Source organism: Pelmatolapia mariae, linkage group LG10_11 (assembly GCF_036321145.2).
Source record: "Pelmatolapia mariae isolate MD_Pm_ZW linkage group LG10_11, Pm_UMD_F_2, whole genome shotgun sequence".
Lineage (NCBI taxonomy): Eukaryota > Metazoa > Chordata > Actinopteri > Cichliformes > Cichlidae > Pelmatolapia > Pelmatolapia mariae.
Window position 1 is genome coordinate 67,264,937 of NC_086236.1, and position 110,849 is coordinate 67,375,785.

Here is a 110,849-nt window from a genome sequence, read left to right on the forward strand (position 1 = left end):
TTACTGTGTATTATTGTAATATCTGTTGGATTTTGTAAAATTACACGAGGAATGCGTCGGACCAATTACACAACAAAACTGTATGTTCTGTGAACTTTCAATCAGTGACAATTTGGTAACAGCCCTGTGAGCAGAGCAGATCATCATGAAGTCTTTGTCTCCATCTGCTGGTCCATCTGCAGGCTTTTTGGTTTTCCCCACTCAGTTTAAAAAACACCCACAAAACAAACAAATTGTATTAAAATATAAGTAAATTAAAGTAATTATAAGAAAAACAATATTAATAATATTAATAAATTGTCCACCTATACATTTTCTGCTCATTCAACAACAATACACAACTATATACTGACAGGTACCAATATTGCTACTGTATCACACAAAGTTTATTAAATAATGCAGAAGGAAACTACCTCAGGATGTTTTAGCTTTATCTCAGATCAGCAGTTAGATGGTTGACACAATTGGGTGTTTCAAAGGACAACAAAACACCCTCTAAAACTGGTTTTGGTTTAGCTAAAGCAGACTAAAGAAAGGTTGGAATAGCCTTCCTAAAGCCCTGACCTCATCTCTACTGAAAATGTGCGTGCTACAGTTAAAGGCCAGGTACAAGTAACCACAAAACAGGAAACCAATTTAAATGAAAACTTCTAATTTTTGCCAAGAACAGTGGTTAAATATCCAGGCAGAATTTTGCCAAAAGTGTCTGGTCAATGTGCAACTTCCCAAGAGACATTTAACCAAATATTAGTGAGGATGTATGTATATATTTGCGCCTACATGTATCTTTCTGACCCTATGTGGATTTGAGAAAATGCTAAATACATTAAACTTCTGCACCCAATGCTTGTTTCTTCTTCTTTTAGTCATTAAGGACTGTGCAGTCATTCATAGAAAAAAAAGGGTAAAAGCCCTAAATGACCATGACATTCATGCCCATGATAAGTATAAACTTCTGACCTAATCTTTGGTTTTATATCTTTGTGGGGACATCAAATTGACATAATGCTTTCCCTAGCTGCTTGCCCTAACCCTAACAATCAAAAATGAATGCCTAAGCCTAACCATAATTGTAACCCTGACACTAAAACCACATTTTGAGTTTCAAAAAATGCCTTCAAATTCGTGGGGACAGGCATTTTGTCCACATAAGGACTCTTCGTTCCCACAGGTATAGTGAAATTCCAACTTTTGGTCCCCACACACGCAAACTTCAGTCCACCAGGCTACCCATATTCTGGGTACTATTACTGACCATAATCTTTGCTGCTGCTTAAAGGTCCCAGTTGGCCTTTATAAAAATGCAACAGTAATCAGACTACTTACTACAAGTCGTGAGTAGACCTAATCAGAAAATACTAAGTTATATGGTAACAGATGAACCAGAACTGCTGAACAGAACAATGCTATAAATGATTATGTCACATGTAAAAAATTAACTCCAACAGTCACTAGGTGGTGCTCATGACTATCTTGCAGGGACGTTTCTTGTTTGAAACATTACTCATATTATCCAATTATTTTTTAAAGACTTTTGTCAAATGAACCATTACATTTATTACATATATTATGTTTTATTTTTTAAACAACTATCAGTATCTTTGGGCCATAAAATGTTAGAGAACAGCTTTAGTGACAGGATCGCTTTGAGACAATAACTTATTTCCCCTAGAATTAATGGCCCTACCTATTAGTCAGCCTATTAGCCAGTTATAAGCAGGGCCATGCAGAGATAGTTGAAGGGGCAGGTGCTCAAAGTTAAGGGGCACTTAGAACCAGGCTGAATAACAACAACCCACATTCATCAAGAATCTAATATGTAATCGCATCATGCTATATCATTGTCATAGGGTGAGGACAATGCAAAGCAAATGTAGCCTATGTTTTACTGATGGGGTACAATGTTGCTGTTGCTCTTTTTAATCCAGTTGATGAGGGATCCACTGCCATTAGCAGCCTCACATAGCTCCTTTTGTCACTGTTTCCTGTTCATGTCCTTAAAATGCATGTCTGGCACACACATGCACATACAGTGACATTGTATACCTTCTCCAGAATACTGTATATACTATGGCCACAAGTTTTTTTTCATGGTGCTGATCCAGAGTCCTTCCCTTATTGCTTATTCCCAGTACTATAATAATAAAGTAATGAGAATGAGTAATCCTCTACCAGAGGTCTACCCAGGAACAACATCGGAGAGCTCCCAGGAGCTCTCCGATGTTGTTCCTGGGATCTGCTGGAGCCACTCGCCTAGTTTGGGAGTCACCACACCTAGTGCTCCGATTACCACTGGGACCACTGTTACCTTCACCCTCCACATTTTCTCGAGCTCTTCTCTGAGCCCTTGTATATATATATGTGTGTGTATATATATATATATACACACACACACACACACATATATATATGTATATCTATCTATCTATATATATAAAATAATAATAATTATTATTATTATTTTATTTATTTATTTTTTTCTGTATTGCTGATAGACTTGTGTTCTGCTCGTCAAATACATTTCATTGCAATAAAGCAGAAACTGAAGTGCAGTCAGGACAATATTTTTGTTTAGCTTCATCAGTTATGAAGCTGCATTTGTAGCTTAATCCACTGCCACCATGTGGCAGCAGGGTGGACCTTGGCAGTATAGACAAACCTGCCTTGTCTGCTAGCTGCAGTGTCATGAAACTCGAGCTTGTGCTTCCGAGGAGGATGTCAGTTAACCAACCTGCTCTTACAATATAAATGAAGCTTTACGGCTTTATAAGGAGCTGTATTGAGTTTCTTTAGACTTCATTGTGTGCAGTTTCATTGTGTTTAACCTTAAATGGTTGTTTGACCTACTTGTGTCAGTGTGAACAAAGGAGGCAAAGCTAGCTTTGCTAGGATAGGCAGGGTAAAGCAAAGCTGCTTTTTTGAGGAAAATCAGATTTAATTGTTCAGATTTACCTAAAAACGTAGGTCTGTTGATCTGTATACATTTTTGGCTACGTGTCAGGCTAAACAACCAATCATTTATTTATATCACTCATTGTATTTAAATTGAATAAAATAAAAATGAAGCAACCTTGAAAGCAATTTCTTGATTCATGCTTAAAAAGAAATTTCCAGTGGAACACTGCTGTGCTGAGTCAAAGTGAAGTAGTGATTGTTTTTCTATCAAAGGGTATTATGCTAATTCAAACATTTTTTTCTGTGTGAATTTTTTTTCTACATGTTTAGTGCTTCAGCTGCAGAAGTGAGGACAAAGTCAAATTTTAGGAGTCACAAACATGCAATAACCTTGCACCTGTTAAGGGACACACATGCATTCATGGACAGCACACTTTGACTTTTTGCCTAGATGAATGTTTATCAATTTCACAATCTTCCTCATTTGAAAAGGCATGCAGCCATGTAATGAAAAGCCCCCTGGAATGATGCCATTTACTATCCCTGATCCGGATAATCCTTTCAGAACAAAAAGAGACCAGCGCTTATAAGCCCATAGTTAAGGGCACTAAACACAAAACAGATTAAATAAACTAGAATCAGTGTTGAGGCTAAAAACAGCACAGTGTTGTTTTACACTAAATTATCATTAGTAACTAGAGCCACATTCCTATTGGTTTAAGTACAGGTAAGTCATGGCAGCTATCACCAGCTTACCCTCCCTTTCATTTACTAAACTGCACAACCTCAACTACCCATCTCGTGTGTTTGTTGCTCCTATGATGATGAAGCGAGGAAGAGACATGAGAGCATCAAAGTACGAACCAAGATAACCTGTCATTTTGAAGCTATATCAGTTCAATATGACATTTGACACCACTTCATTCTAAGTAGTGTCTTTATAGTCCACTTGTCTCAGGTGTAACAATGCTCTTGGTGTGTTTTATAAGGCCACTTTAAATTCACAACATGATACTGCATCTCTTTATCCACAGAAACCTGAGCTGAGGTAACGCACAAATTTCCCCGCTGTGGGATCTATAAAGTCTATAAAGTCTTGCATCAGGAATGAGAAGGACATGCTGTTAAAGAGCTCCCCTTCCCTCACAGTTCGTACGTTTCTTTGTATTGAAGGTAGAAATACTTCTGTGCATCCTCGATAATGCAGATTTATTTTAGGATGAGACGTACATGAAATGCTTACCCTACTGAGATGGATTCCAGATATCAGAGGCAGGAGGATTTAAAAGATGATAAAGCCCATTGTGACATGGCCATTATAAGTTTTTTAAACCCTGTCATAATTTCTTTCCAGTCTATTTATTTATAAATATGGGAGAGGTACAAAAGCCAACTTTAAAATTACTTTTTAGGACCAGCGCTTTTCCTAGCAAAGACTTAGCCATTAGGTGGTGCTTGAAGTTGCTAGAAAGCTTAAAGCTAATTAAACCTGTTGACAGGTTTTATTACCCACTTAATTTTTTTAGTAAGTATAAACTTACTGAGCCATTACAAATGCTTCCTAAGGACAACACACACACACACACACACACACATTTAATTACTTTTATTGGATGGAAGCATTTCCAAGGACAGAACAAAAAAAAAACCAAAACAAAAAACATTGATTTATTAGCAGTAGTGGATCTTTTGCAACATTCTAGTGTCCAAAATGATTGAAACCTCTGAACCCCTGACCGACTCTGCCTTAAAAGTTATTTAGTAATAAGCATTTATTTTCCCCCTTTTTAAGATGAATCACTTTTAAAGAATTCATTGCAGGCGACAGTCAGTGCAGCGACCAGACCAACAAACTCCTGGAAGTCCACCACACCATCCTTATTGTCATCCAGTTCACGCATAATCTTCTCCACCACACAAGCATCATTGGGGCCCTAAAAGGGGAGCAACAAGTTTAGTTTCCCCAAGTACAAATCCTAATGATGGAGCTGGTCATTTTTAATTCGCATAGTCTGGAAATAACTTCTACTTTAGACATAGGCATGTTCTCCTCATTCGCCCAGGTATCAACTTGTTGGCCAACATTATAGAGTTGAATAAACTCAGCTTCAAAGCAAATAAAATACTGTTTCCTCAAAATATAGCTGAAACTGAGAAATCATCAGGTTCTTTTGGAAATTACCATGGTGATTTACCCTTGTTAAAACTTAATACATTAAAATTATACATTATTCATGTCAGCTTTGGAAGGGAAAAAAAAAAAAAAAAAAAGATTAAGCAACAGATACTTACTTCCAGAAACTCTCCAAGTTCATTCTTTAACAAATTCTTCAGCTCCAGTTTAGTGAGCGTGTACTTGTCACCTTCTTTTCCAGAATACTTGTGGAACACATCAATGAGGTCCACCATTGCTCCTTTCAGATTGGCACTCATTTTGCAGTTCTAAAAATCAGAAGAGGGAAGGATAAATTAACCGCAAAAGAGATTATTCCAAACATGGAATATACCATTTAGATTTAGAGCAGGGACGACCAGCCATCATTTGATATGCAGATACAAAGAGTGACTAAAAGTCATTCAGTTTCTATAAAAGCTTAAGACAAACCTTTCATTGAAATTGTTTTAATACACTGGCACTCTGTGATGGATTCCAGCAACACCAAATTAGAAAAGGAATGAGGATGCAAAACTGCGTCTCACACACTTACTGTGTAATCATAGAAAACCTCAGGTTGCATGATTGCGTTTCACTTCCCTCCCTGCATTTTTATTTCTAAATGACAGAAAGATTGGTGCTGATGGTGGTAGGGACAATTTTTGGCAGAGCATGGCTTACGGTTATTTGTACAGTGGACTATAGCCAGAATCAGATTACATTTTGTAGCTTAAAGGGCAAGTACTCAAACCAGTAGCAAGCTGGACTCACTGAGTAGTTTCCCCCCCCACTTTTTACAAGACATTTAAAAAAAAAAAGGGCAAAACACACCCACACGCAATGAGGGACCATTTCTTGGTTAGGTGTGTTGATTCTATATCATATGGCACTGCTGGGGAAGCATGATGTCTCATGAAACAAATAGATTTCAATTGCTGAAGCCTGCTAATATTGGTGCCAAACAGAATACATAGAGGAGAACACAGCATGGTAACCAGACAGTTCTAATGTCTAACCTTATACCTGCCTTTCACTATCAGACACCTGAGAAGCCTATACAGGAGAGCAGTTTCATTTCACACACCCCTCCTCACAAACCAGTAGAAGACAAAAGCCAGACCCCCTCCAGGACAGGTCACACATACAGTAAGATAAGTATAGATTTTGCTCTTGGTTGCATTACATTATATAAATAGCCTTTAACCTCAGATTAATTTTAGAGTATGGTCTTATTTCCATCATCAAAACTATTAGATGATATTTTAGCCTATATGAATAGCAACAGGTTTCTCATGAGCTATAGTGTATGTGAGGGATTGTGTGAATATCTACAGTTTGCAAAATCACTTCTCCAAATGATGTGGCATCAGATTCCCCTAATTATTCTCAATGATTGCTGTTAATCATTTATTCCCAGCGTGATCAGGGAGCTAATTAAAAGTCTTTGAATGTCAAATGAGAAGCTGGTGTTAATTAACTGCGACTCCAACTACAGCACAAGTAGTTCTACAAAAAAAAAAAAAAATCCTTCACACTACCACTGCACATCAAAACAATGGAGGAAAAAGAAAAGAAAAAGATCAGCAACTCACCTGGACAGTGACACTTAACAGGTTCTGTTGAAAGTAGATCGAATTGAGCTCTCACCACAGCTCTCACCTCATTACTTATAGCGACTCTCACCTGTGTGCAAATGAACCTTAATCAGATAGGCACCTCCCTCTGAACAGCATCATCAGCGCTTTCACCATTGAACTGGATTGCCATTAAAGGCAACAACCTCAGCTCTTAGAACTTTGCAGGACAAACACCACTCACTCTTTTTCCTAACCTTATATAGTTATGTTGCAACAGGGATTAGTTACAAATTAAGTAGATACTCAAATGGTTAGTGAGGGTACATATGTTTATATGCAATTTAGGGTATGCTATATTATATATACCAGTTATGTATTAATGTTGCATTAGAAGCACAAATATTACTTAAGTGCAACTTGGAAAATCTATAGAAAAGGTTTTTCAATTTCCATTTTAAAATGCCTACAAATATCCCTGATGGTCTAAAAGCTGAAAATTAGTTAATCTGAAACAACCAATATTAAAATCATCAAAATAAAGAATAAAGCAAATTGGCTGTAGTAGTCCTCCCCTTTTCCTCTCCAGGGTCTTGTGTAAGCTTATAAAGTATGACTAATCCTTTTTTAAATATCATTTGCAAGTCAGATATTGATTGTATTTGAATGACAGCTCGACTTTTGCAGAAATACAAATTAAATGCGGGTCAGGTTGTTAAGAGTTGATTTGCATCAGTATCTCCTGGTAGCCTGTGTAATGCCAATGCTTTTTGCATGCTAGTTAAAAATTTACCAAACCGACTTGCATTTGGTATCTACAGCAACAGTTCCTCTCAGAGGTCCTCTCTGGTCTGAGACAGCAGGTGAGACCAGACTGGCCTTTTATTTTTGGTGTGAGGAATATACTACTTGGAGATTAAACACTCTGTGTTTCGTGTGGGGGAATAAAACCATCCATTATCGATTACTCATAAAAGCTGTTCTAAAAAATGTGCCTATAGTGATCATTCTTTTGCCAAATGAAACTAAATATGTTTTTATTCATTCATTTCAACATGTGCACAGTATGAATTATGAATGACCAGCATTATACAAGACATTAAAATAAGGCACTGCATTATTTTAGAGAATGTACAATATGACTCTTCATGAAAAACAAACATGTCCTTCATTTGTGTTTTAATACAAAAGCACTTGGAGACTGCATAGACTGCATGTTAACATTACTTATACACATATGCAGAGGGAAGTAAAATATATGAGCTTTCTCCCAGTTAAAAAAAAAAGTTAAATTGGTGCACATCACACCTTAGCTGTGTGGTGTCACATTTCTGCCTAAGTTCAAGGGTGTCATCTACTGGCCATTTTCAAACTTTGTTATTGCCCACATACGTAAGTAAGCAAGGCTGCACAATTACCATTAATCAGTTAAGTCATTTTTAAAATAAAAGTTAAATTAATTAAAAAAAAAAAACAGTTTTAAAAAAGTTAAATTTAAAATGGCCCAACATGAATCAAGTCAGAGCACAGCAAAAAGAAATAACGCTGCTTTTTTTTTTTTTATCAAAGTATTACATTACTGAATCCAAATGATTTAAAATAGTAGTAAGGTAGACAGGATGACTCAGTATTTAGAACAAAAACCTTCCATCACAAATAATAAGTAACAAACATACATTCACATTTATCAACTGGCAAAACCGTTTTTGCCATTTTTTCTTAATCATACAACAGCTTTTATTTTATTTAAAGCATGTGTAAAGACAACTAAATCTAACTTCATTCAGGCACTGGACTTGTATCTGCTATCTGTCTATACAACTTATTCTAATTCCCTTAGTTATATTATACCTGGTGACAATGATAACACTGAACACTGAACAAATATTTGATAAACATTAGCTATTATATGAAACAGTGATTCATAGAGGACCCAATGAAAGTATGACATGTGACAAGTGAGCAATCTCTGTGAGTGTGCTTTTGCAATGTATGCCAACAGCAAAGCTAATAATAACTCATGAGGGATGGATTTAGGAATAAACAGAACAACAAGCACACAAGTTCAGACTGACATTTGGCAGTAACTTAAATTGGTGACTACCTGTGTCCAGTATTCACTAAATACGAATAGTATTCAGCTTGAAACACATTGAATATTACACTGAAAACTTCAAAATGATTAGTGCTGATACAAACACAGATTGATGGAGCATTACCATTCCCCAGTTTCTAAGCTTTGATATCACTTGTATTGTTACTATATGGTTTCATTTGACTCGGCCTGATCTGAGTTTGAACATTCATGATCTCATACCTCTGAGGGCCAAGAATGTAACAGTGCACAGTCCTTTCACAGTGTGGCACCTGTCACCATGGTTTCCTGGGACCTTGCTTGTTATCCAGAGTGCAACATGGGAGATCTCATGTGAGCCGGCCTTTCAGCGCCTGTCAGCAGGGCACCTGGCCTGAGACACTGAGGGAAAGTGAAGCAGAGGCCATCAGCTCAGCTGTCAGGGATGACATGACAGACTGCCTTGGGCAGACAGATTGTTGGGGGTTTTTTGGTTTGTTTTTTTCTTTGTTATCACAATGAGATGTTGTATTTTGCTCCCTTGTTGGCATAGCCTACACAAAAAGGTTACTTGAGGGGAGGTCTTTACTGAGAAAATACTGAGAAAGGCATTTGTTTAATAGTTCTTTTTAATTTAATGGCTAAAATGCCACCAGTGGTATTTGATTTAATGGCTCTTCATTTGCTTCTTTTGTTGGTTCTGCTTCTTTTTCCACAGTCACCTTATCTTCTTCTGGCACCCTTTCTTCAATAGGGGGACCAATCACAGATATTCTTCCTGCAGATAGGGTTCTCTTAACACTGTTTGTCCGCTCTTGGGTTGTTGGCTTTCCCAGAACACTCCTCAGCTGTGCCCAGAAAAATGCCTGCTGGTTAACCTGCTGGGGCCACTCCAGGTATGTCTTTGTACTCAGCATCTTCTTGAGCTTGCAATACTTGCTGGGCAAGGAGTTTGGATCAATAGGCTCCTTAACCACTAAGATGACATCACTGAAGGTTTTTCCCATTGCTCTCTGCTGAGCAAAGTACAGCTCATAGTTGCACCACTCACTGTTAACGAAATGCCGTGAGAGAATAAACATTACCTAGGAATAAAGAAAACAACAGAAAGGAAATTATTATAGGGTCTCTACCTTATGCCTTCCTACCAATTTCCAAACAACAATGATGAGATACTAAACAACAGGGTAACTATATTCATCAACCATTTAGCATAATTCATATCACCATTACTAGTGGTGCAACGGATCAAAAATCTCACGGTTCGGATCGGATCACGGTTTTAAGTCACGGATCGGATCAATTTTCGGATCAGCAAAAAAAGAAAAAAGACAAAAATTTAACATTTACGTATTCACTTATTGAAGTATTTTTTGCCTGTTAAAAACATTCAACTCAAGACCCATTCCACGCAATTATTAAAAAAAAATATGGTTCAATATAGGACAGTATAGGGCTTTGTATCTACCACTCAATTCAATTCAATTTTATTTATAAAGCGCCAAATCACAACAACAGTCGCCTCAAGGCGCTTTATATTGTAAGGTAGACCCTACAATAATACATACCGCTCATTATATCGCACTCCGCTGTGATATAATGAGCTGTCACGGTCACGTAGCTTTACGTTGCCCTGGAGGTCCACCCATTTGTAGTAGTTGGGGCAACAGAAGATGCCTGGGACAGTTCAGCCATAACTTAAATCTTTTCCTGCTCATACATGCTTGGAACGATCTTGCCACAAAAGTGGACGCGCAACGGGATATCATAGCGTGGCTCAAGCACGTTCATCATAGTTTAAACCCCTTGTTTTGCACAACGGAATACGGCCTCCCGTCTGCAGCTAAACACCCCAATAGCTTTTGTAATAGCTTTAGCCCGGTCGGACTGGGCAGCAAAGGGCTGCTTAAATACCGAAAACTCCTCTGCTCTTCCACTTGGACCGCTAGCGCTGGCCAATACTACTTACTTTTTTAGACTTTTAAGACTCAATATTCCAACAGTCAACAAGTTGTCAGGCAAGTTTTGAGATGATGTTATCATCATTTAAAATTGCAATATAGGTTAAAAAATGAGAAGTGCCAAGGAGAAGTGGCAACTACTGAACCAGGTGATTATAAGCTATTTTGTTTTGCCTTTGAATGAACAAAATTATGTGAAAATGACACACACTTCCACTGAGTGATGTTGCCATAGATCAACTGACTAAAACTGTAGCTCCTAATAAAAAATATCCAAGATAATTAGGTTTTGCTGTGTGTTGTTTCTCATTTTGCAAGACTTTAATTTACTGTAACTAATGTGCTGGGGTGCTTTTACTACATAATACATTTTAGTACCTTACGACTGCTTTCAATATTCTCAATGATGTTATCAATGATCCACTTTCCAGGCATGAAGTCCCTCTCATGAATGCATAGACGATAGGGGTTCTTGTTGTTCTCCAAACAGGGTAAGAGCTGGTCCCTCACCCAGTCAGCATCTGAGTGGCTGTAGGATATGAAGGCATGGTAGGTAAAAGTCTCTAAATCACCAGCTGCTTTCTCCTTGTGAGCTCTGTATTTGGCCCTGATGATCTGGTACGTTGCTTTAGTGTACCATGGGAGGTCAAAAATATAGCAAATCAGCATAAGTATTAAGATGACTGCTGTGGTGGTTGCAACAGAGATGATGATAACCAGTCTGATGTCACATGCTACATGACCCGGAAAGTATTTGGCTATGACTGTGTTGAGCAAATCCTCTGGGTGGTAACACTTGTAGTTCTCAGGCCAGTTTGTGAGGTTTACCTTTCCTTTTGAAATCGTGTCCTGGATGAAAGCATGAAGCTCACATGTACAATGATAAGGATTGTTCCCTGCCTGAAGTTGAGACAATTGAGGCATATCTTCAAAGGATTTTTTGCTAATGAGGCCAAATGAATTCCCATCCAAAGCTAGCGATTGCAGTGATGCACTTTCCCATTTAGATGGGATGAATTTAATTTTATTCCCACTTAGTAGAAGGGTTTTGAGATTGGTGGTTTTCTCAAAGTAGTTCATGTCCAGCTGGTCCAGATCACAGTAGGACAGATCCAAGTACTGTACTGTGGTTGGCAGACAACTGAGAGCTTCACTTACGAAGTTGTTATGGTGAGCAATAAACTTGGTGATATTTTGTTTCCAGACACAATTTTGGCTATCTTTAGCAGATCCTAATTTGTTGTAGCTGAAATCCAAAACCTTTAGCTGCTGGAATTCTTTTGTGAGGGATGATAAGTCTTTTAAGCTGGTCAACTCATTGTTGCTTGTGTTGAATGTATGAAGATTCGGCATGGTGTTCTTGTAATCACATCGCTGGTTGAATACAAACTCATTTTTTAGTCGATTATTGGACACATCTAGTAATTCCACACCGTTCATCTCAACCCATGAATCACAGGGTGCAGAGTTGAAATACACATGTTGAATAGACAGTTGCTTAACTTTCTTGAACCAGGTGAAACGCCAATCAAATCGTAGCACATCAGGATTGCTGATATACCTACAAGAAACAGAGATATTTAGTTTGCGTATTTTTGCATGACCTTAGTAGTGAGCTTCACATTCATGTAATTTCACTTTGTAACAAGGTATTGCATTATAGCCATAACAAAATACTTGTCAAACCCACTATTTCGTAGCATCATCTTCTTGTGCAGCTCTACCGTATTTAGTGCAGCTGCTGTTTTTGGATCATTAATTTAAAGCCCTGTTATGTTCCTTGATAGTGGTGCACAACCTTGTGACTAAAATTGCTTGTTTAAGTATGACCATAATTTACAAGATGAATATCATGATGTACATTTTATGGTCGAATAGAATAGAATAGAATTCAACTTTATTGTCACATGTCACACGTACAAGGCAACGAAATGCAGTTTGCATCCATCCAGAAAGTGCTTAGCAATAATATAGATATATTACAAAATATATATTAGCAATAAAATAGATATATTGATATATTACAGAAATGGGTCTATTATGGGTATGTTGCAATGTACACGGTATGAAGGTATGTTATGAATATGCTATAACTATAAGTATGTACAGGCTGTAGTGAGTGTACAAGCTATGTACAGGCTATGAACAGGATATAAATATGAAACTATACAGAAATATGAACTATACAAGTTATAAACAGTTGTAAACAGTTGTAGAACTATAGTTATTATTGTACAGAATTATGCAGTAGTGCAGTTTAGATCAGTGAGATATGTAAACTACTGTCAGAGCAATCTTGTAGGACACCAAAATACTCACCAAAGATCCAGTTTATCCAGTGCAAGGTCTGTGATGCTGGAACTTGCACCACTATCAACAAATGTTGGCGAACGGGCAAAGTCAATGTACTGAAGTGTTAATCTTTTGATGCTGGTTGCTTGTAAATTGATTAAAGCCATCCTTATGAGGTTCTCATTGAATTTTCCTCTGTGAAAGATGAGTTGCTTGGCTTTAATGTGTTTTAAACCCTGAAAAATGTCCTCCTGTCCCATGTAGTATGTGAATTCAAAGAGGTTACGAAATTGAATGACTGTGAATGTTTTGTTAGCTATGTCCTGTAGCATATGAACAAGAGCATTTGGGTGTTGGTCTATAGCCATGTCAAAGCCCATCTGACTTGTCTGAATGACTTCTAAACTTCCAGGCTCATAGTAACGGAGGTGGGAGGAACATTTAATAGCAAATCCTTGGAGCTTAAGGTTCTTCAGGGGCTGAAAATCTTTTTGTTTTAGACCCATCACCAAAGGGCCACCCATGGAGAGAACCTGGAGTCTGGAAAGTTTGGAGAAGCAGTCAGCCAAAGTTGCATTTATATAAAGGTTATTAGACATGTAGAGCTCTTTTAGATTAACGAGAGGTGTCAGAGCTCTGGCAGGAATTTCCTGCAGGGAGTTATTGAAGATGTCAAGATACTCCAAGAGTACGTTGTTTCTGAAGGCATCATTGTCAATGTATGAAATGTTATTGTACTGAAGCTTGAGGATACGAAGCTTAGGGAGGTGGAAAAAGTCATCAGCATAAACAGCTTGAAGTTTATTATAGGTGAGGTCTATTTCTTCAAGTGTGGGTGGAAATTGCCTCCATGGGATACTGTCGAGCTGTCTTCCCAGACAATCTGCAGATCGGTCAGAGTTGTAGATCTGACAGGGTCCTTCCTCAGTGTTGGTGGTGGGGAGTGAAGATGGAGTTGGGAGTGTGAGAGCTCCAAGAAGGAGACCACTGAAATGGACCAACTTCCAAATCATTGTTTTAGACCTGGAAATGAACAAGACCAGGCAAGATTATCAAAACATTTTATTGATTTTCATAGACAGTAAATGCCAGATATTCACGTTATATTTTGATTAACGTTTCATTAAACATTAACATTAACGCTTTCAGTAGAAAATGCTCATTCAGATTTTATTCTGTGTTTGAGTGCTCTTTTAGACTCCCTGCTTTCCTTTAATCCCCTTTCCTGTATTTCTTAGACTTCTTCTGTACTTTAAAAAACAAAAAAATCTTTTTGCAATTTTCCTTGTTTTCACTTAACTGAATTGAGCATAAAAAATCCAAGTAAACTGAATCCAAAAAATTTAGATGTGATTGAGTAGTAAGCATAACAGACAGACACACACACACACACACACACACACATTTCATATCTTAATGAGGATATCTAATTGACATAGTGCATTCCCGAGCCACTTACCCTAACCCATCAAAAATGAATGCATAACCCTAACCCTTAGCCTAAACCATGAACCCTAACCATAACGTAATTGTAACCCTGACACTAAGACCAAATTTTTAACCCTCAAAAATGCCTTCAAACTCGTGGGGACGACCATTTTGTCCCTATAAGTGACTGTTGGTCCCCACAAGTACAGTGGCATGCCACTTTTCTGTCCTCAGAAAGATGTCTAAACATGTACACACACATGCAGGTATATAAATCAGAGAAAAATGTGTACTTTTGAAATTGCATCATCAGTGTTGGGCAAAATTGTGACACGTAACAGTACACCACTTCTACAAAACAGTAAACAAAACCAACGTTTAATTCTTGTAAGATGCATGAATGCAGTACTTTTTTCTGATATATTTAATTTCATAATTTCCCGTTGAGCTATAAGTGTGTCTGACAGTGACTGGTTTCTAGCTTCTTTTTCGGGTTAAGTTGACCTAGAAACCACACACATCACTGCATTTATTGAATGCACTCAGGCAGCAAAACTGCATTTAAAAAGACATTAGTTTCATCCATTTGCAATATACATTTCCACTCGTCCCTCAGTAAACATCAACAATGGCAACTTTGTCATTACACAGCACTTACCCTGTGAAGTCTACCTTTCTGCTAAGGGCTGGTAATGCAGACACTTTCAAATTCTCCTCCCCTTTTATAGCAGTAGCTCAAGGTTACACATTGTTTGTGCCCTCTCATGAAAGCTTTATAACGCTCATAAAACAATGTTGTTTTATCTATTCCAGAATTGATGTGAGTTGAATGAACAATTCTGCATGGATATGGCTAGTGTAGAAAAACATTGTTGCCCTGTTTAGTTTAGATAATTGTAGGTCATTATACTGTATTACAGCACTGTCTGTTCATTTGTGACAGTCTGGATAGGAAAAAAATATATATTTATCATCATCCTATCAAACATAATTTTTGTTTAATTCATTGACTCAGCTACATCTAACAGATTGATGGTACATGATAAACTGATGCGTTAATTTCTGAATTATATTTCTGGCAGAAATATAAATAAAAAAATACAGATATATAATTTATCCACAAATATATCCATTGGGGAAATGTAATTTCTCACAACATTCCACTGACAGTTGAGTCAGTTACTCATCATTTCTAATTATTCATGTGAATGAGTGAATTAACATATTGTTCTAGGGGAAAAAGTGTCACATGACAGATGAGTTCTTTGAATCAATATCTGTGTGTGTTACTTTGGCAATCTTCTTCCTTATTTGTCAGTTAAACATTGTATGGGAAGTAACACAACAGTAATACTGTTTAGCTATCTGACTTGGGCCTCAGTGGACAGCTGTTCCTGGAAATTGACAGTAGATTAGATAAACATCAATAACATTTACTTAGTAAGACACATCACATAAAGGTACTGTTGTAAAGTAATGTTTTCCATGTAAAGCAGCTGTGGTACTTTGCATTATCAATATTATACTAATATTATAACAATGCTAATTTTGTCTTAAGTGATTTGAAATGCAATCACATTTCAAGCCATGAGACAATGTTTTCATTTTCCATTTATTTTGGTCATTTTAGTGCCAAGTTCAAGTTTAACCCCAAGTTGACACCAAGTCTTTCAGATCATTTGCCAGATATCACTAAAAATATTGATAGTGTTAACATTTTCATTTCAATTGTGATTTTAATAGTGTTAAATTGTGAAATACAAGCACTTTAAGTGGACATGGTTAATAAATACCCATTCATGGCATGTGAACATGAAAGACCTGCCTGTTGCAGGCAGGTAATTGTTTAACCATCAAGGTCGAAACTTAGATTTTCTTAGATATCTGTATTCATCTAATGATAGTTTAAGGGAATATGCAAGATTCTGTTTTTTGAGTAGACTATTGTCCCATATATGTTTTCCTTGAAGCTTCAGTGGCCTAAAGCATTTATAGAAATTATGACTTCTCTGCATCTGAAGCAGGGACTGGGGAGTAAGTGTAGGTGGACTGATGGGTGAAAAAATATATAAAACAATTATAGATCTTTTTTGGTCAACTAGTGAATGTGATGTCATTTAACTGTGATTTAATCTTAGCTAACTACCAAACTCTTGCCTATTAACGGACCATGCAAGATCTTTCTTTGATCCCATGTGTTGTCTTGTGATAACTCCATCAGAGTTCAGAAGCACCTATCTGCATTCCTCTTGCTTTTTCTCTTTACATTTATCTTTTGGTTTGTAGGCCTGCCTGTGTGATACATAAGTGGTGAATAGTAATGCTAAAATGTGAAAACAATGCTAATCCAGACAATAGCCATACTTTATATTGATTGCCTATATGTAGATATAAAACACAGCAGCAGAAGTCATGAATAGATCTGATGAATCATTTCTATTGCTTATTGTAAGTTGACCTTTCAAGTTGTGGGACTGATGTTTTGTTGGTGGCAGAAATTTCATTTACACATTGCAGCAATTTAAGTCTGATTGTTACCAAATATAATCTGGCTGGTGTGACTGAAATGCATTCAGCATTCATATGTGCCTAGCATTAAGTTAAGAATTGCCCTTCCTCAGATTACTCATCCAGATACAGATCAGTGCACCAGTTGTAAAAGGGGATAAGTTTGCAAAAACATTAGAGTAGTCAGCAACTCCCACAGTGTAGTCTCAGATAGCTTTATCTTGTGGTTGTTAGGCATAAATCTAAACAACAACAGGTCATTTTGCAGTCAATAGGATGGTTCAATCAAATCAAGTTTTTTTTAATTAGAACAACCTGAAGGTCAAGACTTTTTGATCTGTGTGACCTGTTGTACTGTGATCTTTTGACCACCTAACACTATGGAGATCTTGCTATTTCTCAAACAGCGAACAGTAAATGGTTAATAGCAAATGTATCTATAGCATGTTATGAATCATGCGACTAAAACACACATTGCCTTGCATCATTTTCTCCCTCACAAACCTGATAAATTCACTGCTTCTTTTAGGCATTTTATTTTGTTTGTTTTTTTGGTTTCTGTCACTTCCGTAGCTATTCTGCTGTCTCCTCCATAACACTTCTGTTTTGTAAAGTTTTATTTTTTTCTACTGCTGTTGTGTTTTATTCAACTTCCTTTGCTTTTTATTCAACATCTGTTACATTTTGTGTGCCTTTGCAGCATTTTTCTTTTTGTTAGTGTTTCCTCAAGTTCCACTGCGTTTGATCTCTCAGGGCCATCACAGAAAACTAAAACTTTTTACCTCAGGCAAATTCCTCATTAATGTTTCCAACAGAGGTAAGCCAAACTGCCATGGTCCTGCAAACACTGAGAGCTTTTAACTTATGTCTATCAGATTTTATATTAACCAGCAGGTTATGAGCTTCTGTGTTTAACTCCTCTTATGAACCGTTCTTTTGTTCTGTGTGACCTCTTGCTGAATTTTTTGTGGTTCTCATGAATGTACAATTCCCACAAGAGAAATGTTTTCTGTTCTGCGGTGTACAGTCTTATCTGTGAAAGGAATCTGCACAAACATGTTGGCAAAGCTGCAGACTTCTCTGTTCAAATTTTTTGTATTATTTTCGTTTGTTTAACAAAGTCATGTGGTTTGTCAAAACAGAGTTGTACGTAGTGCAGTCAAAACACCTACACATAATCTCTTTTGTGTACACAGTATACTGTACAAAATCTTTTCCGAGTTAATTATTCTCCCCAGGCTGGCTCACTGCCAGATTCATATAAGACAAGCTGGAATCTCCCCAAGCATGTGAGAAAAAAAATCACCGTTTGTGTCACGTTTAAATTTTATAAACTGGCAACACCTTGTAACTATGACACTGTTTATATTCTAACTATGACCAAGTGGAAGTGCTCAAATTATCATGGACAACCAAATAAGAAATAAGATGAGTGAATGCTTTTTTCTTTTTTTTCTTTGCTTTTGCTCCATAATTGCTGATAAAGGACACTACGTAGCTGCACTGGCTCATCCGGTATCTAAAACAGGTAACAACAGATAAGAGCATAACAAGGACAAGGTTTCCATTTGTTGTTACAAGAAATGAATGGTCTACTTTTTAAAAGATCTTTTGGCAATACTTTAAAGACCTGGATCCAATTTTGTACACTAATTGAAAGGAGAAATGAGGTTAGTGTAAAACTCCTGGAAGAATAAAATCAACAGAAAATGACACAAAGATGTGCTCACAACACACCAAACAACTCTAGTTAGGACTTGATTGATGATGTAGAGGCCCTCACATCAGATGGTTGCTTCAGTGGGGTAAATAAATTTCTGATTATTAAGGCCAAGAAGTAGATCAGATATATATATATATATATATATATATATATATATATATATATATATATATGTAATATATATCTATATATGGTATAAGTCTTATACACCTCAGTGTAAAAGACAGTCTGTTTGTAAAGTAGTTTACACCTGTTATAGTGGCAGAAAACTCTCTGGTACTCTCTCGTACATGAAGTCTATAAGTACCAGAAAGCACCAAAGACAAACTCAGAGAGCATCAGAGGCAAACCAGAGACAGTCTTCATTTGACTCATTTAAGAAGTAATAGCAGAGCTATCTTCTGACCAAAATCTTTACCAAATAAGGCTCAGAGGAAAACTAAAAAGAGCATTTCTTTTTTGTAAACAGGACAAATAAATCGAACAGCATGACACCTGCTCTAAGAGTAATATTTATTGCACTATTGTTGTATTAGACTGCGTTAGTATTAATTAGGTCAGCTGACTAAAGTTTATTTGTATCTTTATAGTCCAAATTTGACCGACAATAATGCAATGGTATAATGGATGGAAAAAAGTGAAAATGTTATAAAAATGTTCCTTTTGGCCTAAAATTCACGAAATGTGCTGTTGTGTTTACTTTTTTTGTGTCTTGCATTCACTTTCAAACAAGACAACATACAGATGGTTACTGAATTGTGGGAATTCTTATATGAAGTTAAATTGCATAATGGTTTTGGATCAAATCCACATCTATCCATCCATTCTCTTTTGCTTATCCAATTCAGGGTCACAGGGGGGCTGGAGCATATCCCAGCTGTCCTAGGGCAAGATGCAGGGCATGCTAGCAACAGTGCTAACCACTGCATCACTGTGCTGCCACATGCTTTGCTGCATGTTTTTTTTTTTAGTTTACTGTGTGGGTTGTTAGGGTTTAAATGCAAGACAAAGGCACACTTGGTAAGAACAGGCTAGCTTATTTTTTAAGTCTCAACATTAATTAAAAAAAAAACAACCCAAATACATCAGACCATAACAGTAAGTTATAGCTTGCTAATAAGAAGGTGATGAATTAATATATTACATCATTAATTAATTTCATTTCTGTAAATATTCAACCTAAATGGATGATAAAGTTAATATCAACAAGTCATAGTCTTCTCCTGGTAATATATGATTTCTACAATACAATGTAAGTTTTTGACAATAGGCTTCACAGTGTGAGAAGGTAGCTATGCACTAAATTAGTAACCAGGTTGTGAAAGACACAGCAAACACTTCTATCATTCATTAAGCCGCGATATCTCTCTGATATGCCGTGGAAAGCGTCATCCAGTAAGTGTAAAGATCTATTACAGCATCTGATATTTACCCAGCAGTCAATAGTTGGTGGCAAACAGTTCTTTCATTGACATGTGTTGGCAGTGCTGGGCCCACTGCCCTGATATGACAAATGTATCTAGCAGCAGACTTTTTTCACTGATGAGTGTTCTTTACTCTGGTTTAATGAGGCTGTTTACATGCTATGCACAAACACAGCTGCACTTGGTTGATGATTCTGTTTAAGTTATCATGTTCATCCTCTGCAGGGACAGATGCTGCACATATTTATGTGCACAGGTTGTTTTTCTATCATATATCACAAGTTCTTTACTAGCACTGTTGCTGTATAGACAAAGAGCAGTAAGATAAATACAGTAAATGAAATTAAGTTGCTGTTATCTAAACTATCCTCAAAAGCACTTGCTTATCATCTTCTCGCTTTGACTCTATTAGTTACTTTTTTAAAGAAACCGCTTGCTGTGAAAGTTGTTTCCAAGAAACACGACTTTCCTGTAAGAATTTCCAATAAAAGCTTTCTACCTTAAGGGAGGCAGATAGGAAAACTTGAACAAATACCAGCAAAAACATCTTACTAACTAGACACTTCTAGAGGGAGAAATGCCAAAGAAGGGTGAACTGAAGAACTAAATCACAAATTATACAAACAGTGAAAAACATCCAATCCATTAACAGATGACTGGGAATAAACATGGCAGGAATGCCTCTTTCAGAAGGGAAATGTCAAGTTAAATCACAAAGCCTTTGTATATTCCCATCAGCATCCCTCAAACTAGGAAAAGAAAAGTAATAACAACAATTATTCAAACTTAATGCAGCTTTGTTACAACAGACATTTAGATTTAGAAGAACAGAAAAAGCATTCTAGTAAATGCTAAATATTTGATAGTCAAAATTTGATAGAAGTAACACCTGTGCTTGATGAGACAAATTCTTTCTATTACCACACAACAAGTAAAGAAAAAAAGAGTGTGATGCTATATTGGGGCGTTAGAGCAAAACAGAACAAAAGTATTCTGGAGAGTCTTGAATAATTACTAAATCATTACAGTCTGCTCTGTTCAAATCAATACTCTGGTCAGGAAAGCATTAAAGAAAACATTACGAACTTTAAATTCTGCTTCCATGTTTCACTGCTAGTGCTCTCCAGTTGCACATGCTCGCTCAATGTTGTGGTAAATTACTACATTCAACTGGAACATAATAATTGCAGATGTTATTAGTCACACCCAACAAATCAAAGCATCCACCACGTAAAAGCTCTATTATACAGGATAGTGTGGGGAGATTTGTGTGTTGTTTAAGTGCTTTGGTTTCAGGCATTTAAGGAGGAGTTTACAAACAAAGAGCAAGAGGGATTTAAAATGAATTAAAGTTAAGGTATTCTGTTTTATTGCAAAACCCAAAAGGACAAACTGCTCAGCAGAGAGAAATGTGTGCAGTCTCAGTGGCATTTGACTCCACCTATAAGCCCTTGTTTTGTGTCCTATTAATGCTGCCAGAGAATGAGTAATCAATGAATGGTCATATTCAGTGACTGACTAAAACACGACACTGAATATGACATGAAAAATATGAAAAAAAATATCAAAGTAATGTCATACTAACTAGCAAAGGACTCAGGAAAATCTTATTGTTTACTAAAGAAGCTTCCTTTTAACTGAAGTAGCCCTAGAGTGATCCAGCACTCTGGGGATTCAGGGGTTCACTTTAGTTCATTGAGCAGCCTCCATTGTTGCTTTCTAAAGCCATAAATGTGTGTATATGTATGTGTGTGACCACAACACACAAGCAGAGAAGGCTGCTTTGTAGTAAATGTTCCCTGTTGAGAAACATGATAATTGTGTTCTTGTCAAACATCTTGATCATATCTTTATATATAAAATATGCAATAACATTTTAGATATTGCCATGAAAATTGACATTAATTATAAAGATAAAATAGTAGCTATGTGATAATTTTACTTTCCCCCATAGAGATAAAATCTGATTACAATGAAAAACTAATTAGATACAGTGGGAAAAGGGAGGCAGCTGCAGTAGGGCAGAGCTGCAACACTCACATGTACTGCATTCATCGTCTCTAAGCTGCTGCAGTGTCAGTGGGCACAGGTCCACTACTGCATCAACTATTATATCTGCTCAGGATAAGCTTCCCTGGACATCTTCTCAGTTAAAAGATAAGAAGATTAACTGGGTTGGCTTCTGAGCATTCAGCATTACAGTTAAATAATAACTGAAGGTTCAACATAAGTTGAAGCATTAAAGAACTAAAATAAATCACACTGGGAAAAGTAAAACTGTTTGAAAAACATTTAAGAGGGCAGAGCAGCAGGAGACATCCAGTGAGTTCAGTATACAAACAAATCCCTGAATAATCACCACATCCTGGACACTACTTCTACTTTCCCTAAATATACCTTAAAACCTGTAATCGTCTCAAAATGACTAAGCTGCTCAGATTTTTAGAGAAGACTTTACATACACCATCAGGCAGGCAACATAGACACCAGCAGCTGTTCAAATCTCCCCAATGTTAGCTTATTTACCACTGGGGCTTCACAGGTGCCAGCAATTAAGGAGGCTGATTGCCTTAGGAGTGTCTCTAAGCATACAGTAAACCTGAAATCTTTATCTTTTTATAATTATCAACACAACTCATTAAAAGATGAAAACCAGATATAAGCATAGATACTCCAAGCCATCTTGCCTGTAGCCTGTGTAGTGAAAGCTGAAATAGTGAATGCCTCCAGGACAACATACTCCAGATGTCTCAAAAACTTAATTTTCATTGTGATGAACAATTCTTCCACCCAAGAAAGTCATACTTTAATGCTATTTTGTGATTTAAATATCCTATTTGTTACAAAACAAGATGCTCTGTGTTATATCACTTCCTTCCTAACACAAGAGCTTATACACCTTTCATAGCACTGAAATACATTTTTCATTCCTTTATAACACAGCTGAGGTATTGGAAAGAGGGATTTTCAGTGTTTTTCTATGCTCAGTGAATAACTGGATAAATACATCTCTTTAGGATCTTTAGCCATGCTACCAGCTGTGTGAGGCTGTACATAAAAAATACAGTAGTGCTTTGGTATACTTTTGGTATCCTTGAAGTGAGAGTGTGCGAAAGGGAAAAAAATATTTAAAACAATACTAATCTAAAACTGGCAAGTGTAACTTGCATGGTTGCAAAAATGTGCCATTCAAGGATGCAAATGTTGTAGGTTTGTTCCTTGAACCAGTAATATACATTTAAGTAGAGGACGTGAAAAATGCACACCTTCCTGCTTTCCTATACTAAGGAAACCTTAAGTAATGCAACCTTTAAAGAGGAAAGAAAACTCAGAATTTCCAACTCCAGCATGTCGGTCCGGGTGAACAACCTGTCACATGACTTAAACAGGCTCTTCCACACTTATCTTATTTATAACGTGGTTTACAAACCTGAACATTACAGCAAACATATGGATTTTCCTGTTTGAATGCAGCTAGCCATCAAACATTAGAGCCAATTACTGCTAAAGAGACAGACAGTGAAAGTGGACAGTATGTCCTTTCTTGACATAAAACTCATTGTTGCAGCCAAGGGCAGCCCAAAAGTGATCCCTTTAGACTGATTTTTGGTTTTAGTGTCCTTATTTTCCTCAGAGTTATCCATTCTGTCACTAGTTAGCAAACATAAACATATTGACAGAAGATGGCACTAAACATGTTTAAATACTTATTTCTTAATTCCAAATTCACAGACAGTGTTACATCTATGTCAGTTTTTGAGAGGTGTGGTGTAGTGTTTCATTTCCTCTTTAACCCCCATTTATCCAGGGAAGCTACTGCATGACCACTGGAAGAGATTGTTTTTGTTAGTTAGTTAGTTTTGTTTGCTTGTTTGATTATTTTTGCAGTGGACAGCTAGAGCTGTGTCTGGGCTCAAATATTTAAGCCAAGATAGAGTCGATATGTCAAACGACCTACAAAATGTTACTACTGGGCATTGAAACCTGCCACTTTTTCCACTTCCTGTCTAACTAGTGGACTGTTAAATGACAAGTATGGGAAGCTAACAACTGACATAGTTATTTTGGCTGTATTGAATTAGAATTACTATCAAGTAGAGGAAGTCCATCAAGTTGACATTTTCCACCCCTTAGATCAACTAGTGAATTTTATGTGACTCCATAATAAACTACATCTCTTTAGGATCTTGAGCCATGCTACCATTCTAATATATTCTAATTCTAATATAACAATTAGAATTGTTATTCAACATTTAGAATGTGCTGAAAGATTGGAACTACGAGTGATCCAGGTAGATTGTTTTAAATGTTAAGAGACAAAACAAGCTTGAAATAGACATGAAAACAATATGTTTAAACTCACCTCATGCTGGACAGGATCAGGTCTTCCTTAGCTGGACTTTTCATAACACATTCTAACCTGTTCTGTTGTCAGCGCTTAGTGAGAAATGACTCACCACTGGATCAGTAAGCTTATGGGCACTCTGTTAGCTCTGCTAGTCTGTATGTGTTTTTGGCCCTCCCTCTCTGTCAGATTCTTTTTCTCTCTCACTCACTCTTCGGTCTTTGTGTTTGTGCGTGTGTGTGTGTGTCGCTCAGGAATGTGGAAAGTAGTTTTTTTTTTGCCTCAGAGGCTCCACATATTTTTAATCATGTTTGCAATGCTGTAACACAAACATTAGAGCCAGAACTGTTGGGAAATATCAGTTTCATCATAGCCATTACTCTGGTCATGCACATACATTTGATTTTATTTTGTTAAAACCTTGAGATATTGTTGTTGTTGTTGTTTTTTTTTAAAATCTAACCAAATAAAACTCACACTTAAAAATAAAGGTTGAGTATTTGCTAAGACTATTTTGATAGCGAAAACAAAAAAGTTAAAAATAACAACTGCTGAAAAAAGAAGAAGCAGTTCAGTTTCATATTTGATTATCTTACTGAGAAAACTTGGCAAAATAATGAAAATGTCCACGCTGTTCCAAGTTTCAGTGAACACCTCTGCCAAAAACTGCCTGTGTAATTAGACAGGCCCATGAAGATAATCTGTTGGGTGGAGGAATGTCAGTTCATCTCTGCCCTCGGCCATTTTCACAGTTTGGTTGTCTTATTCATTTGTATATTTTATTAGTTATTATGTCATTTCCTCTGTGGGTTTACATCCCTATAAACCTATGAGTGAGGTTTTGCCTCTAAATACAGCAACACTGCAACAAACTGAGAAATATAGGATATTACAGAGCATCCAGAAAGTATTCACAGCACATCACTTGTTCCACATCATGCTAAAGCCTTGTTCCAGAATGGAATGAATGATTTTTTTCACCTCAAAATTCTACACACAATACCCCATAGTGATAGTGAAAAAAAGTTGCTTAAAATTCTTAAGAATTTATTTTAAAAAAATATATATATACACAAATAAAATGAACATAAATATTCACTGCCACTACTTTGTTGAAGCACCTTTGGCAGCAGTTAACGCCTCCAGTCTTTTTGAGTATGATGCCACAAGCTTGGCACACCTATTCTTGGGCGCTTTCTTCCATTCTTCTTTGTAGAACCTCTCAAGTTCCATCAGGCTGGATGGACAGTGTTGGTGCACAGCCATTTTCAGATCTCTCTAGAGATGTTCAGTTGGGTTCAAGTCTTGGCTCTGGCTGGACCATTCAAGGACATTCACAGAGCGGTCCTGAATCCACTCCTTTATTATTAGGTTCAGAGAACTCTGGAGCAAGTTATCATCTGGGATGTCTCTGTACATTCTTGCATCCATCTGCTGCTGTAAAACATCCCCACAGCATGATTGTTCCACTGCCATGCTTCACTGTACTGATGGCATTGGCCAGGTGATGAGCCTGGTTTCCTCCAGACATGATGGGCTAGGCCAATTTTTGTTTAATCAGTGTGACAAAGTGGTTGAGAACACCATTTGTCCATAGTCTTAGTTAACATTCTGTTTTGATTTAACCATATTTCATATGTAGTCTGCAATAGGCAAACATCTACTATCCTGGGTTTGTTTATGTTTTGCACTTTTACAGACTATGTAACATCTTGATTTAAATCAATTCTGACAAGTCTGTTAAGTTAACATGTTATTTATTTCGACTGTTAATTTTTCTTGTTTAAACTTACCTTACCTACCCGTGTTCCAGGAACAAAAGAAGGAAATGTAGTTTTACGTCGTGTATTTATAGCTTCCTGGTTAATCTGAGGTCAGAGGAAGAGACCAGGTGTAGAAGGGGGAGAATCTTTGTAATTTAATAAAGTTGATTTTAGAGTGTGTTTATACAGAAATAGATTTATTGGTGAAATATGTATTGACTATACACTGCAGAGTTTTATTGCTAGTAAAGGGTAGCAGTAGTATGGGTTTGAGTATGATAATGTTCATCTTACCTACCAAATGGAATAGTCCAGGGTTGAATGGACTATTTAAGCAGATGAACGTGGGTGTTTGGAAAAAGAAGGACCAGGTCAGTGTAGCTGTGTGCATTTTGACCTTAGTTTCCGTTGATCTAAGTTCAGTTATGTTTATTTGAACTGAGTTAATTATGGAGCTGAGTTTTTAATTTATTTTTGTAAATATGGTTTGGTCACAAAATGGTGAATAAATCACTTGCTACGCTGGACAGCATCTATCTCCTGCACTTCTTTAGCCGCGAAGGTCAAGTCCTACCACAATCAAACCAGATATTTTTGTTTCTTATGGTCTGAGAGGCCCTCAAATGTCTTTTGGGGCTGCAGTGTGCCTTTTACTGAGGAGTGGCTTCTATCTCACCACTCTACCATACAGGCCTTATTGCTGGAGTGCTCCAATACGTTTGAAATGGTTGTCCTTCTGCAATGTTCTCCAGAGCACTGCTGGAGCTGGAGTAACAATTGGGTTCTCAGTCATTTACTGAGGCCCTTCTGCCCCAGTTGCTCAGATCAGCCAGGCGACCAGCTCTAGGAAGAGTCCTGGTGGTTCTAAACTTCTTTCATTTATAAATGATGGAGGCCATTGTGCCCATTGGGACCTTCAATGCAATGGTAACCTAATAGCTGACAGCATTAAACAGCAGTGTTTTTTTAAAACTACTAAGTCTATTATGTCAACCACAAATCAAACATATTTACAGCCTTAATACATTTACTTTGAGTTGAACTGTAGTTCACAACAATTAATTGAAAAGACAAACTAGCTGTAAGCCGAGTGCATTTCTTCACATGTAGCTCACCTTTTCCAGAGCCATTTCAAAACAAAATTGTACTGTTTACTTAAATAACAGAAGGTTAGTATGAGGCAAGTGGTGGAGAAATGCCGAAACTCACTGGATCAAAATCTGTGATTACTAGTTCAGTTCAAACACTTTTATTTGAAAAAACAAAAGAAAAACCAGAGTATGAGTATTTCTGCAGTAAAAGTCTATTCTGTGGGGTTTTTTTTCAGTTACAATCACTGAGATTGACATGTGGTTGGTTTCTACAAATATGTTTGTGTAAACAGACACTCCTTGTATAACAACAGAAAAATGGATGTAACTGACTAACTTGAATGAATGTACTGGTGGACCCCAAAGCTGACACAATGTTGGAACAAGTTTAGAGGTTCTATATCACAGATAAATGAAGGAATGAAGGAGGAATCCAGGGAGTGGAGAAGGAACAGTGAGGAGTGAGCAAATGAGCAGGCTGGCAATAGAGAGGAGGAAGAGTGGGGTTGTAATTCCAGGGAGAGTTATTTTCTTTTCCAGTGGTAAACGATCCAGAGATGGTAAGAGATGGCTGGGCAGAGACCGACTGACTAACACAATGAGTAATACTAAAACAAGTGCTAACTCAATCACTAAGCATGGAAGATTTTTACCACAAACATGGCAGCAGTGGTGAAAAATGGATGCTATGACAAATCCTTAAATACACTGCAAACTAGTGAGCTGGGGAGCAGGTGCACCTGTCAGAAACCTTGCTGAGACTGGTATGCAGCCACACCTCCCAGGGATCTAGGAAGGTGGTAAGAACCTGCTTACTAAAAATCAATGTAAAGAACAGGAAGAATAGAGAAGGAAAAGGGAGAAAAAGGTGGACCTCAGAAGGACTTCAGACCATGGCAGACTTATGTTTTATTTAATGGCTATTTGTGGCTATTAATGACTATTGGTTTTCCTTGTTTCAGTTAAAAAATAGTTTGGCGATGGAGAAAAATTTGCATAGCGAGTTTCTGGAATAAGACAGCAATTCATATTCAAGATTCTTGATGATAGTGTCTCTTTGTTCTCAAGTGGAAAGTTGAAAAAATAATTGACTGGTGGGAAAAAAAAGTCCCCTTTTAGCTGTGGAAGATCTCAAGTGGTTTATATTCATTTTAAAAAGAAGATCGAAGCATGGGCCAAATTATTGCTAAAATCAAAGGTGTGCCCTTAAGGCTGCCTTAAAGGGTCTTCGGTTGAGGAGACATATGCTCATTTTACTGCACACTTAGGCCCATTATCTTTTATTATTTCACATAGCTAAGCAAGAAAAATAACTTCAGGTCAAAGGGGGTTCTGCAAAGCTTTACTCCAGCATAGGCATAGGCATTATTACAAAGAATTCACCAGGGAATTCCTACTAAATTTGATGGCAATCCATCCAGTAATTGCTGAGATTCACAAAGGGAATGCCACAGTGGAAAGTTAGATAAGCAAAGTCAACAGCATAATTCCTCCATGGAAGATAAATGTCTGTACACAATTTTATTGCAGTCCATCCAACATTATTTCTCTCTGGATTACAATAATGAGCTGATTGATCAGCTGATTGATGATGAGTCCTTCTTGAGCCATTCTGCTGCAGGTGTGACTTTATGTGGCACAGCTGGTTTGACAGTATTGTGTTTGGTATTAAAGCTACTTTAAAGGTATTTCCAGTAGATGCTATTTATTATGCTTTTTTACTAGCTTTGTTCATTTACTGTGCTTCCTCTCCTTTTACAAGGTCACTGCTGTATGCTGACTCATTTGCTTTCATTGTAATACCTTCTGTTTTATGGTATGACTCATCTGATTGCAGACATTTTCCAGATGATTCAGTGAGACTCTGATTCAGCCCCGGTTTTGCTCTCATCATACACTAACAACTGTAGTACTGTCTGCCTGTTCAGCTCACTGAGTCTGTGCTTAGTCACAGGTTTTCCTGAGCCTTTTGTGACTTTAATGGTTTGAAGTCTGTGATGATGCACATTCCAAAAGTAATCTGGATTTGTTTGTAATGAAAAGCTCTCAGCTTCTCTACTGACCTAATTTTTGTTTTATATTTAGTTTTGGCCATAGGAGGGAGTTTACTGCTTATAAAAACCTTAATTTTTGCCTTTATGTACAGCGTTAGTTAGACTTACTGTTCTTTAATGATTGCAGTCTATTAGAGAATGCAGCGTTGGAGACAATTCATCGGTGGCCTTCAGTGAGAAACCCGAAGGCACTAGACATTTATTTTTTCATCCCCTTTCCCCTCTAATATTTGTAGTAGTTCAAATATGGAGCTGAAAGCTGTATAGTAATGTAAAAGTTATATATAATTACATGTACATTTATTTTTCATAAATCAGATTCAGAGGTCTTGAAAATTAACAATGAAAAGTCATTATTTATGTGTGCCTATCATGCACATGCCAAGGTGTTAATGCAGTGCAACATCACCTCAGTGTTCATTGTTTTTTTACATAATGGCCCACTGTGATGAGAAAATGAGGTTATGAGAAATCAAAACAAAGCCTCTGTGCTCTTTTCCGTCAAATACTTTACTTCCTGACTCACCTAAATACCAGCCCACACAAACAATGAAGCACTTGAGGTTTTTGCAGCAGAGCTGACCTGTTTCATTACTGATTACTGCCAAAGTCAGGTTTGACCTGCAGATTATTGTTTTGTTGATTTAAGGATTTTAGCTGAATGCTTTGAAGCAACATGGAAGCAACCTAATAAAGTTAAACGGCATGCAAACAAAAAACAAACAAGGAAATAAATACTATAGACTGGTTTTATGAATCCTTTAGGGCTGTAAAGCCTTTGTAATACTCTTGTCAATATGCCAAATATTGGGCAACAGATGACAAAACCTGCTTGTCTTGACAGGCAAATCCAAATGAGTGCCAACCTTTTGTGAACTGTGTGTGGAAATTTGTAAAATGTGGTGTAAACAACAATTAGATTTTGAATGAACTTGAACAAAATGCAAAAATCTATCAAATAAATAGTAACGGTGGCATGAAACAATTGAGATCTTTTTAAAAGAAATGTATAAAATATATGTAAAAATAATTATTATGCTTCCTACATCAATTATTTATATTTATACTTGTTGCTTTCGAATAAAAACAATACATCATTTATTTATACTTATATTTTATTAATGTTCACCACACATGTTCAGGGAAACACATGTCAAATATGGATTTGTTACATGAATATCTATTGTACTATAGATATCATTTATTTAAAAATACATGTTATGAGATGACGTTATGTAGACTGGCATGGCACCAATATAAATCTCTTTTTTATATAATAGAGTTTGGCATGTTACTTTTAAAATTAGATATATTAAGACACAGAATCATGGGCACACATCATGTACAGTACAGTGTACTCAAAACCCCAGAGCAGACAAAACAGCGACCCGCCTCGCTCATTTACAGCAAACAGCATGAGCTAACCAAAAATGGTTTCCTGACGCAAATCAAGTGCTTGATTTGAAGGAGATTAGCCTTTATCAAACTGGCTCCAATGACAGTTATGAGTGTGAAATAACCTAATTTCAGCATTTGTATGAGTGTCCATATTAAAGCAAGACCTAAAATAAACTGCAGATGTCGTCTCAAGATGCTATTTGGGTTTAAATGCTGTACTACCTTCACTGTGGATATTTGAATAAAAGAAGCCTGAAGAGGGGGAATCAGCTCCATTGAACAACAAATCACTAACCATATTTAACACAGTGTAACAAGGTAATCACTCCTGCTAAGTAAGTGAACCCTGTGTCCCAAATCCATACTAAAGCAAAGTTGTGAGCAGTGTAGTATACTCTAGAAAAACTAAAGACTGAGAATGAGAGACTTAACAATCTCTCAGACTTGAACATAAAAGTGTGGTCAACATCTACAATCTCAGACTTTTTTCTTTTTATCCTATTCTCAGATGCAATGATTAAATATACTGAATTCCTATGTAGTCACAATTGTAGTCACCAGTCTATCAGAAGAAGTCATTGGTTAGGTAAGTAACTATTGTGAATGCATCTACTGCAGTACTGTATTTATTTTTGAGTTATTATGCTCGTTTAAAAACTGTTGTTACAATTTACCTAGCAAACTAAGAGGAAAAATATCACTGCAGGATCAAAAGCTTGTATACAAGGTTTGCATCTGACTACAACAATACGAATAAAAGAAGAAGAAATTTAACAAAGTAGTTTTTTAACAGTAAAAGAGCTAGCACTTACACATAAACCAGTCTTCACTAAGAAGATGAAACAATTTTCATTCTCATAACAATTTTTCAGAAGTTTAATTTGACACGTTTCATTCATAACTTCCTCTGAAAATGATATCTGCCACCTTAGATCTTCACATTCATCTTAAAATTAACCACTTCTTCACTCTCACAGTGACATGCACCATATGCCATGCTCTAGTAGCAATGTCATGCTACGTCCGTCTATGCTACTTGTAAAGGACAGCAATTATCCATAAGAGGTAAGGTCAATGTGAGAATATAAACTGATTCTTAAGCATCAGAACAAATGACTAATGCTTTTCTTTATCTGTTGCTTTCAGTATGTAGATTGTATGGACAAGGGGCACAGTGATGAAGCTTAAGATATCAGGATCATTTGGCTTGTTAGAACTGGACAGAATAGGCAATTCTTCTTAAAGTGTCCTGCAAAACAACTATCTGGATGAAATTACATCAACCCATACAGTACTTATTAGTCGAAATATAGAGAAGGTTATCGAGGAAATTATTTTAACACATCTTTGTATGCCGAGTTAGTTTGATGCCAAAATTCTCTGGCAAGATAAAGGTTGTTAACAGCCTCTACTAAGGGTTTACCAGGCTGGTGGCTGGTGTTATATTCCCACCCTGGTGGCGACACAGAGACACAAAGACAACTAATATGCATGTTAGACCTGCAGTATATCTGTGTTTGTTGTTTGGCTGAGAGGAAGACCGATGTTGTACATGTGCTCAGGGTTTGTCTGACAGGAAACATTATGCATGGTATGGAGCAAGGGACTTCACAAATAAGCATAAGAGGAAGCGGTAAGTGCCAGGCGGATGAGGCTCAACACAGCTTTGCTTTTTTTCAAAATTTTTTTCTTCCTTTTTTAGCACAGTCAATAGGCTGCATCAGTGCAAGGCATAAAATAAGCAGATCCCTGAGCAGCAACACACAACCAAGAAAAGTGAGAAATGTAAGTCTGTCTCACAATTTTCACATTTGGGAACATGTCTGCTGGCCCTATCCCTCATGGTATAAAATAAGTTCTTTAATACAGGACATGACAAGCCAGCTCTATTGTCTAATTAGCTATTAATGACATTTCTGCCACTGTGGAAAGCTCGGCATGGCTAGATTTATGTACCATTAGTGAATGATAATTCTCAAAGCTCTGGAGGACATGCTAATCCACTGCATAATTCATTACCACACAAGTCTACTTCTTTAGTCAGCTGATCAGTATTCATAAGGTTGGGCATAGTTTTTGGCACTTCAGTACTGCTCAACTGCAGCTACATTGACAAATCATTCCTTTTGCATTTGGCTTTAATTTGTTTTCCTTATAATTCCCCCCCCCCCCCATGTTATCATAAAAAATGAAAAGAAGATGCACAAGGTGCATTTCAAGTGAGACGTTTTGTCCTAAGCCCATTGTTCTCACCCCTGGTAGTGGTTGCTGCTGTACATTAGTAAAGAATATTTTTGGAATATGTCAAGCCTTTTGTTTCACAGCATACAAGTGTGGAAAAATAACAGTTGTCTTGTCTGTTTGCTCTGATGTCCCCTGGAAAGAGGTAAAGCAATCAATGGTCACATTTCACATTCTAACTATGGCATAAAAACCCAAACCATCAAGACAAATCATCACATATGTAGGCAGCAATGGTAGAAATCAGCATTTGCAGAACAATAAAATATAAAACATATATCTCACATCTAAGTACAAGCCTTTATTTCTGCTGAAAAACAACTGAATGCAACTCTGTTATGCTTTCCTTTTAGCTTCATCTGCCCCTATGATAATGTAAGTATGTTATTCTTAAAGTTGCAATACTGTAACACCTTGTTCACATCTTTACACATTGCCAGGCTGGAAGATGTTGTATTTAATTTGCAGCACATTAGCTTGATTTTAGAAGAAATAGCTCTGTTCCCAAAAACCTAATGGACACAGGAGACTAATGACCTCCAGACAGCATACCGAAAACCAGCTCAATGATGATTGTTAACACAACTTTCACACAGCTTTTAGTTATTTATGCAGCTTTGCAGAGATTAATGTCTTTACTGAATACTTATATTTAAGATTTTTCGATTAAAAGCTTGTAAATTGCAGTTTGCTTCGCAGTTCTCACAAAGTAACCCTTGTATGCTATAAACAATGTTGTGATACTTCTCACATTCTGATGTTTAGGGCATCAAAAGAAAACAAACCAAAAAATGGACAAAGCTGTGAACAAGGTGTAATAATGTCTGATAAAATCTTCTAAAAAGATGCAAGAACTGCTTTGTCAGAAGAGGAGGTGCAGAGACACAGTGATGTTCGAGGGTGAGCTCATGCTCACCCGCCTACTTCCTGTCAAAAAGCTGACACTTCCTCCCAGCAATGCTGTTAGACTCAGCTGCACTAATTATAGCGCCAAGTCCAACTGAGTCTGCAGTATTCTGCCTCAACTGCAAAATTGTGCTTAGGAGTTTATGTCCCAGAAGTGTTAAGGCTTTTAAAATCTCAATACCAGACATTTTTCTAAGTACTAATGAGCTATACCAATGTATAGCTCATTACAAGTATAACAAGATGAATGATTAGATGCAAGAGCAGTATTAAAGGTTTACACATTCACAAATAAGCACAATCAATCAATTTCAAAATAAGTAGATAAATGGTAGAAAGAAGTGGCCTGGTATTGGTGTTTTTTGCCAAACTTATAAGATATGTTTATCTTTTTTTGTCAGAGAGGAAAGGTTCGCAAAGCACTTTATGGTTGAATTACGTTTAAACTTGCAAAACATGTGAGTTCATGGACACTAACTCCTAATCACTTTATTTTAAATGGCATTGTATCCGTCTTCTATTTTTGATCTGATTAAGACAGCTAAAGCTGCGGCTATTTTGTTTTATTCTAAAAAATATAGAATAAACCCCTTATTCACTGATATTTTCTGGACCCTCTCTAAAAACCGAAATAGAAAAAGGCAAATTGCCGCTGTACAACGCAACTGTGCACTTTAATGCTCTGCGAACCTCATCTCTGAGCAATGGCTCCTTGTCTTTCCTGTCATTGGGAGCCAGTAAGGATGAGGAGTTAGCATTAGTTTTAGCTGCAGTTAATGAAGCCACAGGGTAGCCATGGCGAGCAGGAGTGATGGCCCCAAGGTGAAGGCAAGGGAGGCAGCCAGAAGCCTCCCATCGTTTACCAGCCTGAAGGAAATGACCTCCACCTTGAATCCGTCTTCGGTGGCCATGCAGCGAAAGACACCTTCCTTTAGGGGTGTGTCAACAACTGGCCCCAGGACACAGAAGTCTCCAGAAAAAATGCAGGGATAGTTCTTAATGCAGTTGTCCTTTTCCCAGCGATAAGTGGCATGGAAGGAGTGCACAGGGCAAGGGAGAAAGACTGATGTGTTAGACTGCACGAATACTTCTCTAGGGGAAGTTCGACGCAGCTTCAGAGCTGTCAAGAAAGAGAAATAAGGAATTTTATACCTGAAATTCACAATTTAACATTACAGCTGTAAATGCTGAGAGAAGATCTCTCTGTGGACACCTGATAACCGAACCCACGTAACGCTTTTTCATCTTTCATATTTCCAGCTCTGAACCTTTAGCATTGTTTTATAAATTGTTGCTGAGGGAGAATAAAAAAGCAACAACAGTAAAACAAATCTGACAACTGTCAAATGTTCAGGCACCCAAAAATCTGAAGTCTGCATATTCATCATGCCTCCTGTTTGTTTATAATTATTTAAAATCAAGTGCAAATTTGATTGGGAACATTTACACAGCACAATATTATTATAATTTAGGAGCCCAAGGCAAATTCTATATTATTTCCTGTCTCTTCAAGTATTCAAAATGGACCCACAGATCATTTTGGGGCTGAGGCCTCTGGTGAGTTCATCTAATAATAACTTTGCAAGAGAAAGTTGTGATTAAGTTTGGATGATTAAGTTTCTTGAGACTTTTAGATGCTTACTCGGTTACAGTAAGCAGAATAAAATGTGACTGGTTCAACAGAAGTAAAAAAACTAAAAGATCTTGAAATACACATCATATTCAAAACCACTAAGTACTGGAAAATACCAAATATAGAACTCACATTACTCACATAACGTCATCCAGCCTCTGGTGGTTATCAGATTTCAATTTTCACTATTTTCTCATTTTTTCTTGTTGACTTGTATAATTCCATATTCAATATTTCTTACTGTTTTCCACTACACAATTCACAGTTAAAACAATTATAATGTAACCAACTGTCCAAGAAGTCACTGAAAATGATAACAAACCCCCTCATCTGATTTTTCAACCTAGTTATAAAGATGAAGGAAGCAAGGCTGCTTTGTCTTAAGACCAGAAACTAGCTCTGCATTTTGAATATTATCACTGTAAACAGCATGCCCTTTGAGGCGAGAAAGCCTGGCAGGCAGTAGCGTGCTATGAGATTTCGCACTGCTTTGCGTTACTGCTGTTTCTTGGATTAATCCTGATATGAGTTTAAAGGCGTTTGCTTCTCATAATCTTTGTATACTGTTTTTCAAGAAAATAGATCAACCTCTTACTGTATTTATAGGAAGGTCGTTTGACACCAGTGGCACAACTTGGAATAAATGCAATGCTAAGGTCAGATCACTTGAGTAGATCGCTTTCTCTTGAGAGACTACAAACTTCAATCATTTTATGAGGTCATAACTGGATTTGAACTCTGAAACAGGGCAAGCTATAATATGTTAAAAAAAATCTCTCCCTCTGGGTTTTTGGAATCTGCTCAATTATATGATAATCATCTTTTTTACTGTAGCTGCTCAGAAAGGTTCCTATTTTGGTTTAATTAAGATGGAGAGAAAGTGGGAGAAAGTTGATAAGGGCTCACCAGCAGCTTCCCCGCAAACTGAGGAGTTTGAATGGTCCAAATTCTGAATGATTCCCCTGTTGGAAAATAAGACAGAGGACAAATTTCTTATTAGTGCCACAAATGGCTTATGAGCCACTGCATTGTTAAAAATTAAAACATGCAGACAAATGACTCCAAAATGTGGCAGAGGAAGGACAAAGGAGTTAAAGGCTTAAAACTCTATACAATTAACTTTTAATTTTTTTTCTAACTGAAAATAAACAACATGTATTAAACCAAGTGAAAACTTATTAATCATGTCAAACAGTGAAAGTAGCAGTAGCATGTCATCTTCCCCCCCCCCCAGAAACTGAAGCTACTTTGTATTTTCAGCCATTTTCAATCAAAAAATATGGAATATGTTTTTTCTGCTGGAATTGATGCTGTGTTGTTAGGATTACTAATGAAAGCTTGTTGTCTGCTCAAATAAAAACAGACGATAGCTCTGGAGCAGTAACATCACATCTAATCATACCCAGTTGAGGAATTGTACGCGGGTGGGATGGCGATGCACTTCCTCCTGGACTTGTCCCAGCCACAGTATGGATCCCGGGAAAGGATGCACTCTCTGCAGGTGTCACCATAGCGACCGCAGTCAGCCAGAGGCAGTCGCTGGACCTCCATCGCTGTAGCAACATACAGGTGTCCCTTTGGAGGATGATGCAATATAGTAGCATCAATATTAAAGCCATAAATAGCAGACAGAGCCATCTTTATACTTAAACCACTGCAAGTAGTCATCTTGATTGACAGTGAAACTAATACCCAAATTAACATAATTTCATGGGACAAACTAAGGACAAATGACTATTTCATATTAACAATTTCAGCCACAATTATATCAAATTACAATAAGAAAGCAAATAGAGGATGTATTTGTAGATTAATTATACTTAGAAAATGGAAAACAAAGGCAATTGACATGTGGGAAACTTATTCAGGGAACAATTTTAAATGAACTATTCCTCATTGTTATTATTATAGCTCTTGTTGCATAATATCCACCAAAAAAAATCCCCCATGGAAATAAAAATGCTGATGGTGGGAAGATGTCCTTGCTATCTCTAGAAGTTTTCTGCACTGCATAGCTGATGAGGTGGCACATATATATAAATGTATTCCAGTGCGTCTTTAATCATCTTGGAGAAAAGGATGATTAATTTGTTCAACATGTGTTGTATTATATATATTGTTCAAGCTACAATATATATATATAATATAATAATAATAAAAAAAAAGATTGTGAGATAGACCAGCTGCACAAAGCTGATATAATAATATAATATCCCAAAACTCTCAATGTAATACACTCATTGACCACTTCATTAGATACATCTATTCAACAGATTCTTAATTCAAATATCTAATTAGCCAATCACAATGGTGCCACTCCTGCCAGCTAAGAATAGAAAACTGAGGGTACATTTCACATGGACTCGCCAGAATTGGTCAATAGAAGATTGGAAAAAAATTACCCAGTCTGACGAGTCTCAATTTCTTCTGCAACATTTAAAACATAGGCTCATAATTTGGCATAAACTTTATGAAAGCATGTTTCCATCCTGGCTTGTAAAAATGGTCCCTGCTGGTTGGGGTTTAATGGTGTGTTGTATGTTTCCTTTGCACACTTTGAGTACCTTAGTACTAAGTAACTGCATTGTTTGAATGCCACAGGCTACATGTTTATTGTTGCTGACTATGTTCATCCCTGTATGACCATAGCGTACCCATCGTCCGATGGCCATATCCAGAAAGATAATGCACAATTTAAAAAAGCTAAAAAAGTAGTTTATTTAACATGACCATGAGTTCACTGTATTCAAATGGACTCCAAAGTCACCAGATCTCAATTCAGTACAGCACCTTTGCAGCTGACAAATCTGCAAAGGTGCTGAAAATCTGAAAAGTATTCACATTTACCATGATTCTCTGAAAAAAACAAACAAACAAAAAAAAACCTTAAATGCAATTTCAAAGAGAAACTAGATCCATCTTAACATACTGGGGACTGTAAATCATGTAATTGCTAAATTACTACTAGGGAGGTGTACCTAATGAAGTAGCTTGTGCGCTGTGGCAAGGATAACCAGCTCTAGTACAATTAATTTTCTTTGAATGTTTCACAGGCTGTGGCTCTTCCTAGCATAGTCCAAGCCCTAATGCATATTTATAATGACAAATGTAGCTAAAATCACACTCTACCACACAAATCAACATAATTACTCATACCTTTAGGGGATCAATAGCCATGTTTAGAACAGGGCCCTCATTGTGAAACAGAGAGTATTGAGATATGATGAAGACATCCTCACTGGTATGAAGAACTTTGAGAATTTTGCCTTGTTCTGTGTAAGACAAAGGAGAAAAGAGGAAACGATTACATATGAAAAAGCCACACATTCTTTATGGTATTTTTTTTTCAATTTATTTGCTAAAACTGAGTTGCAGCCCCTGTTATGCTTCTGTTGAGGTTTTATGACAGATAGGCAGTCCAAATGCAAAATGGCAGATAAGAATTTCAGCTCAAAAATAGCTTTTCTTTAGTTGAACTGTGCAAAATGATTACCTGGAACAATAACATAATACAGGAAGTCATGTTACCAATGGTGATGTAACCTTAAATGTCTGAGTTCTATGGGCAGCAGGGGAAATCAACCCAGAGGTTTGGATTCTGGATGAATTTTGGATCGGTTTCATAACTTAGGCACTTTGTTTTGTTCTTGATAAAAATGTCACAGCTTTCAGTAACTAAGAACATTTAGTATCCCCTCTGGATACTAAATGTTCAAAAGCAAAGGTTGCAGTTTCGCATTAAAAGTATATTTCTTGCAAACTGAGCTGAAACATTTTGGCCATAACACAGACTTATGGTAAATCTCAATTTATTGCCCTGGGTTTGCACAAACCAGGTTCCAAGTGTTCCAAATGGTCTGTCCTTATTAATTAAACAAATTACATCAACATGCATCAGTAGAACACAATGCCATTTGGCATCAATAAGGTCTTAAAAGGGCCCCGTGTCAACATTTTGTTTGAAGACTTGCATTATTTCAACTTTATTCTTACGCATCTCATCATGCATATCTCATCCTCTATCAAACTACCACTCAGCAATCCTCATGCCAGATAGTATTCCAACATCAAAAAGAACATGGATTAAAAACAGCCAGTGGCTGTTGGAAGATTAATCCTCCAATATATAATAATAATTACTGCAAGTTTAATGAGTTCAAGAATGAGACAAGAAGTCATACTTTTAAGTAACTTTCAAATTTGAGCTTTTAGTGTGAAAATGCTTCTGCAAGCCTCGATTTATTATTGTTCTATTACTATGAGCCACCGAATTTGCTGCAAAACAACTTAGTAAATTTACTTCTACTACACGTCTGTTTTTCTCATTACTGCTGCATACAATATCACAGAGCTCGAGTGAAAATGCACTGAATGTGTTTTTTGTATTTCATTAACTGTATCTTTGCTACTAACTGTTAGCTGCTCTCTCTTTTGGATTGTCTGTATTTGTGTTTTCAACATGGAAAGGGGATTTGTATTGCTGCACAAATGAGCAAAGTCATGTTCACAGCACATCGTCCATGTAAATACTTGATCCAACTGTCACTTAGAGAGAAGGAAGTAAGCCCTATTTGGAGGATTTAGTACACCATTCTTCAACTTTGCTATTTTATGTTGGTTAAAAATGTTACTTTGCATTCAGCTTGAGTTTGAAAACTGACAAGTCACTATTCTAGCTTTGAGCCACTTTGATTTGTACAATCAGGTTACACTACTAAACAGCCAAGTTCAGCATTGCTCTCAGGTTTTTCATAATCTCTTCTGCTTATTTTCCTTGTTTTTAGTTCTTTTTACTGCGAACTGTTTCATAAAAATTGAAATCTAAATATTCTACCCTCAGTGCAGTACATGCACTTCGATGGTCCTTTGTTGCTGCCAGAAAACAAAACAGTTCAAACTTGTTTTATTCTTTTGTTGCATCTTTTTTCCTCTCTCAATTTTTTTCTCCCTACTGTGAAAATGTGATTACTGTGATACCTTTTTTTTTCTCACATCCTCATTTCCTGAATGCTCCTTCTGTGAGGCTCTTTCTCATTTATAATTAGACAGGCAGGTTCTTGCTGCCACTTGGACTTCTTTTGTCCTCAAACTGCCTCGTCTCTTTTTCATAAACTTCAAATCTTTTATCCCTTGTTGTCAAAGATAACATTCCACATTTTATCTAATTTATTCTCATGTGGTTCTTTAATCCTGTCAAATGCTATTTTCAGCTCCTTTATCTAAACAGTGTATATCAGCACAAAGACAGCCGCAAGATATTCTGAGGGGGAAAAGGGTGACAGTGCTGAACTCAGTGGCATCTGCTGAGTAAATCAGTTTTTTTCTTGTTGTATTTAGCTTTTTCAGATGGGGTTTGCTGACACATCATACTCATTTACTGTAAATTCTTATCCCAGTACCCTTTTAAAACTTTGCAGTTATGTGCACCTATTATATAAAAGCTTTCCAGGTATGATAACGATAATTAAAATGGACCTGTTTTTGGTAACAAGATTTAACTCTCTTCTCTCTAAGTTACTATACATTCAGTACATTCACTTCCCCAGATTGTTTTTCTAGTCAGATAGCCGATTGGTCTGTGTCTTACCTACATCGTGTGCCACTGTCTTAATAGAAAATAACATAAAGTCATCTTGAAACAAGTGCATGGCTCTGACATTTCTTCCATCCCTCAAGGGAGATTTCTGCTATATCACCTCGATGACTGAAATGGTCCAGGCAGTTCTGCATCTTGTAGTGTTCACTGTGTCACTGAGGTAAAGCAGAAAAACAAATCTTTCACTACTGTCCTTTATCTTTGCTCCATTTCAAGTAGTCCCCTGTAACAAAGGCTAAATGCTCCACTTTTTCCACTGCCTCTCAAAGGTTGCAATCTATTTTTCCTTTGTTGCTTTTTCCTAAGTGACGCCTCAGGATTCTTGACACAAGATACTCACAGTCAGAAGTCTTTGGGCTATTGAACTTCAGGGGCCAATTGCACTTAAAAGTATTTTTTTCCTTCTCTCCCCTTTGTATACATGAATAACACTGAGTCTATATGTCTTTATACAGTGTTGGGGAGTAACGGAATACATGTACCGCCGTTACGTATTTAAAATACAAAATTTGAGTAACTGTATTCCGTTACAGTTATCGTTTAAAAGGGTGGTATTCAGAATACAGTTACTTTGTTGAAATAAATGGATTACATGGCGGTCTTTTCCTGTTTCACATATTAGGCTATGCTCTCCCTATTTTTGGCAATTCCACGCCGGTGGAAACCTAAACAAAACGCACATTAAGAGGCTCTAATGCTTGTGTGTCAGTGCCTATGTCACCTCTATTTGCGCCCCGCAAAATGACGTGAAGAAATATTTTTTTAAAAATATTCACAAAAATGATTTAATATGAAGGCAGTAGGCAGAGTGTTACAGGCATAGCCCTAAAGACTATAGCCTCATGGGCAGTGTAGTCCGTGCTGCAGGGAGAATGGACTGCCATACCTGTTATGTGTCTGTGAGCGCAAGGGAGGGAGAAAAAGGACAGTGGAAAAGTAAGAGTTGTCACCCACCAGCAACGGGAGCTGGAAGTAGGGCTGCCACAAACGATTATTCTGATAGTCGACTAGTCACCGATTATTTTTGCGATTAGTCGACTAATCAGATCATGCATCCATTGGACGTACAACGTACAGCTTATTGCACCAGCATGCATCTGCTCTTATATAACTATCATTAGCTTACAGCTTTAAGTGTTTAAGGTATGTGCTAACTAAAAATAAAGACAAGATGATAGTTTATTAAATTTAAATGAAATTTGCAGATTGTTTCGGTGAAGTTAAATAAACTCAGCCGTCTGCTCCTTGCTATCTAAAATATAACAGGACACCGGAGTATATTCTCGAGCACCTCACACTTCTGCTAATCAGCTGTCTGCGTGATGTTTATTCAGCTGTGTAAAAACTATAACTTCAATCTCAGCCAAACCGATTTACTCAGGAACAAATAAAATACCGAAAAAAGCCAAACAATAACATTTTTAAGTTATCTAAGTGACTTATATATCATGTTTAACCTGCGAAAGACGGCGGTGGGTTTGAAAACGATTTGCTGGGAGTCCGGTGTTCTCACCGGCTCTAGTGAGCCTTTCCCCCGGCTAGCTATCGAGCTGGTGGGTAACAGACGTCTCCGAAAACGTCGGGGCGCTTTTGAAAATATGTGGTGTCTTGATAAACTGAGCAGATATTTGAAGTTTACACAGCTACATTCTCACCTGAAAATATGTTAAACGTTTATTTTGTGACCCAGAAAGAATAATAAGAGTAATATTAAAACTAACTAGCTGCCGCCATTGTTGGGCTGCGCTGAGCCGCGCTATGAATTCTGGGACATAGCTTTTTCTTCTTCGGGGTTTAACGGTAGCTGGCATCCTTGTACATGCAGTGCTGCCATCTTCTGTTTCAGTCCGTTATTACACTCTTAAATCCTACTACTTATTCCTGCATCTTTTGGGATCTTACAAAGCTTCAAACGACACATCGACTATTAAATTAGTCGTCGACGATTTTGATAGTCGACGTAATCGTGACTAGTCGACTAATCGTGGCAGCCCTAGCTGGAAGCATGTAAATAATAATAATAATAATAAATAACCACTGCAGCCAAAAAGAGTGCCTGATGAGCCCAGTTGTAAGTAAGCTATTAAGTAGGGGTGGGTTTTAATAATCGATTCATCGATGAAAATCGATTCTAGCTTGGATAACGTGAAATCGATTCATTAAAATCCTGAATCGATTTTTTAATATAAATTTATTTTGCCCGAAACGCCAGAATCTCAGGTGAAACCTCACAAAATTTCAACAACCACCAAACAGCTAAGACAGTAAATGAGAGCAGGTACACGGATTCTGCACAAGGACGTAAACACACAGCGCGGACCCGCGGATCAGAATCAGTGAGATGTCGCCTTTCTCACCCGACGGGCGCTGCAGCTTTAAGCGGCTGCGCGCGCTCCCACGGACGGCAATCACTTTCTGGCACAACAGCAGCACGGACACGGTCGGGGCTGAAAGCCGACAGCTCGCTGATTCTGATGTTTCGGCGGGTCCGCGCTTTGTGTTCACGCCCTTTTTGCGCTGATTCTAAAGCTGTTAGTTTGATCTCTCTCCAAACAATATTGACCGAACCAGCAACAAAAGAAGATCCAAACTACGCTTCACGTAAACATCGTCATGAAATCACTCTTTTACTGTTTTGCTTCACCCACGATAAAATCACACTTCATGCACAGCTGTCTCTCCCTCTCTCTCTCTCTCTCGCTCTCTCTCTGTATACTTCATGAACAGTTTCCCGTCTAAAAATCTGTTTTCTGCATTATTCGCTTGCTTGTTACGCACAAGTCTACTGTTGTTTACAGCGCTGTCGGCCGCTGTTTTTTTTTTTTTTTTCATACTTCCGAAAAGAAAACCTAATTTCTGCCGTTCAATACTGAACAAATTTAAATTTTTTAAAATTATGCAAAATGCAGAACGCTTAGCCGTGTGTCTAATAAAACCGCTGTAACGTCAGAGGTAACGTTCATATGTTGATTAATGGTTGTCTTTCGTTTTTGATGTACTGCAGAATATTTTTATAAAATCCCAGGCCAGGAAAACCACCTTCATGTTTTTCTGTGTTTTATCTTCAGCTACTTTGACACAAAGGCGTCTGCTGTGAGGCGTACACCTTTGATAAAGTCTTGCGTGTGTCAGCTTCCTTTTTATAGATACAAAAATATGTAAATGTACTGATCTGAATTATAATATTTCTAACTGTCAAAATTTCCCAGATTCAAATCGAATTTAATTGAATCAAATCGTGGATCGAATCGATTCGGGACCTTGTGAATCGGAAACGAATCGATTCTAGAAATCAGTGACGATACCCAGCCCTACTATTAAGCCTCGACTGTACACTGTGTTCGTGTTTTCCTCCGAAACAGTAAGTTCCATTGGAGCAGCCTTTCAACACCTCTCTCTGTCTCTCGCTAGCAAAGTTGACCCAGACAACAAAGTAAAGCTAGTTTTCAGCTACGAGCCCGACACGGAACCCGACGTATTAGCCAGAGGTCCCTTTACTATGGTTCGGAGCCGCAGACCTGTTTTATATACGCACGGAATACTTTTCTATATGAGATCACTGGAAAAAGAGCAGCCTTACCTAATGTCCACCCTACTGTTACTCATTTTATATTAAGATTTAAAAATCTAGTTGGTATTGGTATGGCGAGTAACCTTTAGTAATAGTAATAAATCACACAGCAATAGTACATTCATGTAGTTGTAAAAAGCTTGATAACATATTAAGTAATCCAAAGTATTCAGAATACGTTACACTCATTGAGTAACGTAATGGAATATGTTACAAAATACATTTTGGGGCATGTATTCTGTAATCTGTAGTGGAATACATTTTAAAAGTAACCTTCCCAACACTGTCTATATAGATATCAGAATATCTCAGGGATGTTTTTCATATTGAATAAACCTCTACGGTTTTTAGGCAGGATAAAACAAAGAGAGTTCTTTGTGAACTAAATGATTCTTGGGGTGGTAAATAGGAATCTATCATATCCATCATAAGCTTCCCTTACCATAACTACAGTCTTTCTTAAACATTAACATCTTTGAATTCCCTCATTTAAAACTCATCCAAAACTGCTAACTTTTATTGTCTGCTTACATGAGCAGAAAAGGTACAGAGAGAATACTTTAAAACACTGGGATTGGAGAGTGAAACCCGTGTTCATTAATCATTTTTCTGAATCAATTGTGCAATTCGGGCAACATGGTGAAACAGTAGTTGTTGCCTCACAGCAAGAACGTCCTAGGTTCAAAACCACCAACTCTCCACGTGTTTTTGGATTAATTGGTGATTCTAAATTCCCAATAGGTGTGAATATGAGTGTGAATGGTTGGGAATGATCTATCTCTCTGTGTTAGCCCTGTGACAGACTGGCAACCTGTTTAGGATGTATCCTACCTCTCGCCCTATTGGAGCTGGAATAGTTTTCAGCCCTCTTTTCCACCCTGAATTGGATAAGTGGAAGTGTCAATCACAGAGAGAGAAAGAGACAACCATTCATTCTCACATTCACACCTTCAACTAATTTAGAATCACCAATTAACCTTACATGCATGTCTCTGGATTATGGGAGGAAGCTGGAGTACCTAGAGAGAACCCAGAAAGGCACAGGGAGAACATCGAACTCTGCACAGAAAGGTCCCAGCTGGCAGCCTAGTTTGAGCTGTGAACTTTCTTGCTGTGAGGTGACAGTGATAACTGTCCCAGAGTGTCTTAAAACAGTGCTATTGAATCTTACAGTGGATTCGACAGAATTTCTTTGTGTCAGTTTTCACATTTAAGCTCTGGCCTTTGTGTGTTTCCTTCTTAGGTGTTAGTGCTCATGCCTTTATTAGTTTCTTTTGCCTTGTTTTCGTTTCACGTTGAGTGTTAGTTTTCTATCATGTTTTGTTTTAGTTCGCTTCCTACATTTCTCTGTCTGATTTTGTGTCTATTTTCATATTGATTGAGTATTTTGTTCTTCTGTGTCTTAGATTAAGTTACAATTTTTGGTTTAGTAAACAGCTTTTGCTTGACTCCTCCGCATTCTGCATTCTGGGTCTACTGTTTTACTCTCCACACAGCTATGTTGAGACAGTTTTTCTGCTGAAGGGGTTATTTGATCTCTCCTTTTATGCCTGATGCCTCAGCAACTTTCAAAGAATCAGTTTCCCGCCACCTTAGCTTTGTTTCAATCAGATTGGGATCAGGCTGCAGCTGCCCTCGGCCAAGACTTTGACTTTGGTCTGAAATGCAGCCCTGGCTCTCGGTTTCTTCTCTACATGTAGCCAAGACTGTGGGATACATTTTTTAAAAAGATTATTCCATCAATTAGATTACTACTAAAACGGCATCCAAATCCACACACAGGAGCTAGAGACAACACTTTGTCTATTCCATGTAATTTTCTTCCTTGTGAAAACCCAGCACCTACTGTACATTATCAGACTCAACCCCTGGCTGAGATTTGGGTACATTATCTATACCACTCTAGCACTACAATGACTCTGCTGTATGAAAGCAGTTTTGCGGCAGCTTGCAGAAAATATCCTTTTACAGTTATTGAAGTAGCCAGTTATTATATGCATAAATTCTGTTGAAATATTTGTTGGCTAGAGATCAAAAGACTAAGAAACTCACTCTGTCAAAAACTGTTGTGTTTTGTCAGTTTATATCTTATAGTGTAGTCCCACTGAGACTAGTTAGATGGGTTTAAAAAGCAAAATATACAGTGCACTATTTAGCTAATTAGGAGTTGGGCACCACCCTGTCAGCTTGTTCTAGGTCAACATGTTAAAGGGAGTTCAATTAGCCTTCAAATACATCACTTCGGCAAAGAGCTGTGACTAGAATAAACAAGAGGTTGGCGCAGAAATTAGATGAGAGGAAGTTGAGTAAGTGATGTTTTCCACTTCCATAGAAACTGCCATCAAAATGTTTTGCATAACAGCACCAAGAGTCTTGTCGTTCTACTTGAGCCTTTAAGTGTGAGTGGGAGTGCTAAATCCCTCCCTCTCTTCACTTTAATTCCCATGGTCTTTTAAACCCTAATTTTTGTTACTGACCTATTGCCAACAACCTATCTGGTTGTCATTTTGTTGCTGTTGTTGCAACTTTTTCTTTTGATTGCTTCTGTACAATTTATCTTTGTATAATTAAAAAAAAAACTTTTCATCAGACGATCCTTTTTCTAAATACTTTAACATATGTTTTTCTAAATATACTATTCAGGAAAAAAATACATAAAAAATACTAACTGTATTATATTCAGTGTTACTCAACAAAACTCATGCAATCCTTTTCTGACAGGACAAATTATTTAACCTGACTTTTTACCATCACTAGGTGTCATTTTAGATTGAATCAAAGTGGTTGTTTGGTCTGCTTTGGACTTTGAATTGCAGCATTCTTACCAAACTAAATGAATTTGTCCAAACAATAGCAAATACAACATAACTGATTTAAAGCAGACTAACAAAGTGTAAATGCCAGCTTCAGCTGATCTTCCGCTCAGTCTTACTGGGAGTAATTATATTGAACATTGGAGCACTTGGTGATGTTTTTTGTCCTGCCTACTAATTTTTGCTTTGCTTTTTTTTTCTTTTCTTTTTTTTTTTCTAAAGCTCAGCTTTGTAAGATATTTTTAATTTAAATGATGTTTTCATTTTAAGAGGAACTTTGCACATAATTAAATTAAAGCAATGTAAATGAGGCAGAATAAGTTAAATAAGACTTACCAGGCCTTTTACCAAGAAAGACTAATGTCTGAAGAAAATGCCTCTCTATAATTCCATTGTCTGTGGTTTCGAGGTGGACATGAGCTCATCACTTGTACCTCTTTGATTAAATTAAGACTGTTATAATGCAACTACCCAACTATGGATGAGCTGCCTGTCTTCTTCACTCACTAAAGACTGAATCATTTCAAGAAGGCAGCTTCTCATCATCATTTACACAGATACAAGAGCATGTATGAAATAATTTATGCAGACTGATGAGCTTGACGAGTTACACGGAATGAATATTTATACCCAGCACTCTGAGGTGGAGGTGATGCAATATTAAACAGAAGGGAAAACAAACGCTCTCAAACCACAATTCAGAAGTGATCACAAAGGGAATCTGAAAATTGCAAAAACTGAACTGTAACATATAACCTGTGTTGTAATGGATAACACAAGCTCTGTTCTGCATGCCAATTACTGTCCCTGAAAGTAAAAACAAGAAACAGGAAATATTTTGTCAGTAGAAAACAGTAGTACAATGTGTTCCCACAGTCTCAGATACCAGTGTGACTCAAACTGCTCTACTTTCTTTTTAGGCCACCATAGAGACCCATTGCTGCTCATAGCTCACCATCCTTTCCCTCCTATTACTGGCACAGTTTGTAGAGCTCATAGTGAGAGGACAACAACCTGCCTTTTTTAATACCACCTTGTTTTTTTGTGTTAAAAATATAACCAGCCCAGAAAAGCTTTATGAATGACAAGCACATATACACTGCAGCAGTCACAATTTGCACTTTGAAAGATGACACTCGCTCATCTTTTGGTGAACTTGAGAGTGGTGAGACACTCATGCACACACGAGCATATGACTTGTGATGGTTGCCATAGTGATCTCCCTTAGGCACAACACAATTTTTCCAGTAACTGCTATGGGCAGCAGCAGCTCAGAATTGCTGCTTTGATCAAATAGAAATAGTCTTGTGAAGGCTATGGATTGTTTGACTAGATTTTGAGAAGAAAATATTTTGACAGTTTGTCAGTTTTTCACATTTAATATTCACAGCTTGTATTGAGAATTTAAGAATATCTTAGCGGTAATTTTTTTAAAATCATATTTTAGTCTGTGTTTGTTTTTCGTTTCTAATCTAGTGTTGCATGTTGAACCGGGACAGTAGAGAGTGGCTAATATGCAAATACTGCTCAAGCAGTATTTGCTTTTCCCTAACCAGCTGAAGTGAAGTGCAGAATATTATATTGTAAAGAAAAACAATTCTTAAGGAAAGGACTGCAGAGGTAAATGTAAATACTACTGATGTGGGGACAGTGCAGCTAAAGAACAGAAAATAGCTACTCATTAGTTGCTTTCAGATGGCTAACAAAACCCTTTAGCATGACAAGAGACATTGTAAGCTAACAACACACATAACAACACACAACACACAAGCACATATGCTTGTACATAAACACACACTCAGACACACACCTGTTCCAAGGTAAAGAACGCTGTAGTGTTCATCGTTAACTGCCCGTACGATGTCCGCCACTGTATGTGTGATTTGGTCATCTGAGGGCAGGTCAAGTGGAGCCACACCAACAGGCCGGATCACATCCTCAATTTCTGGGTGGTATCTCATCACCCCAAGAGTTTTCACGTTGTTTTGATTCTCCGCTGCTCCGGGGGTTTTGCGGAGACACTAAGGGAAAAAGTGACGTACTCTATTCCGATGGACTCCAAATCATTTATTTTGTATTGATTCATTCCTTTAAAAATAACACCTGAATTATATTTAAAAATATGAATTAACTCATTACATTTTTTGTACTGGGCTTTAATTAAAAAATTAGCAGGATTGATGGTTGTTAGGTTTTACTTACAGTCCCAGGGCGTGTGCCAGTGAGTTGACCGCTGTAGCCCTTCAGCTTAGATGTGGAGAAGGCCTGGTCAATATCTTCAATGGAGTAGGCACAGATCACTGTTCTGCCCCTGAACAAAAGCAAGGAAGGAGTAATTACAACCACAATAAAGGCATGGAAAGTGGCTTTTAAGTAGAAGACAAGAATTTTGAGTCTGTGTCTGAGGTTGATGTATTATAGATACAACATTTCAAGTAATTATATTAATTGTACAAAGACTGAAATTGCTACAGTTCATGTTTTCCGACTTTTCTCTTTTGTCTATGTCTATCCACATTCACTGAATTTGATAATATTTGTCACTACCGCATAGTCAATAACTGCTCCCCTATAATACCTTCCAACTCTAACTCTTTTGTTTTAAATATTGCTGTAAGTGAGCTTTAATCACGGCTATGCAAATATACACACAATCAGCGCAGACTTGGGTTGAACTTAAACTTAAGTTTGTGTTTGTTACCAAATTATTGTGTTGATGTTGTAATCAAAACTGGAACAAAAGAGGGTATTTGTGTTTGCACCTAACTCATGGCTGTATAGATCAGTTGTTCAGTATTATAGCCCAATCCTCACAAAGAGCTTTGCATTTAATCTAATACAGGGCATTTGTGAATTAAAGATTTGATTAAATGTTTATCACATTTACATTGAGCAAGCCTATACAACTACACTTTTCATAATAAAAGGTTGTAAAATGTCTATAATACTGTAAATAAGGGAAATCACTATATATTGTTCATGTTTAGCTGATATATGGATCCATATACGTTACAGTTTGCGAACTTGTGTGCATTATTTTGGAATTTCCTTTACACTAAATTTAATATGATCAACAATTAATGTATGCCTCCAGCGGTGTATGATATTGTTTTGTGTATGGCAACTGATATGTCTGGAATGGAATATGCACATTTACCGAAAACTATTTAACGGACTCGGAATCCAACAGAAATTTTCTGTTGCAGTTAAAAGGAAAGAAAATGTTCTCTGACAAGAACATTTCTTCCAAATGTGTGGTATGTGGTGTGTACTGTGTGGGTGGACAAATGTAGGTTACTTTGTTATAGTGGTTGGTTTGTTATGTTATACATCTGCTTCATTTCATTTTCCCTGATCCTAAAAGCTTGATCAGTACGTGATCACATGATCTTCCTCTTTTCATGGATGTATGGATGTAATAAAGAAGGACATGCAAAGGAGTGGTGTGACAGAGGATGCTAGGGATGGGTGAGATGGAGGCAGATGATCTGCTGTGGCAAACCCTAAAGAAAGCAGTCAAGAGAAGGAGGCAGAGGAGGAGGAGAAGATGATGAAGACAATCGCAAAGATGACGGAGATGATGATGATGATTATGACTGGTCTGATACTGACCAAAAAAGCTGGATCAAATTTCGGTGACAATAAGCTGATCCATAAGCTAACAGCAGAGCGACAACAGTTTGGATTACTTCATGCTGCTACACCAGCAGCTTCTATTTGTATGTTTATTTATTTATTTTTTTAACTTAACTGTAAACTGTGGTCAAAGTGAGCTGGCAAGAATAAAAAAGATCCAGTGCTGTCTCTCAAGAGCGCTTTCATTTTCACTCTATGTTCAATCAGCGAGCTTATATAAGAAGCTAGAAGGATGTTGGTTTGATATAACACTTGTTAGTTAAGATTTTAAGTTACATATGCTAACATAAGGTTCTTATCAACACCACGTTACATAACTATTTCACTTCTGCTATCTCCTTTGATGTTATTCTACAGTGGATTCAGTTGTTACATTTTATTTTATAAGATGGGAAAATTGAGCTTAATATTTCTTTGCACGTGAAAGATAAATTCCCATCTCTTCCTCACAGTGAGGGATATACCAGATCTGGAATCAGAAAAAAGCAGGATCGGGTAATTCATACTCACCATGCATTGGAAAAGAGGCCATACAGAACCCCAGCCCTTTTATCCTGAGCAGTCAGCACCACTGCTTGCTTCAAGTTGTTGTACTGTTGCTGAGTGTTTCCTGCACCGCACATCACCCGTGCCTTCAAGAAGGTGGTCCAAGAGTCTGCCATCAGGTTTTTGACACCCCCTTCATCAACCTTGAAATATAAATAAAGACGGTCATAACAATGTCCTGAAGGTGATTTTTTTCCTTTTTAATTTTGGTCTGAAACCAGAACAAAATTAAAGTGTCCTCTGCAAAGATATTGTCCTCTAATCCGAGCCACGAGCAATCCTTTTCTCTTCTCTCTGTCAGTTTGGGAAAGAGTAAATTTGCTTGAATATACAGGATGGTCCTGTAACCTAGTTTAGTACACAGTACACAGGTGGGCACATCAAATCTAGCTTTTTAAAACTTGCCCTCTAACAAATTTCTTTTAACTGAATTATGTGCATTCGGCAAAGTGGGACACAAGACAGAGCCACTGAACAAGCAGTCAGCAAACACATTAATGCTGTTTATTGTAACTGAACATGCACACCAACTGATGGAGAAGGGTGGACTAGCTCTCCTAAAGGTCACCTCCACAATATTCTAAAGCTGTCTGTGGAAGGATATGACTTAATTATGAATTATTGAGCACTTGGCAGGAGTCTTTGAGCCTTTGAGCTAAAGTTTCTGCTCAGTAAAGAGAGACTGGTCAGGACTTATTATGATGTTCTAGTTTGACACACTTTCCTAACTCCTAATCGCAACGGAAATCAATGAATGCCTCAATGCTTTTCTTTAACCATCAATAATTTCATTAAGGATTATTTACTTTGAAATTCATTTAACAATCAATTGAGTGGGTCAGTCAGGAATCACATAGGAGAGCAGAAAATTTCCAAAAACGAGCAGGATTTTTACCATGCATATTCGGCCTATGCGAGCCCTGTATGGCTCCTCGTCCACTCTGGCTGTCTTGTTGAATTCACTGAAGAAAAAGTAGATTTCCTCCTTGTATTTTTCTGAGGAGGGGATTATAGATGCTCCAGCAAACTGTGGATCTGATAATGAGCCAGATAAGCAAGACTTGATTATTTTACATAATAACATATTTTATTAGTGAAAAAAAAAAGAATTGGGAGAATCAGTAGCTGTGTAAATGGTTAATCACAGTAGTTAGATTTCTAAGAGTGAATACACCTACATGTTTTTTCCCAAGGGAAAAATAGTAGATGATTTACAGACAGAACCACCCACCATCTCCATATGCATTAGTCTAAACCTGTACGGTTTCTGCGTGACTTCCCTCCTCCTACTCACTTAACAGCCAAACGTTCTCTGTCTTCAGGAGTTTCTGGGAGCCAAACGTACGCCGTATCGAGCCGGAATGACCTTCTACCGACGACATAGCAGAATACAGACTCCCATCTGAGAAGGCGAGGAAGAAAAATGGACAAGAAAAGAGAGGGTGAACAGTGGGTAAAAAAAATAGAAGGCATACTGCGAGCTTGATGGATTTGTACAAGGCTCAGGGGGAGAGGAAGAGAGATTGGAGTGGCACAAGAAAAGGAGTGACTGAGGAAGATACAGAGAAGAGAACATCAAATAGAAAGCAGGGGAGTCGAGAAAAAAAAGAGGATCGGGGGACAAAGACAGAATTTTAAAAAAAAAACAGGGGAGGGAAAGAAAAGCAAGAGCAAAGAAGACATCAAGCCAGAATAGCTCACTGCAACGATGAGCAGCTACCAATCACCATGTTCCTAGAAACCCCACTTAGAGCTCCGTCTCCATAGCAATGCAGAGGGGAGCATTTGAAATCATGGCACTAACATCTTAATTAGGATTGATCTTTATTTGAATGCTGCTCAGCTCAAGCAAAGGGTCGGCTCGTTGCTTCCACAATCGATCCCAATCTGAAAGAGCATCCTGCAGTGCGACCTCTCACTGATTAGAGTGTTTCTTCAAACAATCCCTCTGAAGAGTGCGGTTTAACAAATAGTGTCTCTCATCAGGCAGTATGACTATTGAAATGTTGGTTTAATTAGAAACATCTCTATTATGTTAATGTGATCCCAAATAACCGCACAACCAGGAGCTCTATTTGTTGGGGAATGAAGCGGGGGCATTTAGGACTTGTAAATCAGTCTCATGAAACGGGTGAATTATATCACCGAAATTTGCCTTTGATTTAGGACAAATACAAATGAAGAGCATTACAGTTCATTAGCAGATCTGCATTTTCTGCTTTGAACAGAGATGAGATAATTTGAGAAAAACAATAAATAAATAAATTCACTCACATAACAGACACTGATTGAAATGACTTATGTTGCTCAACTGTGATGGATAAAAACATACAAAAAAACATTTAACAGCTTTAAGTGCTGGAGGCATTCAATTAATAAATCATTACTTTCATTACTTCCTTTATTGATTTATCATTAATTCTTTAATTAATGGATGACATATATTCTAAGGCTGGCTAATTAGTTTTACTTTTACAACCTCAAAACCAATATACTGGCCTATGGCTCCTGTCCACATATAGCATTTTATTAATGACTGGCACATAGTGACAATGATAAATTGCACAGTAAGCTTTATATAATACATTATGTGGTTGCACAAGTGGGTCTGTACTTGTTAGATTGGAGTCATTAGAAATGAGTCATGATTTATTTTTGTTCAAAAGTGTTATGCTGAAGAAACTATTTAAAATGTGAACAATAAGGAATTAACCCAGATGGTAATTATTCATTCTTAAAGCACAATAATAGTTTCAAACCTATTTGCATTTACGTCATTTTGATGGCGCAAACTGAACAGAGGACTCAAATTGAATACAGACACCATATGCTCTAGAAAAGTAACACATTGGCTTTTAAAATCTGCAAACACATCAGTCTTGTAAAGCACTGACTCTTTAAAACACTGTGAGGCACTTCAGATAAAAGCATTCGCTCATTTGCATTACATGAATAGAGGTTGATAATAAGAGACAGATGGCTCCTGGGAGTCAGAGGCACACAAGTGTCACACTGCTGCTCCTGTCGCAAATGAGCAAAGTTAATATAAAGATTTGAAGGTGGCTTTGTTCTAAAATAAGATCTTTGGCAAAGCTGTCACTTTGCCATAGAAAGTAAGAGTCCCTCTTACAAAAATGAACCGAGTGAGATTTGAGAAAAAAAACAAAAAACAATAACATTAATTCGTCATTACTACCAGTTTCTTCTTTTATTATCCCAAAAGAATGATCACTGGGGATAAGCAGTGAAGTTGCGCACCCATAGTTGTTTTAACCTTTTATTATGGCTGTTGCTGTTCTGCTCATGTTTTATGTCTTTTATTCATTTTGTTAGTTGAATTTATAACTCATGTGAGCTGGTATGTCATTGTTTTTTTTTTTTAAATTACATCTTTTATTTATTCTTCTGTACAGCACTTAGTGGTCGTGGTTGTTTTAAAGGCATTTGCAAATAAAGCTGGTATGGTATCATTTTTATTTGCCACTCAAGTCAGTTTTTATGTTTAAAAAAAGTCCTGCAGTGCCACCAGTGGATGCAAGGTTGGCAAACCTTTCAGTCACATGCCTCATTTTCAAAAAACTTTGGGTCAAGAAGCATGGATTTAATTGCTACTATACTTTTATTTTCCATGCAGCATTTTATATAAAAAAGAAAAAAATCTTTAAATTTAAAAATGCCATATCTTTTCCAAATATTGGATGAGATTAGATACAAGGTACATTTCTAAAATCAGTTGTCAGCCACAGCCACAGCCACAGCCAGGCTATTCTACTTTTAAAAAACAAAACAAAACCCAAAACAACCCACAATCTCGTTGTACATGTACAATGACAATAAAGGGCTATTCTATTCTATTCTATTCTATTCTCAAAACCAGAAGCCTCAAGATGCCCAAAGGCCAAATGATTAATCCCAAGGTCAACTTGTGATGTAAGCTATATCGAATTTTCATGAATAGCTGTCAATAATTATTAACAGGTCACATTTATTCTTCAGATCTTTATTAAAATCGGATTGTATTATCTTTAGACCAACCCTTAGTGAAGTTATAAGACGGATTCAAGATTTTCAAAGCCATTTGTTTCCTACTGCCAATGAAATTTGGCAGCAAAGCTACCAGACAGAAAGTGAGATCAAATTTCAGCAACTGTTTCATAAATTGGTACCAAACTTGGTCCACGGATGCAGCACTGTTCCCTGACATTCGAGATTTCTTGGGAAGCGCTGCAATAAACACAAAAATGCATTTTCTTTCTTATCACGTGCTTGCAGACACACGTTTAACAAGATCACATCAGTTGCCATGGTGACTGAACCCTGTTGAACCCCCTGCCCTCTTATTGCTGCTTGCAGATGAATTTTTCTGTATTTCACTGTTGGTAACCATCACACCTGTAATCATCATTCAGTCTCATTCTGATTACAGGCTTCTCTGCAGCACAATTAACTTTAAGCTTTGATTGCTTTCATAAGATGCTAGTTTGATGTCCAGTTCTAACATGAATACTGACAGTAAAATGAATTGAACAGGATAGATTTTTTACATCACTAAATTAAATGCCAGTATATTTAATTGACTGCCTTCAAAATTTGAAGATGTATTTTATTTTACAGGTATATACATTTTTTTTGTTACCTTTGCACCATTCTCAAGTCACATGCTCTTATGGGCTCAGCAATTCACAAATGTCATATGTAGTTTTGCTCTTTAAAATATAGGTGGGATTGTAGTATTATAGTAAGATACATGGGGTATATAACACCCGTGCTTCCTGTAGCCGTTGCCTATACTCTCTGTGTTGATGCAACTGAACCAAGCTTATCATAGTAAACCGTGTTAAGTGAATCCCAAGACTTTTCTATGATTTAACTAAATAAAAGAAAGAACAAAATGAAGCAACAAATCCTAATTGAGCGCTAAGGCTTGGATTGTGGATTTAGTTTTTAGTTTAGTTAATAGCTACCACCACTGTACTGATATTCTTATAGTTGTAAATTATATTCTTTTTGTTTCTGGTGTGGATGAAGGTCATTCTCTTCAGATCAAACCATTAAAGACTACCCCAAACTCTCCTTTGGTTTGAACACTTAAGCCACAATGGAAGCCAGTATGCTGTATGCTGCCTATAGCTGAGATCTACTGGGTCTACTGACAACAACAAAAGTCTGCTTTGTCAGGCGTATTTTATTGCAGTGCCTTTATTTGCTAGTATCAAAACAGTATTCTTTTCTCTCATATCATACACATAAACTTACACTACTGCAGGTATTTTTTGTGTTACCTGCAGGCAAGCTGATGGCCCTATGGGAAGGGAATTGCGGTGATATGTGAGAGGCTGAAGATATCTGCCCAGCACCCTGTACATCAGTCAGCACTGTGTCATTAACCTGCAGAAAGAAGGCAAAGACAATCAAGCCCAGTGGAGGTGTAGCTTTTTAAACTCTATTCATTTCATTTTGTGTCTAAATGTATTACACCCAGCACCCACTTATCTTTCTACTACAACACAGAGTTTAGAACATTTCAACTTAGCCACGGGGTAACATATTCATTACGAAGTGAAAATGTCCTCTGTGGAAAGAAAAACTCCCAGCCCTTATCTAACCAACTGAGGAAATAAGAGAGAAGATAAATAAATTCTAATTACAATTGATCCATGGATTACTTAGGCTCTAAGTGAAGCACTCACATCAGTACAAAGGGAAGCACACGTACTTAAAGAAACCTCTTACCAGCATCCAGCACCTGGGGTTTCCGGCATTTGTCCCACATACTATGAATGTGTCATTTACTTTCTGAATGACCGTGATGAAATTATCACACTCCAGCTGTTAGAGAAAAAGGCACACGAGTGAGATAAACAGACAGAGACAAAGGCAGAAAATGATTCAGAAGCAAGATGAAAATGGGGAAGAAGTGCAGATAGGTAGAGGGATTACAGATTAAAATGAGAAAGGGAAAACAGAGGAGAGTATGTGAAAAAGAGATTAGAAAGAAAGGTACAGCACAAAGGGAGAAAGACAACAAGAAAAACACCAAGGGACTGAAAAAGCAAACAGGGAAAGAGCCAAATGTGGAATAGAGGGCTTGAGAAACAAAGCAAGCGCACAACACACAGCAGATTATGAGAGAAAGAGTGGATTACCAAAAGAGATTCAAAAAAAATTGGAAGCCATTCATGCGCCAAACATTTTTGGCAGACAGCACTCAGGAGGCTTAGACCTGCAGTACATCACTGCAATATTCCATATGCATGACTTATTTACTAAGCACAAAAAACAGACTCCTATCCCAAATCCACTGCTAGATGGAAGATGAAAATATATTCCTAGTAGTACTCACAATTAATAGGTGTTTGTTGGAATGTGCTTTTAATAAAAAATGAGATTTTTTTCGTAAGCAATCTATCACAAAACCAAATGGGTCTCTGGAGACAGTGAAGGTACATCGCAAAATCCAAAGACCGGGGCCAGAGCTTGTGTGAGTGTGAGTAGGTGGATATGTAGGTGGTCGGATAGGCAATAGTGTGGGCTGACATTTCTTTATTTATTTATGTTTGGTTTTCACTGAGCGTATGCAAGTTTCTATTCTTCTGAGAACTACTTTGGGCAGTGATTTTCAGTTGTTCAGGCTAAAATGCAGGAGTGAAGTTAAAGTAAGCGAGTTTAAATGTCAAGTTACATGCCTGAAATGCTATAAGCTATCTGGCGGAGGAACAAGCAAGTTTTTGTTCTTGAGGAACAAAAACTTGCTTGTTCTTTCGGGCCGGTACTTGATGTGAGTCTCAAATTTAAACCAATGCGTTGTTCAGTAGTTTCATTTTTCCACTCAGTAGAAGCTGATGTTAAGCATTTTGTAAGCAAGCAAGAGGTAGTTTTGAGTAAAATACCAAACATTCTTCACATATCAGAGTCCCCAAGCCATGCTATACTAACTGATGGGAAGAACTAACAAAGCTCCCCCAGAGGCACAAATCACATCATTAAACTACTTTATGAAATGAGTGGCTGTCCTTGGGTTTGGTAGATTCAAGTTTAAAATCAGAACATTTCAACATACAAAAAAATCTATTTGTAGCTGACCCATTCAGAACAGTGTCAAAAAGAGTTTTAGTTTCTTCTTGTTGTGCTCAATATGGTTTGTTTCTGTTGTCGTGTGTATTTATTGTGTATAGCTTTTGTAAAATTAGTGTGCTGCAGATAAACTGATGTTGAAGTGGACAGACTCTTTAAAACCTTCTCCACTTGAAGTTATTTGGATATGCAATCAGTCTGTGAAATTACACTCAGTCTGCTACCTACGGATAACTTTCGACCTTCATCTCACTTGTTTTCCACACACTCAGTGGTTGTGAATTACTGAAAATGTGGCCTCTTGTCCTTCATTCCCCTTCATGGGACAAGGTTTTGCTGCATGACTCAGGGTATTTTATTCTCCACCATCTGTCGTTATCAGACTTTCTGTAAGCTTTAGCTCTGGCTGCCCTTTCTTCTGTGCCATAACTTCAGCTACATTTTTTTTTGCTTTTTTATTATTGGTTTTTGCCTTGTGGTATGAAAGGTAATTTTGTGCTTCAGTAGAATTCCAGGCTGACTAAATGTTACCATCAGATACATTCTGAAGTGCACTGCAGTAATCACTATAGAATTTGTAATCTACCTTAGGGAAAGAATGTAAGAGGGTCCTGAACCAAAAACCTTGTTGTGATTTCTTTGGTTGCTAGCAGATTGCTGTGGTCACAAATGGTTTGCATGGAAACCATTTCGTCTGTAAATATTGGCCAATTATTTTCTGGGCTATTTTTCTGGGCTGTAGTGATTGATTGATTGATTGAATCTTTATTTTGAACATGTTGAAAAAGTACAACAAAATAGAATTAAAAGAGACAAATGAACAAAGCAAAACAAAAGGAAAACGAGCAACCACAACTCCAAATAACTTTCATGTTCAAAAAGGAGCAGGAAGAAGCATAAGCTTATTTAATCCCACCCCTTTTACACTATCTAGTATCAATAGACTACAGAAATACCTCCTTGCAATTACATTATGTCATGTTTATTTTTTATTTTTTATTTTTTTATTTTTTTTATTTTTTTTTATATATACATATATGTTTCTATCTATCCATACATACGTATATACACATACGCACATATACACATTTTCACTAACCCCATTAACACCTGAAGGATACACAACCTACAAATATATATATATACCCATACCAATATACCCGTGCACCCGCACATACATGAAAATATTAGACAAGAACACCCTGTCAAATCTCTACCTCTTCCCTGTACCCTGTAAAAACCATATCCTTAAACCGCTTTTTAAACTGCGCTTCTACCTATAAGTGAAGCTTCTTTAAGTTTCACTTATAGGTTCACTAAAGAAATCAGAAGTGGAGCACATTTGACTTAAAACTAAACAGTGTGCCTTGCCACTGCAACCAACACATTTCAAAAACTTTTTGAAGCCAGTAGGTCTCTAGCTTGAGTCACGCTTTTCACAGTTTCACTGCCACCTGGTGAGTAATTTGGCAGTGTTTGCAGACATTTAAACTTCTCCCATGTATAGTAAGGACATCTGCAGCAATCTGCTACTGCACAAAGCAAGTGCAAGGACATTGTTGGTGCAACACTTGTTACGACAAGTTTTAAACTAGCAACTGCCAGCAACCCCTAGCAACCAATCACCAACCACTTATGGAATACACTCTTTTCCCTAGTGATCACTTACAAGTGGGTCACTGATTGGTCTATAGGCCTGTGTGAATGGGGCTTTAGCAGTTGATTTCACAGAGACTGCCAGTAACCTCCTGCAACCAGTTGCAATGGGTTTTCACCCAGCTGGTGGGTGCCTCTCTCTAGACCTCTTTGACCGGGACCTTAGTTATGCTGCTGTAGGCTCAGGCTTCTGGGGACTTCCAGTGAGTACTGAGCATTTCTTTTCCATTCCTCCTTTTCAGCATCATAACATTTGCATGCCAGCACTGCATGGCACCTTACTTCTCACCACTCACAAGTGGTTGCTCATAAGCGGTGTTGTGAATTTATACTTTATAAACAAAATTGCATTAAACTGAATTCACAACTTATTTAATTATTGTTCCATAAAATATTGAATTGAGAGGCTTTCTCTGTCTGCTCTGGTATTATAGTGCTTCCATGCAGCAGGAATTTAATTATTTCTTTGTACAGCACATGGACTATTGTGGCATCATAGTCCCAAAACTATACGTTGACCTTTACTTTACCTTCATAATGAAAGCTGGTAGGTGTAGGTGGTGTAAGTATTCAACTTAAGGTTTATAATCCCCTTATTTCCTTTACTTAACAAATGCAGAATTTGACCCTCAGTATTTAATGGAACCTATTGTGTCTTATTCTCAGAGTATTTAAACTCTCAACTGAAGATTTATCTTGCCACTTTTTTTTTGTTTTAATACTGCTATTCTCTCATTCTCTCTGTGGAATCACAAATTATTCAATGCAATTATCCACTGCTCACTCAGCTGTACAGTGTTTGTTTATTGAGGTGACGGTGTCTCCTGTGTAATTTTATCTCATCTGCATGGATTATCATTTTCTATGCTGTTTTTGTTACTGCATGTTTTTACAATGCTCATTTGAATTATTTGGTGTCTTAAGTTCTTAAGATTTAACATAAGCTGTATGTGAATAATTGAATTGAACAGTCAGAAGTGAACATTCTGACTTTGGACACAAACCTTGCTCCAGATGATAATAATGATGATGGTAATAAGAAAGAGGATGATATCAATTATGTATGAAGGGTGTTGCTGAAGTGATGGAGGTGCTGACGGTGAAGAAGACTTTCTACCTCGAGTGGCGCAGCCTTTGCCTTGCAGGTATCAATTGCAGTCTGATCCGATACCGCTGGGATCTGTGGGAGGAGTGATTGTTTAGTTTGTGCCAACTTACTTCACTCTTCTCTGTTTCAGCATGCACTGAGCTTGCTGCAGCTTCTAAAATACAATATACACACTATTATATGACACTATGGCTTTTCAGTGCCTTCAAGAGTTACTTTATTATTTGACAGCTTCACTTTGGAGTCCTCATCTTCCTTACCTTGCTTCCACATTTTCACAGAATGTCCTTCAACAGCCCTACAGAAATGGCCATGAATTTGAAAGGAACATTCTCAGGATAAAATACACTGTTTTACAACAATGAAAATGTTGAAGCTCAATTCTCTGCTTTGAATTGACAAGTTGTGGACCATCTAAAATGATACCAGTGCATATTTTATATGCATTAATTTAAACAATTTACAATTGCTACACTTACTGTACAGTGTAAGCTATATTAATCTTGGACAAATGACCAACAGCCAACAGTATGCATGGTGATTGTTGAATATTCCCTGACTAATTTGGAGTTACGTTCTACAGAAAAATCCAGGAATAGTTGACTGTATAGTGTAATTCCTCCACTCTTACCTGAGACAGTCCTTCCACAAATGAGAAGTGTAACGTGGCATAACAAATTCATCCTTTTGAAAAAAAAAAAATGCTTGTGCATTGTATCTGTCAAACAAGCTTTGGTTCTTCATTGCAAAGTAAATAACTGGGTTTTTTGACCTTTTACCATAAATGTCTGACTCTGCAAGTGTTGAATCTCAATAAACAATCCCCCACTGTTTCATTCTGTGTCAATGACAGCAAGATTTGTTGTATAATGCTCTTAGGCATTTATTTTCTTCTGTCTATACTCTTTATCACCATTTAGTTTATCATCCCTGTTTCCTGTTTTATTGTGTTAGCTTTTTGTCTGTGTGCATTATGTTCATTTCTACTTCCTGTGTTATTAGTCAGACTTAGTTCAGCTGTGTTCTCACCTGTTTTTTATCGTCAGTGTATTTAAGCCCTCAGTTTCCCTCTGTTCATTGTCTTGTCATCATCAATCTCTTATGTGCTTCCAGGTCAGCTCATCTCATCTCATTCATTCATTTATTCATTCATTCACTCACTCACTCACTCACTCACTCACTCACTCACTCACTCACTCACTCACTCACTCACTCACTCAATCACTCACTCACTCACTCACTCACTCAGTCAGTGTCTTATGTTCTGTTTATCTTGTGTTTGTAAAAAACCCTATAGTGATACTTCACCAGCCTGCGAGTCCTGCATTTGGGTCCTCTCTTCTCTCTCTCCACACACTGACATGACAACTCATCTAAGCTGCGCTGCAAGTAACTTATCCTGTCAAACTGTCACTGCGAAAGTAAAAGTAAAAACACACCATCTCACTTGAAAGCATCTCCTAATTGCCAAATACATCACCTCTCTCTGAGTCACAACCACCAAATAAGCCTTCGATCATTCCAAAAAGTAGGACATATTTATATTTAGCAAACTACATATTTGAGTTTACAGTCAATTTCAATTTGCTTGGCTAGTCAGTGTTTTTGCTGTAGTGCACACAGTGTAATCTCGTGCCTACAGTATCCTCACCTTATTAGCTCAGTGAACTATGTTTTCTATCCCCATAGAAAGAAATTAATGTATGCCTGACCTAACTGCCTTGGCCTTCACTAGATTTGCTTTACTGGGCCAGCAGCAGACTAGCAATCTCTCTCTCTGCCCTCTTTGGCTCTCTGTGTCGTCCTCACAGCAGGATAGCAGCTATATTTGTTTTCATCCCACAGCTCATGTCAAACAGTAACAGGGTTAGCCATACTTTCAAAAGCTAGAGACTTTTGTGAATTAAAATATGTTTCCAGGGTGTCTATTTTCAGCAGGTATAGAAATTCTAGTTACATTTAATTCCCAGTGCCAAATACAGTTCATTTTCCAAGAAACGCAATAAACACATCATGTAATGCTTACTAGTACCACAAACAGATTTCTTCAACAAATCTCATATGCTACCTTACGAAATAATACCATTAGGGATGGGTATCGAAAACCGGTTCTTGTTGAGAACCGGTTCCCACTGTTTCAATTCCTTGGAATTGTTTGCCGTTTTTCCAAACAATTCCCTTATCGATTCCAGTCGCCCCGAATGACGTCACCGCGTTGCGGAGCGTGATTTACCTGGCAGGAAACATGGCGGCTCAAACGCTAAAAAGTTTGGTCATACTTTACCAGAACGGATGACAACAGGGCAACTTGCAATATTTGCAAAGTAGATATTTCATTTAAGGGAGGAAACACTACGAATATGCAAAAGCATTTGCTCACAAAACACGCGATAATCCTAAATTAATGTCGTCTTTTTAATTCCGCTCCGGACTCGTGAATCTCAACCCAGCAGCAGCGGTAACGTTTGCATGTCCTCTCCCGTTAATGCGGCAGGTAAATAATCAACTAACAGTGCATATTATGTTAGCGCGATCTGCCTTATTACAAAACCTGCCATTACTGTGCATTTAGGTGACCATGATGAGAGAGACAGACAGAGTCTGGCTGGCTCAGATGCTGGCAGTTCTCGCTGCAGTCTACCGGTAGCGTCTCCTTTCAGGCCAGAATGTCACCGAGCAGTGACTAAGTTTGTGGTAAAAGGCATTTGCCAGACCAGATGCTCCCGATTTTCGGTAAGTGAATGTGTTTAATTGTAGGCAGGGAGATTACTGGATATTCTTGTGTAATTGCTACAGAATAATTTATGTTATACTTTGTTATTGCTACAGAAGAATATTTATTTTATTATTTTACATTTACAATTTTTTCCCCGGGGACCCTGTGACACCCCATTGAAGAGCCATAGGCTGTGGATCTCTTAAGATCTCACTGTTGGGTTTGTAAGGCCATGTTACTCCTAAATTTCTATCTTGTTCAAAGAGAAGATATAAAACAAAGTTCTAAGCTAATCGACCTTAGTGTTCTCCTTTTTAAAAAAAAAAGGAATCGATAAGAGAATCGAATCGTTAAACAGAATCGAAAATGGAATCGGAATCGTGAAAATCTTATCAATACCCATCCCTAAATACCATGCAATAATGTCCTAAAAGTGACCACCTCCTGACAACTTTGGTAAAGCAGTTCATTAATTAGACCTTCCTTCATTTTAAAAAATTGAAACCAGTGATTTTAAGAACAAATAAACAGTTGTCCATTAAGAATTTATCATTAAAAAGTCAGACACCCCTGTTTTCCACTTCTTGAGTCTCTATGCAAAGTTAAGCTCACTATCTGCTAGAGTAGATGTGTAAAGAAAATGTTCCAAAGTGACTAAACACATTTTAATAGTTCACTCCTATTCTATCCAGAGTAGACTGGCAGGTCTGTGCTAACATGGACTTCCCTGTTCACCCCTGGAGGCTGCCCACTAACTGGTGCAGAATGTCTCTAATTTTTGGCTGTGGAAAAAAAAAACGTTTCTTCATTTGGCTTAGCGGTCTTGATAGAGGTATTTGGAATCAGTCTGCCTAATTAAATCTCTACTTAGATCAATATTCTGCTGTGAGTCATACAACTTTTAAGGACATCACGTCCAAACTCAGTTGCTAAAGTTGCTTATGAAGGTGGTGGACAGCGTCAAGGTTTGGAAGTATTTATGTGGCAGTTTGTCTTATCATTTATATTTACTTTACAGTTCCATATCTAAAAGAAAATAGATAAATAAAATATGCATGTTAATACACCATCCTAAAAGAACCACTTTATTTAATCACCTGGGTATAAGTCACAAAAATCAGCTAAAAGCAAACGGTACCTGCAGGTCGCGAACCCCTCTGTCTGTGAACGTCAACATGTAGATCATTGCCTTGCCGCCTACATAAAGGGTGTCACTCCCTTCCTGGTGGTACATGCTGATATAGTTCTCTGGTCTGTTGAAATGGAACCTGGAGGGCTCTGAGGGACAAATAAAAGGGATGAGCCAACAGATGAGAGCTTTGCCAGAGTACATTGTTGTTTTTATTATGAAAATTTATGTTTTAACATGTACAATTAAAATGCTCCCTGTGGTAATAGATTAAAAAAACAAAACAAGGACAACAGCAAACATTTCAGTTTTTAATAAAATCTGTTCCTACTGCTATTAATATGTTTGTCAAGCTTTTGAATTCTTATTACTGCTGTCCATCATTCCCTCTCCTTCCTTGCTTGGTTAATGCTTGGTTATCATTCAGTAGTACAGTTTTGTGCACCCCGTGTTTACCCGTTGTATTTCCTTTTACCTTCAAAGGAAGGCCTTAATTCACCATAGCGCATATGGGTACACTGTGGTCATAAAGGGATAGACAATAGTCAGGTAAGAGGCAAATTTGAAATAGCATCCAATTCTAGTGAGCCTGTCAAATTTGCTGCCTCAGTTTTTGGGTTTAGCTGAGAACAGGGAACCCAGTGTGGTCTACTACTGCTGTTGTCAGTCTGCTTTATTGTGTATTTAACTATGTTCGTCTGTATACCCTGGCTGTAATGAGTGGTTACTTGAGTTACTGTTACCTTCCTTTCAGCTTTGAGCAGTCTAACCATTCTCCTCTGACCACAGCAAGACAAGAACAAGGAAATTTCCCCCATAAAACCGCTGCTCACTGGATATTTTCTCCCTCACACCATTCTCTGTAAACCCCTAGAGAAATAAGGTTCAACTGTATCAGCAGTTTCTGAAAAAGTTAAACCAACCCATCTGGCACAAACACCCACGCCACATTCTAAGTTTCTTCCCCTTTCTGTTTTCTTTGCAGAATTCTTATAAGGTTGATTTCACGTTTTTCTTGGATTTTTGTGTGAAAACATTCAACTTTTAATTCTGGACCTTCCTCCTTATGTGTGTCTTTTTACCTACCTGTGAACTATTAAAATACCACAGCTACTACAAAATAATTAAGAATAAAAAAGAGAAGTAAGGAAATGTAGATTTTTCAAATCATACTTTAAAAGCTGTTTCCAATTCATAAGAAATCAATAGAAAATGTATTATTGTAAGGTCAAAAACAGCAACAAAAGCTCAATGCATGAAAGCAAAATTGGGTATCAGGAAGTTATTATAGATGATCCAGATTTAGCCAGCCTAAACCTTTTTTTAATCTATATGTAAACTAACCTCAGTAGAAAGTAGTTTAAGAAGTACTGTCTAAGAATGATTTGATTTATCAAAGCACTTGATCCAGTAATACTGCCCTTTGTGGTTTTACATTAAACAGTGAGTCAACCCTGCTTATGTGTCAGAGGAAAAGGGCATCTGGTGGGAGCACAAAAATCTCCAGAATAATCATGTGGGCAAATCCTATCACAGATTGTTGGTTGAATCAAAAGTACATTTGGGCATCTCTGAATCACAGATCCAATCAGACTCACACTTACCTACACTGCAACTGTGCCTGTGTTTAGAACTAGATTAAAACCCCACCTACTAGTTAAAAGACAAATTTAAATAAAGAATGGCACCAAATGATTTTCTGGAGTTCTTAAAAGCTGTGTCTGATAATAAATGCTATGGAACCAAAATATTAGAGTATAAAACATCTCATACAGCCATCCTTTTTCATTTTGATTAGTCTTTGCTCCAGGAGATATTTCATCATTTTATTTGCTTAAAAGATACTTCAGAAAAACATCTGAAAGCTTTACATCAAAAACTATCATGCCCCCATAAATGCTTCTGTGAGACTAGATGTTCTTTTTATCCCTGAAGTGAAAAAGACATCGAGTTTGATAGCAGGAACCAGGATGCAGTAGTGGTGAGTTGTAGCAATACAGGTTGCTGGCAAGTTTCTATGGAAACAGCGGCCGCTTTTATTGGCAGTAATCTACTTGATGAGCCTGGTACTTCACAAGGAAGTGAGAAACATACAAAGAAGTGGCCTATAGAGAAACTAGAGTATAGTTTCACACTGACAGTCTTAAGGCAGACATAAGAGCGTGCAGATTTGAATAAACACAATAGATTTGTATGAATGTTTGCTTTAGCAGTTAACAGAAGCAAAACAGGTTCCTAAGGTTACTTCACTCTTTTTTCAAAAGTGGAAAAAACGGTTAAGTTTCTTGGATTGGACAACAGCAAACATTTTTAAAAATAATCAGAAAAAAATTGAAAGGTGTTCACCCAAATACAGCTTTACCACATGCAGTGGCCCTAATCCTCTTCTCTAATATGGGGACTTCCAAAAATGTAAAATTAGGAACCCATGGTCTACATCTGAGACACTGTTTCAGTAAACCCAGCTTTCTCTACTCAGCACAACAATTTTATTATTTTATTTTATTTTTTATGAAAGCCACCAGTCAGATGATGTCATTTCCTATCAGCAGCGTAGCCATTGTTGTTGAAGGTCACTTTGCACCCCACAAGGCAAGAATAAAGAGTGTAGAAGATCTAAAACAATAATTAATCTCTCAGAGTTGTTTTCCTCCGTATTATTACGTGGCATAATCTGAAAATGCCATTAAACAGAACAGCAGCTTTATTAGTTGTCAGGTAAGCCTGGTTTTCCTTAGCTAATGGTCTAAAATGTTTCCCCTGATAGTACAGTGCTAAAACTGTCTTTGCTTGGTTAAAAAAATAAGTAAATAATTGGACCTTAAATATAATCATACATTACAAAACACCAGAGCAGTGTTTCTAAGGTTTTTAAAGTGTTTTTTAAAAAATAGCATGTCACAAATAATATTTACACAGGCCGAATCTGTTTTATGGATTTAACCAGTCACAACACCAGTGACCCTGACAGATCTGAATGTGTTAATCTTCTCTTTGCTGTATTGGATTGATGTACAAAAATATACATATATATTTTAAATATTATCATAAAAATTTGTAATATTTATTATTACATGTTATGTCCCATCTAATAACAAGGCTTAAGTCCCAGTCTTAACCACATACTATCCACACAACCGCTTATTGTGTTCATATTATGTGAAGCACTAAGAATTATGGTGTTATATTTAAGTCTGGTCTTTTACATTAATTTTGTAATACAGCTTCTAAAATTGTTGCAGTTTCATATCACTTGCACATGTATCCCTTGTAAGAAAGGTCATTTAAATGACTTAGGGCACAGTTGTTCTGATGTACTGGAATTTTACCACAGCCTACTCTACTATTTACTGAGAATGGTCCAAAAAAAAGAGAAGCTATCCAATGAGCAGCAGTTCTCTGTGTGAAAATACATTGTTGGTGCGGATGTGTCTAGTGGCAGAAGACACTGCCAAATCTAAAACCTTAAATGATCTCAAATCAGTTCACTGTCTTCCTTCTCTCTTCACAACTGGTCGCAGCAGATGGTCGCCCCTCCCTGAGGCTGGTTCTGCAGGAGGTTTCTTCCTGTTAAAAGGGAGTTTCTCCTTCCCACTATTGCCAAAGTGCTTGCTCATAGGGGGTCATATAATGGGTGGATATTTCTCTGTATGTATTATTGTAGGGTCTATCTTTGAGGTGACTGTTGTTGTGATTTGTGTTGTATAAATAAAATTGAATTGAATTGAATTGAATTGAATTCAAATTACATCCACCAAGTCTTGATCCAATAAAGCACCTTTTGGATGTAGTGGAATTGGATATTTGCATTATGGATGTGGAGATTACAAGTCTGCAGTGATTGTGTAATACCATCATGTCAATATGGTGAACAAATGTCTGAGGAATGTTTCCTTGTTAAAACTATACTACGAATCATTAAGGCAGTTCTGAAGGAAAAAGGGGGCCCAGCCCGTCACTAGCAAGGTGAACCTAATGAAGTGGCCAGTAAGTGTAGTAGTAATGGCTTGTTTGTAAAAGCCAAAATAAAATATATGATTTTAGCATTGTACATTGTACTTTTTGGGTCTCCAAATGATAATGAAAAAGATTTATTTTGCATCTATAACTGCTTATCCAATTCATGGTTGTGGGAGAGTGGAATTAGGCTAATTTTCATAGTACAAATAATTCATTTTGGTTTTAATGCTAAAGAGGAAAATATATTAAAGTGTGCTAAAAACCTAAATCTTAAGTTTTTGTCCGTACAGGTGGAAATCACTTGAGAAGGTGAACGTTTTGGTCTGCTTTTCTACTAGTTGGGAAGATTCTGTGAAAATATGCTGACAGTCCGAGGAAGTTTTTGGACATTTAGTCACAAAGTAAAAGACATTTTCCAACTTGAAAAGAAAAAAATACTTGTGAATTCCATGGTTGTTCTGAGTGTAAGTATTGTTTATATGCTCAGATGATGCCTATGCTCTCCAAAGTTTGACTGTACGTAACAATGTATAATTTCCAATAATAAATGGAGAAAAGTGATTATCACTGTATAAGTTTTATAGGTAATATATAAAGTCAGCTGAATAGTGAAACATCCATTATGTAGAAAATTACTTAAGCAGTAGTTACTTAGGCTGCTATGATACTTAAAACAATTTAAAGTACAATTTGCGTCTCTTGTTGAGGATTCTTTTCTTCTGAGATAAAAGTGGGACGTAGTCTCAATTCAGTCTTTAAGTATTTATTTGCCTCAAGCAGATAAATACTTAAACATGTACATGGATTCCCCCTCTGGCAGAAAACCACAGTCTACAAGCAGTTAGCTGTAGCCAACTTCCTGAAAGTGAAAACCTGAATATATTGAATTGTGGTTCTATCTAATTGGTAAAAACTTTGGGGAGAGGCCGTGGTTCAGACTTGGCCTTCCCTTGTTGGTGGACGGGCTGGTCACAACCTCTTCCCATGCTCAGACGAGGTCGCATCTGGGATACTAACCTCCCTCTCCTATTTCTGTATAAAGACTTTTACCCTGGTTACGTGTCTACGTCTCTGCACTCAATCTGACCTTCACCTTTTTTCTTTTTTTTCCTCCTAATCTAGACAGTCTAAAGATGCATGGCCCTCAGAGATGTAGGTGTGAAATCTAACTGCGTACTTACAGAATTAAACTAAGAGCAACGGTAATAGTGGCCTGCATGCCCAATTTGGGCTTCATCACTGCCTACCAAGCTGCAGGCAAGATCACAAAAAATGCATATAAAGTAAGGTTTATAAAAATGCTCAACCTCACACTCTTTCCCTGTAAAATACCTGGAAATTAGACAAGATTAAGTGACTCCGTAATACGGCCTGAACCCCAGAAAATGCACGTTACTTACAGCGTAAAACCTGAGTTGTTGCCTTCAAATTACACATAAGTACATTGTACTAGCGCCTTGTTGCCCGCAAATTGCATGCACTTTAGTCGCTCTATAACACGTCCCACACCCCAGAAAGAACAGGGTACTTACATTGTACTTGTTTCATTTCAAAAGCCGGATTTGTGGCCTGCAAATTGCACATAAGTACAAGGTATTTGCACCTTGTTGCTCGCAAATTGCATGCAAGTACAGGGTATTTGCACCTTTATTGTAGGTTTTACAGTGTAATTGTTTCACATTTTTCCTGCAAAAATCTGACTTGTTGCATGCAAAATGCACGTAAGTACAGGGTACTTGCACCTTATTCGTGGGTTGTGTTATAACATTTGAAGGGGATATTGTGGCACAAAAAAGTTCTTTGGCAGGCAAATATACAAAGTATATAATAATTGTGAACATGAATTTGTATCATATTCACTACACTTAGCTTTTTTTCTGTTTATTGAATAAAAATGTATTATACAGTTTTATTATTTACACTAATGATGTAGACATCTCAAAAGCCCACCAAAACTAATGTATTAAACACGATACACTAGACATTAAGGGGTTAACATTATTATACTACAGGTAGTCTCCTCCCCCACCTATCCTTTATTAGAAAACATTTTTGAGTATGAGTGTCTGTGGCCTGCCTCGAGAGCAAAAGCAGAGTGCAGGAACAGAATGTGCATTCATATTAACAGCATCTTTTTCCATGTCTCCACACAAAGGGCCAGACACATCTGGGTGTAATCTGAGCGCCTAAATGTTCTCTGCTGTCCTGTGTCAGTGTGTATCTTTCCTTTTACTTTACTCAGACACTTAATCATTACTACTGGTTGGAAGCCGTGAATTTTCAAAAGGTCAGCTTTCCAGAAACTAAGAAAAACAACCTTGTTTTTTAGCTGGTTGCTTAAAAAAAGCTTCATTAAACTCAGTGGCTGAAGACTTAACTTCTTGGAGGAGCATGTAATACTTGAAGGGTTTTTTTCATATTCTATTTCATTGTTTTCATAGTTCTATTTGCACTAAAATGTGCACATTAAAGAAGAGTAGAACACAGTTGTTTTTTTAACAACATCTTAAAATTAGCAAGACAGATAACAGCAGAGTCAAGGTAAGGGATCTTTTGAAGCTTTTCTGTTTGGTACTAGCAAATCATATGACTGCTGCTTTTTGTTTGTTTGTTTGTTTGTTTGTTTGTTTTTACTTGCATAGAAGCTTTTAATTCAGTTTTTTAAAAGGTGGATCTCAAGGTCTCACATTATTAACATGACAAGAGAATATCCTTAAGACTCATAGTTCAAGAGTATTTTGTATTGATGTGTTTAAGTCTCCAAGAGAAAAGGTCAACACAAAAGATCGCTGAACTTCAGGGAAATTGTCTGATATTTAGGATGCTGTACATGTCAAATTATATTTGAGAGGAGGTGCTGTTCCTCTCTCTCAGGGTGTTTCTTTAAAATGATCTTTCTGTGTTCACTCTCCTTTGCTGCTGGCTGTCTTCCTCTCTCTCTTGATTTCTCTGTTTGTCCTACTTTGCCAATATATGCATTTTATGTAATTGCCAAATGTGACTGTCACTCATTAGGTATGTACACACAATATAAAGGAAAGCATGGCTCAAGCTTGCTTTTTAAAAACAACTATTGTTAACCTTATTCTAAATCCTTATTATGTTTCAGTCCCATAAGGAAGTGAGGAGAACAGAACAGTTTTTCCCCCAATTAAACAAAAAAAGTGCAAACAAAACAGTGGGTGAATATTGATGGTTTCTGTTAGCTGCTGTTATGACTATTCTACATAAATATCTGGCTTAAATCTCTATGTGTAATGTGCTGTACACTCACTAGTGCATTACACACTAATGAGTGGGTACACCTGTTCACTGCTCATAATCCAATCAGCCAATCACATGGCAGTGACTCAATGCACATGGCCAAGATGCCTGCTGAAGCTAAGCATCATAATTGGGAAGAACATGGCATTTTTGTTTATCCCAGATGCGCTGGTCTAAGTATCTAAGAAAATTCTGATCTACTGGGACTTTCCCACACAACCATCTCTAGGGTTTATAGAGAATGGTCCAAAAAAAGAAAATATCCAGTGAGCTGCAGTTCTCTGGACAAAGATTCCTTGTTAATGTCAGAGGAGGATGGTCAGAATGCAGGAAGGCAACAGGAAGTTAAACTAACAGCTATCATGAAGTGTGGAATTGGGACCCAAATAGTGACATTTGATAAGGTAGTTGAAAAAGTCCAAAAATACAAAATCCGCAAGCGAATAGGCAAAATAGAATCCAGAGTTTACAGGGAGCACACAAGTGCAGGTTAATAGATGCTGAGACAAAAACTGAGGGGAAAAATTCACCATACAAGAGAGTAGTTAAGGAAAGTGAACACACCTGGGTTATGAGACGCAAGTGTTAATAATGAAAGACAATGAGACATGAGGGGAATTAACCCAACAAAAGACACTAGAAACAAGGAACAACCAAAATAAAACAGAAAGTGAGAACCATAGCCAAACAGGGAAACACAGACACATGAATGAACTTAACATAGGGGAGATGACAAGATGTTACAAGAAACACTGAGGACAAAAAATAAACTCTAATACAATTTGGAAATAAGGGTTTGAGGCTCAAAAGAACAAAGAAATACACAAGATGGAAACTTCAACAATAAGCAAACTAAGAATGAAACAGAACATATTTATCAATAAACAGAAATGAAAAAGTAAATTGGCTCAAAATAATAGGCAATGATGCAGGACCATGACAGGGTCAGAATTTGCCATAAACAACATGAAAGCATAAAAGCACCATTACACCACAACCACCATCATCCTGTCTAATATTAACATTTGAGGCTGCTGATGGTGGTGTCACTTTGTTGACCATATTTTCTTGGTGCAACTTGGACCCCTTACAATCAATTTAGAATCATTTAAAGGCAACAGCCTTCCTATTGTTCCTTAGCATGTCCATCCCTTTATGACCACAGTGTGCCCATATTTTGATTGCTGCTTCCAGCAGGATGACACAGGATGTCACAAAGCTCAAATCTTCTCAAAAGTGGTTTCTTAAACACAATAATGAGTTCACTGTACCCAGATAGCATCCACAGCTACCAGATCTCAATCTAGTGGAACACCTGGAATTGTGGTGGAATGGCCAGTTAGCATGAGGTGGCAGTAGGTGACCTGCTCAGGAGGTAGAGCAGGTCACCTACTGATCGGAAGGTTGTTAGTTTGATCCCTGGCTACTCCAGAGTGCATGTCAAGTATCCTTGGGCACGCTACTAACCCCAAGTTGCTCTCCGATGTATCCATCAGAGTGTGAATGTGTGTGAATGTAGTTAGAAAGCACTCAGTTTAGAGAAAGTGCTTGTGAGAATGGGTGTGAATGTGGCATGTTGTCTAGAGCGCTTTAAGTAATCCGGGAAAGTAGAAAAGCACTATATAAGAATCAGTCCATTTAAGATAATGGATGTGAAGTGGACAATTTTGCAGCATGTGTAAGACGTTATCACGTCAACATGGACCTAAATCTGTGAGGAATGTTTCCAACACCTTCTTGAATCTATGCTTAGAGAAAACAGTGTCCAACCCAGTACTAGCAAGGTCTACCTAATAAACTGTAGCTTTTATGTACAGCTCACAAAGCATTATCATGCTACTCTGCAATTTCCCTCTGCTTTGTTTTTTGGCATATTTCAGCCAGCTGCTTTGACCTTTAATTTGATCATTTTAACTTGTTAGTAGTTGTTGTTAAAAACAGAGGAAAACATAGAGTGACTCCTCAATTTAGAATCATCAGCTAGTCAGAAAGACCACTCTTAAGTAAAAAAGCAATCCAATTATTTTTCACACAGTAGGCATATTAACATCTTACAGCACTCTGCGAAAAACCATGTAAGTTATACTATAATTGCACTGGATATGATGATTTATTAGTCGTTTAATTCTCTGTATCATCCTTGGTAGTGTCCCATCCACACAAAAAAGAGAAAGAGAACAATGGAGAACATATCGATTGACTGTTCTAAAGAGGTGTTTCTTCAGCCTAAAGATCCTTCTGGGTGCTGTATTTTATTGGGCAGTAGCATTGCTTTGATTTATACTGAGATATGGATATCGCAAATGTGTAGCCAAATTAAATTAATTAGGGTCAAGACTCTAAAAACCACAACTTAAAATTATGACCACAATAAAATTCAAATGTATTGTACCTGCATCCTCTTTGTTGTTTGGGGGGAAGATATTTACAGTTTTGATGAAAGCTTGCTGTGCTTAGCTTGAATGCACTTATTATAATGGACTTGGACAAAGGTGTAGTCTATACCAAATGAATGCAAAGTAATTCCAACCCTTGCTTCTATAATATCTTAATCAAAAGCACCAGGTCCTATCTTAACCACTAAAGGAAATACTATTTTAATCTAAAAAAAAAAAGAAAAAAAAAAGATTATAACCTTCAAACAACTCCGTGAAGGTATGAAACCCTGTCAAATGTCCTCATTTGGCAAACGCCTACAAAATGAGGACATTTTCACCATTAGAGCACCTCGGAGCTGTCCGAGGTGCTGAAGCTTCAGACTGCGCCTTTGATGGATTTCCTCTGACAGTGTTCCATGTGTAATTGTGTGTGTCTCTGGGTTTGTGTGTCCTAAGGATAGGCGTTCATTGCTAACCCCGAAATTGCGTAACAATGAATTTGATTGATATGACACGCACGTCCAGGGCCGTCATCTTGTGCGTTTTGTACATCCGCGGGGAGGGTTAGAGATACCAATACCTTGACACACAGCACCCATCTCTATTGATTGCTGAATATATTAGAGGACTGTGTGAGGTGTAAAAAGGCGTGAGTGGAATAGATAACAAGGAGGCGGGTTGGAATTTTCCATTCATTGCTCCACGCTCCCTTTTCCCATCTTGGCTTTTCTGTACATGTGTACACATATAGGATATATTTATTTATTTTGTCTGTTACACTAAAGCAGTTCTCTTTTTCACTGAATAGGACCCTTCCTCTGCAGTGTGAAACAGCTGCCGTGTCCCGCATTGCAGCTCCGCAAGGACGCGGGAGGCACAGTGACTGTGCCAACCTCCAAAGAGTCATATTTCACAGTAATGATGTTTTTCGGCGGTGGCAGACGGGTGTTTAAAGGGTACAGCCTTGAGGTGCGTTAGGGGGGGAAAGGCGCCATGTTCCCCCTCTTGGCAGAGGAAATGTTGCTTTTAAGCACTAGTGGTTTTATTCCGCTCTGTGCGTCCGGAAGATGTGAAGATATGGAGGGACAGCCACTACAATAAGAGTCTATACAAACTAGACACGAACACACCGCTAACTTGTAATGCTCTGAGATAAACGGAACACACAAGTTGGCAAAAAGACGGATAGAAAGGCACGAGTTGCACAAATTATATCCAATTTACACAGATTGGACAGACCGTGTTTACGGAGAAACCTGAAAAAATGGTAACACAAAGAAACTGATTTCAGTTGGCCTACATTAGATGAACAGTTGTTAAAACTGAGATTTATACAGAAAAAATCGCTTTCTTCTTGGTGCTCGTCTTATTATAGCCCGGGGACATGTGTGCAGGGCCTGAACGGCGGAGCGCGTAATTTACTACCTGGACATCGGGGGGGAGGGGGGTGTTTTCAGAGATTAATCCAGAGGTAGCCCTGTTTTTATTGGCTTTATGTGTGCAGGCTTTTTTCCAATTAAAGGAAAACAAAAAATAATAGGAAGTACTGAAAAACGGGTGCATTACCCCATGACATAACTCACATCTGCTCACCCCTCCATCCACTCATCCGTCCATCTCTCCATCAGTGCAAGTATTCACTCATTCATTCCGTACACAAAATAAGAACACAAAACATTCTTGACTCCTAAAAATAATTTGCTGAATGTATTAGGACATCACGATATATGAAGGTTACAGCAGTTACTTACCACGCAGAACAAATTTAAGCCGAGGTGACTTTCCGACGATAACCGTGGCGAAAAGCGACAGCAGTACGAAAGAATTCATCTTTCCCGTCACTCTGTAGCGTGAACTCGATTGTGAAATTAACTAAACCGTACGAAGCGCTCCCCCAAACCCTTCTTCTTCCTTGCAGCCGCCTGACCCCCCAGATATGCCACGTCCCAGAGCCGTGAGAACGACTGCTGGTTCCGGTCCTGTCTTGTCCGTCTGTTTCGCCGGCAATTCAGTTTGGTAAAGTCGGGGTATCAGGCTCCACCTCAGAAACAAAAGGCACAGGGGGGGAGCGCAGCCTTTCAGCAGGGGCGCTGGAATGAAAACTCGGAGTGCAAAAACGAGCGCAAACACGTCGCTTTTGCTTTACAGCTGGCGCGTGTAGGCATTACACATCATACCTGTTGCTGATAAAAAAATGATTTTCATAGATATTTTGAATCGTACACGGTATCTCTTAAAGGTATAATGCACATTTGTCTCATCGTACAGCCTTGGAAATGTTCTAATGCCAATTAAATATATGGCAAACTAAATTATTTACACGTCCTTAATCATAAGCAACCTAATTTTAATTCCAGTCTATTATGCACCTATAGGCATTGTAACATGATCATTACATGTCTGCAGAGGGTTTCCTTGAGGTTGATAATTCTGCAAAAGAGTCAGCATTTTCACTTAATGAGTTATCTTTAAAAGCCTATTGATATATTTAACCCAAGATACCCAGAAACCCATAGCAACCACCAGAGAGACCCCAAATGTCTGGGATTGGAAGTTTAACAGAAAAAGTATCAAGTTTTACCATCAACCAATCATGATATTTCAGCAACTCCCTCACTGTAATATCTAATCAATATGTCTCCATAAATTGCCTGAGTGCCTGAATAAGAATGAATCAGCAGGTTTACTCTGCTGCGCTTGCATTACGGAAGTTAATTGACTCAAATTTGAAAAACCGAACCACTCTTAATGGTGAATGCCTCTTAGTGAAGGCAACTAAACAGATGCTTCCATTTTCATAAAATCGTTCTCTGTAGGCACTATCGAAACCTTCATCTGGGCTTCTGTGAGAAGTTTCTATGAGCAGTGAGCTCCTTGGAGGGAAATCAGCAGGATAGCACATTGAGAAACAAATTAGAGGCATTCCTGTGTTTCCCTCACTGAGAAAGCACTCTATGAGGCACACAGGTGGATCCTCGAAGAAACAAGCCTCTGAAATCCCGCCCACTAGGGGGGCAATTTACCATTTTTAACTTCTTTCAAAGGCCTTTACTGTCTCCTTGTGTAACCCCTTATAATCAAGACCTTTGAGCTTAGTCAGAGAGTCACCCCTCACTTGCTAATCGAGAGCAACTACACACTCATTCATAATTGGCTTTTTTTAATTGAATTCACACAGGGCCACAGGGGGGATATATTCTGATCCATATGTGGATTATTTATTTATTTATTATTTTTATGTTTATGGTTATTAAAAGCATATGGAGATTTCAGATAGACTGTACACAACATACACAACCTAGGACACTCAGGCCACAACAGCTTACCATCAAATGGCAACATATTTTGCATTGTACGGTACTGTGTTTGGTCTGTATGTTTACTTATTATTATCCTTAATGGATCCACCAGCAATTTTTGTAAGATTATTCAGAAACTTAAGGTTAAATTTGCATGAAATATTTACTAGAGGTAGGGCTTGGCCCAAGCTCAAAGTGATTACTTTATGGAATTGATCCAGATCTCAGTCTTGATCTGGTCTTTAACTAAATAATACAAATTAGGCAAAATCATCTTGCTTTGCATGAAAATGCCACAAACCAATTCAAATCTAGACATATTTGCAAATCCAGAGGCTCAATTCATGTATGACATGGGGGGGAAATTGTCTGTTTGAGGTATGCATTCCGCTTTGGTATCAGTAATGTACTGTATCTAGATTACAGTTAGCTAACTGGTTTTCCACTCTTTATGCTTTCACTCCTTATTGATCAAATAGCAATTTAACACAACTTCAGCTGTAAATGAACCCTTATGTGTTTGTTAAACAAATCTCCTCGCTTAACAATGAAATAATGCATGTACTCGTTTATTTGGGTGTATAATGTTCAACCTCCAGATGGCGCCAAAAGCAGGGTTTTTAGTCTTGGTTTCATTATTTCAAACTAATACTGAAGAAGTCACTCGGAACAGTGGGGAAACGTTTCTCCCATTGAAAACGCTGAACAGAATCAACCTTTTGGGAATTACTTCAAACTAAGGATTACAACAAGGCTGTCCTGTAAATTTTAAGACCACCTGGAGTGCCTTTCTGTCAAATTGCAGTTTACAGTTAAGACAATTTACAGAAGCAAGATAAATCTGATATTTAATGATAATGAATTAACCTTTAACAGATATTATGATTAATTTGCTTGCTCATTTTGTTTTCTCGATAGTTGGACAGAAAACAAGCCTAAAAGTGTCACATAGATATTTCAAACACTGTCATCTGCATCAAAGGGTCCCAGTCCATTAATGTGTGAAGCAATCAGTTAACAACACAGTTTGTAGTCGTGGCAAATAACAATGATTTCTGACTGTGACATTTTAATAACTTATTAATTATTTAAAATCTTTTTTAATTAAAATAAAATGAAAATTATTTAAAGATATTTTATTACCATTAAATAAAACTCACCAACTAAAATGAATCTAGTTAAGCACTTGTTTACATTGGTATAATGATCAGGCTTTAAAAGTAAGCATATTAAAACTTGATTTGAAAAACTTAAAGTTTCATGTAAATTAGTATTAAATTAGCAAATACTTTGTGTGAGTATGTGCATGTGCCTGTCTTCTTTGTAATTAATTTAATTCTTCCCTTTTAGTTCAAAGGGTCTCAAGCTAAATGATGCAAAATGGTTATTTAGAGAGAGATTTACTTACAAAACACTTAAAGATTAGTGAGGTAAATAACAGTATGCTTGTTATTCTATTCTACAGTAGGAGTAACTGCAGAATAACAGTGGAAACAGGCAATACTGAATACTTTCAGTCTTGTTTGGTTATTTCATATCACAGTAATAAAGTGACATAAAATTCTGTAATGTATTATTACTGATAGCATTGCTCATTAGTTCTTTGAGCAGGTGAAATAAAAATCCTGCACACCACAGCACAGTAATGTCAGTCAGTCCAGTGTGGCGAGAAATCTAAAATATTGAATGGATTGTGATGAGATTTGGTACAAGTCTTGATGCCCTAAAGAGGATTAGGCCTGAAAGCTTTGGTGATTCCCTCACTTGACTTTATTTTCATAGTGCCACCAACATTTTTCAACTGTGTTGCGCTGGGACAAGACCAGGATAGAACATAAAATAAAAGAACATCTAAGAGTTTAGTGATCAAACAAAGTCAGTAATTGTGACTAAACAGTCAGCACAGTCATTTACTTCAGCAGCATAAAAAAACTATGAGTAACATGGACAAAACATCAATAAACAGAGCTGATGCCTGCCTTTTGACTGCTACTCAGTCAATGTTTTAACAGTTCTTTAAAGAAACGTGTGTAGAAAGTCTGAAAAAATGTTCATACTGAGCATGTCAGTATTACATATAAAGCTTTGTTGTTCATTTTGTAATGAAATAGCAAATCTTGCAGTAAAATATCTGGTTGTGGTAACAGCATTTTGTTATACAATGTAGTTTTACTATTTTTTCTAGCATGCAATCATCATAAGGAGTAATCATATTAGAAATTCACTCATATCAAAAAAGCCTGCTATCTGTCTTAAGCTACCTTTTTCTGTTTGAAAATGTAGCGTCATGTTCAATTTAGTTAGAGTAATGCTGCCAGCGAGGTCTTTTCTTTCTTTCTCTTTCTTTTCTTTTCTGAGGGTCTTTTATCTGAAGGGCTGCAGAGACTGTTTATGTCCACACTAGGACAATTGAAACTGAGTCAGACCTGATAAAACAAGAAAATTACAGCAGTTAAGGCTACAAAGCCATGTTAAATCAAGACTGAAATAGTTAAGAATATCAGCCCCAACAAAACATCATGATAAAGGTGTTTTCTAAATTAATGGAGCTTGAGTTTTCACTCTTTGAGGATAAAAATAAAGAACAGTAATAAAAAAGACCTTTTGTTAGTCGATTGTAGTTTAGATGGTCTGGGTGTTAAGCCTATTCCCGTGTCACTAAGGGTAGTGTCAAATAAATACCAACGTCATAAATTTAAAATGCACCTTATGTTGTAAAGAAATGTTTCCATAGTTACATTAAAAATAGAGGAGTCTGAAATGAACTAAGAGCAAAGACCACGGCGTTCTCAGTGGTGTGAGCATGCCAGTCATGAGGGGAGTGACTTACAAACACCACTTTAATCTGCCTTTTTGGCTTTCTGTCCAATGGGAGCACATAGTTGTATTAAAATAGATAATATGACGGGCCAAGCTGGGTTGGAGGATAGCACCCGCCAGACAGACCTATATAACAGATTGAGACATGCAGAGGTAATCCAAAAGGGTTTAAATCTCTGCTCATACACGTGATTATCATTTTTTTTCCTCCATTTTTCTGGGTTATTCTGGGCAACTGCATTAGACAAACAAAATTATTTTCTGTCCAGTGAATTTACTGCAAGTCTCTGAAGTGTGCTAAGGTGAAACGAGGGTTCATTATTTAACATTCATCTCACACTCAGGGACAATATTGTGTTGTGAACAGAGAGTCAGCATTAAAAGATATGTATGCAGGTAAGGAGGAAGGAAAAAGCCAGTAAATGATTAACTATAGGGATTATTTGCAATTTTGTATGTGGTACACGTGGCTCTGGAAAAAATGTAAAATAAATAAATAAATAAAAGGCAGCCATACCAGCATTCTTCTGTACACATAATCCTTCAACTTCACAGAAAAGAAAAAGACAAATGTACATCTGTGTGGCTGAGTGCCAGCTGTAGCTTTGCGGTCTTACAATGAGGCAACAAGGCTACGTTTTGTATCAAACTGAAACACACATTCCTCACAATAGACTTACAGCAAAGAGATTAAGTGCTTTCGTTATGCAAAAAAGCTAAGAGCTGCCAATTTTTTTCAACAATAGAATAATTTCAGGTAAAGATCTGCTGGCAGATATAAGATGCTTTTTTAACACTAATTCAGTAACATTGCAAATAAATCATTGTACATGGATACACACCAGAATTAAATGTAGGCTTTTAATGACATATCACTGAAAAATCATTTTTACAAGTTATCAAATAATAGACAAACATGTGGATGCTGCATCACTTAGACCTACATCCTTCTCTCATGGCATAATAAAGCATTGCTTTGTGCGTAGTGCATCTACACGGTTCAGTTTACACACAAAAAGAGTGCATTATTTGAGTGACACTAATCCCCAGAACTAGATAAAATGACAGAATGAACAGTGCACACACAAACGCCCTTGACCTAAATATTTACAAGATGAAAATGATCAGGTGAGCATTCTCTCTGTCAATGGTGAGAATGTTACTGAGGCACATGTTTTTTTAGCTTGTGTGTGTGTGTGTGTGTCTTTAAGGGGTGAAGGTGGGGTGGGATGGCTACAAAATAAATATATATATATAAAAAAAGCTAACTTTTTTCCTGCTGTATATATTTATGTAAAAAGCAAAATCAATGCAATTTTTGATAGAACAAAGATTCATCAAATGCGATCACATGCTAACTACATCTGTAAAAAGACTGACAGACCTGAAAAATGTGTTGTCTGAAAAGGGAAAGGATACATTCCTATGTACATTAGGGTTAGCTATCAATTCCAATGCAGCAACCTTGAAACGTTCTAAAAAGTTCTAATGTCCAAAATGTAACAATTGAATTAAGAATAAGAAATTATTTGGCTGCTCTACTCCAATAATTTATTGCATGTATCAAAAGCTTTATGGTTATATATGTACATGTTAAAGTCTTACAACCAATGCTGAATTGACAGTCTTTTACCTCAATTGTTAAGCAGAATTAGCCAGAATTAGCTTGGCTTATATTGTGTTGGCAAAAGAAAACAAAAGTTAGCACATTAGTACAATACAGATGATTAAACAAGCACCTGGTACTTTTTAAATATGATAGTTGTGAAATTCTAACTGTGGTCTCAGTCACTACACAAACCTATGAGATTTATAACTGTTTAGTAAATACATGCATCAAAAAAGAAAAAAAGGAATTGCTTTTTCCAAGTACAAGTCTTTGAAAATAAATGCACAGCAACCAGGAGACAGCTCCACCTACAATCTGCTAACATTATCCCATCCCTGGATCATAAGATATTCATTAGTTAGATAACACAGCCAAGTTGGTGCTGAGATGGAACGTTCAACTCTAAAATTAGAAGAGGACTGGTACAAGTGCATCACACTGGCTCCGGTTTGCCTTCTTAAGGGGTGTTTAAATAGTAGCGTTGGTTTTTGAGTGTCTCAGTGGAAATCACCAGTGATACAGAAGAACTCAAATTCTATATGAACACTCCTTTTAATTTTTTAACTCAGCTTTAAATGAGTTTCATGGTAAACCTGCCACCATCACCTCCATCCCCTCCCCCTCCACCCATGGAAGACCGAGGAACAAAGTCAATAGTTGCAGTGTGTTTAATTTGACCTTTGCTCTGGCTCCAGAAAAACATGAAGACAAAACAGATGGCAACTGAGCTAAGGAACGACAGGAAGCCCATGGTGGTTGCAATGATCAAGGTCTTTGCATCGAATGGGTATGGCTTAGCCATTTGAGCTGAGGAGTTTGCAGCTTGGGTATTTGAAGGTTCTACCAAGCCCTCCTCTGTGACGAAAGACATGTTTCGGTTGCGTGGGAGCCCCTTCACATACAAGCTGACAGTCAGACTGTCATTGCCAGCTGCATTACTTGCCAGGCACTGATATGTGCCACTATCCTGAACTTGGGCAAAACGCACTTCTAAAGTTCCATTTGGTAAAACTCTGATTCTTCCTGTTGGAGAAATCACATTTTTATGGGATGAGATCCAGGTGATAGATGGTGATGGATCCCCATCAGCCTTGCAGGAAAAGAGAACAGTAGTGCCCTCCTCTACTCTTTCCTCTTGTGGCCTACGGTGCACGATGCGAGCAGGGCGGCAGGTAAAAACCCTTGGAAGTTCCTTCTCTAAGAAGTCTTTGAATTCACGCTGTCTTACTGTATCAGGAGAGGAGCAAGTGGGCTGATGTCCATCAAAGTTCAACCGCACTCTGCGACGAAACACCCAGAGAAGCCGGCAGTCACATGCTAGGGGATTCCCATCTAACCGCAGCACCTGAAGGTTCCCAACAGAATGGAAGGCGCTCTCTTCCAAAGTAGTGAGCTGATTGGATGTCACATTAAGCATGCGAAAATAGGCTAGTCCCCTGAAGGCTCCTGGCTCTATTCGTAGCAGGCTGCCACCTGCTAAGTGTAACTCCTGAAGTCTCAAGAGATCCCCAAGCAGGTTACCTTGGATAACAGTGATGGGGTTATAGGACAGGTCCAGAAAGCGCAGATACACTAGGTGACGAAGTGCAGAATAAGGAACGGCACTTAGGTTACAGCTACTGATAACAAGCGAGGTCAAATTTAGACCAATTAGGCTGTTGCCAGCTATAGTGTCCAGTGCCGGCCAGTTTGTGATCAGGAGGCTGCGCAGGTGTTGCAGTTTACGGAAAGCATTGTTGGGAAGTGTAGAAATGGTGAGGCGTAGCATTCGTAGACGTGTCAGGCTCTGGAGCTGGGACAATGCCTCAGTGGGAATTGAGGTCAGGTTGCTACGGTCTAAGTTGAGCTCCTGTAGATTCTGCAGACCAAAGAAAGCACGCTGGGAGATGAAGACCAAGTCATTTTCACCAGCTTCCAGTGTCTGCAGATTTACCATTTCTTTAAAGGTATAGTCCAGAAAGACCAAAATCTCATTTTGGCTCAAATCCAGAAAATTCAGACTGGACAGGCCAGAAAACACCCCAACTGGGATGATCTTGAGGCGGTTATTCTTAAGCCGAAGTGTCCTGAGATTCTGTAGGCCCAGGAAAGCCTCTACCTCAATCATGGAGATTATATTATCACTGAGGTCCAACTCTTGAAGTTTCACAAGGCCAGAAAATTGGCGGCGTCCCACAGTCTTAATCCTGTTGCGGGATAAATCCAAACGTCTGGCATCACTGGACAAGGCCTCTGGCACCGAATTTAAGTGTTTTCCAGAGCAGATCACTTCTTTGGGCTCAGGTCGACACAGACAGCGTGGAGTACAGCCTCCTGCAGATACGCCCAGTCCAAACTGGAGCAGGATGCTCCACAACCCCCATCGGACGACTGACTCCACAAACATCTTACGCCCGGCCTGAAAAGAGATGCACATAATTACCTTTTTTAAAAACATTTATAAAGATGTTTTTCTCTATAGGAGCTTTATGTTTCTAAGACAGAGTGTAAGCAAAATGTATTTGTATTGAATTCACTGCCCTCACAAGCTTACATTTTAATCAAGACATACCGTTTTAGTTTTGAAGTGCAGATTTTCATAACCAGTGGCAGTCAAGTTGGAGTCAAGCTTAAGTCCACTGATGATTTTCTGTCAGCAACATGCCCTTTTGTGTCACCTGAAGATAAAAGAAAATCAGAAAAACCAAGGTTAACTAAGTGAAAAAATAGCAACTCCACAACAGGCTGAGTTGTAAGGCTGAGTAAGTTTCAACATTTATTAGTTGTAAGATCTATTAACCCCATCCATTTAATCAGCTTAGTGTTCCTAGCAGGACAAACCAAATGCATTAAAAACCACCACAAACACAGCTTTCTCAGAAGGCAACTCAGTCCTGTGAGTTAAATGATTCATTTTGTAGCATCTGGCAACACACAGAATAGTGTCTGAGGCACCAGTGTGCATCTCACATGAGGGGAAGACAACCATTTGACCAGTGTGTTAAACCAATCACTGCCAAAGTGAAAGAAATCAAGATTCAAGATTGTGTGAATTTTGAGTCCTGCAATCAGTATATTGCATAATTAATTTTGCTTGTCTCTAGGTGCATTGCAACAGCATTTTTACATAAGGAAGTGCAACAGAAAGTGCCTATTTTTATTGCCAATCTGTTCTAATTACTCACAACTATGAACAGAATATTAATGCAGTCAGTGTTAGAGCTATTGAATCCATCAAGACTTGTGCACAAATATCTTTTGTTTAAATTATACCTTAATTTCATCTACGGTGTTGCTTTAGAGTAAAGCACTATAATGATAAACATATTTTCATATAGATGTCTAGAAGACATGATAACACAAAGCAGCCTCCATTGTTGGTACAAATTAAGTAGGAAAAGATAACAGCATAAATCTTGTATGAACATATTCTAAAATAATCAGTGAAGCTACTGAGTGATAAGTAAAAGCAACCTCCAAACTTTAGGAAACAGAGTCAAAAAAGAGCCCTGCTGTCTGTAAAATGCTGCAAAGTGAAATATCAGTAAATTACATAATGCTGCTGTCTGGCTTGCCAGTTGAATTTAAGAAAATGGTGAATGTAGAATGTAATATAAATTATGCATCCCTTCTCCAACAACTACCACTAAGACCTGCTAAAATATGAAGAACAAATCTTACCTAACAGACGTTAAAAGAACAAATCTTAATTCTTAACACTTTTCCACAGCTGCATGAAAACCTCCAAGTCCAGAAGTTGAACTGCACTCACACAGGATATTTCCTTTCATATTAAAAAAAAGATACAATACAAAAATAATCCTCAAAATACCAAAGCCAAACTGTGTCTGACCTGCAGCAGCTGCAGCTTACTCTTCACCATCAAACAGTTTCCAGAGTGTGGACCCACCCTCGCTGCAGCCTCTCCTCTGAGTGCCTGAGTTGCCAACAGTCCCAGAGCTCTACAGTCTTTGTCTCATCCTTGTTCTTCATGCAAACAGCTCTTATACTGGCAGGCTGGGAGCGCTGACTCACAAACCCAACACTTGTGCTCTTAGACTCACAGGACTCCTTTTAGACCAATATATTAGAGTGCAGTCACACAAGAAAGGTACCGATAAATGTTGGACGTCAGCCAGGCATAGTTGGTCATTTCCCAGTTTTTACTGACCACAGCTAAAGTCAAATTGGCTGTAAAATGCTACGTTTTATTTCTGGTGTTTGTGAACTATGCTTATTATTATTATTATTTTGTTTCTGCAGGTTAATTCTTATGCTAATTTTATGTAGTATATGTGATCTCAAGCTCAAGTTCTTCAAATAACTATTAAAAATGGCAAAAAATACATAACATGGTATTAAATTTATCTTCTTTAAAAACTGTAAAAAAAAAAAAAAAAAAAACCCTAAAGAAATGAACCATGAGTAGCAAATATAGTATTTTACAAAACTGTATTGGTTTACTTTGTCCATTGATGGGGTTCACAAGTTAAATATGCTGATACCCCCCCTCCCCTGAGCTAAGTTGTGAGAGACAGAGACTGACAGCTGGGAGATATCCCAGGCCTGTACCCTGTCAGTTGCCGAGACCTTCCAGCCAATCAGCAATTGGTTTCACACCTCCCCTGCGTCTATCTGCACACCATAAAGATACAGTCCAGCCAAAGGTCACGACTCCAGAGTTATACCCAGGACTGACCCATCCATCAAATTAGAAAGTGGGGAAATAAATGAATTTGTTATTTCTCACCCTGTGTGGATTGTGGTCACATGAGTGTCATGTTACAGTGTTAATTGTTTTAACTATTTTCTATCATACTGAAACACTTGTTGTTTCTATTAATGATACAATTTCTCATTAGAATGAAAAACATACACAAAAAGCTGTCAGTGCATTTGTCAAAGACTGGCACAAATGGAGAACTGAGGACCCCCTTAAATTTTGTAACCTTCACAAATGAAAATAAATCAGATATTATATCTGTATTTCCAGGAGAACTCCCTGCATTTAAATATGTGTTACTCTGTAGTTGCTCACACATGCACAGTAATTGACTACAGCATGGTTTTTATTGGTTTAAGACACTAAGCTGTCAAGATAAACACAAATACACAAAAATAAAAATCCTAAAAGCTTTACTGTTTTTAAAAATTAGAATAGATACAGAGGTATTTCGCCCACTTTGGTCAAATTACCTTTTCCTATGCTGAATTATTTTTCATCAACTTTTTTTTTCAAATATTACCTTAGCAATTTTTAGTGCTGCAACTTTCAATTTTGTTTTTTGTGCAAATGACTTTCCCTGTCAGTGACTGGGCTTCTTTGACAGTACAGCTGATGCTGCATGCATGGGGGGATATTCTGGTTGTGTTCGAAATCTACCTTGATCCATGTGTGGCTTTACAGTATGCCACTAAGAAACAATAGGTTATTACAGTCCAAAAGCTACACAGCTAACTGAATGAGATAAAGATGAAAAGAGTTTAGCAGATCATCATATTTTACTACAGTACTGTTTGCAGTTATGCAGGCAAATGAGGGTCAACACACTGCAGAAGACCTCCTACAGGGGGAATTAGTAAAGAAGACTGAAGATGAGGAGACTATGGGTTAAATTAATCCATTTAATGAAATAAATAAATACAAATATGTGGTTACCTTTGGGAATGCACAAACAGGTTTAATAGTCTTGCCTACTATAGTTGCAGTTATTTTCATGGATACATTTCTTTCCAAAACAAGCTACCAACTTATTTTAATAGCTTTAAAAAATCATTTATTGAAAATCACACTCTGCAAATAACTTATTTTTTTCTATATTTTGTTTAATTTTTGAATCACATTGTTAATAATAACACTTTTTTCTGTTTTTCTTTTCAGTCTTTCTAAGTGTTTTATTATTTCTGGTTAATTCAATTATATATGTATATTTGTATTTCTTTATTATATATTTTTCTTAGAAATACCCTGCAGTCATTTCTAAGAAGTCACTTCTGGTTCATTTCAGTTTAATTCTGTTTAGTAAGCATGCTGTTTGATCACTGTGAGAACTCGTTCCATCCAGTTCCTGGGATTTGCTTATGTTGCCAGAGTCTGGCAAGATACTGCAGACTCTGATTGACCAATATGAAGCTGCCATTTGATGACCCTGCAAAAACCATTTTTGCATGAGTCAAAAATATCCACTCTCCTAAAGCCAAGCAGATGCCAGCTCTTACCTAATAAACCCTCACATTGCCAAAATGCAAACAATATCAGTGATGTAACATCTCATCAGACAATTCTTTGGCAGAGTATTTTGGATGAGCTCCAACTGTCGCATAATTGTTCGACATAATTCACCTTCCATACTCTGTTCAGTTTTCCCTTTCTCTGTTCTTTCATCAGACATAACTCATCGAGCCTCTCAGCTCGGGCTCTTATCACCTTACATCAGTCTGCGGTTAGTTTCCAACCCATGTTAACATTTGGACTTTCTTCTTTGCCCTAGTGTTGCTGCAGCTTCAGTCATTTCTTCACTGTCCAAAGTTGCCATATTCTTCCGCAGGGATTAAGATTATAATGATTTAAATTAAAAGTATCATACCATTAATGATTGCTGTGACTACTAAAGTCACTGATATGGCTTCATGAGTATGGATTTTGTTTGTTTATGTTGATGCCAGAAATGTGAAACACAGCTTAAATGAGACATTTTTGCTGTTCCTCTTATTCATCAAACCTAACATGATCCATGTATTTACTCACTGAAAAGCAATTGGCATCATTACTTTGCTAAAACACTGCCACGAGGAATAAAGAGGCAATTAACCTGAACTCCTCTTGTAGCCTGCACTGTGGTTTCATTAGCTTTGAGGGACATCTTTCTGAAACTCAGCCCTTTAAAGTTCCACCTTAGCTGAGTTCTTTAATATTCGATCGCTTTGTCACCAAAGGACTTCAAGCAAAATGTGAAGAATTGTGACAGACAGAATCCAATTACTGAGATGAAAAGAAAAGTTCTTTTAGCAACAGGTGCATGGAACAGGAACATGAGCTCACATGGGCCACAGGATGACAGTTTGGCAGTATCCACTCCACTGAATTTGGATGCCCCAAGCATGAATCCCTGCGCCAAGCAGCCCATCTGACACAGAATGCACAGTCTGAGCCCGGTTGAGTTTTCTGACACTTGTCAAAGGGCTATTTTTAGCTTGTCACAGTGAGAAAGACAAGAGCCTGGCTCAAATCCCCAATTAAAAAGGCTGGAACAGAACAACAGTGCAGGGATCACAGAGCATGAATTTGTGTCTTCTCTGTGTGGGTGTGTGCACTCAAGTTGTTAAAAGCACGTTTGACGGGGGCGATGGCAGAGCTGTGCGTTTCCATTTTTTTTAAGGGCTTCTGGCACCTGCTACAATGTGACGGCCCCTGAGACCTCCTGCATGCAAGCAGCAAATATTAAAGGGTTTACTGGCAGAACAGCTGTTCAGTGCATAGAAAGAAAACACAAGTCTCCTGGTCTTTCCCCTTTGGGTGTATCTGAGGAAGTCTTTGTAAACAAGCTCATGTCAGGAGGCACATCTTTAAAGAGAATATCTGAAATACAAGGGTAAAAGCTCAGAGAAAAACTGAACCACAAAAGGAGCTACAGTTGCAAAAGTACCGACTATAGTTTTACCCCATTGAGAGCAAGGTCACACATTTGGTCACTAACTTATGCTAATAAGTGAAATCTTGTTGAAACCAACAAAAACAAAGATTCAGAATAATTTGAATTTATAAAAAATCTTGATCCCAAGGTTGCCAAAGAGTATGATGTACTAAGAATATTGCAGAGATCTATCCATCTGGTGTTTAAATGTAGAAAATCCAGAATCTTGTATTGAAATCCGAAACACATTGCACACTTGATGGAAAAAATGGCCCCAACTGTGAAAAAACTCAAGATTTATTTTTTTAAACTTCTGAACTGAGCTAATTTTAATTCCCAGTGAAACAAACTAAAACACTAGAATCATTCACTCACCAAGTACCTGATTTATTAATAAACTTGCAAAATCTATCCTGCAAAATATCACGAAAGGCAATTTGGTAAAAAGGCCTAGTTTAAAAACCCAAATGACCTATGGATAAAGTCCTTTGTGTGCCTTATTGTGCAGTTATTTAAACCTGCTGATTAGCCTGCTGTACTGAGTTTAGTGTCTCACAGTGATGTAAAGTTTCAGGATGCTATTCTGGAACACGGATGTTCTTTTCTTAATGCTTCTTAGTGAGAAGGAGGAAATTAAAAGGTTTTAGCTGGGTGACAGGATTCTTTAGTATTCTAAATACGCCTACACTCTGTGAGATTTTAGCAATCCTATAAATTAAATGGACACTGTGAGACGTTGTACACTACTCCCAGACATCAAGCTTAGTGCACACAAACTGTTGGATGATAAGAAATGAATTGCAGTGCACAATGCAGTTCCTCCATTATTTGTTTGTATACTGTCATACGACTGGAGCATACAAAACACTTTACTTTTAAATGTGCTGTGTAAATTGAACTCAATTTTCTTCTCCAATGGAATCTTTGAGCATTTTTTAACAAATAAATATATAACACATAAAAGACAAAAGACAAGGTGAATTGATCACTTGTATACAAAGAGATGAAAGAAGCAAAAACATAATTTATGCATCATTTATAGTGCTGTACTCAGGGGTTAAAATGCAGAGGGATGATCTGGAACTGTGTTTTTGGATTTGTTTTTTGGATATTTATAAGTTGTAGTTGTAATACTTCAGCACCTACAGAAGAGAAGGCAGAAACATTTTTAAGTGGCAGGCAATTTCAAATGCAATATTTTTATAAGCTCAAAAAATGTCACTAACTGTTTGTGCAGTGTGCAGTTTGTCACACAATGTGTCTGCTATCTGAAGGCACACTAATGCATTTTCCAAGGACAGAAAAGAGTACAGGATAACGTCGTTGAGAAAAATGTAAGAAAGACAAGATGGGGAGAAAGAAGAGCAGTTATACTTAGCAAAGGACTTACATGTAATGCCCTAATTTTTTAAAATTGATATCGGATCTGGTATAATGTGAAGTTATGTTTTATCATGTTGTGAAACATTTTGCGAAACAAACTGAGGTACACTAACTTTGTGTTTTATCTAAAGGTTACATGAACACACAATGCATTTTAAAATAGGGCAAACAGGTTAGCATGCCTTACTGTTCTGAATTTAAAGTAAAGCACTGTGTACTGTACAACACAGTTATGCATCCAATACTGAACTTTCTTACAGTATAACAGAGCCACAAACACAATATTGACAGTATTCTTTTACATTGTCATCTTTCATCGAGTACATCACAAAATTGTATAATGTGAACACAGCATAACGCTCTGAGTTCTTGCATCCAGGCCACGCTATACTATGAATTTGTGCGGTATTATTCAAGTACATACATGTTTCATTTTATTACTTTTTTCTTCTTGGTCTTAAAAACAAAAAGTTATAAAAAGGCTTAAAAGACGTTTGATATTAAAAGACTGCTCCATAAAAAAATTCTGTTTAATGTCTTTGTATATTTATAATGATGCTCGCAAACAAGCTTATAATGGCCATAAAATATATGCCAATGGATGTATTTTACATCAGCTTAACATTAGCAAGCTTGTCTCAGTAGCTTTGAAAATTGTATATAAACTCAACAGCATTGTGTATCTTCCAAAGAAACTAAAGTTGCTGTTGGCCGCATAACTGGTTTATGAATACTGTCCAAATAGGAGAAACCTTCTTACACGATTATTTATTGGCTGCAGTTAGCAGCCTATCAGAGAGTAGAAAAGCAACACTTGGGTTTATAAACAGCTCCAACGGAAATGTTAAAAATATACATAACAGATGCAAAATGAAATATGGTTCATATTTTCTCACAGTTCTTTAGGTTTAAAATTACTATTAATACTACAATCATGTAGCTACTTGGGAACTAAATTTGTGATTGGACTCAACAGAAAATGTGCACTATATATATATGTATATATATATATATATATATATACATATATAATTTGCGGTACTTAAGATATGTTATGCAAATTTTAATGAATGAAATAATAATGGGCAGTTACATATCAGGTGCCAGGTGTTGTTACATAATCCAGTTTGTGATGGTAGAATCTAATCTTCACATAATTCATGTCTACATTACGCAATCTTTGCATTCATTGCCAACATTTTACAAACTATGTGGAGCACATGCAAGACATTTCTAATTTGATCACCTTCTAAAATGCTGGGAGGAAAGCAAAGACCTGTGAATATATGAGTATAGCAAACGAAGATTGTTCTTGCCTGGTTGCATGTTTGAAATTAACACGTCCAACTGAGATAAAGAAGAGTGTATCTCAGTATGGTTATAAGCTTTTGCTTGGGACAAATAGGACTGTATTAATTGTTTGCCAAAGATCATTGATTGATTTATGAAGCTAATTTTAACATGGTAAAGATTTTTCTCAAGAACAAACTCCATTATCACCCATCATAACAGTGTCCAAATTTTAAAAGCTCTTGGTTATAAATAATTAGCGTGTGTCTCTGTGCCTCTGTCTTCAAGAGTTGTATATTTTTTTCTGTTTCTATTATCTCTTGGTGTATGCATGTCACTATCATTGATTTTGCCAAGAGAAAAAAAGAAAGAAGAAAGAACAGACACATTAAGTATGGTGTGATTGAATATTGGTGTGATTACCAATTTAATGTGTGGTGGAACTGGGTCACAGTGACAGATTCACTCACATCAGCCTTGTTCCAGACTGTGTGTTGGGTAAAGCACTTTGCTGTAATTCCTCATTCCGACAAGGAGAGAGTTAAGACTCTGTGCAACGTCATGCAAAGTGCACCGTCTGCAATATTAATAATAGCACAAATAAATGAGGGAAGGGAATTAGATTCAGCGCAGCACCCTATGTGATGTGACAAATGAGGTCATCTCAGCTAACTGATATGATGCACTGGATCCATCATTATACAACAAAGAGATAATGGGAGGTCACACATTAATAGGGAGCTGAGGGCTCTTAACCTGCAACAGATCATAGATAAAACACTCAATAATTCAGGACAACTTGCATACCGAGTGCAGAATATAGCTGCAGTCAGAACAGCAGAATGGGTCTTAAACTGCTTATTGAGAGATTATGTTTCTATAGTCATGAAAGACAAAAGACAGAACTGCCTGGATCAGGAGAACTACCTGGATCCTACAAAATTCCAATGAATTAAAGATTACCAGCAAAAGTAACGTGCAAAGAAAATTATAAAAAATAATTTTGCAAAAAATTAAAGAGAAAACTAATGTGTGAGGTAAAAAGAAGAAATATAAAGTATGAAATAAAGAAATACTAAAAAGTATGGTGAAAAGAACCAAAGGGAAGAGAAAATAGTAGAAATAAGTAACAGTGGGAGAAAAGAATGATCTAGAAGAATCTGGGAAAGGAAAACAAGTCAGAGCTAAAATAGCTAAAAGGCCTAAATTGAGAAAATTGAGATCTGAAAACTACAAAATAAAAGAAATTAAAAAGTGCTTAAAAATGTCTTAAAAAGACATTTCTGATCACATTTCCTGATATAATATTTTTTATCTAAAATGAACCAAATTATAAAATCACTATAAACACCAAAGACAGAATGAACTTTTACTTCACAGAAATCCACCAACTCTATTATCTTCCCTTTTGTGCAGGTTGAACCTTTCTTTTTTAGAAGACCTAATGCTAATGCTAATCTGATAGCAGCCAAGGCTGCTACCACAAGCCTGCCTAGACAGTCTTAGCAACACAAAAGCAAACAGAAACAAATCACTGCTATTCAGAAAGTGACTTAGTCCCAGTCTCACCAGAAAAAAAAGGAAAGAAAAAAAACTTGGTCAAGTCCCCTTTCTTATTAATTTCATAAACCGGGGGTTTATTGTCAGTGCCTTGGGTAGGACTCTTCATCATTGTCAATGAGGAATTGGGCATAATGAATATTTATGAACATAGTAGAATTTTGCCATCCAACTTCTGCATAATTTTTGTTCTAAATCTGTCCAAACTTAACAAAAAAGTGACAGAGAACAAAAGTAAGAAAAAATACAAATTGACTTAGAAGAAAAAACTTTGGACCATAACATTTTTATACAAATTGGAGATGGTCGAGTAGAAGACACATAGATTTGAGATGGAATGATAAAGTTCTGATAAGAACTGCACTGCTAAATTCGAGACAGTATTCTTTTAAAGAGCTTGGTGATATGAACAGGGTACAACATGCTCTGCCATTAGAGCTTCCACCAAAACACAGTGAAGACATCTTGATGGAGTAACAACATTAAATAATACAGCTTTTTCTTTTTCTGAAAGAGGGAAATTTTAGGTCTAATATGCTTAGTTTTTGTATATTTTTACATTGAGAAGCAATCAATTACACCATGTAGATGGAAAGAAATACTACAATGTGAGGCCCAGCAATAGCCATGAATGTGACAAGAAGGACATAAACTTTACTACTCCTGTTCACAATACTGTATTAATTACTTTTAATTGTTTCTTTGAAAATTTCTGATTGGCCACTCCATCTAGTTCTCTATTTGTTTATTTTTTGACCTAGAGCAAATATTGTCCAGCTTTTATGACTATGGCTAAATGGGGTCAGAAAAAGGACCCGGTTAATGGCCTGAAGATGTTTGCTTTTTTAAATCTTCCTAGTGGACAGGAAGTGATATTTTCAATAGCGGCATGATATATTTGTCTGGAATAAAGATAGGGTAGGTTACTAAGGAGTTGAGTTTGCTTCAGAAAAACTAGTTCATGTTTAATGTAGTCCAAATTCTAAAGCCTAAACCCTTTATACGTGTTCACAATGTCTGCACTAAAAGGAGGAGCAAAAGCCCTGAGGTCACAGCCTTATTTATACTAACTGCATCAAACTGGTTCCCTGATCTCTTTATCTCTTCACAGACTGTTTTCTGTGTGGCTTTGTAGACTTGATTCAATGAATAATACAAATGAGGAAGTGCTTTTGAACAGCATGTCCTTGTAGACATTCATGAAATTGCACTCAGTTATACATACAAAAACTGATGAAAGTAGTTGTGTGAATGACAACAAAGCACAGCTTGATCGAGAAGCTTGAGACCTACTGTGGTTTGAATCTGTTTACGACATATCGAGCTTCCAGTAACCACAACAATGGTTTGAAGCATGCTAACTTTCAGCTCTGCATGTTTGATTTGGCAGAGTTTTAGGTTGGATGACCTTCCTGCTGCAACACCCAAAGGGGATTTTTGTCCTTGGCTGGAATTAAACTAGCAACTGTGTTACCACCACACTATACATTATTTTTTCTTAAGTGAGGTGCTTTGAATGGCCCCGGTGTATGACTCACCAACTACTTTATGATAAAATTAAGCACACTCACTGACTGACAACCTATAGATCGTTCAGTAGAATTAAGTAGATCAAAAAACATCAGAGTCGTAAAAATACACAAACAGAATACGAGTAACATACTGTAACATGCCCCTTTTGATTTTCTCTTCCCTTGACCTCACAATATCTTACCCTGAAGGAGACAATCCGGGACGCTTACCATAGAAGAGCTTAGGAAGTGCCTATGCTTTACTCTTTGTTGGACGTTGGGTTAGTCTTCACATGTGAAATGGGTTAATGGCTTACAGATGAATAAAATAATAGAATAAACTGGAAAGGACACATGCATCATGAAAATGGAAACACAACCTAGAAAAACATGTAGCATGAAAGAAATCCTCTATTATATTTTTTTTTTCTTTTTCATGGCCAAACAACACAAGACCGCTGCTAACACAAGCAATGGGCCAGTGGCTTTCAAGTTTTTACTCAAGCCCTGACTACATTCCTCCAGTGGCAGTAAACATCTGATGTTTCTGTTCATCTACAAAAGGACTTCAAATGACTCTGTGGCCTGAATAGTGAGTGTTGTGTACTGTGAGTTCAAATATGCTGTGCAGATTCTGCCCTGAATACAGTACATGAGTCGTTTTCATGTGCAATCCCTCCAAAACCAGGATAAGTTAAGACTGATGAAAAGGCAAACAACCGCACATGGCCTCATGTGAAAATTAAGAGATTTAGCTTTTGCGCAAAAAGGAAGGGGGGGGGGGGGGGCAGAAGTACTAAATGGAACTGTGATGTTAATCTCATAGCTGTTAAGATTGAAACTGCGGCTGGGGGATATGAGGATGCATTGTTCCAGGCTAAAATACACCTTCTCCCAGACAGCTCTTTGGCGGAGCCTGGTATTAAGAAGATGCTGTTGGAAAGAAGTCAAGCTGCAGTGAAGTAATCTCCCACCTACATGTCTCTTTTTTTTCCTCGTGTGATGGGTTTATATGGAAATGTGTGTCATTTTGAAGTATTGTAAAGTATTCTTTTTAAGCTGTAATTAACCATACAGGTTAGGAAAACACAAGTTCCATAAATACATGAGCAAAAGTTGTGCAATATAATAAATCAAAAACTAAAATTCACAAAAGTACCCAATTTAATCTGTGCCTTTACAGTATGTAAGGCCAAGAATTACCTCATAATAAATGCGTAAAAGAGTTTTTGAACTACAGATTAGTTTTAATGTGTAAATAGTCTATCTGTCTATCTATCTATTCCAGATCTCATGTCAAGGCACCATGTCTCAAATCACCCTCTGACCTCTGTATGATTTATGATCCTATATATGTTGTTTTACTGTTTCACTGTTTTTCAGATTACCCCATGATCAGTCAGTGCCTGTCTCTGTGGGATATGTGAAGAAATAATAAATGTCTATAGGTGACGTGATGCTCTTGTTACAGTGTAAAGGTCTTTCTTGTCCTCTGTCACCAATGTTGCATAAAAATATACAGTGTTACAGTTTCAAGATCCCCTAAAACCATCATTTATTTGATTTGACCCACAAAGATGGATCTAAAATCCATCTAAAAAGATATAGGTCAAATCTGATCCAAAACAAGGAAAATGTAGAAAAAATGTATAAGAGCAATACAACAGTTGGCTCCAAGTTGGTTTTTCTGCCTATAAAATTACTTACTCACCTACTGCCAACTTATTCAGAAGTACAGTAAAAGTAATCCCTGACCTATAAACTGAAGGGGTGATGATATTTCTTTCCACCAATGAGCCAACTACACTTTATCTGGCCAGGCTCTTCAAGATCATTTCTTTGGCAGGTATAAAATGAATGTCTGGATTCTACCTGGGAACATTTTCTCCCATATAGAAAGCAGACCAAAGCTGATTATACTCCACTTAATTTTACCTACTTTGACCTAAAGTGGGATCTGAAACTTAAATTCAAAGGTTCTGAGTTTCCTACAGTACAAAAAAGCCCTTAATATTCATCATAACTTTGTTTGAAATCTTTTGTCCAAAAAAACGTTCTTTACCTTTACTTCAGTTTTTTTAAACATTAAAACAAAGGAGAAACATTTCATTCTTTATGATATCACGCAAGCAATAATACAGATAAATGTATAAACTCACCACAACATTAGCATGCAAACTCACTGTCTAACCAACATACCTCAAGACCCAGCTGCATATATCTGCCACTGAAGCCGTGCAATGAAAGTGAAAAACAATTAAAAACTTGTCTTGTACTTCTTTGCCTAAGGCTCCAATCAACTGATGTCTGGAGTGGCTGCCCAATATAACAGTCCAGATAAATCAGTTTCTAACAAGGAGACTGACATACTTCCTGTGCATAAAATGCCCTCTGATTAAATTGCCCATTTGGCAGAATCCCAAGTGTCAAATCCTTGGTTCTCCCTTGATGGTGATCTGCTCCTCCTGAGCCACAACCAATATGATGTGTGTCCTCATTATGACAGGAGGGGGGGACAAAGAGTTGGCTGCTGGTCTTTCATATCTGTACCTTCACTGAAATGTGAATCCTGACTACAGGTGAGGTGATGATCATATCTTAAATAATAGCAAACTGACAAACATACCTTTCAGCAATAGTACTGAAAATACTATAGCGTATACTACAAAGTAGTTTAGAATATAAAGACAAACGGAGGGACTTGCACTGTCCCAGGGGAAATGAGGCTGCAGTTACAGCTGTCAGTAATCCTGCCTAAACGCTGTTAAAACACAGTCTGCTGTGGCCCTTTTTAGGTTTATGGAACAAACTATCCTGAGGATTACTGTTCCCATGGACACACTAACTCCACAATACAAACAACAACAACAAGAAACAAGGAGACCTCTAGAAAAACTTGGCTGAACATTAAAGTGACATTAAAGGTATGTTTTTCTTGGTGGTTTCAAGTAATAAAATAAATAAACGCATACAGAAAAAATAAGGAATAATAGCACGAATATAGGTCATTGTTTAAACTCAGCCCTGGCAATCTCCAAGCAACTCACAATAAATGGCACAAAAGTTCTTCACATTATAACTGTTATGACATTTTTTACTATCTGTTTTGCAATTCTACAGACTTCGTTTGGACTAAATGTTATAGAAACACGGAGTAGGCTACGAATACATAAATAATGTAAATGTTTGGTTCATTTTTTTTTTTCAATTCTGTTTAAGTTGTCACAGAACTACGACCAGTGGTAAGAATGCGAACTTTAGCGATTCCACAATGACAAATGCGAGATAGTAAATAAGTATAAAGAAGTATAAAGTAAACACTGGCTCGTTTTAGAGTAACCTACCCTAAGATGAAGACCAAACCTAAGCTCAACTCATGCTTTAAATAAGTATAGTGTGGCCTATTTCTGTTATAGGACTGGTTCATGGAACCCTACAAAATAGTTTGTAGGAAAATAAAGAAACTCACCTGAATCATCGCATTAAAGCCTTCAGCGCTTAAACTCTCACTGCCCATCTCCCACAGAAAGGCGTGCTCATCTCTGTTAAGGACGGTTTTCCTCTCCCTCCTCTCCCTTTTCGGTTGGTCTACATTCAGCCAGACTTTTCCAACATCTGTCACGCTAGAGTCGAGCAATTTACTTCGCCCTCCTTCTTCATTAATTTCCTTTTCCAACTGCCGAATACCTCCGGGAGTTTTCCAATAATTGCGCTACTAAAGTAATTTAGGTCGACTGTGTCTCTGTCTGTGTTGTTGTGAGTGGTTGATTCTGTGGAGAAGCTCCTGCGCTCAAACCGCGGTGCTACTGATGCTGCGCCCTCCGCATCTCCATCCCTCTGCTCAGCTCACGGAGCAAAAGTCACACAGATTTAAGGCTGGAGCGGTGCCATGCGTCGGAGCTGCAAATCCGCACGTAACGAGTAGTGTAACGAAGAATGAGTCTATTACTCCTCAACCTCTACGTGCACTACTGCTCCCTATCTATAACAACGACTCAAAAACACATGTTTCATTATACTAATCTATTTTTTAACTGTTTAGTTTAACTCTATAAATAGAAATTAATATATCACTATAATGATATATTTTGTGTATGAAGTTATCTGATTCAGATTGAAACTCAATGTAATAACGAAATAAGTTAAGTCTTGAAACCAAGAGTACTACATTTGCCCTAAACTTGTTCCTGCTCATATCTACATGGTCAAAGTTTTGTCATGAGCCTGAAGTGCTAAAAAGAACATAAAAAACAAGATAGGAAAACAGAAAATACAGTCACATTTCTCTAATAGAGAAATTTTAGCCTTCTGAGAGTGTCATGGGTTAAAATTGATTATCAGAATGTTTTTATTAAGTTACGGTGTTCTGCTGGGTTATACTTAGAGCCTTTTTAGTCTCAACATTACAGAAAAATCAACAAAATATCCCCGAGGACCTGGCAGAGTGAAGTTACTATACATGCATACTGAACTACTTCAAAGTGTTTTCTTAATTAAATAATTTGGGTGCAACACAATGCAAAGCTTATTTCAGTTCTAACATGGTACACAGATATTAATGCACATTACCTATATAAGCATATACCTCTCTCTGTACATTTTAACCTATATCTGTATTCAAGGGCGTAGATTTGGCATGGACGGAAGGGACATGTCCCCACCAATATCCAGGGATTATTGAATCGCTGGATATTGAATTGTAATTTTAATTGTTTTAAAAGCATGTAGAATAGCATATGTAGGCAAGTATATTTGTCCCCTTTTATCAAGAAGCAAAGACAAAAAGGAAAAAGAAAAGAAACAGGGCAGGGTTCGGTGGTTGAATCATCCGTCCCCACCAATGCCAAAACCAAATCTACGCCCTTGTCTGTATTTATTGTTGGCTTGGAGGACAAATTGGATTTGGAATTTTGGCTAATGTAAACACTTTTCATTTCAAGGAGATTTGTTTAAGTTCAGTTATTTGAAAGAGTGGTCAAGGAAAGTTTTATGGTCTATTTGATCATCTGACAGTTTTTGTCTCCAGTCCTGTCAGGCTCTTCACTAACAGTGTTGCAGTGTATTAAGATTTTAGCAACCATACAATTAGTTATACCTACTTTATCCTCTGTAGGGTTTCAAGTGGGGAGTGGAGTCTATTAAAATGACTGCCTGACTCTCTTTGCATCAGAACCTGGGACCTTGACAGCTCAACAGTATTAGTTATTCCTTTATTTGGTGTTTCTGCTTTTAACCAGTTAAAATACATGAAAATACAATTTAAGACTTCTTACTTTCATTGGGATTAAAAAAAATAATACAGTGCTTTACTAAGACCACAGCTGTACTCACAACAGGTTGATGTGAATAAAAGCAGCTTTCTGTCACAAAAGTAACTGTTAGAACACATCCAGGGTGATAGAGATGTGCAAATAATAATAATATGGGTGGAAAAATCCCCAAGCTGTCAGCTCTGAGGGGATTTGTGATTTTTTTTTCCTTTTTTTTATCCTCTACTCTGAGTGAGGCCTGGCACGCTTCCAGGACAGTACATTACTATCAAAGCTTGTAGGGAGAAATGTGCAGATATGTATGGGACAGCTAAATCTTCAGATTAAAGACACAGCTGGATATTAAGACAAGGAAAGCCCCTACTGTCTCTCCCACAAACACCAGTATACATGACAGCCATCATAAACACTTATTAATGATGTTTTCAAGTGTAATCTGAAAAAAAGGTTTTAATGGCCTTAATGACATCCTTTTAACTTCTCACTTCAGTTCACCTCAGTTCAGTTTTCCTGTGAGGTCATAATCTTTCAAAACCTGGATTATCATAATTATACAGATGTACTTTTCAAGCTCACACAGAGAAGTCAGTGGACTGACTGTGTGCAGCTCTTGTTTATTAGCATGAAGCAGACTGACCTTCCCTCTCCACTCAGAACAGAGATGCTCCATACCGCAGGCTAAAAACCTGTTTAATAGGGACCTCACATTCTAAACACATACACACACATCATGCACTCACACACACTTATACTTACTGTGAGACCTGGTGGTATGCAACCAATTCAAGGAGCAAGTATTTATAGCTGTTCTTAATGGAAGCCTTCTGTCATAAAGAGATACAACATAAAAGGACTCTACAAAATAAAGTTAATGGATTCCCCCCACCCCCCACAAATGCACACATATGCATACATATACACACATATTTCCCATGTGTAACAAATTTCCCACGTGTAAACAGACGTCAAATTAAAAGTCAAGAATTATTTTTTCAATTATAAGATATAGAGAAATGCACAATAATAACGTGGTAGGTTGGAAATCTTATCAAAATACATCTTCAATTAAGTCTCGTCTATAAATTACCTAATAATTATTAAGAAATTTGGTGCTGAAAAATGAAGATAAAAAGTTTCTCAAGTGGCCACATGAGGCAACCTTCAAATACAAACCAGTTCCAAAGACTGCCACGATAAAATGTGCAGTGAAATTCTAGTTTTTTACTTTGATGTTACTCAGTACTCATTAGCAGGTATCTGCAACAGTGCAGTGCGCATATATCTCTACAATTCATGGATACATCTTTATACTCAAGCTTGCTATTCTTAGATGATAACTTAACATGCCACCCCCTTATAGTGAGTACTCAGGGGTACGGCTTTGGTCACTTCAATATCTGTGATACTTTGCATAAAAGGAACATGCAAGACTGAGAGCTTCTTCTAAATGGATTTATTTGCAAGGATCTATATACAACAGGAACAAGAAAGCATTAAATAAAGATGTGACCAGATGTTACCAGGATCAGAACTGATGAATGGAAGAATAGCACATGAAATGCTGAAGATAAAAGGACAGATCTGGGTTTAACTATCAAGTTACCAATGAACAGTCAAAAGCTAATTAAACTTCTTTAAGATTTAATGAAAAATCCATTCATTCTAAATGTGTATTTCATGGAACAACCTCTCCGCTGTGTTGCAGACTGACCATGAGCACCTAGTCAGGGGCTTCTCTACAAAGTACAGCAGGTCTGATGGTTTCAAGCTGTAGCATCCTTTCGCCCAGTTTTAAGAGTCCCTAAAAAAAATCATATAGCAGGTGAACAGCACTTGAACATCACTGGATTGCAGATTCTGTTTAACAGCCTTACGCCACCCTGATTTTTTGTTTGTGACATGAAGCTGTTTTGGCCTTTAATGCTACACCCTCACCCTCACATAGTGCTTTATTCCACTGTGTAATTGTGCCAGGTGCTCACTGAACTCTAAGCCAGTCTCATGGCAGTTCATGAACTCAGATCATGACTGTATCACAAACTGCCATGAGACCGGGTCAACAGATGCAGTCTCCTCTGGTTCCAAAAAAAGAAAACAAAATGTTAACACTGATGCTTCAAAAAGGAGATAAAAAGCAGTGGGTGATACTGCAGTGGCTATTTCAACTTCTTAGTCTATGACTACAGTCTATCATAGTCTCAGTGTAGTTCACTATTCAAATGACAGCATTGTCAGATGATAGACATGAAAGATCTTATGATGTGTTTGAGAATTTTTTGACTTAACCATAGCCAGAAGGCATTTTTTAATTCTTTTTATTCTTTATTCTTTCATAACGCTAATGTACCAACTCCAAGTCAAGCTCAAATATGGAAACATTTCAGTGATTTTGTAAGTGTAACATAAACTTTGATAGACTGAAGGGGTTTCCACAGAACAGATACACATGTGTTTGCCCTCTTGCAAAAAAAAAAAAAAAAAAAAAGATAATAATTGAACATTTAAATGAATTTACAAAAAAACTGTTTAAATGTTTCATTTTCATTTGGTACACTGTGTTTTCAAACATGACTGATTCTTTGGGTGCTTGTCGCAGCTGCGGTGGTTTTCAGTCTCAAAGCACCCATCAAATGGGAGCAAACATTTCTCAAAGGCCGTTGCTAAACTATTCAAGCATTCAGCTGTTGCAAACAGGTGCAGAAAAATTTTCACAGTGAATGCATCCCAGGCTGAAATGAAAAGTCACCCATCCAAAGAGACCTTCCCTCTGGATTTTACCATGTGAGCCTGTCAGAGCTCCCTTCGTGAGCAATAGAAACAGACGAGGAAACCCACTAAAAGCAAATGGATTCCAAGAGAGAGCAGAGAGCTGAGACTGTCTTCAGAAATGGACAGAATTTATAAAAGAATTCATTTTTTAAAAGTTTCGCTTTGAAACACTAGATTTTCCTAAAGTAAACATTGCCAGGAGAAGACTGACCGGGAATGAAACTGGGGAGTGGGGAGCTAATTTTCACTGATATGATATGCAACCATAAGGTCATTTGGGCAGTTAAACTTTTGTGTGAAATCTAGTAATTCTGCAACTAATCACTCTTGTGTGTGTGTATACCTAAATAAAAAAAAAATACAGTTAGTACATATACTTTATGGACTCAATATAACTTTTACTTGATTTTCCATTATAAAGTCATTTAAAGGCCACTATAAACTGTATATTTTACACTTTTTCTTATGTCATTTGTTGACAGTAAAGAACACAAGACAAACAGCTGAAGTTTGATTTAATAGTCTTTGGGCTTTTAATTTAGTGCCATAAACGTTACACCTGCTGAAATTCTTTTAGTCTCCTTTACCTTCATCTATTGCTTTTATGTAAGCATAAAAAAACAAAAATATAGAAACAGATACCTTTAACTTTTAAAGTATACTTGGTGTCATTGTGTAGTTAAAAGGTAGACACTTTATCATACTGATTAAGACATGCTGAAGAAGAAGAAATAATATGACCAATTTATGTAGCAGATTATTAGTAATAGAACAGCTGTATCAAATTTTTGAATAAAGTCTGTGCTTTACTTTCCTCGAAGCACTAAAATTGTTTTTTCAGACAGTAAGCAGATTTTCAGGATGCTTGAAGTTCTCAGTTTTAGCTCCCAAAAGGAGTCTGACTGGGGCTTAACCTCACTTTCCATTTTAATTAATCCTCATCCATTGGCCTCTGGCTCAGTGATTAGAGCAGGGCATCCTTCCTCAGTTCCCTGTAGCAGAAGACAGACCATCTGCCAGACAGGTGGCTGCTCTTGATGGACAAGTCAGCAGTTCATATCCAGGTAGGTTTAAGAGAAGTCTTACAACACTCAGCATACAGGAATGTTTGATATGTGCTGTTGAAATAATCTAAGGGAGCTTGTAGATGCAAGCAATCTAGAGAGGATGTGGACAGAACAATGAGAGCATCATTGCAGGAGTGCTCAGCTAACTTGTATTCTAGAGATTGTTTTGGACGCCGTAATCCAAGAAGACAGCTCATCAATAATGGTATATTGAAGGGACAGTGTTGCCTGAAGGTGAACTGGCATTCTACAAATGAAGACACATCCATCTGTGTTTTCGAATGGCGGTGGTATTCTGTTCACCGGGGTTTAATTAGAATAAAACCCCCAAGAAGGCTCAACATCAGATGAGATGAGCAATGGGAAGTAGAGCTAATTAGGAGGGAGGAATCATGAAGCCTGACCTTTGGCCCCTCGGGGCAAACTTCTGTGGAAATCCTACAAATAACAGCAACACTGATAAAGAAAGGCATGTGACTGTTCAATAGATACACCCATTCCTCTTTAGACAGTCAATTCCAAATGCACGTTATTATAAATATCAAATGAAAATTGTACATCAGTTCCTTGGCACTGAATTGTGCCTATAAACCCAATTTGCTCTCACCCCTAGTCCTCTATATTAGGGTAATTTGTCAAGAGCAGGTTCTGGATGATTAAGCAGAAACGTGACCAGATTCTCAACAGCATGTGGTTTGTCAGACAAAAATAAACAGCTGACGTCCATCGTGTCCATTTGCATGTGAGGAGAATAATTTGTAGGGCTGGTTACCCCTGATTGCCCTTCTCTGTTTTCCTTTCTGTTGTAAGCTTTTTTGTGTATGTACGCAGAGAGCAGTCATCTCTGTTTGATTTGTTGGTACACACTGGATTGTAAGATCAATGAAGTAACTAATAACATTAAAAATCCTTAGGAGGGTGACTCATGTGCTTATTAAAGCTTCATCCACAGTGCTGACTGGCTGATATGATGCTTAATTAAATGCCTCAGCACAGTTGGCCAACAGGAACCTCTATCAGGTTGTTGAAGAGGAAGCAAGGCTTCTCAAGTGATTATCCTTTTTATAATGGCTGCCAGCGACATCTGGTCTTCCTGCTGCCATCCACAGACTGCGTCTCTTCTTATAACCATGGATACTATGTGAGGATCATTTATTTATTCCTTAATGGGTCATCTTTATAATAAATGGGTCTTTTTTGAAAAAGGCTAAGGCAAATGCAGCTTATTTCTTATCACTACCCTTACACATGTTCATGATCTACATTCAAAACCTTCAACAAGCAAACAGTTTATTTTTCCAGACGGTCTCTCACAAAGGGTGGCGTTTTAAATGGAGTTTTAAATCCCCTTTTTTCTGATCTTCAATGAAACCTTTTCAAAAATGCATCTTTTTGAAGTCTTGATGCTTTTTTTCATTAACCTCTCTGAACCTTCTGATGTAAATCTGTGTCTTTGAATGAAAGCTGTGATGAACTATCAACTGATTTCAAAGATGACACTTATGCTGTTTCACAGACCAAAGTAAACAAGCACAAATAGATCTTTTAGTATTTTAATCCATGTTGAGGCATCAGCTGAGAGTCCGACTAATGCTGAGTGCTCAAACATTCTTCAGGGTTAACATATTGGCACTACTATAAAGAGGGTGTCACTTAAGCTAGAAGCTTTGAGCACATTTAATTTCTGCACATCAGCAATTTTTGCCTAACCCTATCCTAAAAATATAAATTAAAGGACAGAAGTGTAAGCCACTGCAGTACTTTAAAGCCTCGTGTGGGCTGCTAATCCCTGAAGAGCGAACTTGGAGATGGATCGGCACGTGACAGATCAACCATTGGAAAAATTATGAATGTGTGCTGGCAGGTTGTTTGTGAAATGGGCTTTCAATTCCGTGTGCGTGATATGGAGGGGGTTTCTCTGCTTAGAATAAATACTAATCCTTTAAACATCAGAGCACATGTGTGCATCAACGGACTGCACAGATGCACAGCAACCAGGCCATGTAAAGAGATTAGATGCCAGGAATCGTGAATGACTTTGTTTTTCTGCCAGCTTATGGTGAGATTCGTTGATAATTTACTCATGGGGATATGATGAAGATGCAGAAAGGAAAGCTTCAAAGCGAGGTGATGCTTTAAAGATAAAGCAAACAGTGTTCTGCAATTTATTTATTTATTTTTTATTGAATTTTACATGGATTTCAAGTTTGTTAAGAGGGAATGAATAAATTAAGACAGTCAAAGTGTTCTAGAAGTTGACATAAGATGAAATCTTTTTGTTTATATTTTATTATAAGCTTTTGGCAAAATGTAACTTCCCTTAAATCTTGCTGTTATCCTTGACATTTCTTATTATAATCAGCTCTTTTACCACTTAGTGTTGCTTATAAGCTCAAATGATGGCATTATGAAATAAATGCATGCTCTTTTGTTCTTTGTTTTTGGATTAATGGTCCATACAGGTATAAAGCTGTCATTATTTATCAAACCTATCACCACATTGCCCCATGATGTGCAGTCTTTACTGAGTTATGCTTATTGATGATGCTTTAAAATGCCAACCATTAACATGAAAAATTAGTCTAGAAGTGTCAAAATTGCAATTTCTTATTTCAGGCTGCAATGTAGCCCTCCCCCATAGACTCTAATGTCAAAGTGCCTAACTCTAGAGCACAAATTAAGCCTTACACAATAAACTTGCCTGGTTGCTTTGATTGACTGGTGGCTACAACAGCTAGCTACCTGCTTGTCACAATAAGTAATTGGAATCACTGACCCAATCAAAATGCTCTTGTTCTTGCATTTTTATTGCAATAGTTAACTATTAATATGTCTTTTGCGCGGATCCAGTAAGTGGGTAGTGACTAAAACTCTTGTATTAGCAGAATTAGTTTATTTTTGTGTGTGTGTGAAATGCACCATGTGGACAGTGGTAGTGACTTTCTAACCAATATCAGGTGGGCAAAGTTATGGTGGCTAAATCCATTCACCTCTCATGAAACAAAGTTGTGGATTTCATCAGTTTATACAATTTTACCTCAGCCACAGTAACTTCACAACAGTTGTATGAAGAACATTTTTTTAAGACATGGCCAAAAACCACCCCCGGGGAATCTACCCGTGATTCAGTGAATCGTGTAGTTCTACTGTGTGTTTTTGTCTGTTTTCTGTTGCTTGTTCTGTTTTCTTTTCCACAGTGACTTTGCTGCCAAAACAACCCCTAGAGCTCCTCTAGGGTAATTCAGCTAATTAACCTACTGAATACATGTTGGTCAGTTCAACCTCATTTTGCATTCTAAACAAGTTCTTTGGGGACCTTTTTAACCTTGCTGATGATACAGGTTGTTACAACATATTTTTATTTGAACAGCAGAGGCAATAGTTTATTCAAATTATGTACTGATTGCATGTTGATTCTTCTGACAACAATGCTGAGTTTATCTTGATATTATTACGAAGCTACAAAAACAGGTCCAAAAACCATTTTAGAGTCTCTTAGTACACTGCAGCAAACAGGAGCAACGTTTTCTACCAGAATAGATATTAAATAATGATTCTGGCATACAATCTGAGCTTGAAATCAAAAAGTTGAAATTTGATCTGATTTATTTCATGGAAGAGAATATTTATTTTATACTCTGAAATGAACTCGGTCAAATGAGCTGACGAGAAGGCGTAACAGAGTTCAGATCAGAAATGATCAGATAAATGTGCTAAACTCAGTCATCAGTGAACCAGCATCACTGCTGGCCGAGTGTGAGCTCTGTTTTATAAACTATGAGATTTTTTTTTTTTTTTGATTCATTGGTCATTTTGTTTCCAAATTTGGCAAATATCCATCTTGAATGTTGATACTAACAAAAAGGATTATCCTAGAAGAAATAGTGACAAATAACAATAGTAAAAGCTACTCAACAGTAAAAAATAATTGCTTTCCCCAGAAGGCAAGTTACTGAAATGTACAAATGAAACTGAAGGTCATCGTGGATATTATATCCTTAGGAGTAATATGGTATTAGCACAAAGCCCCAGTGCTCCTGGCTGCTTTATTGCATCACATACTGTATGTGTCGCTCATTGCTGCACACATCAGTGCTGCTTTTGGAAGTACCTTATCATTACCTTTATCATTTTGTTATATATATGATTATATGACCACTTTACGATGTTAAATTTACTGTAAATTCTGACAGGAGGCGCAAGAAGCCACCAGGTGGCACTAATTTGTTCCCACTATTACTTTGCTATTATTTTTCAGTGTGTTGCATGAGCTATACAGATTGTCAGAAACAGAAATGGGGACTATTATAGCAGGAAGCTTTCATACAGTCACAACAGCTTTAATATTTACTAATTTACTAATTGAGGAATTCTAAAAACGTAAGCATGAAAAGATTTTATTTTGTGACCAGAAGCAGTAACTTCCTGAAGTCTTGTCTTCACTCTAGGTACTGAAAATCCATCAGAAACAAATTTTCAGAAATACCTTAGACAAATTTGACAATTCTAGAAGAATAGTATCAGTAACACAAAGATGCACCTGGCTTCAGGCCACTACTGTTATTTCTAGACAGAATTACACAGCAAAACTGAATGCAGCTTTTAGGGCATGACAAACGCCTCCTCTTCATTTTTAATGTAAAACACAGACACTCGTATTTTCATAGAGAAATCAGGACATGCATGGCTCAGACAACAACAACTCAGTATACACGTAATGGGTTTTTTTCCCCCTGCTATAAACAATTTGAGCTTGGAATGAAAAAAGACAACACTGTCTAATCTGTTGGAATCAAAACAAGCCTTTAAAACCTCTTTGGTGTCTGCGGCTCTAATCTCTGAACTGGTCAATGAAAAGTGCACACAGTTCAGATGAGAATTTAAAGCCTCTTGGGCTTTCTCACTAGATTGCCAGGGGAAAAGAATCTGAATGAAGCCTGATTTTCTATGGTGCTCAAATGCAATGGATTTCAACAAGTAACAGCATTAGGGGCTTATAATCTGTCCTCTGAGAGCCATATACATGCATATAGAAAATGAGATGTCACTCAGCTTACTCTGCAGTACCTAAACACTGTGATGTAAGGCTATTTCTTGCTATTACAGAGCCAGTTCAGTTTTTGTAATGACAAAACCCAACCCTATCCCGTGATGGGGTGAGTCAGGATCATATGACTTGCAGAGGATTCTGAGAGGTAAGCTGTTTCCAGTTTTGCGATGGGTTGTGAGTATGTGCTGAGATGGGAAACAGATGTGACCTAATAGGAGGAGAAAAAACGGAAGACAAGAGGTATTTACTGCTGAGTTGGGCCTCAGAGTACTTTTCACTGTTCAAAACAAAGAGTCAGAGTAGAACAAAAAATGGCTGCCAAGTGGTCACATGAGAAAAAGTCATAAATGTAGAAAAGCATTCTCAGCATCAGCCCCATGTGGAGATATTAATAGATTGCTTTAGCACTCAAGAGGAAAAAACAGAGCTATACGGACTGCTAGGTAACCATTTTAGTAAGGAATACCTGTATAAATCAATCTATTCAAACACATACATTTACACACAGGTCATGACCTGCTGCATGATGGTATGCTCCCTGATGCTAAGATACGGGTTGAGTGCTGCATGGTGGATCAATCAAAATACCGCCCGTTCATGAGTCTCATTATCTAAAGTGCCAAAGAGGAACCTTTAGAAGGAAGAGTCTTACAAAGGCTTAAGATGCACTCTCCAGCCTGGTGAAATCCAGTGAGC

The 110,849-nt window shown here is 37.4% G+C and overlaps 3 protein-coding genes across 5 annotated transcripts; all 3 read right to left on the reverse strand.

Annotated features, from left to right (window-relative positions):
• Positions 1 to 4,486: 4,486 nt before the first annotated feature.
• Positions 4,487 to 24,519, reverse strand: tlr18 (toll-like receptor 18). Its single transcript, XM_063484916.1, has 6 exons — positions 24,398 to 24,519; positions 12,979 to 13,974; positions 11,038 to 12,220; positions 9,352 to 9,783; positions 5,188 to 5,337; positions 4,487 to 4,829 (listed from the first exon to the last, which is right to left on the reverse strand). Exons 1-6 carry the CDS (start codon positions 24,439 to 24,441, stop codon positions 4,683 to 4,685), a joined length of 2,952 nt encoding a protein of 983 aa, XP_063340986.1. The 5' UTR covers positions 24,442 to 24,519; the 3' UTR covers positions 4,487 to 4,682.
• Positions 24,520 to 30,418: 5,899 nt separating this feature from the next.
• si:ch211-113g11.6 (uncharacterized protein LOC559008 homolog) lies at positions 30,419 to 77,003 on the reverse strand. Its single transcript, XM_063487954.1, has 14 exons — positions 76,664 to 77,003; positions 65,320 to 65,459; positions 61,475 to 61,537; positions 57,361 to 57,456; positions 56,910 to 57,015; positions 52,922 to 53,029; positions 52,523 to 52,662; positions 51,592 to 51,770; positions 49,648 to 49,756; positions 49,256 to 49,466; positions 38,622 to 38,737; positions 36,868 to 37,040; positions 36,372 to 36,427; positions 30,419 to 34,952 (listed from the first exon to the last, which is right to left on the reverse strand). Exons 1-14 carry the CDS (start codon positions 76,740 to 76,742, stop codon positions 34,606 to 34,608), a joined length of 1,923 nt encoding a protein of 640 aa, XP_063344024.1. The 5' UTR covers positions 76,743 to 77,003; the 3' UTR covers positions 30,419 to 34,605.
• Positions 77,004 to 81,878: 4,875 nt separating this feature from the next.
• Positions 81,879 to 99,839, reverse strand: lingo4b (leucine rich repeat and Ig domain containing 4b). Of its 3 annotated transcripts, none has more exons than XM_063487591.1 (3): positions 99,467 to 99,839; positions 85,192 to 85,297; positions 81,879 to 85,038 (listed from the first exon to the last, which is right to left on the reverse strand). In XM_063487591.1, the coding sequence occupies exon 3, from the start codon at positions 85,024 to 85,026 to the stop codon at positions 83,212 to 83,214; it is 1,815 nt and encodes a 604-aa protein (XP_063343661.1). In that variant the 5' UTR covers positions 85,027 to 85,038; positions 85,192 to 85,297; positions 99,467 to 99,839; the 3' UTR covers positions 81,879 to 83,211. The 3 variants fall into 3 exon arrangements, with proteins under 3 accessions (XP_063343661.1, XP_063343664.1, XP_063343663.1); XM_063487594.1 differs by lacking the exon at positions 99,467 to 99,839 and adding an exon at positions 86,473 to 86,579; XM_063487593.1 differs by lacking the exon at positions 99,467 to 99,839 and adding an exon at positions 86,301 to 86,460.
• Positions 99,840 to 110,849: the final 11,010 nt, after the last annotated feature.

Bases quoted from the DNA above. Each gene is read 5' to 3' on its own strand.
- tlr18 (XM_063484916.1), bottom strand. From the start codon at position 24,441: ATGAAAAGTCCAGCTAAGGAAGACCTGATCCTGTCCAGCATGAG. The intron at 12,221-12,978 runs GTGAGTATTTTG...TGTTTCTTGTAG, and splicing joins CTGGATAAACTGGATCTTTG to GTATATCAGCAATCCTGATG. The intron at 4,830-5,187 runs GTAAGTATCTGT...CTCCCCTTTTAG, and splicing joins AACTTGGAGAGTTTCTGGAA to GGCCCCAATGATGCTTGTGT.
- si:ch211-113g11.6 (XM_063487954.1), bottom strand. From the start codon at position 76,742: ATGAATTCTTTCGTACTGCTGTCGCTTTTCGCCACGGTTATCGTCGGA. The intron at 57,457-61,474 runs GTAGAAAGTCTT...TTTCTCTAACAG, and splicing joins CAAAGGCTGCGCCACTCGAG to CTGGAGTGTGATAATTTCAT. The intron at 53,030-56,909 runs GTAACACAAAAA...TCGCCTTCTCAG, and splicing joins GGCCATCAGCTTGCCTGCAG to ATGGGAGTCTGTATTCTGCT.
- lingo4b (XM_063487591.1), bottom strand. From the start codon at position 85,026: ATGTTTGTGGAGTCAGTCGTCCGATGGGGGTTGTGGAGCATCCTGCTC.